This window comes from Carettochelys insculpta, chromosome 6 (assembly GCF_033958435.1).
Source record: "Carettochelys insculpta isolate YL-2023 chromosome 6, ASM3395843v1, whole genome shotgun sequence".
Taxonomy (NCBI): Eukaryota; Metazoa; Chordata; order Testudines; family Carettochelyidae; genus Carettochelys; species Carettochelys insculpta.
In genome coordinates, this window is record NC_134142.1 from 115112640 (window position 1) to 115256818 (window position 144179).

General features: G+C 42.7%; 1 protein-coding gene across 3 annotated transcripts; it reads right to left on the reverse strand.

Moving 5' to 3' along the window:
- Positions 1-23978: 23978 nt before the first annotated feature.
- Positions 23979-75149, reverse strand: KMT5B (lysine methyltransferase 5B). Of its 3 annotated transcripts, none has more exons than XM_074997916.1 (10): positions 73338-75149; positions 52066-52308; positions 50166-50313; positions 35668-35833; positions 33622-33731; positions 30779-30945; positions 30114-30133; positions 29863-29999; positions 27635-27831; positions 23979-26161 (listed from the first exon to the last, which is right to left on the reverse strand). In XM_074997916.1, exons 2-10 carry the CDS (start codon positions 52223-52225, stop codon positions 24699-24701), a joined length of 2568 nt encoding a protein of 855 aa, XP_074854017.1. In that variant the 5' UTR covers positions 52226-52308; positions 73338-75149; the 3' UTR covers positions 23979-24698. The 3 variants fall into 3 exon arrangements, with proteins under 3 accessions (XP_074854017.1, XP_074854019.1, XP_074854018.1); XM_074997918.1 differs by lacking the exon at positions 73338-75149 and adding an exon at positions 62674-62796; XM_074997917.1 differs by lacking the exon at positions 73338-75149 and adding an exon at positions 57866-58032.
- Between the last annotated feature and the right edge of the window lie 69030 nt (positions 75150-144179).

The window sequence follows — 144179 nt, forward strand, 5'->3', positions numbered from 1 at the left end:
CCCTAAAAACTAGAGGCTGTTTGAAAATGGTAGCCTTAGTGACCTGCCTACTTTGACACAGGAAGTCTGGCAGACTGGGCATAGGCAAAGGTCTCTAAGTAGTATTCACTGGCAGCTGGGTGTCTAACACCTTTGATAAACCCCGAACTGAAATAGTGACCCAAATCCACAAGGCCTTGCTCCTCGACCCTTTTTTCTAAGAGCCATTCATTGCTAATGGGAGAAACTAGACAAACCGAGTGTGACAGGTCCCCTGTTCACTCACACATAGATTGCGCATGGTTCCCTAACTAGCTCGGATGTGCTGGCGAGCAGAAAGTATTATGGGTAGATTGCTATACTCAGGCTCTGGGGCTCATGGCAGCAGTTGCCGTCAGGTTCCCTGTGAGCGGACAGGTCACTTTCTACAGCCATCTCAAGGCACTTCCAAAGCTGCAGCTGAGGCTGTTTCAGCAGAGGTTTCTGTGCCATACTGAGAACGCCTCCCAAACTTCAAGTCACACTTGTTTCAATGGATAGTAACAGAGAGGGACCCGTGCTAGTCTATATACTATCAAAACAAAAAAGCAGTCTAGTAGCACTTCAAAGACTAACGAAATAATTTATTAGGTGAGCTTTCGTAGTCTTAAGACGTGGGTCTGTCCCACGAAAGCTCACCTAATAAATTATTTGGTTAGTCTTTAAAGTGCTACTTGACTGCTTTTTTGTTTTGATTGTTTCAATGGACGCATAGTTCAGCAGCCCTTGGGGGATTTCTGCACGGTTCTGTGGCAGCTCAGAGTCTAAGGTCCACCTCTCATAAACAGAGAATTTACACATACTCAGCTAACTCCACATTGCCCTTTGGACAGACACATCAACAGCACACGTGGGCACAGCTCTCTCTCCCATTTCCCCTTTTTGTTTTTTCAGTCAGTGCAACTTTAAACAGAGAGGGAGAACTCAGAGCTACTACCCCGAACTTTGGCTGAAGTATGAAATGTTTGCTTTGCCCAATCAGGAAGTCTTATCTAATCTTCAAAATCAACAACTTGCCTGCTTAAACTGAATGACCCAGTGGCTGAGATAACGGTCACTAACAAAGCAGGAGCAACACAAAAGTCAGACTGCAGTGACCTACCTCATACAGGTGGTGTCTGACGGTCATCAAGAGTGGTACATTTCCTCACCCAAGGAAAATTCTTGAGCAGTTGAGTTACTGAAATCCCCCTTGGCTGCAGACGGAAAAAGAGGTTTGGCCCCAGTTCAGCAAAGCACTTAAACATGTTCCTAAATTCCATTTCCTTCCAACAGGACTTAAAATGCTTGGTTGATTTGGGGCAATATAATCAGTCCACTGGAAAACACAAGGAGTTCCAAAGCCCAATTGTGTTACTGAACCTAAAAGCAAACAATGGCTGAAATGTCTTTCTCTCAGGGTGCATCTTCACTACAGACTGCTTGCGTTAGCCATACCCAAGTTACTCCTCTCAATTTAGCCCAACGTACCTGAGCGCAGCCACCCTGAGAAAGAAAACTCGGGCTGTTGTCATGCAGGGCTTGTCTAGATTGAAAAGTTACAGTAGTATAACGCCATCACTCCACACCCTTCATCAACTTAGTTCAGCCAACCTAACCCTTGGTGTAAGCAGTGCTAGATCAATGGAATTCTTCTGCATCCTAGCTTCCACCTCTGAGGGGTGTGGATTACTTATAGTGAGGGGAACCCTTCTTGTTGTAGAAATGTTTACACTGAAGCAGCTGCATCACTGTAGCTGTGCCACAGGGCTGTGTTTAAGTGTAAACAGAGCCTTACACAGAAGAACTGTACTTCTTTATGGGGTTGCTAAGGTTTTTAGGCCAAGTCTACATCTAGAACTTAAGGATGTCTGTACTACTGGCCAGATCAACAGGCAATGATCAATTTTGTGTGTGTGTGGGGGCGGGGGGCTTCAAAAACCAGCATCAAAAACTGCTGGATCAGTTCTCCAAAGCTTGCAAGGACTTTGGGCTTACCATCAGCCTAAAGAAGACAAATATACTTGGTCAAGATGTTGCTGAATCCCCATCAATCAGCATTGACAACTATACGTTAGAGGTTGTCCACGAGTTCGTTTACCTCGGGTCCACCATCACTGACACCCTGTCGTTGGACATTGAGCTAAATAGGAGGATCGGAAAAGCGGCCACAACTCTGTCCAGACTCAGCAAGAGAGTGTGGAATAACAACAAGCTGTACACTCACACCAAAATGCAAGTCTACAGAGCCTGCATCCTCAGCACCCTCCTTTATGGCAGCGAGACTTGGACCCTGTACGCCCGCCAGGAAAAGAGGCTGAACGCCTTCCACTTGTGCTGCCTCAGGCGCATCCTTGGAATATCATGGAAGGACAGAATTACCAACAGAGCCGTCCTCGAGCAAGCTGGAATCCCAGCCATGCACACCCTCCTCAGGCAGCGTCGGCTCCGCTGGCTTGGCCACATCCACAGGATGAACGATGGAAGGATTCCAAAAGACATCATGTATGGTGAGCTAGCCTCTGGCAAAAGACCCCCCGGACGCCCCCAGTTGCGTTACAAAGATCTCTGCAAGAGAGACCTCAGAGAGGTAGACATCGAGCTGGACAACTGGGAAGAACTAGCAGACGACCGCGGCAGATGGAGGCAGGGGTTACACAAGGGCCTTCAGAAGGGCGAGTTGAAGATCAGACAGCTAGCAGAAGAGAAGCGAGCGCACAGAAATCACAATAAGGACTTGCCAGACACCCACTACATCTGCAAGAGATGCAGCAAGGACTGTCACTCTCGTGTGGGTCTTTATAGTCACACTTGATGCTGTAAATGAAGTCTTAAATTGAAACTTTAAAGGGTGCGATCCATAGTCTGTGCAGACTGAAGGATGCCTACTACTGGGGGGGGAGGGTGGTGATATAGGGAGTCTAGTATCAACTTGATAAATTGACCACTGATCACTCTCGCCTCAACTCTGGTTCTCCTGCAGACTGAGAAGCGCAAGGGCAGTTATTCCCTTTGTTGAAGGTGCGTAACTTAGATTGAGCTCCCCCTGTAGTGTAGGCCAGCACACCTTGTGCAACATCGCTAGGTGTACCTAATGCCCATTATAGACCCAGCTAGATTGACCATTTTTTTCCCATTGACCTCACTGCTGCCTCTCACAGGAGGTGATTTACTACCGCAGCAGGAAAAAAAAAAGAAAAATAAACCCTTCATCATGGTAGCAAGTGGTACCATGGTACCAGTGGTAGCACTGAGGTGCTTACAGCAGAGAAGGTGCAGCACTGTAGACATCCCCTCAGCACTGGAGTGAGCTGAGCTGCTCTGTGAATTCTTTTCCAGTGAATAGGAAGATAACTTATCTGTTCTTTCTGGGCATACAGCTGCAGGGGAGAGATGTGGAGGAAGACAAGGGAAGGCACAGTAGGACTAACAGCTCTCAGGCAGAGCATGCCTGTGTCCACACAGCGGAGTCCTTGTGTTCATACTTGACAAATTGTGCTAAGTGACGCATTAGCCAATTTCCTCATGTTTGGTCTGCCAACTCCACTGAAAAGTGCGACTACACTTGAGTTACAAGAGGACTCAAGTTAGGGGCAACAAAACATACAAGTTAAATGAAGTTAACTCTGCAGGGAGGACAAGTGCTGAGAAGATCAGACTGGCATGTAGTTTAGTTTCTTCCACCAAGCCTGCACGTGGTTAGTTTTACAAATGCTTGTCTTTTTGAAAGCAAAAGGCAAATGAACTGTTACTCCTGCATTAGAGATGTGGAACCAAGACACAGAAAAACTAAATTACTTGCCCGAGGTTGTGTAAGAAATGTAATCAAAGTCTCATGTCCCAGGTTTGTGTCATAACCACTCGACCATCCTTCCTTTTGGTAGGGAGAAGGGATTTTTGTATTCAGACTGTTTAAAACTATTTGGGTGTTATTTGGTTTTGCTCAGCCCTATTTAACTCAAATCTCTGACAAACAGTGCGGAGAAAAGCTCTCTCTAATGGTTTCACAAATACACTTGGCCTTTCAGCTGAATGTAGGGAAAGTTCCGAGTCCAGTTCTCAAGCCCAAACATGACTCTTCTGTCGGATCAGGGGAGGCAGGTTATTGATATTCTGAAGGTAAAAACATACAGAAAAAATAATTCCCATCACTGGGGCAGGGAGGGGGAACTTTGAGGGCACTGAAAAATAGCATAAAAGGCACATAAAAATCCTTAGCTGGTCACCTTAACAAAGAAATCCAATGTATACATGGAGTCCAGCATCTCCTGCCATACACACTGTCGGTGTTGGGGCCACACCCGGCATCTGACGAAGTGGGTCTCTGCCCATGAAAACTTATGCTCCGATAAATCTATTAGTCTATAAGGTGCCATAGGGCTTCTCATTGTTTTTGTGGCTACAGACTAACACAGCTACCCCACTGATACTTGAGCCTGATCTTGGGTTCCGAGGAAAGCTGGCTGTTATTCTTTGATCCTTCATTTAACAAAGCTTGGATACCTCCTGCATGCCCAGAGTGAGGCTGTGAATAGGCTCTGAGTGTTAGTACATCAAAGGGATTTTTCTCCTCTGTCTCTAGCACTCCATTTAAAGGTTTTGAAGGATAAAAGTGTGAGCCAACTCTCACCGAAAACAAGGGGAAGATTCCATTTCAAAGAGATTTGAAAGAATTCCTAAATGTACAATGAGAAGGGTAACCCACCCACCAAAATTAACTGAGATTAGCCTCGATGGCTGAAGGGTATCAAGAACATCTGAAGAACAGCTGGGTATGTCTACACAGCAAAGTTATTTTGAAATAGTAACAGAGAGGAAGCCGTGCTAGTCTATACACTATCAAAACAAAAAGCAGTCAAGTAGCACTTTAAAGATGAGCAAAATAGTTTATTAGGTGAGCTTTCGTGGGACAGACCCACTTCTTCAGACCATAGCCAGACCAGAACAGACTCAATATTTAAGACACAGAGAACCAAAAACCGTAAGCGAGGAGGACAAATCAGAAAAAGATAATCAAGGTGAGCAAATCAGAGAGTGGAGGGGTGGGGGGAGGTCTCTGATTTGCTCACCTTGATTATCTTTTTCTGATTTGTCCTCCTCGCTTACGGTTTTTGGTTCTCTGTGTCTTAAATATTGAGTCTGTTCTGGTCTGGCTATGGTCTGAAGAAGTGGGTCTGTCCCACGAAAGCTCACCTAATAAACTATTTTGCTCGTCTTTAAAGTGCTACTTGACTGCTTTTTGTTTTTATTTTGAAATAAGTATCCTTGCATCTACACAACACAACCGCTATTTCAAAATAATTTCAAAATAAGCAGTTGGCTTATCTCAAAAGTGATAAACCTCATTCTAAGAGGAATAGCGCCTATTTTGAAATAACTATTTCAAATATGAGCTGTTTAGACAGGGAATAGAGCCTATTTGGAAACGAGCCATAGTGTGTCCAATGGCTCTATTTTGAAATAGTCGCTATATGTGTAGCTGCTAAATTTTGAAATAGCTAAGTGCTATTTTGAAACGCATTTTTGTGTGTAGCAGTGTTATTTTGAAATAAACTATTCTGGAATAGCTCTTCCAGAATAGCTCATTTCAAATTAAGACTGCTGTGTAGACACACCCTAAGTCAAGTAACTGCCTGGGGTTTCTAAGTATCAGTGTTTGCATAATTGGAAATGCATTAACTCCTCACAAACTGGTAAGCTCCCAAGGGGTAACACCACTGGGGAGGCTTTGTGGGGTGCTATTATAGGAGACCAATGAAGGTTTTAACAGTGGCCTAATGGAGTCAGTCAAAACTCCTGCTTTGATTGAATCCCCTCTGCCAGAAACACTCATGAATCTTCAGCATGATATGATACCTATCTGCCTCTGCATTACAGCTGTCTGACCTGACCTGGTAGGAACCAGCAGAACAGGACAGTGAATCTGTCAGGCACACAGGGCAGAAGGGCTGGGAAGGACGTGGGATGGATGCAGAACAGCAGCAGGAGAGCAGCAGCTGCAGGAAACAGAAGTGAACTACTCTTGGGGAGGCTGGATGGGAGAGAAGCCAAGTTGTTCGGATTGGGGGACAGGGGAGAGACGATGCTCACTCAGCTATGATCTGAAGAAGTGGACCTGTGCCACAAAAGCTCATCACCTAATAAATTATTTTGTTAATCTTTAAAGTGCCACTGGACTGCTTTTTTGTTTTGATAGTATATAGACTAGCACGGCTCTATCTCTGCTACTTTTCAGCTCTCAAAGTTATCCGGGACCAGAATGGCTGGGGAGACACTGAGGGGTGACAAATGAGAAACTGATCAAGCGAATGCAGTTTGCTGGGTTTGCACCCAGCTCATTCACGCTCAAGTCACATATACCCGTTAAACGTCTAACTGCTCCCTCTGGTGGGGAAAAGTTGGTAAAACCACAACCACACTTGGGGGGAGGGGTGGTTTTGGGATTGTTTTTTTTTTTTTGGTTGTTTCCACCAGCAGCCTGTCATGCTTAGATCTGCTGCACTGACCCAGCCATAGAGAATGACACCCTCTCCCTCTTCGCTCAGGCAGCCGCAACGCAAGTGCTCCATGCACTGTCTCACTGGTGTGTCCCAGCCCAGTACCCCTGACTGTAGGTTCAGGAGCATAGCCAGGGCTTAGGCATTAGTGTCAGTGGCATTATGACACTTCTGGGCTGTGGACTGTGGTCCACCAGGAATGAGGGGGAGGTCCCTACCTCATCTGACATGTGCCACTGAACTCCCAGATTTTTGATTGCAGTCACCTGCCTGGAGTCAAGTCAGTCATCCAGAGGCATGAAATAGGATCATTACTGCACTCTCACGGCTGAGAAGACAAATATGTCACCTAGTATCTTCTCCTCATGGCTGCAAACTTTCTTAGAAAAACCATTTATGATGAATGTATTTCAAGAGACATCTATTCAATGAAATGTGTCAGCTCCCCAGAGCTTCTGCAACATGCAACAGTAAACAAGGGGAGACAATTCACTGCAGGTGTTTTAAGTGAGCGTTTGTATTACAACAAGACTCAGAAGCCACTTTTGATATCAGCCACATTTTGGTTGACCCTCTACAAACACAGAGAGGCTGTCTCTGGAAATAGACAAGCTAGACACAGGATCAGAGAAAGACATCATCTCTATTTTTAAAAAAGGGTAATTGAGATATACAAAAAATTGCTCAAGATTACACAGAAACCTGATGACAGAACCAGGAAGTGACCTTTGCTGTTAAGTGCCTAGTTAGTGCTTTGACCACTGGCCAGTCCTTCCTTCTGATAGCACAAGTGTCACAAAGACCTAACTCATCTTGCAGAACCTGTCAAACTGGCAGTGACATGCATAATGGGAAAGAACCAGCTTGACTCTCAGAGCTGAGGGTAGCAGTTAAAATACACAATTTGCAACTGCGCAAATGGAAATCACTGAGACTCAATGGCAATGGAAACCCCTGCTGCTGATTTTACAGTCATTTTTCACAGCTGCAGCTCCTTCCCTGACTTGCCCTCTTGCATCAAAGAAGGGCAGAGAATAAACTTGCCAATGGCTAGCAGAGCCTGGTGACAATAGTTAGGCACTGTGAAATGCACTCAATTTTCTTGCCCAGGTGACACAAACGCAATCTCCATCCATTACCTGAGCCCACTTGTGCACTTTTAACCCTTTCTCCCCTGCAAAGCTAGTTTATGTAGTGACTAACTGTGATGGGGTTCAGGTGTCCCCAAGCTCTGCGCCCTGTGCGCAGGCAGGAGTGACTCTCACTCAGCGGAACAGTGGGTTTATTAGCCTATAGGGACACAGCATCGTACAGAGATGACAGTACAGCAAGCAGAGACAGTCAGTCCAATTCATTTTGGGGAGAGGAGGCCCCGAGGAGCCCCTGGAGCCAGAGCCTTGCCCCCTCCTTTGTCTCTCTCTCTCCCAGCCCAGACTAACTGCTTTCCAACTCCCACCTCCAATTCAAACCCCTCAGCTCCACCCCCTCCTTTGTCTTCACTCCAGAGGTGTCACTTGGTCACCTAGGTCACTTGGTTGGCTCTCTCTCTGTTACTTGGTTACCTAGCAAAACAAAAAAGAAGTAAAGTAGCACTTTAAAGACTAACAAAATAGTTTATTAGGTGAGCTTTCGTGGGACAGACCCACTTCTTCAGACCATAGCCAGACCAGAACAGACTCAATATTTAAGGCACAGACAACCAAAAATAGTAATCAAGGTTGACAAATCAGAAAAAAAATGATCAAGGTGAGCAAATCAGAGATCAGAGGGGCGGTGGGACAGGGTGGGGGTGAGGGTCAAGAATTAAATTAAATCACATATGCAAAAGAGCCACTATAGCGTCCCAGAAAATTTGCATCCCAGTTCAAACCACATGTTAATGTGTCAAATTTGAATATGAAAGAGAGTTCAACAGTCTCTCTTTCCAAAGCAGTGTGAAAATTCTTCCTAAATAAGACACAAATTCTTAAGTCATTAACAGAATGGCCCACTCTATTAAAATGTAGACTAACTGGTTTGTGGATCAGGAGTGTTTTGATGTCTGTTTTGTGCTCATAAACTCTTTGTCTGAGAGAGTTTGAAGTCTGTCCAATACACAAAGCATCTGGGCATTGTTGGCACATGATGGCGTATATGATGTTAGCTGAGGAACATGAGAATGTGCCCGTGATTCTGTGACTAACCTGGTTAGGTCCAGTGATGGTTTCTCCAGAATAGATATGTGGACAAAGCTGGCAGCGGGCTTTGTTGCAAGCAAAAGTCCCAGGACTGGTGTTCCTGCAGTATAGACTGTGGCTGTCAGTGAGAATCCTCATAAGGTTGGGAGGTTTTGATAGTATATAGACTAGCATGGCTTTCTCTCTGTTACTTGGTCACCTAGGTTACCCTCAGCAGAAGCCCCACACCCTCTGTGAGCCACACACATACATGCACCTATCCCCCACTACATCACATTAACTACCAATGAGGGGAGTCAAGAATTAGATTAAGCCAAGTTTACAAAACAGCCCCTATAAACTTGGCTTAATTTAATTCTTGACTCCCCTTCCCAACCCCCCGCCTCCCTATTCTCTGATGTGCTCACCTTGATAATTTTTTTTTCTGATTTGTCAACCTTGATTACTATTTTTGGTTCTCTGTGCCTTAAATATTGAGTCTGTTCTGGTATGGCTATGATCTGAAGAAGTGGGTCTGTCCCACGAAAGCTCATCACCTAACTATTTTGTTAATCTTTAAAGTGCTACTTTACTGCTTTTTTGTTTTGATAGTATATAGACTAGCATGGCTTTCTCTCTGTAGCTTATTTTAAATATTCAAATAAAATGTGCTGGCCCCAGCCATGACCCAGCTTCATTATAAGAATATATAGCACATGGAAAGGGTACAGACAAGAGACAAACAGAGACACTGAAGTGTTGTCCCCATTTTACAGCAGCAATCCAGATTTTGTAGTACTTACCCACAAGCATATCCCATTTTGACAGAGTCAGATATTCAAAACAGCGCTGTTCTCTCAGGCTACTTATTCTGGTGTCTAAATGCAGCTGTACTCTTTTGAAAATCCAGCCCCAAGTGATATGTCCAAGGTCACACAGGGAGTTTCTGAGGAAGAATCATGGATGAAGCCCAGTCGCCTCTGTTTCCCACCCGGTGTCATAACCACTAGGCCATTCCTAGCTTAGGAGCTGATTGTGCAGAGAACAACTGAGGCGTTTTGTGGTATAATTTCAAGATGAAAAGTCTCAGCCGGAGAGGGTCCAATTTTAAGAGGCTGCTACACAGTCACCACATCCCTGCTGCATACTATCATGACAGCCCCTGTAAAAATGTTTGGCTTTGCAAGCATCTTAGTAAGCTTTTAAAAAGCACTCAGTTGAGATTTGTGGCTACTGAGTAAAAAGCCTGACTGGAGACATGTGCCATAGGAGTGGGGCTCTCTGACCCTCTTATAATGTCTCCCTAAGAAGTCTCAAGAGGAAAGTCACTTCAGTTATATCCATCCCCACAGCAACCCAGGCTTTGCAAGGACTTCATGGCAGCCAGGCTGTGCAGGGAACATGACAGTCTACTTAGACGGTAAGCACTCCAGGGACAGGTACCATCTTTTTGTTGTGTTTGTACAGTGCACAGCATGATGGGTGCTGGCCATATCTAGCGCTCCTAGGCATTCTGGCCCTATGATAAAACACTGCTAATTACCGTGATCAGTGAAGAAGACATAACTCGGACTTGACTGACCTGTATTCTACTTCTAACTCTGCCCCTTGCCTGTGGGTGATGATGACTGAGTCGTTTCACCCTACTGTGCTTCAGCTGTCCTGCCCCTCCAATAGCAATAATGATATTGGCTTCTTTTGTAAAGTGTTCTGAAAGCTCTGACTGAAAAGTGACATAAGAGAGAACTATTATGGAGTCACTTCACACTGGTAACTGTAGCTCCAAGGAGATAATGGCAGAAATGCCAGCCGGGCTGCTGCCATTCCTACTCCCAGAAGAGACCTGATGAATATGTTTCTGACCCAGAAGTGTGCGTGTCTAGACCCGATACAGCCCACATGCCTTTTAATGCGTTTTTGGGGAAGAACACAGCATTATCTTCTGCCACTAACTGCCAGTACAAGCGTTATTCTAAAGATAGTCTCTGGTCTGCCCTTGTTGACTCAATGAAGGCCTGCACATACCTGTGCTGGAGAGGCAATGTAAAGGTACAGACTTGCTTGAATCCTTTCAGTATACAGCTTGGATGTCATCAGTCTAAACGATGGTCTTAAACTGATTCGTAAGGCTTGAGTGTGAGGGAACATAAGCTAAGTAATTGAAGAGAAAGTTCACAATTTGGCAGTGGCACAGTGGCAGTTTGCAATATCTTCGTTGCACAGATTCCCCTACGGGCACGGTGCTACGGTTTTGCTCATAGGGGTGTGCACAACAGGTCAGTACAGCTAAGAATTCCCTCATGCTCAAACATACAGCATTGAATTGGCTCAAATGTGACAGTAGATCTGGTCTCCACTACTTGACCCAGCAGCAAGGTGTTCTCATCCAGACTTCCGTCTTCCCAGCAGAGATGTACCAGTGAGGGAGCTGCTGATCTTTGCTCAGGTGCAGCAGTGATTTACAACAACAAAATAAATAGAAGGAACAGAGGCCAACTCACAGCTTTAATTGACAGTTGCAAAACCGCAGTCAACAACTCCTGAGGAATGCTTACGCAGCATTCCTCACACAAGTGTCAGTCCTCGAGGGAGGCCAAGGAAAGATTCGTGCCCTGGGAGAGGCACAGCTGAGAGAGAAGGAGTTCCATTTGTAGACTTCCTGCCATTCAGAGACATTCACTACCTCTCAGCCTCTTCCTGGTTCCTCCATTCCCTGTCCTCCTCCTCTGTCTATTGGAGAGAGTTTGACACAGAAGCAGGGGCCATTCTGATCTTAACACAGGGCCACTCAATCTTCCCATCACGTGCCATCCTGAACAGATTCCTGCCCCCATGCCTCATATGTTACAGTTCTGTCCACACCCTCCCTTGAATTCTACTGTTTCGGCTACTCAAAATCATTCCCATCAATTGCAACCAGGGTTGGTTGGCTTTTGTTAAATAAATTTTTGACATAGACGGTTCTTTAGGCCACACTGGAACTCATGGGATACCATTCTACTCTTTAGAAACATTCCCTCTAGTTCCCTGTCAATCTGACTGCTCCTCAGGGAGAAAATGTTTACACACTCTACAGCCATTGGGGAGAAAAAAAGGCAATAAAGGGACAAATTGTAAAAATAGACACCATGTTATTAAGAGTCACTGAGGAAGCACTAGCAGGGCTGGGAATAGTCCTTCTCTTGGGAAAAAACAAGCAGTTCTGTAGCACCTTAAAGACTTAACAAATTTATTTATTAGGTGATGAGCTTTCATGGGTAAGACCCACTTCTTCAGATTTTCTCTCTTGGAAGATGAGTGCCACCTAATGTACCTGAAGGGTAAGGTCCAGCAAATTTAGAAAACTCATTTGTCTTGGTCCCAGCTGCCTGCTTCAGGTTTGGATCAAACAGCAGGCCTGGCCATATTTGGTTTTGGGTTCAGGTTTATCTCGTTTATTTAGCAAGGAAAGAGATTTTCTCTGTTCTCTGAGCTGGCACAGTTTAATATCAGGTATGGCCTGTCTCAGGACTGTGTCCTGGCAGATGGGCTTCACTTAACAGAGAGGGCTAAAAAGTAAGGAAATGAGTGAAAAGGACTAGAGATTTGGCATTTGTCCTGACTCCAGCCATGAGTGCAAACCATTTGTGTGTATAAGTAAAGGTACTGAAGAAACTAACCATTGGCTGGAATTCAGATTAGCTGCTCTAGCGGAAGTTCCAGTTTAATACAGTTTACTCTGACTACATTAAGGGGCTTCATGGGTGCATCTACTCCCTGGCCAGGAACTGAGGCCCATTCCCAGTATGGACAAGGCCCAGGCACTCCTGATTATAAGATGTCCTGTTGAGTCCTATTTTATAAAATAAAAGTTGCTATCCATTTTTCTGTTCCATCCTCGTCCATCACAGAGCCCCATTTGCTGCTCATCAATTACGTCTATTTACTTATAGTAGGGAAAAAGTGGTGGATACATACGATAAACCTGCAGGCACTAGAAAACCAACTGAAAATAAGGATGGGAGAATACCCCATGGCCTGGAGGAGAGCGAGACCTGCCACAGCCACTGTCCCAGAAATTAAAAGTAGACAGCAGTACCTTTAGTTTACTGGGTCAACTAGCATAGTATTTCCTGCCCATTCATTACTAATGTGTGCATCTGGAAACAAGAAAGGGGTCTGAACCCAGGCATGGATCCAAACAACATCAGCACAGGCATGAAATAGAAACCTTGAAATCCTTCCTGACCAGGATAAATAAGTACATCAAGAAACAGGCTGTCTGTACATACAGTGATGCTGAAATTTTAGGACTTAACTGGTTCAAGAAAATTATCTGGTGGTCTGACATACATATGCCCTCCCCCACTGTGGAGTCCCACAGGACAGATTGACAAGAGGCACCTTTACAGTGACTAGCTCAACTTAGTGTTTCACACTTCACCATTCTTTGGGGGTGGGCTGATGCCAACATACTGTGCCAGCTCCATGTATGCACATGCACAACCACTCACCCAGTCTTAGCTCAGTCCGGAGCCCTGTCCCATAATAGAGCATAGAATGGAGAATAACTCACAGTACAACGCCCCTGTAAAGTGGGACAGTGAACAGATTGCTCTGTGTTCCTAAAGCCCTGACGGTCTCTTGACTTCTTGTGCTTGTGAGGCCCAATGGATGAGCCAGGCCATCTAGCCTCTGCCCAAGGATAGTAGTAGTCTCTGAGGGCTCCTTCTCTCCTCTCCTTTGTCCAGGCCGGCTCTCCTCCCTACCTGCTGGTTCCAAGTTGTAGCTTGGTGGGCTTACGAAAATGCCAAAGTGCATTATACTACTCAGCCACTAGGTGGAACTAATGTGTAAATAGTAACAGAGAAGTAGCCCTGTTAGCCCATACTCCACGAAAACGAAACAGCAGTAATGTAGCACTTTAAAGACTAACAAAATGATTTACTCAGTGATGAGCTTTCGTGGGAAGACCCACTTGATCAGATCAATCTCATCTCCGATAGACTGACAAGTACAGAGGACCAAAAAAAAAAAAAAAAAAAAAAACATTTAACATTCCCCATCTCTCTGCCACCTACTTCAGTCCTATGTTCTTAATCTGTCAGTTTTTATTGAAAAATAATTCTGTTGGTCTTTGAAGTGCTACATTTCTGCTGTTTTGTTTTAATGTGTAAAATAACATTTAAGCTGCCCTCATCCATTGTCTGCAGCGCATGACAGAATCTTGGGATGTACAAATACAGGAACACAGAGGGGGTGGATGCTGGTTGTTGTCATACCTGATCCTCATCCAGCTGCAGGAAATACTTGCTGAAGCTAAGGCTTCAGGTCAGCTGGGCTTTTCTGGCTGAGCTGCACGGTCACATTTGCAGATTTGTTTTTAAACCCCTCCTCCCCACCCAACTCTCATTCTACCAGAAGGTGGCAATCGGCTTGAACACAGACCGGAGAACTCCAAAGGAGCTGTGGGCAGGCGTGTAGATGGCAGCTGGGGAGAAGTGACAGAGGTGGTGGTTTTTCTTTCAAAGCAGCATTTCTCTCTAGTTGCAGCTGCATGACCTCCCTCTGTTCCTCCGGAGTCCTCCAGCCAACACTTGTACTGCTTGCTACCACCTGTGCTCTTTCTTGCCTGCTTCCCTGGGGTGGCAGGTGAGCTTTTATTTGTACGTGCGGGTGTTCATAAGTCAGATGGTTGTAACTCAGGGAGTGCCTGTGTCTGCTGTCTTTGAACTTTTCCAAATTTTCCTCAGAAAAGTGATTTTTCTGCCATTTGGTTTATTTATTTATTTTAGTTGCTCTTAGCGGGTCCTGTTAGGCATTAAACCTTAATTACACAAGGGGCTGTATCCTCACATAATTCAAGAGGAAAAAAAAATAAGACAGGCTCTTTCAGACAGGAACTATAGTTGAATGGATGATGAACAGCAACAGGTAGCTCAGCAACCAAATGGGCAGGGGGAGAATAAAGTGAAATAATAAGGTTTATTGAAAAAAAGCAGAGAATGAAGAAAGTGATGTAGAACTGAAGTTTGGCTGGAAAGACCTTGCAATGAGAGGGAGGAGTCAAGGAAGGTCAACGATGAAGATTCAAAAGACATATCACAGAAGAGGGAAGTGAGGAAGGGACTTTGTGCAGAGGGAAAGTCATGGGCATTGATAGTCTGGAAGTCACAGGAGAACTGGGCCGTGGAAGAAGAAAGGTCTCAGGTGAACAACATTCAGGGAAATGGTGGCAGCTGGAGAAGGAATCCACCAATGTGTGTGTGCACAGCTGATCCAGGGGTGCAGGTTAAACAAGGGCAAGGAGCCAGGATGCCAGACAGGAACTCTCTCTCCGCAAAAGTTCTGAATAAGAACTTCCTTGCTTTACAAGAATCTTTGATCAGCACCAAAAATCATCATGGTTCCCTTGACTGGGAAGTTTGTGTCAACTGAGACCTGCTATGGGGAGAGCAGCAAGGCACAAACACAAAATAAAGCCATCATTATAATTTTCAGGAGAGTGAGTCTACAGCATACAACAAATACAGAGCGACACCAAATTCTGGACTGTACAGGATGGCTAATTCTGTCCTCCAGCCTCCTGATTGTAGTACTTCTCTCTGTCAACAAATCACTGCTCTGTCAACAGACTCATAATTGGGGTATGCAGTAGCTACACCCACTCCTATCATTATACCCCGGGTTTGGAGAGGCTTGCAGTGAGCAAATGGCAGGGACTATTCAAAGCTAGATTTCTCATCCAGCATATCTGTGATTAGCTAGAGTTGCCTGTATATATAGTATCTGGTCACAAATCCCTAAATGGTGAGGGGAGTTGTAGAAGCCCATATCTACGAACCAGGAGCATTAACGTTCTTATCAGCCTGTCCTAACTTCCACTAGCATCAGCCTCCAATGGCCAGGGTCCCTTAGCACAGATGCACATGCACAGGGGTTGGCAACCTGTGGCTCTGGAGCTGCATGAGCTTTCTAAGGAGCCACTTGCGGCTTCGAGTGCTTCTGTTGCGACTCCACGTGTGGCTCCAGAGGCTGCCGCTGCTTAGTTATTAATTTAAGCAGAGACAGTCTCTGGAGCCGCTTAGCGGTCAGCTGTGGTGGGAAGCTGGCAGGGCTGGGAGCCCCAGAAGAGGAAGCTTGGGCAAGGTCAGCCTGCAGGAGAGCTGGGGGGGCGGAAGGGTGGCTGAGCCTGTCCTGCTGGAACTGCACAGCTGTGTAGAGGAGGCAGCAGTGGGGAGCAGGGGCAATGAGCAGATCTCCTCAGTTGGGCCAGGTAAATCCTGCAGTTTGGACGGTGGTTTGGTGCTGAAGGGGTTAAACCAGGGGGCAGGGGGGTGGAGAGTTTGTGGGATGGGGGTTAAATCTAGTGGGGTGGGTGTAACAACTTTTTAATTGGTAAAAATCATTGTGTGCACTGCTCTTTAAATAAGGTGTTACAAAAAGTACAGTTTGACCTTAGTTTTTAATGTTTATTAAGGACTGTCTTGTATTCACATACATTGCCGCTCTTGAAGTATTTGATAGGGCTCTTGTCACTATTTCAGTTGCAGACCCCTGCACATGCAAATACAGAGCCTGGACCTCAAACTGGAGAAGTCAGAACCTGAAAGAAGGTGTGTTCTATACCCTGGACCAGTAGGTTCAAAGATTGATGCCTTCAGTTTCAGATCCATTAAGCTGCATGCCCTAATTGATGTGAACACAGAGACTTGTGTCTGGCAATAAGCTCAGTAGGCTGGAGAGCTGTGATTTTTCTCTCCTCAATACCTGAAGCTACATGACCTGTCAGGCACTCCTCAGGTTTCAGGCAAGGAGCTACTGAGCCCAGGAAGGCCAGTGCTTTGTTTCATGTTAGCCCAGTAAGCCAGGAGTGCTGGCCAGGCAATCAGCACAAAGTGATGCATGCCAGCAAGCTGTCTGCAATGCAATCCAGACATCACTGAGGATTGAACAGGTGCCCTTTGCCTGCCATGTGTCACAGATGGGGGTCTGGTTAGCTCCTCAGCTGCTTTTGGAACCTCAGATAGCATCAGCAGCTGGAACTGCTTTTGCTGGCAGCCTCTGGCCAATGAGTGGCTCTTTTTGATGTAGGCCTTGCTGCCATTGTTCATACTCTAGTCAAGAGAGGCTGGATTGCTGCAACATGCTGTACCTCAACTCATCTTGCCCACATAGCCATGTCCCTTAAGAGTGTGGAAAAGAAACCACAAAAGCTGTACTGACACACATCATTAAAATGTGCTTTTACTGGTAAGTTGATTCCATTAGGAGGACCAGCATGCCCCAGGCTGACAAAAGTAGTTTTTGCCAGTACAAGCTGCATCTCCACAAGGAGGATCTGCTGATACAGCTAGCTACATGAGCAAACTTTCTAGCACAGACCTGGCTTTCAGCTAGTGCAGAACACTGGTGCTTGCTTATTAGTCTGAAATATCCATATGGGAGATTCTTCATCTTGGCACTATTTGGATTCTAACAGGGGCACGGGGAGAGAACAACTGAACAAGAAAATGGAGATCTCCAGATTTATGTTGCATAGCCCTGAGACTTTTGGGAAACCGTCAGATGACTACAACTCTACTAACATTTGGAATAATAGATTGCAACTTGCCTGTGCCTATATTTTACCTTTTAACCTCTCATTTTTCCTCCCTATTAAAGATAGTATAGTTTGCTATAGAATTAAACTACCAGCATTATCTTCCGTGAGAGTTCTAGAGAACTGGGAGTAACCTAGAATATTTGTGATTTTTGGTGTAAGTGACTATTGTCCAGCTTGCCAGAGTGGCAAGATGCACAGGAATGCAAAGGGGACTGTCTATGACACTGTTACAAGACTACTGCAGTACTTCTAAGAGCTCACATTTGTTACTGGCTTGGTAAAATCTAATTATAAATCATACTACCAGCACGTGGTATCTACCCTGATTTGACAGTCTGCTATGTCGTAAGAGGCACTCATGATTGTGAGCCATTCCAGACAGTGCGACAGTATCAGAAATCTTTATTAGAAAATAGTAGCTTTCCAAAAGATGCCAGGAGATCTTTAATGATCACAAGTGGTCAGGACTTTGGTTAATTCTAATACAAAAATAGTGATTTGAACAGCACTGTGCCCCCAACACAAGGTCGAGGCATGGGTTCAGGATTGGTCATAGAAAACAAATGGACCTACAGTGATTACCATCACCGCTTTTTGCGCCACTCAGGTATTCCATGGAATTCTCCCATCCAAGTATGGAAACAAGGCTGACCTGACTATGGTCGTCAAATCTGGCAGGACCACTGCCAGTGTTCCCTTTTTTTTTCCTCCATCCCTGGGTGGAACAAATTTTGTTATATGCACCAAGATGTGTGGATGTACACCACCAGTAGAAACACAGTGTCATCTCTGCTCTGCACCTGAATCTCTCTCTCCTGGGTGGCCAGCCAAGTGCTCAGGTAACAAGGAACACTGAACACATTGCTCAGTGAGGAGAGAGAAACAGTAATAGGGAACTTGGAAATGGCACAGATGCTTAATGACTTCTTTGTTTCGGTCTTCACTGAGAAGTCTGATGAAGGAATGCCCAACATAGTGACTGCTAGTGGGAAAGGGGTAGGGGTAGAAGTTGAAATAAAAAAAGAACAAGTTAAAAATCACTTAGGAAAATTAGATGTCTGCAAGTCACCAGGGCCTGATGAAATGCACCCTAGAATACTCAAGGAGCTGACAGAGGAGGTATCTGAGCCTTTATCTATCATCTTTGGAAAATCCTGGGAGACAGGAGAGATTCCAGAAGACTGGAAAAGGGCAAATATAGTGCCCATCTATAAAAAGGGGAATGAGAAGAACCTGGGAAATTACAGGCCAATCAGCCTAATTTCAGTGCCAGGAAAGATAATGGAGCAGGTAATTAAAGAAATCATCTGCAAGCACTTGGAAGGTAGTAAGGTAATAGGAAACAGCCAGTATGGGTTTGTAAAGAGTAAATCTTGTCAAACTAATATGATAGCTTTCTTTGATAGGATAATGAGACTTGTGGATAGGGGACAAGCGGTAGATGTGGTATACCTAGACTTTAGTAAAGCATTTGATACGGTCTCATGATATTATCAAAAAAATAGACAAATACAATTTAGATGAGGCTACTATAAGGTGGGTGCATAACTGGCTCGATAACCGTACCCAGAGAGTAGTTCTTAATGGTTCTCAATCCTGCTGGAAAAGTATAACAAGTGGGGTTCCGCAGGGGTCTGTGTTAGGACCGGTTCTGTTCAATGTCTTCATCAATGATTTAGATATTGGCATAGAAAGTATGCTTATTAAGTTTGCAGATGATACCAAGCTGGGAGGGGTTGCAACTGCTTTGGAGTATAGGATCATAATTCAAAATGATCTGGATAAATTGGAGAAATGGTCTGAGGTAAACAGGATGAAGTTTAATAAGGACAAATGCAAAGTGCTCCACTTGGGAAGGAACAATCAGTTTCCCACATACACAATGGGGAGAGACTGTCTAGGAATGACTACAGCAGAAAGGGATCTAGGGGTTATACTGGACCACAAGCTAAATATGAGTCAACGGTGTGATGCTGTTGGAAAAAAAAGCAAAACATGATTCTGGGATGCATTAACAGGTGTGTTGTGAACAAGACACAAGAAGTCATTCTTCCGCTCTACTCTGCGCTGGTTAGGCCTCAGCTGGAGTATTGTGTCCAGTTCTGGGCACCGCAGTTCAAAAAAGACGTGGAAAAACTAGAGAGGGTCCAGAAAAGAGCGACAAGAATGATTAAAGGTCTAGAGAATGCGACCTATGAAAAAAGGTTGAAAGAATTGGGCTTGTTTAGTTTGGAAAAGAGAAGATTGAGGGGAGACATGATAGTGGTATTCAGGTATCTAAAAGGGAGTCATAAGCAGGAAGGAGAGAACTTGTTCTTCTTGGCCTCTGAGGATAGAACACGAGACAATGGGCTTAAACTGCAGCAAGGGAGGTTTTGGTTGGACATTAGGAAAAAGTTCCTAACTATCAGGGCAGTCAAACAGTGGAATAAATTACCAAGGGAGGTTGTGGAATCTCCATCGCTGGAGATATTTAAGAACAGGTTAGATAGATGTCTATCAGGGATGGTTTAGATAGTACTTGATCCTGCCCATTGGGGCAGGGGGCTGGACTTGATGGCCTCTCAAGGTCCCTTCCAGTCATAGTGTTCTATGATTCTACCATCACTGCTCAAGGTAGGTCATCTGACTGTAAAAAAGGATGAGGTGGTATTAGGCCAGAAAAGAATAACCTTGATATTAAAACCCTCTTTTTACTTAAAATAGATTGAATATTTCAGCAAAGAACAGCAGCAGATTTACTATGTATTCTCATAAGTATCAGAGGGGTATTAGTCTGTATCCATGAAAATGAACAGTCCTGGGGCATTTTAAAGGCTTAACAGATTTATTTGGGCATCAACTTCCATGAGCAAAACCCCACTTCATCAGGCGCATCTGATAAAGTGGGATTTTGCCCACAAAATCTGATGCCCAAATAAATCTGTTAGTCTTTAAAGGGTCATAGGACATTTCATTGGTTTTGTGTGTTCTAACTGAACAAGATTTTTGGTCTACACCTCTAGTGTTATGGATTTTCACAATACTTTTTTTAAAACCAAAATACATTTCAGCTCAAAGGAAGAACAAGCAATTAATAAAGCAATTATGCCTGCATGTCTCAAATATAGCAATCACTAACATTTCTGTAAATTTTAAGATTTAATATCCTACAAGTGTTAAATCATCACATACCTAATTTTCCAAAAGCTGTTCACATTTCCTATTATCACTGTTTAGACTATCTTTGAAGCTGTCATGTTCTTCAGGTACAATTTCTCTAGGTGCCTCCTACAAAGATAAGCAGTATTCAGTGAGAACTTGACGTATAACATTGTGTGCTGGGACGAGCTGATGAATTTGGAAAGGTCCACTGTTGAGTGATATTGTAATATTCTCATTCACGTTGGCAAAATTGCAGTTTGCATGTGGAATTTCACAAGTAAGGAGTGGCATTGCACATTCCACTCTTTATCCACAAAATCCTCTGTCCCAGGTCCCTCAATATTCGCTGTTCCCTAGGGTAGGGTATTTTGGTTCTTTCTAGCAACAGCTAAACTTACCCATTATAACTTTTGTAATATCGGACTACAGCAGGGTTTCAGTTAGACAAGGCAGTAAAACATAGTGCCCAGAGGGCAGCACAGTGGGTAGTTTGAGCCAGCATTCAAAACCACTGTTCATGGCCCACTGAGATGTGGAAAGTGAACTCTTCAGCAGATATACATGTTTTCATTGACCTAACACAAACGTTTCCCCTGTCCCATTAAAAAAAGCTTGCATTCTCCCTCCTCTTATTTCTCCCTCTCCTTTCTAAAGTAATCCCTCTTCAAAAGGTCTGAAAAAGTCTCATGCTCCCTACCTACCTTCTCTCTGGGTTCTAGACACAACATTGTGGGGAAGGTAGAATCCATTTTAAATACATCTTCTGCATTAGTAAATCCACCAAAGTTACCCTATGATAGTTGAGAGCTGAACTCATCCAACCCCTTAAAAAGCATAAGCAAACCAATACAGCATCTCTCCTTCCACTAAAATGTCCCTGCAAATGCAGGTGCACCTCAGTAACACAGCTCCCAAGATACATAATTGCTTATTTCACCATCCTTCCTCAGAAGAAAATATTACATTTATTTCTATGAAATGATGGACTATCTGATACATTACACGAATGAAAAAAACAGTCCAGTAGCACTTTAAAGTAGACCTGTTCTGGTGTGGCTATGGTCTGAAGAAGTGGGTCTGTGCCACGAAAGCCCATTACCTTATAAATTGTTTTGTTAGTCTTTAAAGTGCTACTGAACTGCTTTTTTGTTTTGCTAGTATATAGACTAGCACAGCTATCTCTCTGTTACTATTACACAGAAGAAGTCCCTCCCTTGGGATCATTTCATACTTCAATGATAATGGTGTTTTTGGTCATTTATTGTGTTTAATTGTCCTATTTCACTGAGTAATCACCATTATCTTTTCATTGTTTTAAGTTCATAATGAATGGGGGTTCTTTAATTTGTCATTTGTAATTAGTGAAGTTGTGATGTTGGCTAAGTGCACTTCTTAGGAAATTACTTTGGTCAGCCCATGCTGTGGGAAAACACAATGTATTAAAATTCTGCGGTTTTCAGTAAAAAGTAATAAAGTTCCAACTGACACAGGCACGCTCCACACCCTGCCATCTTACAGTATTTTACTGAAGGAGGTAACATATGCTCTGCCATCAGCTCAGAACTAGCTGATTCCAAGTTATGGATGGGAGTGAAACTTACCCCACCATGAAGGAATTTGAGAGCCAACATGACAACAATGGACATTTGTGAAGAGTCTATGTTTACTGCCCAGACAAGATGTAGGCTGACTAACTATAATAGCAAATGAATCCCAGAAAGTTCTCAAAAGACACCTGTACCACCATGCAAGGGCAACCAAGGGTCAACACCCTGCCAAAGTACCTATATGGTAACAAAACTTCCGCTAGTAAAACCTCCTAGGGCTTGTCTATACTTGCCCCCAACTTTGAAGGGGGCATGTTAATCAGGGTGATGGGAGATTACTAATGAAGTGCTGCAGGGAACGTGCAGCACTTCATTAGGCTAAGTCTCCCCTGCGGCAACTTCGAAGTGTCAAAACTTTTAAGTACCATCCAAGGCACTTCATTAGTAATCTCCCATCACCCTGACTAACACATGCCCCCTTCAAAGTTGGGGGCAAGTGTAGACCCAGCCCTAGTGCAGAAAAACCCTTAGTAAATCCTATTTTTACAATAACTTTACCATAGTAATAAAATAATCACTCTTATACAATGTTAAAATTTAACAGCAAAATAGTTTATCATAGCTGACCCAGTAAGTCAATACACTACTTACACAATCTCAGGAACCAGGAATCCAATGTCTTCGCCGCTGGAGGTTGGGCATTATATAAGGCATATTCACATCTGTGATTTTGTTACCTGTTTCATTCAGAACGCTGCCTGACCATTTATCCCCTGGAGAGTTTGAATCCTAAAACATGGCAAGGAGGAGAGTGCATGCAGCAAATACTCATGAAGGGCTAAACATTTAACTAAGATTCTACTGTTCTGTTTTCACTCCACTGAATATAACATATGATTTCAAATTTTAAAGAGGTATTTGGAAAGACTATTTTCCTGAAAACTGGAAACTAGCTACAGTATAACCAGCAACAGCATGATCATCTACTATGTAAAGTTTGCCCATCTTCCCCTGTTAAGATCCCTAAAATTGTGATTTCCAGACACCCTGTAACTCCAACTGGGTTTTCTGTGGAGATCTTAGAAGGTGTGTTTAAAGGGAACATTTCATGCAACTTCACTGTTTTGGTTATATGGATTAAGTTGATTTACTAAACTGTGCTTGTAATCTCTTCTGAGTTCTCCACATTTGTAGAAATAAAAGAACTCTAACAAAGCACATTTTTCAGAATCTTCATCCACTGTTTAGTTAAAAAAAAAAGTCACAAAAACTCACGACACTGCTGTACAAGGAATATACAGCTACCTACCAGTCAACTCAAACTGAAGACATTTTAAAAGATTTATGTTCTATAATACTAAATCTATTACAATTTAGATATAATGATCATTTCTCTCCTCTTTCCCCTTCATAGTCCTCCCACTCCCTGCAGACTGTTCCTTTTCCTAATGGCCTTATATCAAAAGCCAAACCCTAAAACCCTTCACTGATATTTCTTCACTCTTATTACATATCCCCCATATTGAAATCTTAAAATATAAACTAAATAAAAGCAAATAATTCCCACTGATGCAGCATTTAAAACTAGGTTTATCATTTCCTATTTTATTGGCATGAATGTATTTCTAAACTTAAAAACCCTTCTGGTAAGTTATCTCAATTTCTTATGACAAAATTTCTCACAACACACAAATATTTACAACATATACATATTTTTTCAGTCCTTTACACTGGATCTCAAAAAGACAAACATTTTTATAGGTTACCACAGAACAAAAGCTGTGACTTAGGTTTTTAATTTCATAAAACTATCATAAGTTAAAGTGAATAGATTTCTTTAAATTCCTTGTAGCATTTTACAAGTGCAACAGAAATATATGAAGAACCAGTTTAGCTGCAGTTCATTGGATAAATGTTGCCTGTTGTAATCACATTGTTTCACAGCAAATTCTTGAAAAAATAAGCACCAATCATTCTTGCAAAGAACAATTTTATCTAAAAGTATTGAAAAGTGTTAAATACAAGGTGTTTAATTTATATAACAAGCAATAAATACACCATATCCAAACTTTTATTCTGCATACTGCTACTTTTGTACATATAATGTACTAAAAAGTCAGCAAACTGTCAACACCTTTTTATTTATTTTTTTCTTTTTTTAAAGAAATCAATTTGACTTCCAACCAACGGTTTGCTACTATAACAAAGGCCACAAACAATACATCTGGGACAGCATACAGTGTTAAAACTGACAAACTTGAAGGGGGAAAAACATCTAGCAAATAAATTGAAAAGCCGTAGATCATTGCTGGTGATATTAACATATACTAGAAAACTTGAATATGCTGCTACTATGATTTTTTTTAAAAATTATTGTTTAGTCAGATATTTTAAGAGCAAACTAATGCTCTTATGGGATAAAAATAATCGTGTAGCCACATTATTGTGTTCATTGTCCTGCATGGAAAGTTTTGATGTCATTTTATAATTTTGCTTGAGCCTTTATTATACAACAGAGCATTACCTCTTACTCTAACTCAGAATTGCACATAAGGAGGCTATTAAAAAGTACAATAAAAATCTGCACAAATCAGACTTAAGAAGAATCAGTATGCTGTACACTTTCTACAATATTATATTGATAAGTGAATAAACAATAAAGAAGTGCTGTTACTAAAATTTTCAGACAGTTCTTCAGTTGAGGAATAATTGAATGGAATTTTTTTTGTTTTGTTTAAAAACGGGCATCCCGGTCAGTTAAAGACCTATAAGCTTATGCATTGAGCCTCAAAGACTGATCTTCTCTTCTTCTGGAAGAAATGTCAATGTCTATTGAATCCTTGCCAACTATAAGCCTTAATCGCTTAGCTGGAGGAAGAGGAATAAAATCATCTTCAAATTCATCATCATAGTCCTCCTCCTCCTCCTCTTCTGATGAAGATTCATCTGCAGTTTCTTCCTCGTACTGACCATAATCATCCACTTCCATTCTTGACTCCAAGAGAGAGAGAGTATCACTACAACACATACCATTTTCATGAAGGTCCTCCGAGTATGTCCCTCTGTTTTCTTCCTCTCGTTTTAGTTGTATCTTTAATTTTGTTGAACTATTGCCTGATCCTGAGTTAAATCCATTATTTAGCTTTGCTACATACAAGTTATTGTCTTTTTCATGGTCTTTACTTAATTTGATGCTTATTTTTGAAGAATTTATTCCATCATTTTCTTGATCATTTGCCTTGCTGCTGCTATCATGACGTCTACGCAGAGTCAGTTTGGGAATCCCAGAACTATTTTCAAGGATTAATTGTGCATCATACCTTGTAATCCGTCTTTTCTTTTTACTTTTAGCAGTTCTAAAGCTGTCCTTTGTTTTGAAATTGTCAGAAGTAACAACGGAGCAGCCACCAGACACAGGAATACCGTCCTTATAGCCAAAGGCCATATCCACTGCATTACTCCTCTCTCCATGTTCAGAATGGGAACTAATCAAATTTGGTACTTCATCTGTGCCAGCTGCATTACGTATAGGATCAACTTCTTCTACATTTGCAGATGATTTTGCAAGTTTTCCCTGTCGTGATTTTTTTCTGGATATGCCCACATCATTCTTCTGGTATCTAACTTCCCCTTTATGTGATGTTCCATGAATCAGTTCATTTTCACATATCACACCAGACTGCTGTAAGATATCAGATCGAGTTCCAGTCAAGTTGTTTCTATATGCGTCCAACATATTTGGTTCAAGCTTTATGTCAGAGGTCTCCTTCAAATTCATTCTTGCTCTCATTGACCTCCTGGTTATGTATGTGCAGGGTGACATTTCACCATGCTCAAGAGCACCTTTCACAGAATTCAGTTTGTATTCTCTTGCTGCATGTCTTGTTAAGCATCCACTAGAGACTGCAACGTTAGCTGGTCCCTCTATTTCTTTATCCTTTTTAATAGGTAAATTTTTATATAGAACTACTTTAGGCTCTTTGAGAACTAAATTTCCCATTTCAAGCTTTCTAGAGGCATTCTTTTGCTCCATCCTTTTGCACTGATTTCTCAACTTTATTTTTGAAAGTAAAGGCTTTGCAGGCTTTTTCAGTCTCTTTGGTACCCTGGAATTATTTATGTGAGTTAGTTTAGATGAGGTAGAATTTGATGAAGCTGGAATTCTAGACATAGACTGTCTTGTTAATGCTCTACTCTTGCTGCTCTTTTTTATACCAATTGAAGATTTTCTGTTAGCTGCAAAATAAAAATACAAAGTTGTAAAAAATACAACAAGTTATCTCATGTTTTGAAATACTGCTTAACTTTTTACTTAATATTAAGTGTTCTTAATGAATATAAAATTTATGAAAATTAGATTTAAGTCCCTGTAACGTAACAATTTAAGCTGAAAAGTGACTTCAGACCCTAAGGTGCTGCATTATATAGTTACCAAAATACATCTAAAATTCCAAATTTTAGTGAACTTGAACCAAAAGAGTTTATTTGTATTGAGATTCTTGATGACTTTACAGACATTAACTTTGCACGCCACTGTCAAGTTTTGTTGTACATTCTTCACATACAGAAGAATATTAAAATTCTTTATCTTCCTTCACATTGTTGCCAGGGAGCTCACATGACCACCTCTTCTTTCAATGGTAACAGAGAGATAGCCGTGCTAGTTTATATACTATCAAAACAAAAAAGCAGTCCAGTAGCACTTTAAAGACTAACAAAATAATTTGTTAGGTGATGAGCTTTCATGGGACAGACCCACTTCCTCAGATCATAGATATACCAGAACAGATGTTGAGTCTGTTCTGGTATGGCTATGATTTGAAGAAGTGGGTCTGTCCCACAAAACCTTATCACCTAATAAATTATGTTGTTAGTCTTTAAAGTGCTACTGGACTGCTTTCTTCTTTCAATGGTTTTGGCGCCTCTCTCTTTTTCAGGTGCCACACTATGTCCCACACTTGGCTGACCATGAAGGGATCTATCTGCCTAAAGACAATATTTCTGAAGCACTTTATGATAGCAGACACCAGTTTTTGGACTCAGTATTTCCTCCCTTTTCTTTGTGCTTTGACTCTCATATTAGGAACCAATTAAGAAGTCAACAGGAATGGTGCTATTACACGCCAGTATTGAGTGGGAGCACATGGAATTGAAACACTTTAAGCAATTTGATGTATGCTTGTTAGTCAAGTTAAAGCATTTAGCAATTTGTCAAATTTTTGAATATAGAAAGGTAGATGTAACTGCTTGTTACATAAAGAAGATCCAGTACTTCACTCAATAAAAATCCTTCTGAATTTCTCTGGAGATTAGCAGGTGTCTGCATTTACTTCAAACTAAAAGTTGTATTGACCAGTCATTTTACTGATAGCAGTAAGGAATATTGTCTACTTCTAGACTAGGATTGATGGGCTCAGGAGATATGAGAAACTGTTTATAAAGAAAAATCATGACCAGTCTGCATAACACAGATTTGAGTTATTTATTTGAACACCATTTTACCCATGCAACAAATCTGTGAGAGTGAAATCTTCAAGGAAAACAACTTAGTGTAAATTCTGACCAAGCTCTTGAACAAAACTTATATTCTGAGAAGCCTCTATTTTATTGTGTCTGATCAACACAAGGCAGGAAGTCCACTGCAATGAGAATTTCCTAATATTATGAAAATCAAAGCCTTTCATAAAAAAAACTTCTCTCTTTGCTTACTTGCATTAGCTTTTTCCTGAGTGGTATCTGCATCAGTGTTAGAGCTGACAGACTGGCTGTCAGAGTTTTTGCTGCTGTCACCCAACTTTTTAAGCCTGTTTAAACGTTTATCTGTTTCTCTCAGTCCATATTTGCTATTGATCACAGGAGTAGGTGCTGGAAGTCCCACTCTTGATTTAAAAGCACCAGTTCCACGTCTATAAAAGAGAATAATACACATTAACAACTGAGTATTGTAGAAAGGCTCTGTTTGATAGCATATAATACTTGAATCCTAGGGATATTTAGAGAAGGTAAGTTAATGCATCTATTTCCAGGTTTTTGTCATTCTGTGGGCCATTCTGCTATTGATATTGTAAAGAATTTGTAAGCATATTTCAGTTCCAATTAGGGATGAAAACAAACTGGCATTAATTGCTAAAGGAACAGATACTTGTCTTTGCATTTACTTTTTCTTTTTAAAAAAGACTGTGTACTAAAACGTATTTCAGTACCATGTGCATAATCCAATTAGTATAAAACGATAATTAAATAAAGAAGTGCAAACAGTATTTGCACTTCACCAGATGGAAATGAAGCCCATGACCTAATAATATTTTTCGTCTCCAAGGTGCCATAGGGACTGCTTGCTATTTGTGAAGCTACCAACTAACACAGCTACCCCTCAGAGAGTAAATTCCATCAGACCTAAGCATTTAATAATTTAAACTTGGATATTGAAGAGTTCCAAAAAAACCCTTAGAAAATTATAATCAATAGGTTGCATAATGAGAGTAAAGACAAAGATTCAGAAAGTACAACTACCCGCTATCCCCTGGAGTCCCTCTAATTATTATGAGCATTAAAGGGCAAAGAGTGCCTTTCCATTCATAGCACAATTTTTTTTAAAAACACACGATGCATGCATTTCTGTGTATACACAGATGCGCACAAATGTGCAGGGCTTACAGTTTTTCCAACAGTGTACCCAAAAAAGCTCTACATGGCAGCTGCAGTTTTAAAGGTGACTTGTGCAGATGAACTTGTGCTAGATGTACTCTAAGAATGTGGAAATATGAAATCACCACCAGCTAGGGGTCAGGTGAGCTCCTGCAGCCTAGGCCATGGCATCCTTACTTCTATTTTAGTGACCTAGAGAACAGCTAATGCAGTTAAGTCCACACACTTTGCCACTCAAATACAATACAGATAAAAACACATGCTTCCCATTCCCTCCAAAATAAATAAATAAAATCTAAATTAAGTTCTCAGGGTGATATTGGTGCTGTGTCTCTCATGTGTAGAATTCACTTTAAGTGGAAATTTTGTTAGGGTGGAAAACAAAGAGGGAAAATCTCCTGAAACTCTCTAGATGGATGCAGTAAATAAGGTGAGCAAAGAAAGTCTGGATTTAAAAAAAAAGCAGCCAAAATTGCTTCTGTTACAATGAAATGAGCTGGTGTAAACAGCATGACCACCAAGTCAGATCTCTGTGTTTAAAATACACAAGTTCTAACAACTACGCAGACTGTCAAAAGTACTGCTCTGATTCTCAAAACAAACAAGAAACAAAAAACCCACAAGACATTTGAGCAACAAAACTGAGTGAATGAAACTGTCTTTCAGAGTGTGTCCCCCATTATCAGGAAATTACAGTAAGGTCACTACATTCGCAAGTGTCACATTTGTAAATTCAATTATTCATGAGTGATCTCGCTTCCCCGGGGGCTCTGGGCAGGGAACGCCGGCAGCTGCCACTTCCCAGGTCTCTGGGCATGGAACGCAGGCAGCCGCCATTTCCCGTTGTGGCCACGGGACCCCCATATTCATGGGAAAAAAATCACCATTCGCAAGGGTTCTAAAAACCAAACCCTTGCATCTGATGTGACCCTACTGTAGTTGACAGCAGCGTTGTGAGAACTCTCACGATATTAGATGGTGCCAAGGTTTCCAATACCCTTTTTCTAGCCGACACACATATGTTTTAGTGTCCAATAAATTTCTCAAGTTTGTACTATTCAATTTTTTATTGGGGTGGGGTGAAACAGAGGCATGAAGATATTCTGGAAAACATGGTAATAAGATTTCACAATTACAAACATCACATTTTAAGACTAAAACATGGCTATACTATGCTATTCAAGAGTTGTAGGTACTTGTTCTTCAGCTTCACAATATATATGTTTTGTGGGCATGCAGTATACCCAAATGCCTCCTTAGGGCTTACTGTTTACATTGTCAGCATGTACCTTTCACAGGTGTAACATTCGCAGTATTCGTTATTTTCTCCAAAAAAACCATCTCCGTAATAACAAGAAATTTCTTCACCAGGTTCAATGTCTCTTAGAGCTTTCACACACGCTGTATCTCGACCAGTTGATACAAACTGCAAGAGGTAATCATTAAGATTAATTCGAGTGTGTGGGTACAAAAACAAGTATACATATATTTCAGGGTCATGCTTTGCCAGTGATTTTTTTTTTTAAAGTTTCATGCTTACCTTACAGTTAGGTCTGCAATCTGAAAAAGGTCCAAAAGATAAAGTCAATTAACTGTTGATAAGACCTGAAACATGAATAGTTATAGATATCTAAAGTAAGGTTTTGCTCTGACTTTAACATCTGCTAGAATCTCAACTAAATACTTGAGGGCATATTATTTAATAAGTATGATTTATATACAAGTGGACATATTAAACAGCTCTTATGCAGTTGGGTTTCTTCTAAGCTCTTTACCTCAGGAAGACTGAAAAACTCTCCTAAGAAATGCACATCTCTTACATGCCTGTGCCCAACTCTAAGGAGATTTTCTAAACAATGCTATGCAATAGGGATTTGGGAAGTGCTGAGATGTACTGTTATGCAGATTCATCAGTCATTCCCCCTGTATATATGCTTGGGAGAAGCAGAGGAGAAGGAAGCAAAGACAACTCCTCCCATAGCTTCCGATTCACTTCCCAGTTCACATCCTAGCAGCTGACTAGGAACTCTGACCAGGATTTAGGCCTTAAACTATTAAACTATTCCAGAGTGTTCATTATATTTCAGATACATAATTTAAAAATGAACCCAAGCAGCAATTCCACAATGAGGCTGCATAGCTTACACACAGGAACATTTAAACAGAGTAACTTGTTCTCCCATACTTCCTATACTTGTTGCTTACCATGATTGATAAATGCAGCAGGACCAAGCCATAGCTGAGCACAGTTTTTCCTTGTGGAATACATGACACTGAAGTCATTCTCTCCATGTCTGAGCAGCATGTTCTCTTCTATTTCTGATAGTTCAGCAATACAACCAACCAGTAATTCTATTTTGTCATTTCGTTTCCTACAGGTTAAAAATAGATACAAGTTCCAACAATTATAAAAAAAGTAACAAAAATATTTCAAAATCTGTCCCAAAAATCATTTTAAAAGACAAAGTTTTTAAGCTCTTTAAAGGTCTTAAACCAGAATACACAGATAATACTAAGAATAACCTTTTTGTCTGTTACAACTTTAGTTCAGAGGTCTCTGTCCCTCCTGAAAAAGTTAATTTCTTACACTACAAATGTGTAAAGCAGTGTAACAGAAAAAAAATCAAAGATGTGAATTCAAGTCCTAGCAGTTAAATCACAAAAAAGGCTTTTAAAATCTTGTTAATATACATTTGTAATTTAAAATTTATTCAGGAAATTTGTCATCAGATGTGTATCTTACACTATTGTCTATATTTGACTTAAAAGTATTTCTTTATCTCTAGAAGATTCAATCCTAAACACCACCTTAAAAATGTTCATTTTTGCTAAACTGGGGTAGATTACTCAGATGCTTAGAACACATAAGTGAAACTGATTGGCCGAATAACAGTACTTAAAATCCTTGAAATTATGTAAATGTAAACCAAAACATACAATTTTGGCATTAAAATGTTGTACATGCTTATGATTTAGCAACAGAAAACTGGAAATGTCAGAGAAATGGGCACAGCGACAGGGTAATGTAGAAAAGGTTCTGGGGTCAAGGTGTAAAGCAGAATTAAAGGGGAAATATCCTTATTCAGGTCAATGGAAGAGGCAGAACCAAAAAAAAAAAAAAAAAAAATCACACTGACTTTTATGTAAGCTCAACTGGGACTGTTTCAGCACTCTTCCCAATGTTAGAAAAGTCAACAGCAAAAAGGTGATGCTGAAGCACATACAGTGCTCAGCACAAAGAAAAGTGATGCTAAGGCTCACCTGTGTTTGTCTGCCCCTTCTGCACTGAAAATCTAACAGTTGATAAACTAAAAGAAAGGTGCCTTGCCCTGCCAAATTTGTTAACATCAAGTGGAAGTGAGGAACCTTAATGGCACTCTGTCTCTCTTGTTTCTTCCACTTTTCTCTCTGAAGAGGAAACATAGCTTGATAGATCATAAATTGGAGCTTTTTTGCCTGCTTAATAGGACTCACTACAGAGAAGCTCTCCACTGATTCATGTGAGATAGAGATTAAGATATCTTTGCCTTTTGTGCTGTGAGGGCCTTTTGAGTTAAGATCCTCTTTGAAATTACAAGTACTAGAACTCTGGAAACAGGTTTGTTTGATCAGGACCTTAAAGATAACAGTGTCAGACCCACAGGACTCATCTATAAAAATCAGTAAATACAGAAAATCTTAAGCCCCTTATGCACGATATACAGCCATTCTGCCAATTAGTCTTCAGTTATTAGAGATTTCTCAACGTAGACATACTGAGCACATATTCCACAACAATGAACTCTACCAACCTAGACAGAACCTGGGGAATCTGATACCCCGATTTTGAGCACAGAGACTCTTCTGTTGACCCTAATGAATCTGGGAAATATGCCAGGCACATAGTCACTCTGGATACAAAATCTCTGAATCTGAGAAGCTACTCAATGTAGATAACGCTGAACACCCTGTACCAATGCTGGGTCCAAAGATCTTCTCCACCTGCAACATGGGTGTGAGGTAGTCCTCCTGCTTTTGCAAGTCAGGAAGATACCTGCAATGGTGGAGGTCTAGATTTTTTTTTTTTTTTTTTAATATAAAGTAAACCAAAAACCTACAACAGAAAACCTGATTACCTAATTAAACAAATCAACCTGGAGCAGCTTCAGTGGAGGGCAACAAAATGATTAAGGGGCTGGAGCACATAACCTATGTGGAGAGGCTCAGGGATTTGGGCTTATTTAGTTTACAGAAGAGAAGACTGAGGGGTGATTTAATAGCAGCCTTCAACTTCCTGAAAAGGTGCTCTAAAAAGGATGGAGAGAAATTGTTCTCAGTGGTGACAGATAGCAGAACAAGGAACAATGGTCTGAAGCTCCAGAGGGAGAGGTGTAGGTTGGATATCAGGAAAACCTACTTCACTAAGAGGGTGGTGAAGCACTGGAATGTGTTGCCCAGAGAGGTGGTAGATTCTCCATCCCTAGAGATTTTTAAGTACCAGCTTGACAAGGTCCTGGCTGGGATGACTTAGTTGGGGTTGATCCTGCTTGAAGCAGGAGGCTGGAGTAGATGACCTCCTGAGGTCCCGTCAAGCCCTATGAATCTATGCCCCAAAAGGAGTGTTTGCGTACAGCGGGTGTACTTGTATCACTAACTGGAATATACAGAAGGCATCCATTAAAGGAGAAACCCATTTTTCCAATGCCAAAAATTTCTACCTCATTTTTTTTTCCTACATCAAATCTAGCTATACCTGTATCTTGACATGGACATATCATTGAAGACTAGCCTTTTTTTTCGTTTTACATTAACTTTGATAGAGTAGGATTGTTCCAAAAATTGTTTATAGAACATATGGCAACACAAACCATTAAGTCTGCAAAGTTCACACTTTGATGCATTACAAGTACAACAGTGATTAACTTATTACACGGTGACTGGTTTTAAAAAAACTGCATGTTTTGAAAGATTAATTGTGAACTTAAAATTTCCAGATTTACTGGTTGTAAATTTACACAAGCTATTACATTTATTTATTTTTTTTAAATATAGCTATAAACAATGCTCACCACTCTTTTGTTGCAACAATTTTGGCTCCATTTTGCTCTGAAGAATATCGATTGCAAGGCAGTATCTCAAATCCACTGTCAGTTGCAAACATTCGTAAATAAATAAATACCTGAATGGGAATGACAAAACAACCAAGTACTGCTGTATTAAGTGCGCACACACAAGAAAACTTCTGTATTTTATGAATCAAAGATTCTACTTCACAGCATTGGTTGTGGTTAGTTTTTGAACATTCTGAATTCTAATGGCACAGACTGAATCCACCTGAGTTTGAAAGATTAGTTGGTGCACATCGATACCCACCATACACCATTTAGTGTGTAATTAAATATATAGGAGTACCTCATGCTGCAACGAAAGGCAAACTGGGAGGATAAAGTTCAATTTTTATTAGGGACTTCTTATGGGAGTTGAAACTCCTTCGGTCTTAAGGAGAACGAACAGCTATGTTTAGCCTTTCAGAACGGCTTCATTATCTGAAAGAAACTGAGTCCCACTTTTGCTCAGCAAGCCAGATAGAGATAGTATCCAAAATAGGGAGAGGAGATTAGCTACTGATCTATTGATTGTTGGTTCAGTTCTCTAAGAGATGTTCCAATGGCCAGTTTTAAACAAAGTTTGTACAGCTTGTCAGACTCGCTGGGAAAGAATCTGTAATCTGATTCCTTCCATGCTTTATTATTTTTCCTAGATTATATGGGAAGGAAACAAACAAATAAATAATTTTTGGTTTTAACTGAAAAGAAAAAAAAAGTTTCCTTTTTTCCGGTCACAGCCTTCTCCTCAGCTTCCTTAGTCTCCCTAACATAGTTTAGTCAGTGCTCCAACATCAGCCACAGTGAGGTACCCAACGAAATCTGGAAGACTAGGTTTCTCCAGAGGCAGCAATGGTTTCTTTTCTTTTCTTTTTTCGCTCTATCCCCTTTAAATTCTATGATTTGGTTTGCAAGAGGACACCATGGCAACCCTTCAGAGAACGTGAAGGAGGGAGCAAAACCAGGAATTCTCAAAATGGTCTTGTCTAAAGAGATACATGACTAAGATAAAACTCCAGGCCTCCACAAAAGGACTCACAAGTCCCATGGCCATGAGACTCAGGTGTTTTAACTTCACGAAGAGGACCTGTCACTGATTCACCATTTGCCAAGGCAGGGAAGGAGAGTGAAGCACCGTGTGTGTGTGTGTGTGTGTGTGTGTGTGTGTGTGTGTGTGTGTGTGTGTGTGTGTGTGTGTGTGTGTGTGTGTGTGTGTGTGTGTGTGTGTGTGTGTGTGTGTGTGTGTGTGTGTGTGTGTGTGTGTGTGTGTGTGTGTGTGTGTGTGTGTGTGTGGAATCTGATCAGCTATCCCCAAACTGATTTGTAGCAGGGAGGTAAGGCAACGCTGTATTATTCCATCATCACTGGATTAAGTCAAAGTGCTGGGAAACTGATCTTCACCAGTAGAGGCTTCAGGAGGCTGGTAGGAGGAGGGGAAGTAAAATCTGAAAGAACAGGAGAGTTGACTTGTTTGAGTAGTACTTGAGGCAGGAGCCTCTGATTGAGGTAGCCAAACAGAGATTTTGCAACCATACTCCGTTGCAGAAGAGGAAACAATTTTTAAACAAAAGCCTTACCTCACAATGAAAAAAGATGAGCAAGCTTAAAACTTGCCAATGAAAAGAGTCACATACAACCACATTGGAGGGATTTTTCTCCCCTGACAGACCTCCATGAGAAGCAGGACTGTGTGACTTGAATGGAGAAAAACCATAAATGATGGCCTTTGACAGAGCCAATTTTAAAAGGAGACAATACAAAAGCTCGACATCTAGTGAGTGGCATATGTCCTTATAAGTAATGGCAGTAAAAGATCTCTCTCATGGGCACTTTTATTTCTGGATATGTTCATTAGATAGTTTTTGCACATTATATATAGGGAAAAAGATAAGGCTAGAGAGTGGCTTTATTCTCTTTATGTACCTATTCTCACTTGAGTCATATTCAAAATACTCCTTAAAAGGCTACCAAAAGCATGTAGAATATACAAGTACTTAAAAATACACTTACATGTTCCTTGAACAATTTTTCCTGCATTTTGTTCTTGTTAAGAAAATAATGCCTGGCCCAGTCACCTGATGTCAAGGACTTGAAGGCTTTTTCTAAGTGCTCATCTTTCTTAAAACGTTCAATTACCTCTTTCAACTCTTCTTGCCTTCCTTTTATAGGTCGAAACCTGAAATAAAAATAAAGCCACTCTAAATGTACTGTTATTCATCATTATTTAAGTCTTTCACGTATCTCGTTCCATTGCTTGCAAGAAGTTCTACACTATGATTATTCAACTCTTAGCATCAAGGGGCTATGTATAATCTACTCAAGATTAGGTCCCTCCTTCCCAGAGCTCTGAAGCAGCTTAAAAGGAACTTCAAAAATATTTAATTTGGAGAAAATAATTATTTCCTAACTATACAGTACAGCTGGTTGAGGAAATTTAGATACCGCAATGCAACAAAGATAGGCTATTGTTGGTCACTCAAGGAGAAGTGACTAAATAGAAAACACAGTTTTAATGCTTTCCTTCCCTTGATACCAAACAACATAAATGGGGGAAAACAAAACATAAACAAAACAAACAAACCAACCCAAAAAACAAAGAACAAAAAACCCCACATACAACCAAGAAAACCAACCAACCCTCATAACTTTTGCCCCACAAAAAGCTAACAACATCAGGAGAACTAGCTAGTGGTTTGGTCTATAACTGAACAATTTCATCCCTCTTTCTTCATCATCTCAGATGAAGAGGAAGCGAACTTTATACAAGAAATACAATCACAGTTATTTTAAAAGCATGAACAGAAGAACACAATTACATCAATAGTTTGGCTGAGGATGGAGATGGACTAGTGTTAACTGTTGCCTAAAGTAAACATGTAGTACATTGACAGTCCAAAATTTACTACAGTAAACTCATTCATATCCAGCAGCCCCAGACTGGAGGTTGCCAGATATTCAAACATTCTGCATAATAGAGAGGTATACCTAGCAATGCATAACATTGAATTAAAACAAGATTAGATAATAACATATTAAAAAAAAAAGTACACAGAGTACTTCATTTACCAACAACAGTAGCACTGTACACTGTTAACTTATACTGTATTTGCTATATATATTTGATTTTACTTTCACTATACCGTGGTTATGGGAATATGCAACTAAAATTTACTTATGGTTAAAATGCCCATTATTTAAGAGTTCTGGATGATAGAATGCTGGACATGAAAGAGTTTACTGTATGAAGCCTACATCTTATTTTGCTAAGTGATTTTATCCACCCTTCTTTTAGAAAACAATAATGCACACTTCTATGGCATTATGACCACGCTTGTGCCCATATGAAGAGCAAATCTCATGGGTTATATACATAAAGTATCCCACCAAATGATTTTCAAAATTTTACTTTGGCCTAAGCTACTGCATTGTCCACCTTTCACAAGCTAATCAGAGAAAAAAATCTTTTCAAAGAAAAGGAAGAGAAGCAACTGATTATCAAAACTCACTAAAACATTGAGTCAATCAATGTTAAAAAGGAAACTAGAGTAGCTGTCCCACTAAATACTGAGGATAGTAAGAAAGGCATGTACCAAAAAAGAAATTCCTGGTGATAGAAAAAATACCTTCCCTCTATTGGCTATGGGAGGGCAGGACTCTCTAAACTGTAAACAACCAAGCAGTGCAAATGTTATCCTTATATTTAAGTAGAAAATAAATTTAATGCAGTCTCCAGAAGTGCTTTCTGACAACTAATATGCTATCCAGTCCACATTTTTAGTACCTGATACATGTGAGGGGACTTTTCACACAAGTCACAAGGCGAAAAAAAACCTTTTGCAGGTGTGTTTGTCTCCAAATACCCAACCCCTCTGCAGATGTTTTTGTCTCCAAATGCCCATTTGCTTATATAAAAAAAACCCACATCATTGTTGCATAAGTGACTTACTAAACTGCTGACTGAACCATACCACTGTGGGGCAGAGGACCTTCCCTACATGCCAACTAGAGAATGCAGATATTTTATCTGAGGCGCTCAGCTGTTCCAGAATCTTCACTGAGGACCTACTAAACTTATTTTTGGGTTAGTTATGACTCAAATGGCATATTTCATGCTACACAAGGGAAAAAAAAACCCTCTGAATAAATTCTTGGAGGTAATTTGGTTAACATATCAACAATTCTATGTGAGACCCGCACATCCCATTAATTCTTTGTGGCGGGTCACTGAATTACTTGGACATTTTCATTTGTGTTTAAAAAAAAAAAAAAAAAAAAAAAAGTATGGACATATGTAAAGAAGCCAAACAATCCTATGCCCATGACTGAAAAATGTTCCTAGAGCAGGCAATGGACAGTTTCCCGTTTAGGACTGAAATCAATCAAAATATTATCTCTGAGACAAGACAGCTTCCCAGGCAGTCAGTCTTAACATGTTACTCTAGCTACATACTACTCAGGAAATAAGAGATTAAAAACAAACAAACAAAACAGAAAACAGATTGCATTTCCAAAGCCTTTTATCTACTCCAAGAAGAGCCCAGAAGGTCTTTTACAAGTTAAGGACTTGTCAAAGATCCAGTTCTTTGGGATGGGCATCCATGTACTGGGGAAAAGTTAAACAAACACAGCTGCCATATGGTAAATCTCACAAAAACAAAAACGCAACCCGTCAGGGCTAGGAGATGTTGAATGGGTTTATAACAGCACCCTTTACTATAAAATCTGCTATCAGGTAAATTCTTAGTGCAGGAAGCACACTGACAGTAGGAGCTGAAGTCACTCCCAAGTAGAAAAGAATCTTAGCTCACAAATACGGAGTTGATCAAAGATGCCTTCAACAGCTGTCTGAAACACAAAAGGGTGCCTTTTAATGCTCAACTTGACATGTCAAGATCAGATGGTTGTCACATGATAGACTGACACAGTGCTAAGTTAAACTAGGATGAGTATAGGAAATATCATAAGAAGAGAAACTATTTAAAAAGGAGTCTATGGGCATTAAAAATTGACACAGATGCTTGGCAACTTTTTGTGGCCTCTTTTGGAGATGTTAGGGACATCACACACTAAAAACTGTATCTTGAATGTAACTGACTATTAGTGAGTGTGCATAACACTTGGCTTTGATGCACTGTTTGCTTCTGGGGTGGGCTTGTCTACACTACCACCTTTCTCCGAAGGAAGGATGGTAACTAGGGTGTTCAGAGTTTACTAATGAAGTGCTGCCATGCATAGGCAGCACTTCATTAAGCAAATCCCCCCCACCACCCACGGCAACTTCATAGCACCAGCACGTGTCTAGCTGCGACTTACCCACTGGTACTTCTAAGTGCCAGGGCAGCTTCGAAGTTGCCGCGTGAGGGGTGGGGGTGGGAATTTGCTTAATGAAGTGCTGCCTATGCATGGCAGCACTTCATTAGTAAACTCCCAACACCCTAACTACCATCCTTCCTTTGAAGGAAGGTGGGTAGTGTAGACAAGCTCAGTGGGTTTGGATTCTGAATACCATAAAGCCACCCAATGAGACCAGCACTGTATGTGCTGACAGTCTTATAGAAAACTCCATCCTGATAGCTGCACACAAAGAACAACTCTGGCACTTTCTAGCCAAAGCAAGAAAGCTCATCCTAACTGGATCTCAGAGTAAATGGAAGGAAGGATAGCAAACAGACAGTGATACCAAATATTGGATTCAGATGCAGAAAAGGGAAAACCAAGACCTCAAGCTTCCAGGGCCCACAGGAGGAAGAGGGAAAACAAAGTATGTTTTACAGAGCAAGAGGACCCTGCAGATTTGGAATTTCCCACATCTCGACTCCATAACCAGTCTAGGGCCCTTATTAACCCCCTCATCGAAGGTGCTAACCAGTATTTGTTCTTAATTGCAGGTGCATACCACCTCTGTGATCATACATGCGCATTAGAGAGAGTTCTACTGATGCAAGAACCTGGCATTTGATTTGCCAAGGAAGTTTCCCCAAGGGACTAGCAGCAATAGGCCTGTAAGAGCATTCTTCAAATAAATAGGGATGCATTAGGGAATCCAAATATCTTGAAACTCAGAGCAACTCCGCCTCAGTAAACCTAACAAAACAAACAGAAATCCACACACCAATCAGTAACCCTGAAACACAGAAAGGGAATGGAGGAATGTCAGGTTGCGCGTATAGTTTCCAGAATCTGAAAACAGAAGGAGGGCACTTCAGGTGATGCGCACCTGTAAAATGATAATGCACAGAACCTGTACATTTGGGGTAAACTACAAAAGGTTTGCTGGTGCAAAAACAGTATCAAAGGGCTCTCAAATTACATGGAGCATCAATGAGACTTCTTTTCAGAAAGATGACGAGATTCAGATGCTAGAGAAAAGTTCACAATCATGATGGCACAAACTTCGCTTTCCCAACCCCCACATACATCGATGGATTTGGGTTCCAGCAATATGAATCCATGATATTATAAAGCAACTGAATGAGGAAATATATTTTTATTGGATCAACTTCTGTTGGTAAGATAGATGAACTTTCAAGCTTACACAGAGCTCTTCTTCAAACCTGGGAAGCACTCTCAGTGTCTCAGTCAAATTCAAAGCAGAACAAAATGTTTAGCACAGTTAACATATAATTCAAGGAGAAGTGACCTGTTAATCATTTCAGTTGGAGGAAAAAACACAATACCATTACAACAGCTCTGGATACAACGTATGATATGACAGACAGCATTGTCTTCAATGATGCCAGAATGAGGGAATGTCTAAACATACTATGTAAAAGTCTGTGCCCCAAGAAAGTTTCACAGACCAACTACATGGACTGTGTTGGAAGCTGGTCACATAAACAGCAACATCTAGGTGCTGAAAAAAACTGCCAAGAGTCCCAGATTCTAATGTGCTGATGAAAAGGCATCAACACACTCTGAAGTGTCCTTTCATACACATCCTAAGGTGCTGGTTTGTCTTAAAGTACTGCTGACTAAAATATGCCAAGAAATCCTAGCGATATAGTTCTCCTTAAAACAGCCTGAAAATGTCATAGTTGAGAGAAAACAAGAGCCTTCACCAACAGCATCTTGATTTAGCACTGGGTCACATCTGATGGGGTTTTCAACCAGCAATTTCTGCCAGTAGCTGAAACAGTATCCGGAAGACCCTGAACTCCACACCTGAGGTGCTCTCCCTCCCTTCCTCAATGGCACTTTCTGCTAGAACTCACACTGCATCCATCAGAAACTAACTGGCAGTTCCCCCATAAACTAAGATTGAGGCATTAAAAGAACCCAAATAACATATAAGTGAACATACATAAAAATATGGAGCTAATGAAGAAAACTGTACTTATCCTAAAAGTAACTGACTGGCACAAAGCTAGAAAACAGAAAAAAAAGATACCCAGATTCCAAACAAAGGCAGCAGTGTGATCAAGAGCTGCGTTGTTAGAACTTTAGGGCAACTCCTGTAATAAGTTCCTTTGCCAGCTTTAGTTGGGCAGTGGGGGAAAAGGAGGGGAGAGAAAAAAACAAAAAAACAAAACTAAATTGAATGTTCTGGGTCCTCTGACGCATCTGATGTTGAAACCTACCGATTAAGGCAGTTCCTTTGAGACAATCCACAACTGCCTCAAAAGGGTCAAAAACCTCACGAGCTAAGGCACTTCCTGCAGGACTCATGCTTGAGGCAAGAAAACTAGGACTGAAAATTTTACATTAATAGTACCATTAAAGAAAGTCATTTCCCTTCTTCTGATGAGGTGAAGAATAGTAATATTTCAAATTACCCTACACAATAAGTACTTTTTTCTCATCAATGAGCTCCCGCAATAGCTGAGGCTGTTGTAATGTGAGAGCTGGCTAGATGACGGTCTTGTCCCAGTTTGGCCCTTATAACTGAGAAGACCCTATTGAGCAAGGCTATCAGGCGAGCGGCTACAAAGAACCAAAGCTCTCTCGCACTGAAGTTTCTTACCTTGGGGTTACTTAAAGAATCTTGAAACTCCAAGGTATAAAGCCAAGGGTCAGTGAGATGCTTGCCTATAAAGGAAGTTAAAGGAGAGGTTCTGGTAAGTTTAGGAGTACAGTACCTTGATTAACTGAGTCACTGAGAGCAGTGATTTTGAACAAAAAGTGTAAAATGATCCTGCAAGAGAAACAGAACAGTACTCCGTATAGTGCACATATCTGACATGCTGCACTGGTGAATGAGGAAGGATAATAAAATGCTACAGCTGATTCTAAAACTTAGACTAGATTAGGGAAAATGAAGAGAAAGACATGTTGGAGGGTATCAAATACTACACTCCATAATCTTTACTTGAATGACAGGTGCATTATTCAGATGATAGCTTGCGTTGGTGGATGTGAAAACAGAGACTGGTATTATACGAATAGCACTCCACTATTAATATAAGAGCAAACAGTGTAAAGCTATGGACTACTGAAGACAATGCCATATAATGAATACAAAAAGACTAAGTTTCAATTATAATCAAATGTTTCAATTACAACCTAACTGGAATTTTTTAAATTTACTTTTAAAATACATATGAAATAGAATTTACTACAAGTAATATAACGCTTGGTCTTCACACAGTAGACAATATTCAAACTCCATAGTTTACAAAAGCTAGTGGTACAGCTTTTTTAATCAAGTCTATTTCTGCACTTAATCTTCAATGCTGTCATAAAGAAAAGCCACCACCTTATACTGTATGCCACAGCAAAACAAAACACCTATCTTCAGTGGACAGCAACAAGGAAACACCCAAGCAACTTAGTTTCAGTTCAAGAAATCAATAGCAAAACTAAAACTCAAACTGATGCATTCAAACTTTTAAATGTGTCTAAAACTGAAGGGGGAAAAAAAGACCCTCGGCTACTCCTTTTTGATAATCAGGGCAAAAACTAAATGCTTCTCTGTTTTGGTTACAATATTTATTTTCCTTCTAACCTCCACCTCTTAAAAGCAGTTTGGCATTTCACTTTATTTTTAGCATTCCAGGCAAGCGACTGTGTGGACTTCTTTTGAAACTGCTGTAATTCATTGAAATTCAACCGAATGTTCTGTACCCCTCATATAGGGCAGCCCAGGGAAGCATTTTACCAAATTACACCTGATTTTACTCAATGCACCTTATACCTTAGACAGCAACAACTTAATTAAATATGAAATAGCCATGATGTCTTGCAGAAGGAAAAAAAATCAGTAATAGAAGTTGTGGAACTTACTGACAGCAAAATTAAGTGACAGAATGAAAAAAAAAATTAAACAATGCAAAGATTTTAGATTACAGTGGTTTTTCAAAGCAAAACAAAGTTAATGTTCAGTATTTAATTATTTCTAGAAATATGGGTCTTGAGACTGCAAATAATCTTTGAAATAAATTGCTGTATAAAGGGACTACCTGCCAAGTGTAAATACCTTCTTCTCCTGTGCCCTACCTCCACAGAGCCACAATGTTAGGAAATGTTTGTTTAATTACATGACCACAGAAATATATTTAGAAAGGCTTGTCAGCTTGACCATATATGCAAATTCCATCACATTCTATGTTTCACTAGTCAAGGGTATAAATATGCCAGGACTCTAATGGTTCCTGGAGTTCCACTACTTGGGATTAAGCCCTAAAGTAGAGGGGAGATTCAGTGTGGCTCTGTGGAGGGAATGAATTTGGAAAACAAGATTTACTGTTGGTAGCCCAATTACTTTGGTTTTCTATGCTTCTATCACCACAGAACCCTGATGTATGGAATATTAGCAAGCACTGAATTCCTTGAGAAGGGGGAGGTTGAGGTGTTCAACAAAGTTAAACAACTGCTGAAGCACTGCTCTCCTGAAACCAGGATGCATTCTTTAAGCAGTGAAGAGGAATGTATGGGTGTGAGGTGAAGTCCACATAACAGCATCATAGATTTCAGACCTGGGCTTTCTGTGGATCCCCCACTTGGAAAGCCATCTACTAGCCCTGTAGGCCCAGGAGAGCTTGAAATGCAGTAAACATCAGTTAGTTCATAACAGGCAATCCTATGGCAACTTAGAGACTAACAAACCTATTTGTTAGTCTCTCAGTTCCCACAGAATTGCTTGTATTTTGCAAAGACACTGCCTAACCTGGCTAGTTCATAATGTTACAGAATGCAGTCTCAATCAATTAAGAAAACACCACCTCCAGCTTCTTCTCCAATGGGCAAAAATCTATGTCATTTTCTCTTTGATACCTTAGTTCTGCTTAAGCAGTAGATGACAGCTCTCAGCATCCAGGGTGTGTCTCACCTCTCTAGGAATACTACAGAACTTTGGGAAAGAGGTATGAGATTTTAAAAAACTGTCTTGTCTTTGTTGAATGCTGTAAAAGGTGAGCTGACTGGCCAAAGATGTATTTTCATGATACTCATGGCCATGGAAGAGGCCACCAGAAATGACAACTTCAGCAGAAGATGGTACAGTAAGCAAAAATCCAAAGAATGAACACAGCCCCTTCTACACGTTTGACTAACAGCAAAACGAAATCTCCCGTAACAGTTAGGTCATATGCTGGTGGGATACTAGTTTGTAAGACCCTTTAAAAAGTGTTTTACAAACATACCATAAGCAGACCATAGCCAAAAATAGTGAAGGATAGCTTTTAAAACAAAGGAAAAACATAATATAAATAGATTTGGTCAACAACCTTCTTAAACTGGCTCTATGGGGAATGCAGAACTTCCTACCATGTGGCTTTTTGGACTCCTTTAGGGCAGCCTTGATTTCTCAATCTAACAGAAAACATTTTGACCTAGAAACCCCTCAGTAATATTGCCAAGTGAAACCATTCATGGTCTGGGTGAGCTGTCCTACCATTCAGGAGAAGTGAGCAGATGACTTTTGGACAGCAGCTCAAGGAACTAAGCCTGACATGCCTGAGATTACAGATTCTGTTTACCCTTCCCCAGTATTTGCGGAAAGAAAAAAAGCAAAAGGAGCCTTCTTGCTACAAAAGGCAGAACATTTGATATGCATTGTGATCTCAAGGAGAATGTCAGAGACTTGTCTTGGTGTATAATAAGGAAGCCCACATCTAGATGGCCACTGCACATGTACTAGATGAGGAACTCAGAATCTGAGTGATCTCTTATGCAGATCTGTACTCTGTCATTTGAGGTATCGAGTGGGGCAGTGTTTGTGCCAGCCAGATGCAAAGATTCATTTCCCTGCTTTGTTTCAGATACACCATTCTCACAGACTAATTGCCTCCTGCCTCAGAGGTGACAGAGCACCACTCTTTCTAGTTACAAAGAGTATAGTCCAGAACAGCAGGCTAAGAGAAGATCACCCCCTTCAACATATTACCTAGAAGTATGCTCCCTCAACAAAGTCTGCTGAGGGAAAGAACATATGTTCTATACAGATTCCACCATCCTTTCAAGGATCATACCTGCAGCAACACAAAAGATGTGACAGGTGACAATCAGACTGAACCCTTGCAAATGGCTGTATTTAGCTAGATCTACTGCCTAGATCAGATCTCTGCTCTCATTTAGAGATAATCAAGTGAGAGCCCTTGCAGAATCTACTTGTACCTCCTATGAAGCTTAGACCAGGATTTATTTACTTTCAGATACAGAGAAGAGAGGAAAATACACACACACACACAGCGAGAGCGAGAGCGAGAGCGAGAGCGAGAGCGAGGTAGGTACTAGCTTCCTGTACAACTGCTCTCCTGTAAGCCAGACAATCTATGAATATATCTGCAAATCTCAAAAAAGCAGATCAGCTACAACCATCATCAAGTATTTAGGGAATACACAGGAACTTCTGATAGTCAATTAAAATAAACTGGGCCTAAAAGGCCACCCTAAACTATAAGGAATTACATAGGAGCATGACATCCTGGCAGCACTAAAAAAGAAATAACCTATCAGATTTACCCAACTTCTGGATGTTTTGCGATTAGGGTTAATTGCCATTTTCCTAGCTTACAATTTTATCATCTGATGGCAAAACCACAAGCATATGGAAGGATGTTGAGAGATTAGTTCTAAACCTCCATAGCTCTTGGTCCAAAGCACAAAATTTCCTAGAAATCGACAGCCAAATTGCAAACCTTTTCAAGCCAGTTCCAGCAGACTTTCCCTGACAGAAAAAGACTACTTTCTCTTGGAGACTGAGATGTCAAAATGATGTTATTTTTTGGATGAAGTCACTAAATGAATCTCCAGAGAGCTATCATCCAGTCCAGCAAGTTCTCAGTAAAAAAAAAAAAAAAAAAAAAAAAAATCACACTTGTCAAAAGAAAGAGGGTCAGAGAGTCTTATTAGAGGATATGGTAGAAAGATAAACCTCTCAAGACTGGAAGCATTCCAGTTCTTCATTTAGAAAAGTCTGAAAACAATTGAATAGAATTGCTGAACATGGGGGCTAAGGTGAAAGAAGACTGCCTTCTACAAAAAAAATTACCTATTTCATTCTCTCTTTCTGGAGAGATCTCTAACTCAGGAAGCAGATGATCAAAAGTGTAAAAGCCCTAAGATGCGTGATACCCATATGGGCTATGGCTACACTACAGCCATCTGTTGACAGAAGTTACTGTCTGAAGAGATCTTCTGACAAAGATTCTATCAAAAGATCATGTCCACACATGGAAGCGGATCAAAAAAGTAATCCACCCTGTCAAAAGGGAGCGGCCTGAGTGCCCAGCCACTGTCTTGACAGAAAGGCCAACCAGACGCTCAGCAAAACGGGACTGCCTGATGAACTGGAAGACCTGTCCGTTGACAGAGCGCCCTCTGGAGCATTCACTTGGCTTTTTTGTCAACAGAATCTGTCGACAAAGGCATTATGCCTCATGGGGGAGAGGCAGAAGGCTGTCAACTGAAGTGCCAAGTTCTGTCGACACACTGTTGACAAAACACATTTTGTGTGTGGACGCTCCACAAGTTTTGTCTACAAAACTCTCTAGTGTAGCCATAACCAGAGAAAAGCCTAGTTAAGATTTAAACTCTGAAGCTGCCTAAGATGACATCTAGTGCTCCAAAGATGCTCCACTACTTCAACACTATCTCAAAGGGAGCCTAGTTTGTCATGAAAGTGAAAGGACTTGGGTTTTCTCAGTTTAAAGATGTTCAAATCACCAACTTTAGATTCAGTATGAACTGTGATCCAATGGATTTGACAGACACATCAGCTTGCTCCAAAAATACAGTTTTCCAACTAAGACCTTGATGTTGTGGTAGAGAAAAAATTCACCTGAACCATTCTGATAGACCTTGATGGTGAAGTAACTGGGGCTTGGCATTATGGTAATTTGAGCGTGCAATACCCCACCTACCAAAGTATTCAAAAGACACTAACTTCTAGTGCTTTAGTCAGATGGCTCCCTCTTGACACGGACAACTAATCCACCTGCTTCGATTCTCCTTACAATCCTAGAATAGGCTGACCTCTCCAAATTCTAGGAGTCTGATGCAATGCTTATCAGAGCACTTTTATCTTACTATAGTCCCTCTTTTATCTTACTACTGCCCCTCTTCTACCAACTACTGCTCAAAAGGATTTGGTGAGACACACAGTGCACATGGGCATCTGATGGCAGTGCAGTCATGAGACTATTGCATTAATGTGATTAAAGTTTCAAACTAAATCCAGACAATTACTTCAGATTTCATATTCTTTCACTAATGTTTCAGAGACAATAATACAACCACCAGCAACCTGTAATACCCAATTCACCCCATTTATATTTTCTATTTAATTGCAGTAGCCCAGTCAACTGGCGGGGGCAAAGAGCTGGAGTGGACAGAAAATGTAAATGTTTTGCTAAGAATTTTAAAAAGATGTCTGCTCTTGCCCAATGACTTCTGAGCTACATCTGACTACAAATCCTTAAAGAAGGTTTAACTGCTAAATCAGACTCTCAGGCAAAAATCTATATACAACACAAGACATTTGTATATTTATTTAGTTGCAGCGGAAAATTGGAACTTGGATTCCAGAGATGTAAGCTAACCTTGACCTTGTGATGAGCTATTTTTTCTACATAATTACAAACCTTGTAACTATATGCAAATCAACAAATACAAATATGTACAAGAGCCCTGCAAAATATTTGTGAGGTAACTGTTTGCACAGAAGTCTGTTGTCATCTTGCCTTAAGGTGTAAAGGAAAAAAAGTGTATCTTCTTTAATGACTGTTTTACTATAGAGACACTTCAATATACATGGCGTAACGTTTGCAAAACCTCAACACTGAAGGTGAATATGTTCAAAAATTAAGAGTTGTGAAACCAATTTAATTTCTACTATCACATCATGTCCAAGTACTCATGTTTGATTTTCTGAACAATTTTCTAGTCTTTCTGCATCTGAATTTTTACCTCATAGGACAATGCAAAATAAGACAAATATCTTACCAGATAAAAGAAACAAAATCCAACCAATCTGACCATGAATATAAACAGGTGATAACCAAGAAGGGCTAAATAAGGACTATGCTGATGCCTTTATTTTAATTCACAGCAATAACATATTCTCAAAGCAGAATTAGGAAATTGTAATGGAAGCTTTAAGCTTCACCAAAACACATCAAATTTAATAACTATATTGCCCTTGCAGTCTAATTGTACACTTCCCATAACTTACAGGTCTCATGCTAATGGCTGTGAAATAAAAGTTTTTTAAATTAGTCTTAAGAGAAAAAAATTGAAGAAATATAGTTTGTTCATTGTTTTCCCATAACTAGATGAAGTCAGCATGTTTAATTATAAAACAAATAAAGGAGAGCATTTATCTGAAATCATTGCTTGACAGGAAGCTACAGAAGCATTTATACACCTGTCTCAGGGGTGGGCAAGATACGGCATGTGTTCTGGATTTGGCCTGACAAGCTCCCACATCTGTCCCAGGGACCATCACCCTGGGATGCACAGGGACAGAGCAGCCCCACTTTGCTTTAAGCAGCTTTCGGCTCCGTGTAAGCTCTTTGCTCTGGACCCTGGCAGGGAGAAGCAGCATTGCGGGCTGCTCTGGCCCCATAGCAAAATCTCTCAGCTCCTATTGTCCGGTTTCCAGCCAAGAAGAGCTGAGAGATTTTGTTGGTGGGAGGAGGGAGAGAACAAAAACCCTACTTCCAGCACCTGAAAAATCAGACACAAGTCCATACCAATTTTAAATTAAGTATAAATGAATACACCTGACTTGGGTATACAAGTCCCCAGTATGCACATAGATATATGGACAGACAATGTGATTTGCATCCCTCTAGTGGGATTTTTGCATACATTTGTTTGAGATTGTGGACCTTAGTGCCACCAACATTGAAATGTTCAAACCAAGCCTTTTAATAAATTAAATAATAATAGAAGTCAATCACCTGAATTAACAGAAATTTTACTTTTACCACTAAACATTTCAAAAGGCTAATAAATGTAACCCCTTCTGAACTGATTAAAATAACTGTTACCCAAATTAAGAACCAGAGGCGACCGTGCAGAGATTCTAGGGAGGGCACAAGCCACACTGCCCTGCCCTGCTCCTTCTCCACTCACACCCCTCTCCATCCCTGCCCATGCCCCTCCTCCACTCACCACTTCCAGTGCATGCAGGGCAATCCTCCTCCCCTGGCACAGTGCAACCTAGGAGTAGTGAGAGTTGGAAGCTTGTGCTGCTTTCAGGCTGTGCTGCTCTGGGAGGGATGGGGGTATGACAGGGCGAAGCACTAAGCTGACAGTGAGTGAAGGCAAGCGGGCAACACTAGTGAGGGGTAACACACTGCCCCCTTGGCATCCCAAGTTGCCTGTGCTAGGACACTTCCTATTAAGTTCCTGCTCAATAATGGAAATGGACAATATAGTTTAATGGAAATATCAACTATAGCAGTGTAGCTGTATGCTGCTACCATGTTCTGAGTCCCAATTACCAGAGCAGCACCACTGTGATGATTAAAATTACCCAAAAGAACAAGAATATAAAAAACAATTACCATTTTGTAAATTTCTACAAATAAGCAACAAACTCCACATTTAAACCTTTACCCTGTGTGTACACGTGCCCCTTCCTTTAGAAAGGGCATGTTAATGAGCAGGTTTGAAAGAGGCTAATGAGGTGCTACAATGAATATGCAGCACCTCATTAACATAATTGCGGCCGCAGCGATTTGAATGTGCAGCTTTTCGAATTGTGAGTCGCCCGTGGAGACGGGACCTTCTGAAAGGACACCCCCCACCCCAGTTTTCGAAAGCCCTTCTTCCGATCACCAGATAGGAAGAAGGGCTTTCGAAAACTGGGGGGAAAGGGCCTTTTGGAAGGTCCCGTCTCCACGGGCGGCACACAATTCCAAAAGCTGCACTTTTGAATTGCTGCAGCCGCCATTATGCTAATGAGTCACTGCATATTCATTGCAGCGCCTCATTAGCATATTTTGAACCCGCTCACATTAACGTGCCCCTTTCGAAAAGAAGGAGCACGTGTAGATCCAGCCTTACTGTCTATATAATTAAGATGATAACTTCTCTTCTAGGTAAACAAATGTAAACAAAGTTACCTAGTATTCATTTTGTGTGTCTGAAAACCTAAATAAGGATCAAGAACCAAGCTAGTTGCCAGGTCATCATTTTCACAGAGCTCCTTGGCGGACATTCCAGAGGAAGGCACATAGCGACTTTGGCCCTCAAATCCCGAAGCACCACTACCTGAAAAAAAAACAAACACATACCAGGGTTAAACAAAAATAGAAAACTATCCAATCTTGTAGTATCCTCACTGTAAGAGGGCAACTCCAACAAGGATAACAGCAGTAACGAGTAGTGTGTGGCACTGCACTAGTGCAGCTCTGACTTAGATGTCCTCAGCCAGCTGGGACACAAGCTAAGTAAGTCCCATTAAGACAGACCACTCTGCTACCACCAGAGATACCAGCAGCCCACTTTGCTGATTGGACAGGAAAAGAAGTGAGAGCCATGGGCAGGATCTCTGGCCTGTGAGCGCATGATGCAGAATCTCATTCTTTTGTTTTCTTTGATCTCCTTTAGTTTCTGTGGCTAGGGCCATGGAACCATAAGAATGCTTATCCTTCTTGGACAGGATGGAACACCTTACATGAAAGCAGCTTCCTCTGATCCTGGGCAGACTTACAGTTAGGTTCCCCACCTTGACTTAAACCAATGGGCCACAAGCCAGATCTGTGGATCTGGCCCCTGGCTTGCCTGGATCCCCTGCAGCTGTGAGGCCATGCTGACTCCATGCTGCAGGCCATACCCAGGCAAGCTAGAGCCAGACTGGGCCTGAAGACTCTGCCTGGAAGGAGAGGAAGCGGCTTTTCAGGCCATCTGCTGTTCCCTCCCTCCTTCACCCCCACCCAGAAGGGGGAATGGGAGCACAGGGGAGTGCTGGGCTGGAGACTTTTCCTCCATTACTCCCATGGTCCAGAATCACCACACATAGATGATGTAATACCATTTTTAAGACTGTGAAGGGTTTCTTAAAGGCATAGATATGTGCTCATTTTTTTGGACAAAAAAAGAAAATAATGACCAGTACAGAATTCAGCAATATTTGCCTTAGAAATTTCAAAATGACAAGCGACAATACAGATTGAACCTCCCTGGTCCTGCATCCTCAGGGAATTTGCTGGATTGGAGATGTCAGTAGTGGCCTGGGGCTCTGTCGTCTCCCTGGAGCATTGACTGCCGCTGGCATCTCAACTTTTGCCCAGTGGCTTCACTGCTCCCTCCACTGCCAGGGGTTCTAGTGCTCCCCATCCCTCTAGTCTGGCAACACTCCTGGCCCAAACCTGCTGGTTTGTCCCCAGGAGTGCTCTCAGAGGGTCACCAATGACACTACATTGCCATGTCGCCAGACTAGGGAAGTCTGGATTATAGAAGTTCAAATTGCACCCTAAAAGTAAAAGCTGGAGTTTCCAAATACATCTTACGTGAAATTTGTATCCAGTTCTCTACTCTAAATCATATTTGTTTTTAAAAAAACCTCAGTTTTACAATGGATTACTGACATAGGTGTGAATAAAACTAAGGTTTTTACCCACACAAGGATGCATATTTATGTAACTTTCACAACTGGTTCCACAGCTGTAGAATTGTTTATTTTTTCCAAGGCCAAGTTTTAGGATTTGCAACCATGCTAATTATTAGCCATCACATATTCAGGATGTTATCCTTCCTACTGAATTCAAATTAAATGTACACAATTTAATTTGAATTTATCTTTTCAATGAGACTTAATACATATTTATTTCTGAAATAATCATGACTGCATAATAAGCATAATAAGCAACTCCACTGCTAACTGGGGGAGGGACGATGGCCACCCCAGTGAATTAGCCACATCTCATGATTTCAGAATAAGCAACTAAAATTCTTACAAATTAGTAAGCAAGATGTTACTATGATTCACGTTGCCTCCCAACCCCACAAACATGTACATACATCTGCTTGATCTTCTCTCAACTCCATTTTTGCTAGTCTTTGGATTCTCCTTTCCGGGGTGCTGCAACTTGGACTGATTCTGCTGATGTTCATTAGACAACTTGCCTCCATTTCTCCTGCCATTCACCACCATGTTCTTGGATTCTCCCAGCCACTTCATTCCCACATCCAACCTGACCCAGTTGCATCTAGTCACTTTTCAAAAGACTCGGAGAAGTGGGTCAATAATTTCAGTTTTAATTCCTAATGGAAACATACAAAAAGATTAAAACTAACTGACAAACCATTTTCAAAGCAGCAGGTTTTAAGACAAAAGTCATAAGAGGTGCTAAAGAACTTTAGAAACGATTGTATGAACAGAACAAACTACAAGAATCAGTCTTTTTAAAAAAAAATATCAAGAAGCCAACTGAATATTTGCTAGGTTAAAACATCTGAAGGACTTATACTTTGATACAAACACATTTAGGGTTTCATTGATCAGGATCTACAACTGTGCAAGTTACGCATGTCAAAGTTTCAAGTTTTTTGAAGAGAAAATAGTGTATCAGCAGCTGTGCTGGTTAATACTGAAAAGCATTATTACTTTTATATCACCATACGGTCCTATAAATACATGAAGTTCTTTACAGACATAAGTAACCTAACAAAGTTTCTCAATTTAAAAGTTTACAATCTGAGTTAGTCTATGGAACCTGAAAATACTGTGAATCCTATGCTTAAAACATAATAAAAAAAGATGAATCTTACTTATGAACTCAACGAGCATTGGTGATAAGTGATTACCATGTCTATTTGTGTTATGCTTATAGGCTCTATAACCTTCTAGCAGCACACAGGGTCAGAAAGAAACAAAACTGATTTTTTATTACTCTAACCTAGGAGCCCTGGCAGGAGCCATTATAGATAACCTTATTTATTGTTTGATCATTTGAAACAGGCACAATCCACAGCAATGGAGGGTTTCAACAGGGTAAACTAACTTGACTTTCCATATTAGAAGATAATGTGGGAATGCTACTAATACGTGTTTTACGTTTGTGATGGAAGCAAGGCCTCAAACTTTTATTCTAAATCATGTTTTTACACTGCTTGACCACTTATAAAAATGGCGGAGCAGGCTCCAGGAGTAAAATGTCTGACAATCAAGTCTTCCTCAAAGGAAGCAGTAGCCCAGCTGCCTGTTATGGACACAGGTGATGCACTGCTGCTGTCTATCCTATATTCAATTGTAAGCACAAGGGCATATTTGCAAGGCACTAAAAGCATCCAAGGCTTAGATGGTTTCTCCCATTTGTAGAAGTCTTTCACACAGCCATAACTTAGGCTATATTTATATTAGCACTTTTGTTGGTAGAAGGTCTATTGCTCAAGGGACTATTTATAAAAAAAAAATCTTTAAGTAGCATATGTTCCACAGACAGAACCAAGCTGGCAGGAGATACTGTCCTGATAACACAGCTCCCATGATTCATTGAGGCTGCTTTAATTATATCATAGAATCATAGGGCTGGAAGGGACCTTAGGAGGTCATCTAGTCCAGCCCCCTGCTTCAAGCAGGATCAACCCAAACTAAGTCATCCCAGCCAGGACCTTGTCAAGCCGGGACTTAAAAACCTCGAGGGACAGAGAATCCACCACCTCTCTAGGCAACACATTCCAATGCTTCACCACCCTCCTGGTGAAACAGTTTTTCCTAATATCTAAACTACACCTCTCCCTCTTCAACTTCAGGCCATTACTCCTTGTTCTGCCATCTGACTCCACTGAGAACAGTTTCTCACCCTCCTCTTTAGAGCTCCCCTTCAGGAAATTGAAGGCTGCTATTAAATCACCCCTCAAGTCTTCTCTTCTGTAAACTAAACAAGCCCAAATCCCTCAGCCTATCCTCACAGGTCTTGTGTGCCAGCCCCTTAATCATTTTGTTGCCCTCTGCTGAACCTGCTCCAGCACATCTACATCCTTTTTATACTGTGGGGGGGGGAGCAAAACTGGACACAATATTCCAGATGCGGCCTCACCAGTGCCAAATAGAGAGGAATAACTACTTCTCTAGATCTGCTCAAAATGCTCCTCATAATGCACCCTAGTATGCCGTTGGCTACAAGGGCACACTGTTTACTCATATCCAGCCTTTCATCCACCATAACCCTTAGGTCCCTTTCTGGCATACTGCTGCTGAGCCAGTCGGTCCCCAGCCTATAACAATGCTTGGGATTCTTCCCTCCCAGGTGCAGGACTATATACTTCTCCTGGTTGAACCGCATCAGATTTCTTTTGGCCCAATCCTCCAATTTATCCAGGTCACTCTGGATTCTCTCTCTACCCTCCAACATATCTACCTTTCCCCCTAGTTTTGTGTCATCCACAAACTTGCTGAGGGTGCAATCCAGTCCCTCATCCAGGTCATTAATAAAGATGTTGAACAGCACCGGCCCCAGAACCGAGCCTTGCTGCACTCCGCTTGAAACTGACCGCCACCCAGATATTGAGCCATTGACCACTATCCGTTGGGCCCAACCTTCAAGCCAGCTTTCTATCCATCTTATAGTTCAAGGATCCAAACCATATTTCCTTAACTTATGGACTAGAATGTTGTGGGAGACTGTATCAAAAGCTTTGCTGAAGTTAGGTATATCGCATCCACTGACTTCCCCATGTCCACAGAGCTTGTTACCTCGTCATAGAAGCTAATCAGATGGGTCAGGCAGGACTTGCCCCTGGTGAATCCATGTTGGCTACTTTTGATCACTTTGCCCTCTTCCAAGTGCTCCAAAATCAATTCCTTGAGGATCCCCTCCATTATATAGGGACTGAGGTAAGGCTGACCTGTCTATAGTTCCCTGGATTGTCCTTCTTTCCTTTTTTAAAGATGGGCACCATGTTTCCCTTTTTCCAGTCATCCGGTATCTACCCCAATCTCCAAGTGTCTTCAAAGATAATGGTCAAAGATTCAGCAATGACCTCTGCCAATTCCCTCAGTACCCTCGGGTGCATTAAATCCAGACCCATGGATTTGTGTACATCTATTTTTTCTAGACAGCTCAGAATTTGTTCCTTTCCCATAGATGGCTACCCTCCACCTTCCCATACTGCACTGTTTAGGACCACTGTGTGGGAGCTGACTTTGTCCATGAAGGAGAGCATTCTCCCTTTGGTGTAGAGTGGCTACACAGGAGATTTTACAATGATACAGCAGCATATGTACACATATTCCACTGTAAGATCACCAGTGTAGAAACAGGCTTAGGTAACAATATTATCACAGGGATCACACTATTCGCTGTAATTTTGAATTTAAATAAAGGCTACGACACCTCTCCTCTACTATCCCTGCAAGCAGCAGCTCCTTATCCATCCAAGTACCACAAGCAGGCCAAGGTTGCAAGAGATGCAGAGGGCCAAAGTGACTGGTGTTGAAAACTATCTAACACAGTCACAATACCAACCAAACATGGCCCACTTCCTTAACATCTCCATAGTGCCAAACCTGAATAGTACTATAAGAACATAAGAATAGCCATACTGGGTCAGACCATCAAGCCCTGTATCCTGTCTTCTGACGGTGGCCAACATCAGGTGCCCCAGAGAGAACGAACAGAACAGGTAATCATCAAGTGATCAATTCCCTGTTGCCCATTTCCAGCCTCTTGCAAATAGACACTAGGGACACTGTCCATGCCCAGCCTGGCTAATAGCCATTGATGGACCTACCCCCATGAATTTATCTAGGTTCTTTTTTAAACTTTACTATAGTCTTGACCTTCACAACATTCTCCAGCAAGGAGTTCCACAGGGTAACTGCACATTGTGTGAAAAAGTATTTCCTATTGTTTGTTTTAAACCTGCTGCCTATTAATTTCATTTGGTGACCCCTAGTTCTTGCAATGTGAGAAGGAGTAAATAATAATTCCTTATCTATTTTCTCCACACCAGTCATGATTTTATATACCTCTATCATATCCCCCCCTTAATCATCTTTTTTTCTAAACTAAAAAGCCCCAGTCTTATCAATCTCTCCTCATATGGCAGATGCTCCCTACCACTAATCATTTTTAGTGCCCTTTCCTGAACGTTTTACAATTCCAATGTATCTTTTTTGAGATGGGGCGACCACATCTGTACACAGTATTCCAGATGTGGACGTACCATGGATTTATATAAAGACAAGACATTTTCTGTCTTATTATCTATTCCTTTCTTAATGATTCTTAACATTTTTGACCACATGGGCCAGCTCACAGTGCCTAGAACAAGGATTTAGGCCACTTCACAGTGAGTATTTAGTGGGCACCCAGTCTAATCACATTTCCCCCCACTGGCCCCTCATTTCCCGTGATATATCCTTGTTTTTCTCCACCTCTGCTGGAACATTTATTAAAAATTTTTCTAAGGAATAACACTGTAGCCTTTAGTATAACTATGTTTATCTAAACCAATTCTGAGGAATGATGCTTACATTTAGAGCCTATATTGCATTTGGACAAAATGACCAAACAAGTGACTGGTATGATATTGTGATCAATTTTTTTAGCGTATCAGCTCTGAATGATCAATACAAAACACTTCAGAAAATCCTCATAAAAAATTATCTGTCTCTGGATAAGTGGAATTTTGAATGAATATGTGAGGATTAAAATTACATTAGACCAAAATCTGAGATTTGCTATATTCACCCCTCAACAGGAAACAAAAGAAAATTTGCTCAATAGATTAAAGAGAGCAGTTACTGTAATTCAAACCACAACTAGAAAAAATATATTTTGTACAATTCTCAAATTATTTTTTAACACTTTATACATAACTAGTGCTAGACATGAATGACTGATAATACCAAAAACACAAGAATTCCAACTTTTACATAATATAGAACATTCAAGTCTACATTCCTCAGTTTGAGAGATATATGTTTTGGAATCTTTATTTGGAAAATGGCAAAGCCAGTAATGAGAACGATGTAACCTTTCAGATGACTCTCAGTCAGTTTGTCACAAAGTTTGAAAGACGGGTTTGTGTTTTCAAGCAATGGTCATGTAGTAGTAAAATACACACTTTGATCTCCACTAGAGAAACATTCCATTGCAAGCACCAATATCTGAGGAAGTAACACTGCATAGCAGCATAGCTAAGTAGAGCTTGTAGAAGCCAAAGACAGAATTTGTGTGTGCTAGATGTTCACTTAAAGGTTGAGTGTGCCTAGTTGCCAAGCAGAACACTCATCAACTGTCAGAATCAACATATACGTATGAGTAAGAAGATTATTTTCTAGTATACCTCCTGACAGACAATTGTATTTCTTTGTGAAAAGAACAGTATCTCTTTTTGTTGTAAAGCACAGTTCGGAGGTATTCTACAAAGAGTGATAAAAACAGAATGAACTAGTAAGCAACACAAAAAAGCAGAGATGACTGACTACACTAGAAAAGGAGGGGGAACACCAAAAGCAAAGGTTAAGCTTGTTAATTTCAAATTCAGAGTTTAAAACAGGTGATCTAATGACTTGAGGTTACTTCAACAACTACTTATCCATGTACAATATCATTTCTAGCTCAATCGGCTAATAGCAAGGGTTCCATGAGAAAATTCCATTACAACAACATTTTATTATTTAAAAAATAGTATTTAAGCATTTATGCATTTTATTAAAAACAATTTTTATTTGTGTTTACCACAATGTGTCCCTTTGTAATGCCAGCTGAGCCAGAGAGTAGGGACAATGACAGCACTACTCAGCACTGCAGGCAGAGTCAGTCAGTGGTGTGATCGCCTGCTATTTACCACTATAAATTCCCATACTTACTCTCAGGGAGCATGGATCATTCTGGGGCAACTTATGTCAAGAATATACAGCTTTATCAAGACGTGTAATTCATCAGTTGTTAGCCTTTGCCAGCACAGTCTCGTGCGAAACTGGGTTCTTGAATTATGCAGCAACAAAAACAAAATACAGAAATCGAGTGAATGCTACGCCAGATATGCGAATCCAACTTTCCAGTATTAAGCCAAATATAAGAAGAATTTGCCAAGAAAAGAAAAACCACTCTTTGCATTGAAAATTACCAATATAGTGGATATTAGTTTGAGTTTTATTTTTGTACACATTAAGTATGTGCAATTAAATGAATGTTGATCATATGACCTTGTTTAGCATTTGTTTATTATTAATCTTTATTTATTCATGGTCTGCTTTTTCAGATCCATAAGACTGTTACTAGGTGTTCCACAAAATACTTTCACATGTAAATGGGTTCTGTGGCCAAATAAAATTGGGAAATACTGATTTATGGTATAGAGAACGACAAGAAGTCTTGTCGTACCTTATAGACTAACAGATATTTTGGAGTATTAGCTTTCACGAGCAAACACCTGCTTCATCAGATGCATGAGTGGAAGGGGGGCGGGGTTGTACAGGACTGGCAAACAGCACTTCTCGTTCACAGTCTGAACACCCTTTGCAGAAATAATTTATTATATCAGCAAGCTGTTACTCCTTCTGTACACCAATTCACATGGTCACATGGCTTGTAGAAAAGGCAAGCCAGTTCTAAACAATCTGAAACTTGCATTTAGATACTGTATGACTTTGTCTACACTACAAAAATAACTTCGAAGTACAACGTCCAAGTAAGCAACTTTGAAGTTCAGCGTCTACACACACCCTACTTCGAAGTAGGGCACTACTCCATTCCCAGGATGTACAGAGTAAGGACTTTGAAGTTAAGGGAGCCCAACTTCCAAGTAAGGGAAAAATGTGTGTAGACTCTCTGCTGGCTACTTCGAAGTTAGTTCCTAGTGTAGACACACACTATGTTTCAGTTTTAAATTAAAAAGTAGGGTCCAGTTCATATTTTAAATGTACTGAACAAAATTAGCTTGTCATACTTAATTTACAGTGTTACCAGATGAAAAGCATTGTAATGTAGCAGGTGAGATTGCAAGATTTTTAGTGAACCTAACCAATTATTGCAGAAAAGATGTGAGTGCATTTCCCAAATGTTGGAAATTTATGTGTAAGAAATGTCACATTTATCGGTGCACATTTTCATCGGTTAAAAATAATTCTATTAGGCATCTTATACCTCAAAGTGCTCAGTGCTAGATAAAAAAGTAACAACAGTTTGTAATACCTCTAGCTGACTGTACTGTCAAAAAAACAAATAATTATTCAAACAAAGGGTAAAGGAAAAAAATATGACAAGTAGAGACAAGATTTAACAAAATGACAAGCTCCAACACCTACTGCAACAAGAGGTTCAAGAACCTTTTTTGATAACAGTCGTATCATAAAATGAAGTGAAGGTATTTGGAATATAATGGAAAGCATAGGGGTAAAAATTATTTGAAATTTTCCCTAGAAAAACTCTGCAGCAGGAGCTTTGGTTAAGTCACTGGGAGCTATGGAGGCAAGTTATATATATTCCATTCAAATCTGCGTTAGCAATTCTGCTGCAAACAGGTAATACATATTATGTGGACATGAATTCCATACAGCAACTTTTTACATCCAGGTTGACTTTGCCAACCTACAATAAAATTAAGTATAAACAATTAAAGTTTGTTGGAAAGGAACTTTTTATTGTAGCAGATGAGTTCTAATATAACCACATTAAGCACTTTTGTCCAAATAACAAACAAATTTTTTCCATCAACTGTGACATTCTAAAGAACCACACCAATTACACTTCAACCAGGAAAACACACTTCATGAAGGAGGAAATTCAACCTGAGGCAATTTCACTCTGGTTCAGCAGCACTGATTGTGAATTCAGCGTATGTATAACTTTTTTAGGAGAGCATGAGGGGAAATGGAGGAAGGCAATAATACAAAACAACAGCTGGGATAAGACAAGAAAGAAGGGAAAGGAGAAACATCCATGGGAGTGGGGGGAGAGAAAAAAAAAATCAATACAAGCAAGGCTAACTTGCTCAAATTTAAGGTAAAGATTGTCTCCGTAGCCAAAAGTTAAAATTCACTAAAGTACCAATTATCCAAATTAGTAAGACAAATACTTTGTAAGATCAATACAAAAGAGAGGTGGGGTACAGGTGCAGTTCTGGTGAAAGTTTAAAAAAAAATTGCACCTAGCAGCCAGGAGGGAACAGTGGACCTCCCTCTACCCAGGTCCCACGGGGACCCATATTTTATTTGTCTGACCACTTCCATCTCTTTTATACTGGTGATGTTAGCAGTTTTAGTCTGCAAGCCAGTTACAGGGGTCTGCAGAATTTTGCATATGATATAATGTATCTTATCCTGATGTAAAGAATAACTCTTGTCAAACTAATCTGATAGCTTTTTTTTAATAGGATAATGAGCCTTGTGGATAGGGGAGAAGCGGTAGATGTGGTATACCTAGACTTTAGTAAAGCATTTGATAAGGTATCTCATGATATTCTTATCAAAAAACTAGGCAAATACAATTTAGATTAAGCTACTATAAGGTGGGTGCATAACTGGCTGGATAACCGTACCCAAAGAGTAGTTCTTAATGGTTCTCAATCCTGCTGGAAAAGTATAACAAGTGGGGTTCCGCAGGGGTCTGTGTTAGGACCAGTTCTGTTCAATGTCTTCATCAATGATCTAGATATTGGCACAGAAAGTATGCTTATTAAGTTTGCAGATGATACCAAGCTGGGAGGGGTTGCAACTGCTTTGGAGGATAGGGTCATAATTCAAAATGATCTGGATAAATTGGAGAAATGGTCTGAGGTAAACAGGATGAAGTTTAATAAGGACAAATGCAAAGTGCTCCACTTGGGAAGGAACAATCAGTTTCCCACATACACAATGGGGAGAGACTGTCTAGGAACGACTAAAGCAGAAAGGGATCTAGGGATTATAGTGGACCACAAGCTAAATATCAGTCAACAGTGTGATGCTGTTGGAAAAAAAAGCAAAACATGATTCTGAGATGCATTAAAAAGTGTGTTGTGAACAAGACATGAGAAGTCATTCTTCCGCTCTACTCTGTGCTGGTTAGGCCTCAGCTGGAGTATTGTGTCCAGTTCTGGGCACTGCAGTTCAAAAAAGACGTGGAAAAACTAGAGAGGGTCCAGAAAAGAGCGACAAGAATGATTAAAGGTCTAGAGAATGTGACCTATGAAAAAAGGTTGAAAGAATTGGGCTTGTTTAGTTTGGAAAAGAGAAGATTGAGGGGAGACATGATAGTGGTTTTCAGGTATCTAAAAGGGAGTCATAAGGAGGTAGGAGAGAACTTGTTCTTCTTGGCCTCTGAGGATAGAGCAAGAGGCAACGGGCTTAAACTGCAGCAAGGGAGGTTTAGGTTGGACACTGGGAAAAAGCTCCTAACTGTCAGGGCGGTCAAACAGTGGAATAAATTACCAAGGGAGGTTGTGGAATCTCCATCGCTGGAGATATTCAAGAACAGGTTACATAGATGTTTATCAGGGATGGCTTAGATAGTACTTGGTCCTGCCATTGGGGCAGGAGGCTGGACTTGATGGCCTCTCGAGGTCCCTTCCAGTCCTAGTGTTCTATGATTCTATGATGCTGAATTTCACCCTAACACATACTACCTCCAAGATGTGGTGTCAAAGTAAAAAAAAACCCGAGAATTCCTTTGGTGACCAACACTTTCTCAGATGGAGGCATCAAAGCAAAGCAAAGCAAGAGACCAAAAACCAGACAAGTATCATGGCCCCGTGACAGATTTTCAGATTTAAATTCTGAAAAATTCTCTAACATTCAAATGAGGTACATTGTGCAACAGTATTTGATCGGGACAATTAACCAGAAATTACATTTTTCTGTAACAGTGCTAGATAAATTCTGCCGAAAGCCAAGCACTATTATGAAAGAGGAAAAGTACAAAAACTATACTTTCTAGTCTAGAATGGTTTGCAAAGCCAATAACACAACCGAAGCAGATTTTTAAAATTCAAAAACTACACGTAACCATTACAGTAAACACTTAAAATGCATGATCGCAAGTTAAGCACAATCCAAAATCCTGTTCCCACCAGCCCTGGTTCAACGCTCCCCCCTCACTTCCCCAGCCCCACTCACCACCCATGCATGGCTCTGGCTCTCCCCCAACCCTCACGTGCAGCTCTGGCTCAACTCCCCTGGCCCCAGTTCAACCCCCACCAGCTCACCACCTGAGCACGTCCTCCACATGCAGCTCCAGCTAACCCCCCGCCCTGGCTCACCACCCCCCATGCATGGCTCTGGCTCAATCCCCCCTGCCCCACTTCAACCGCTCCCCCCTGCCCCGACCCTGCATGCACAGCTCCAGCTCAAACTCCACCCCATGCCCCCTCGCAACCCTAACCTACCCCAGGCTTAACCCCCTTGTCCTCCTTCCCATGGCCCCAGCCCACTGCCGGGCTTAACCCTCTCCAACCGCCCCAAACCACACAGACATACACTCTTAAGTGGCCACTGTTTATCTTGTATCAGGGTGTTATATTACTTTCCATCACTTGAATAGCCATATATCTTTCACATCAGAATGGCAATAATGAAGTTCCCATTGTACTTGATGGAGTCCCATGCCTTGTCTATATTCACACCTCCCCTCCCTGAATCTGATCTAATCTATGCCATTTCGGTTACACACATAGCATGGCTGAAGAGGACAGACTTACCATGGTGTCTTTTGTGCAGTAAGGTCAACAGGAACTTGCTGCCATAGTGAAGACAAGCCCTCAGGCTCACCATCCTTTTCACGTGGTAGAAACCTCTGCTGGGGTAAATTCTCCCCTTCTATATTCACTTCAGTGTCCAACCTCCAGCCCGAAGCCCGTCCCCAAACCTGGGGTCCCCTCTTGCATGCCAAACTACTCATCCCTGCGTCTACCCCAGAGGTCTCACTTCCTCTTGTACCCCCAACGTGCTACCTCAACCCATAGCCCTCTCCTGTATTTCAAATACCTCAGCCCCACCCCTACCCTGGAGGCCCCTGCTGCATACCAGCCTCTCAAAACCAAAGTGCTTGTACCACAGACATCTTTTCCAGCCATCGTTCCCTGTGCCATCCCAGAGCCCTCACACCCTTGACCCCAGCCCTGTGCCCAGGCCTAAGCCTTATCCCATACTCAGAACCCCGCTTCCACCTTAGGCTCCATTCCTGCCATATGACTGTTACATGCGTCAATACGAAGGTGATGTGTTGCAGGTCACTTCCTCAACGGTGCATATAAACTTCATTCTGTTCACTGCTGGGTAAGATAAAAGGGAACACTGACTACAGTGTTTATTTAGATCACATATGACATACAATTTTCATACAGGTTGGGACTTTGTAGCACAGACAGCACTGACCTCTAGAAAGTGCCAGTAAACATTAAAAAAAAAAAGTTGCTGGTTATGCTTGACTCTTGATTGCAGGAAAAGCAGATTTGATAGCCTTTCCACTGAACACCCAAGCTACTAATTTCAAGTTCTGTCTTCTGTGCAGGATGCACAGCTGAGAGCTGGGTGCACAAAGTGGGTGACGGGCCCCCTTGGGGGGTATGAAATTTCATAAGGGGGCCGCAGCATGATTGGCTGCTGCATGTCAGGTTTTTATGTCTGTGTATTCTCATTTATTATACCCATTAATGAAGTTTTTACATTCACATGCTTATTTTCTTACATGTGCTGAAAGGATTTTCCCCCTCCCCCCCATATGAACATAACTGAAGTTTCTGTCCATTTGGATTACATTAAACAGGTTGGGGGGGCCCTACCAATTGCAGGATGAGAAGTGGGGGCCAACATAAAAAGTTTGCTCACCCCAGCCAAGAATATATGCTAGATTTTTATTAAACATAAAACTGGGATGCTGCCAACATAATCAAAACAACACACACACACACACACACACACACACCCCGCTTACTTAGTAAGAGAGAGGTAGCGTGCTAGTCTATATATACTATCATAACAAAAAAACAGTCCAGTAGCACTTTAAAGACTAACAAAATAAATTTATTAGGTGATGAGCTTTCGTGGGACAGCTTTCCATGAGCTTTCAAAAGTGGGTCTGTCCCACGAAAGCTCATCACCCAATAAATTTATTTTGTTAGTCTTTAAAGTGCTACTGGACTGCTTTTTTGTTCTGCTTATTTTGGTTATAGTTCTAATAATCTACTGTACCACTCATAATTTTTAAAAATCCAATTTACTTTTCAGTATTTATACTGTTTACATTTTTCAGCGAGAAAAATGAAAAACAAAGAATGAAATCACTTTTCTTTTCCAATGGGCAGTGTAACTGACTGCAATAAGGAATCTTGACATAAATTTGGACACTCTTGCAATATTTATTTTTAAACAGCTGGTTTTGCCTTTTTTGTTTTTGTTTTTTTTTTTTAAATTTGTGTAAAAATTTCTATTGGTCTGAAATTCATTGTAAAAACAAACTTTTGCAAAACTTAACTCAAGACTCCCTCTCCCCACCCCCAATAAAAAATGTCTGCATTTGGTCTTAAAAAAATGAAACCTAACATACACTTTAAAAAAAAAAAAATCGAAAAAGTTACATTTGAGATTTTATATACAACAGCAACAAATGCAAAACCACAGTTTCATGAAACACAAGACATACATCCTTCAAACCCTTAAAAATGAGAAGACTGTTCATAGTTTTAATGGGATTATTACCTATACTGCTGTACAATAAAGACGCATCTCTGTTGTAAGAGTGGCCTAAGGCATTATAATTAATGCTATATAGTGGCAAGACATTTGCATATGGTACCACAAAGGAATTTCTTTAATTTTAGAAAAAAAATTGTATTGCCATATAAATTTATCAGATATGCCAGGCCAGTTTAAGTTAAGATGTATGGTGGTAAAAGAATGAAGTCAAGTAAGATGGACACTCACTGCTGCACTATTTATCATATTTGAGGTATAGTACTTAATTCAGTATAAAAAGATAAAACTTTAAAATAAGTCTCAACACATCAACCACAAGTGATATAAAAATATAAAAGTGGCATTTACTATAATCTGCCTTACTGGACATCCCTCATTAGTAACTGTAGTATTTAAAGACAGACAAAATTTTCATTATACAGTAAACTCTTTCATATCCAGCATTCTATCATATGGAACTTCCAAATAACCAGCATTTTACCAGAAGTAAATTTTAGTTATGTTTTCCGTAAGTACAATATAGTGAAACCAAATAAACTTGTTTCTTTCTGCAGAGTGAAAACATCTAATGGCAGCCACTCTTTTTACTATATTAGTCTCCTATGTAGCACCCAAACTTAACAAGCAATCCACTTTGTTATAAGAGGAATTTCTGAAAAAGGAAAGGGGAAAGAGATTTGGGGAACAACTGAGGACAAAGTTACTTCACTCCAACACCCAGGCATCAGTAGTAATTCCATGTCACACCACAGCGAAGCTATCAAATAGTCTCCAAAAGGAAGGAGATGAGAGAATTAAATTAAAATTAGGACTAGGCTCTAAGACAAATTTAAAGTTGGACAAGGAGAATAGCACCTATGTGGGGAGTACTATGGGCAGAGATGGAGAAACAGATAAGGATATCAATACCAGGATAGAGAAAGCAACAGCTGCATTAAAGACTCTCCAACCCATATGGAATTCACAAATAACATCTGCAAAGATGAAACTTAGGATCTTCAACACAAACGTGAAGAGAGTGCTCCTGTACAGATGCGAGACCTGGTGTACTAAAAAGGCTTCAAATCACAAGCTACAGACATTCATAAACAGATCCCTGAGATACATCCTTCACATCAAATGGCAAGACTATCACAAATTAGGAGCTTTGGAACAGAGCAGGACAAAAACCACTTGACATTCAAATCAAGAGAAGAAAATGGGGGTGGATAAGCCACACTCTCAGGAAACCATAGAATCACAGAGCTAGAAAGGACCTCAGGAGGTCATCTAGTCCAGCCCCCTGCTTCAAGCAGGATCAACCCAAACTAAGTCATCCCAGCCAGGACCTTGCCAAGCCAGGACTTAAAAACCTTGAGGGATGGAGAATCCACCACCTCTCTAGGCAACGCATTCCAATGCTTCACCACCCCCCTGGTGAAGTAGTTTTTCCTAACATCCAACACACACCTCTCCCTCTAACTTTAGACCATTAATCCTTGTTCTGCCATCTGACACCAATGAGAACAGTTTCTCACCCTACTCTTTAGAGCTCTCCTTCAGGAAGTTGAAGGCTGCTATTAAATCACCCCTAAGTCTTCTCCTCTGTAAACTAAACAAGCCCAAATCCCTCAGCCTATCCTCATAGGTCTTGTGTGCCAGCCCCTTAATCATTTTTGTTGCCCTCCACTGAACCTGCTCCAGCACATCTACATCCTTTTTATACTGGGGGCCGAAAACTGGACACAGTATTCCAAGGCCTCACCAGTGCCAAACCATCATCCAGCATAGTCCATCATGCTCTCTAATAGAACCCACAAGGAAAATGCAAAAGAGGAAGACCTTGGACAATGTGGAGATCTACTGAGACTGAAGGACAACTGGGCTACTCCTGGGGTCAGCTAGAAGTTTTGCCCCAAGACAGAGTCAAGTGGATAAGACTTGCAGATGACCTATGCTCCACTTGGCATATGAGGGTTTAAGTAGTATGGAGAATAGCAAATGCTAAATAACCATACATCACTCTTTAAAATGCCTCCTCGTATCCTGCATTTTTGGTTTGACACAGTTGAGACTTCTGGAGAGAAGGATTATAGTGATACAGGGGAAGGTACTATTTTTGGATGTGGACAAAAACTATGTCTACCTATTCTGGATAGCTACAGTGATTGGACAAGAAACCTCAACTTCATCTTCCTCAGTATCTCATTGGTCTTGCTACTGAACAAGGCCTCCCCATTAAATGAAAAGTACCCCATTTTGGCACAAGATGGCATCACTACCAAGGCTAGGCAACACATGCAAGCAGAGCATGATTTCAGATTTGTTAATGACAAATTAAGGGCATACTTAGGAACCACACTCCAACCAATGATGTCTCACTTCCTCTTCTTCCTCCTTGAAGACACAATCAAGTAAAGGGAGTATCAAATATCAAAGTCTGATATGATATTGGGGCACAATTGCCTGATAATTGTCACAAATTTCCAACATAAAAGTGAAAAGTACACTTCTGCCCAACACCTGTTCTTGACTTCTTGTCAGAGGGAGCAGAACATCCAATCCTAGAGCCCTTAATCCTCTCACTGGCCTGAGATTAGAAGTTATACCTCCCTGTTCCCCTATTAGGAAATCTTCCAGTCCCTTTGCTGCCGCTGGCTGCAGAGCAGATGGCATTGACCAAGCAGGGGCTTGCAGGGGGATCGTGGGAGGGAAAAAGAATCAGGGGAAGTGGCAGGGTGGCTGCAGACTCCCATGGACAGGGGCCAGAAGTGCAGCCCCTGGGGCGTTTCTAGCCCAGCAGCTGTCAAGCTTCACTACTGGCCTCTGCTGCAATCTCCACAGCCACCGTTTCTTCATGCGAGTGTTTGTCCTCCCCACTCCCTCCCTCTTTTTGAACTACTGCAGCACTTTGGAAGGGTGGGGAATGAGTTGCTGAGCATGGTATCCCTGGCTTTCCCCCTTGAGTGCTTCAGCCCAGGAGCACCCACAGGTATGCCAAATCACAAAAGTTCTTGGATGCAGTATCAGAAAAAAAAAAGCAAGTAGCATCTCCTTTCTGACTGACATTAGGTGTTAGGATCAGGGATTTATTTGTATTAGGGCCGAGCAAGTGAAAGGGTATGCCTACACTTAAAGTTGGAGATATTATTCCCAGATGAAAAGGGTATGATTCAGACTACCTCTGAGTTAGCACACTAAAAATGGATTATAGCTATGGCACCATGGGCATCAAAAGAGATGAGCTGCCCCAAATATGTACCTACCATCTCCTACAGGAATGCAGTCAAGGCAGCTAGCCCTCCCAACACTCACGTTGCCCAAGCCATATTCTGATTATAGACTATTAGCCAGTGTTGTGAGATCACTTTGTAATTCCTATCTTGAGCAGACATAATTGCACTTGCTCTCAAGCTAAGTGCACTACAACATGGCAGATGAAATACAATATTGTGCATCATATTGTATTTATCACTGGAAAATAAAGTCACAACTATACATGTATAATGCGTCTCAATTAGAAGTTATCACTCAAGAAAGATTTTAGAGTCATTATGGATAGTATCCTGAAAAGATCTGCTCAATGTGCAGCAGTCAAAAAACTTGACGGTTATAAGAACCATCAGGAAAGAGATAACATAAGGAAACTACATAAATCCATAATATTTCCACACCTTGAATACTACATGAAGTTCTGGTTGCCCCATCTCAAAGAGGGCATATTTAAACTGGAAAAAAAAGTTACACACAAAGGTAAGGAAAAAAAAACATTAAATGTATGGAAAATCATCCATTTGAGGAGAAATTAATCAGACTAGGACGGTTGAGTTTACAAAAGAGTCATCTATGACAATGGTCCACAAAATCATGAATGGTGCTGAAAAAATTAATAGGGAAACATTTTTCCCTTCACCCAAATTGACAAGGGTCATGCAATGAAATTTAACAGGCAGCATATTTAAAACACACATAAGGCAGTACTATTTCACCCAATGAATAGCCAGACATACTGGGGCAAAAGCATAACTGGATTAAAAAAAGTATTAGATAAGTACATGGAGAATATATCCATGAATGAATACTAGACAAGATGGTCAAGGGCATAACGCCATGTTCTGCCTGTCTCTCAACCTATAACTGCCAGAAGTTATGGCTGGACAACAGTATATTGCCCGTTCTGTCCATTCTCTTTGAAGAATCGGGCACCAGCCACTGTCAGAAGACAGGATACAGGTTTAAAGAGACCACTGGTCTGACCTAGTATGGCCATTCTTAAACATGCCACCAGCTCCTCATGCAGACACACCCTTAACCAAAGGTCACTTTTCTTTGGGTCTCCAAAGCATTAGAGCTGCCTCTCTTCCCAGCTCTCCTGATCACTTCACCCTTATGCAGTGAGGACGGCTTCCTGCCCTACTGCACTGAAATAATGGAACTAAATTTAATCAGTTTAACAGCTGGATCCCTCCCACTGCCCTGCTGGCCATTAAACCAATTAAATTTAATTCCATTATTTCAGCAGCGGCTCCTTGAAAACCCGCATGCAGCTCCAGATGTGCAGGTTGCTGACCCCTACGCCAGCCTGAGGACACCCCATGCTCACTTTGGCCAGCTTGGGTAAAATGGCACCGCTGCCATGGGAAAAGGCTTCACGGGCCAGATAAAAAGGCTTCATGGGCTGGATTCTGGCAAGCAGGCCACATGTTTGCCACCCGTGAGCTATGAAGTTGGAGGGTCCCAGAGCACAGCATTCAGCCAGAGCCTAGAAGGCCACAAGACAAAGAAACAGCTCCGCAGCCTGAGCTTGAGTTGCCTGGCATGAGCCAGCTGTTTTTTTTTTTTTTGCGGTGCAGATATACCACAAGATGTCAGAGGTTTCAACACAAGATGGATTAAAAGTGGAGGCATAGAAAAAGAACCTGAAAAAGACTGCCCCACAGATCTTGAAGTCTGTGAGAAAGCACTCGTAACGGAAACCAAAGGGAAATGAGGATATGCTGAAACAAACTTCTCTGCAAAGGGAGTGGTACAGGAGAGCCTCCAAAGGAAGCGGTACAGGAGAGCCTCCAAGCTCAATCTCACCCGCCCCCCAGCCCCCAAAAGAATCTGAACTCAAAGACACTGGTACACTCCTGATGTGTCTATATATCTTTTGCTGATAATTCTGTCTGGAGAGGCTTTTCCAACATTTGCCCCATCCTCGTAGGGCAAAATGTTGGAAAACCTCTGACATCTTAAGCAGACAAAGTTACTCAGTTCCCATACAGGTATGGGGCAATGAAGCAGGATATATCCATAGATCTAGTTCATAAGGCCTCTATAACTAGGAAAGCAGGAGGCTTAGTGAGAGTCCTTCAAATCCAAGGGATGAAGGTTCAGCATTCTGAAAAAACACTCAAGCAAATGACCTTTTCTGCAAAGCAAATTACACACTGAGTTTGTGCATCCAACCCTAGGAGGACAGGAAAGTATGATATACACCACCTAAACCTGGGTTTTACCACCAGTGATTCCATGGGGTCCAAATAAGACAACGCAGGGTGAACCTCTCTAGTCCAGCATTCTCTGGTCTAAAATCATGCCAGACCATAGATGTTGCCAGTTAACTGGATATTCACTTATCATGAGCGTGGCCAAGCTCCCCATGGTCCCTCCCATTAAGCTGTTTACAGCCACCAATCCTACCGCTCAGTGTTCTATGTTATTTAGCTCTAATTTACCTCTAAACGTCTTCTAAGAGTCCAGTAAGCAGAGGAAGTGTTGGTAATGCTGCTAGACAATACTGACCTCTCGTGGTTTGGTAAATTCTCTTGTTTGGCACCTGTCAGGTCTCAAAGGTGATGGACTAGAGAGAGGTTCAACCTGTAGCTCATAACCCAGGAATTAGACCAAAACTCTACACATGTAAACACTGAACTGTAGAAAAACTATTTATATTACCAAAACTTATAAGTAATAAGACCAAGAGAAAAAAACAAAAAAAGACTTGGGACACAAAGCAAGAGTAAACGCTTGCAAGTGACCATGAAAAAGGAAGCTAATACATTAGCAGTACCATGTCTCTTCATCATTTTGGCTCCAACTTCCTGGTGCCAGGGGGAAAGAGAGGAAAACACTCTGGCGGCTCATCTACACTAGCCCCCTCCTTCAAAGGGGGCATGTACATGAGCCAGACCAGGGAACAGCACTGAGGAAGTAAGGGCACTTCAAAGTTGTGCAGGTATTTTGAAGAGCTTGTGGTTATACGGCCTGCTGGCACTTCGAAGTTGCTAACTCCGAAGTTCATACCACAGGAATTAGGCTAATGGGGTGCCGCACATGCAGTACAGCACCTCATTGATATTCCCTGATCTGGGTTGTTTACATGCCCCCTTCAAATGAGGGGGCTAATGTAGACAAGCCCTTACAGTCCCAGAAACACTGCCTTTCTAAAAGGCTTATGAAGCTCAGCGACACTGAAGGGCTCTATCCCACAAATGGAAATATGCAGACGCATCCTCAAAGCGGCAGGCTGACATTCATGGTAAATTTACGTGAGCTAACACAGAATTGTTACTGCAAAACGTTAGGACGCGTGCCTTGGGCTAAACCAATGCACTGTGTGAACTGAGAGGAACACTGGGAACTGTAGTCCCACAGCAGCACAATGTGATAGATTAGAACTTATACATACAAAGCCCTTTTCAGTACTTAAAAACAATACACTTGGATCTGTTATAGCATGACATGCATTTAGAAAGACCACCCTATATAAAAATTAATTTACTAAGTAAGATGATGTCACGTCATTAAACAAGTATTAGTTTTTCTATTCTTGAATCTTAAATTCTATTTTGATGAACAGAAAAAACAATACCCGATTAATGTGTCTTGTAACAAAAGAAATTTTTATTTCAGGGCAAATTACTTAGGGTTAAAATGCTTTTTTTCTGACCACCCTAGTTCTGGCACAATAGTATATATCAGCTATCTTTAACAATATTGGACCAATTCAGCACAGAGGTAAAGTTTTAACAAAAAAAGTGCATGCATGCATGCATATTCTTATACAACTGTATTATGAAAACAATCTAACAGTTCTGATCAATTTAAAATTTTTAAGATTGGATCATTTAAAGTTTTATAACTTATAGTGCAACTTAAAGAAATCCTACTTTTATAGCCTGCACATAAACTGATACTCATTTGGGTCAAAAACAATTTATAATGTATCAATTATAAAACCTTTTGTTGAAGTCAGAACCTATGTGATTTTAATTTTCACTAGCTTTTAAAGGAAATATCAAACAAATGTGATCAATGCACTGAAACCACTGGGCAATTATTCAAGAATACATATACACAAGGATTCTGTCACAGATTTATTAAGATATCTATGTAAAACTTCACACACTTTCCTCATGGTTTCTCTCAGAGATGCACTTCTTAAAAGCTCATTTACACTCAAAAACAAAAGTTTCCAGTATGTTTGATTGTGGATGAGGATACACACATTTTCTCTCCTGATAATCCCTATAACTTCAGAACTTTTGGTCTTTCACCAACAGAAAAACAGATAACATTTCGATACAACGACAGTGTCTTCAGAATCAAAAATCCCCATCCAAAACAGGCTGGCCAACTAGCAGAAATCTAACACAGATTAAAAGATTGTATTATTTATTCATACATACCTACTCGGGATGAAAACTCTGAACCTGAACTCTAATAATTAGATATCTTAACCTCACAATTGGAGGAAACTGTCAGAACAGTAACCATCTTCTGTCCTCAGTTTCTATCCATATCCAAGCAGAATGAAACTGCTCCCCAAAATTTGTCCGTAGGGAAGAACTGGATTAAGGGGAGACACCTTCAAACTGCCAGGACAGATCAGAATGAGCTGCAGCTTTATGCTACTCTCCTCCGTTTGTTTTCTAATCCTACACTGCCCCCTGGAGGTCGTCTCCTGCCTTATTTACACTATGTGAACACACACCCCAGTCTCTTCGAAGGATCCAAAGTCTCCATCCCTCCTAGCCCCTGCTCCCAAAGGTGTCACGGCGACCCAGCCTTCGCTTTTCCTCCACACCCAGCGAAAAGACGGCAACATCTAGAGCCACTTCCTCTCTGAATCCATCCCTTCCTGACCGGCCCGGGCCACCTCGGCCCGGCGGAGCCGCCTTGGGTCCCTTTAAATCCCCGAAAACCAGAGGCTGTCAGCTGTCAAGAGAGCATCCCACGGCCCTCAACATCGCCGTGTGGGACCAGCGTCTGCTCCCTGGGGCACTCAGCCGCACTGCGCTCCCCCGGGGAGACATACCCGGCCGCCGCCCAGGGAGGGGGGCACACGGCTAAAACCCCCGCCCCAGCCATTACCCCCAACACCATCCTCTCCGGTCCTGGCTATTACCACCCCCGATCCCCGACTCCTCCCCTCGTTCCCAGCCATCTCACAGCCGTACCCCCAGCCAACCCCCCGCCACTGCCGCCTCCACCCCTGCGCCCCCAGTAGAGCCGACCCCCGCCCACTCCCCCGCTAACTGCCCCGTCAGCCACCGGCCAGCTTACCATGGCCCCGGCAGCCGCAGACATCCTGGACCGGGTACCACTGCCCGTCCGGAAGGCGATCCCCCCCCCAGACCCCTGGGGCACGTCCCCCCCAAATTAGAGCCCCCCAGTCGCTTGGCAGACCCCCCAGAACACTTACCGTCTGGCCGCCCCTCCGCGCTAGGCTCCCCGCCGCCGCCCACAGCCCCGCCGCCGTTGCCCCGAGCTCCAGCCAGAGGAAAATTAATCATAAAAATTATTATTATTATTCCAGGGGGAAAAATGGCGGATTAAAATCCAAGATGGCGGCGGCGAAGACCGAAGTCTGTGGGGCAGAGCTGCCTAGAGATCCATCCGCCAGGCCCCGCGAGAAAAAGTCCCCTGGGCCCCCTCACAGAGACCCTGCGGAGTGGTGGCGATACCGTCACCGCCTCCTGCGGCTCCGTGGGGAGCCCTCAGCACTTCGCTCACACACCCAGAGCGGCCTTCGTTGCCCACCGAAGTCCTGTCTCTCCTTGCCAGCCCCGCTACCGCTTCGCACAGTCGAGACAAGCGCCTCCTGTCCGTGAGCTGCAAGACGGCGGAGGAACACGTCAAGTGCTTCAAGATCGGTTGTCACGGCGGAGGAATACGCCTCAAAAGAAATCCCTTCTGTTTCTTCACGCTACTTCACAGAGTGGAGAAGCGGCACTGAACAAGGCTCTCTGTCCGCGCTTCACTCGCGGCGGAGGAATAGAACGGTAAACGACTCCCATGACCTCTTACGCCGTTTACGAGCCGAGCGGAGGGATTTACAATCACATTAAAACAAGTTCCAGCTATCTCAGTTTTAGGGGGCGGCCGCGGCGGATCACGAAAAACAGTATCAGACGATGATAGAGTTTGAAGAGATCCCTCCGCCGCAGACTGCCCTTTAAATACCAGGCACTGGCAGCGACGGAAGGAAAGTGGTCCCTCCCATCCGCAGAAGTGGGAATGAACAAGAGTTGAGCATTCCCTGTGGGAGTGGCCTTAGGGGTTCATTGGCACACATCTCTCCCACAAACTGGCAGTTTGGTTCAGTAGTCTTGGGCTCCAGGACCTGGAACCCTCTCTCCAACTACCCACCTGTCCTGTGTTAGTGCATGGAGGACGTTGTGGGGCTCATTACATCGCCATAGGGGAGATTAGTCCAGGGTTTGGTTAGCTGCTCTTCCTTTTGGGCTACTTTGAGGAGTCATTATTCCCCTGCTGAAAGGGAGGCTCTCCTGCCATTGTGCCCTTTGATGCTGAGCACCATCCTGCTTTGGTTTCCAGCTAAGATCCACGAAATCAGGGATGGGTTATCACAACTGCCTCTCTGTACCAAATCGTTCTGAGAGGTGCACTGGGTTGACAAAATCTTCCAGGATGCTTGTTAGTGACAACATAAATGGACTGCAAAACTTTACCAGGCCTCGTTTTTGCAAAGTCTTGGTCAAGGTTATCTGAGGCTGTCCTTAACCCTTGAAAAGTCTCAAAGTCGTAGCTATGTTAGTCTGTAGCTTCATAAATAAAAAGTAGTCCTGTAGCACCTTAAAGACCAACAAATTTATTAGGACAAGCAGTGACTTAGGCTTTAAGGCTATGTCTAGACAGCAGGCTTCTGTCAACAGAAGTTCTGCCAACAGAGCGTGTGTCCAGACTGCAGATCTCTCCAAAGAGATCTGTGGGTCAGGAGCATTCTGTTGACATCCCTGTACACCTTGTTCCATGCAGCCTAAGTCTTAGGACCAGTCAACATTACAAAGATGGCTCAGGTCACGTCCCTTTTTCTCTGTCTTTCCCCATAGGTGCTGTAGCACCCTTGATTTGAAGTGGTAGGCTTTACAGTTTGGTGCAATGTCAGTCAGCACCCCACCCCAACAAAATTGTTCCAGAACTCCTGCCTTTCCTCACACAGTACACCCATTTTTCTGCTGCCTTTTCCCACTTTTATTTACACGGGGATCACTTATTTTTAAAAACTCTGTAGCGCTTAGATGAACTGCTTTTCCCTAGGCCATAGAGTAAAGAAGGTAACCATATATTAACAGTTTTCAAAGGTTGATTGCACATCATACAACAGGATCCCCTTAAAGACAGGCTACACTTGCAAATTAACATTCATTTATAAATTAATGCTAGAATGTGCACTAACACAAGTAGTTTATCACAGAAATGTAATTTTGAACTTTGTGTGCTAGAATCATTTAGTTTTACAATCACGTGCTTGTGTATCAAACTTAGCTTTTTTAGAGATCTTTCTTTATCAGAATAGTTATTTTTCTAAATCATTGAAAAAGAAGTAAGCCAAATAATGCCATGGAAACTTCTGAACATTGTTCCTCTCTCCTCTAAGCAGAAAACATCTTGCAGTTTAGTGTCCAGTATAACTGAATTTAAAACTTGTTTATGCAATAATTGACAAATTTTTACGAGGAAAGAAATTCAAAAATAAAAGTTCTCTCCACAACATTAGCAATATTCCATGTATAATATTTTAAGTTATTTGTGTTTCTTATCAGATGTATATACACAGATCACATGGTGACTAGTTTTTGGTATCACCAGTTTTATTACAGTATCTTTATAAGTTCTTAAGGGGGCTTCTGCAGCACTGAAGCACATTAAGAAATTAATATAGCAAATGCATTTCCCCCAAAAGAGAACATATACCACAAAATCACTGTCAGCAGCACGTAAGCACGTGTATTGAATGCCTGGTGTTCTGCAAGTACTACTAAAAGATGCAAAATCCAGGGATTTTTAATCAAATATCATTGCTTGTGGAATTTTGTTTTCAATCTCAGTTTGAATTACACAAACAAGTAAAAAAGCATCTAAAGTTTAAAAAAATCTTTATTAAATAGATTTTACTGAAATTTGCTAACAAGTAATTGATCCCAAATCTGAGAATATGCACCCAGCTGGTATTCCACAGGACAAACTTTTTCTTTTAAGTTGTAAAGCTCTGAAAAAAATTTGTTATTATAAATCAGAACTGATGGGATATATTTAACAGCATTACAAAGGTTGACACTATGATATCATTAATGGAAAACATTCATTCCAAGACCCAGAGTGCCCAGTCTGCTTTACAAATTACTCCAGCCCACACCCCAGCTCATTGCTTTAATGGGTCTTCCATATACAGGGATCACTTCACCTTTCACTGAATTCCAGCTATATCTGGGCTGGAAGGTGACGGCCTTGACCTTGTCTTCGTAAGTGATTTGCCTCAATTCCAGCAATGGATGTCCAGCAGTTACTTTTGGTGAACCAATTGAAAGAGCACACATTGACCACCTGTACCACAGACTCTTAGATGTAAGCTGGAGAGAGAACCAAACTTAAGCTGGAAAGGGTGTCAGCTTTTGCAAATACACTTGTCTAAAAATGTTTTCCTTGCAATTATGACAATACCCCAAAATTATTATACCTGAAAAATATTAAAGAAAAAGTATTTTCAGTTTTTTTCATTGTGCATTTGGCAGAATTTTGTGTTAATCAGCTGTTTTCCCATGTACAGCAGTCAGGTTTCCTCTTGTATGGGTCTTTAAAACAGCAACATGGGATAACAAATATTCTTTAAAAGAGGGAAACTTGATGGAAAAACAACAAGGATTGGCAGCATGGTTCACGAGCAAATTTAGTACCTTAAGCTACTTTTAAATCTCTAAAACTGACCATTTCAATGGGATTGTGTATCTTAAGAGCAGACTGGCTGAATTACATGCACTTATGAAAAACAGCATGCACACAAAGCCCAACTCCCTGGATGTGCAAGCTCAGAAATTTAGTGAAAGTTTTCTATTGTACACACCTCAAATAATTTTCAATATTAACTTTTGCTACTTTCCCAGCCAATTATTTTCTAACTTCATAGTAGGCATAGTACCTCAGTAAATAGGGAAAAAATGCAAATCTGATAAATTTGCTGGTTTTGGAATTAATAATCAGGGAAGAAAAAGGTGAAAATTGACAAAAAATGGACAAAAAATACTTTATTCACACATTCAAAATGGCTATGACAGTTTTGCCATCTTAACTAGAGCGTTTGCTCTGAAGCTATAGGATTGAAAGGTTTAGGACACTTACCCCACAGTTGAGGGTTGAAAGGAATTTCAATGGACAATGACAAGATAAAAATTATTTAAGTGACATTAATTCTTTAGCTTTGTAGTTAACAGATTAATTTTTTCAATTTAATTGACATTAATAGTTGCCGCTTATGCTATATGATGACTTTTTATGCATCTCTCACCTTGGGCAGTGGAATTTGTATGAGACTGAGAAAACAAATGAAAAACCAATAAAACACGTTTCCCACACTACAGCATTTTTTTAATATTTTTGCTATTGTTATCATTTTGATTAAACAATTTCCACTGAGAAGCCATACCTTACAAACTTGTACAACCAGATTCTTGCTTTATAAGGAGTTACACTGAAATCAGTAGGACTCTGTGCAGGTGAAAAGCTGTGTCCAATCAGTCCCTGTTTCAGGATCAGGGCAAAAATTCACAGCCTGCCTCTGAAGAAAAGCTTTCCATTAATAAATAACAAGCAGTCCTGTGACAGCTGAGAGGCAAACTAATTTATTAGGTCATGATCTTTTGTGGGTAAAATCCACTTTATCAGATGAAAAAAGTCTTATGAAGCCAAATTTAGCTTTAGTGAAAATGAATACGTTGCCAGCTAAGTTAGAGGTGTGTTTTCTTACACCAAGACTGTACTGAACCTAGCTTGTTTATTAAAAAAATTAATCTTAAATATTGTGGAAATGAAACTTTAGGTACATATGAAGATGTACGTATCTCATAGAGCTGGAAGGGACCTTCAGAGGTCATCAAGTCCAGTCCCCAGCACTCACAGCAGGACCTATCACCATCCCTGACAGTTTTTTTTTTTTAAATGTAATTGTCCTAGGTCTCTAAATGGTCCCCTCAGGGACTGAATTTGTAATCCTGGGTTTGGTAGGCACAGGCCCAAATCACTGAACTAGGCTTCCCTCCCACTCAAAGTCCTTTAAAAAGCCCCCATGAGGCATGAATGCACAACCCTGGCTGTACCAGAGCAATGCACAAACCAGTGAGTTATCCCTCCTCCCCAGCCTTCTGAAGGATTGGGCACACAACATTGGGTTTACAGGACCCAGCCTCAAACCACTGAGTTATTCTTTTCACCCGAATAAATTCAACAGCTATAAACACACAACAATAATTGACAATCCCCCTTGCCTCTAACAAGGCCTATGGCAACATATAGCAGGGAGTGGGGACACAAAGGCTATGTCTACACGTGAAGTCAACATCGAAATAGGCTATTTCGATGAATAACGTCTACATGTCCTCCAGGGCTGGCAACGTCGATGTTCAACTTCGACGTTGCGCGGCACCACATCGAAATAGGCGCTGCGAGGGTACGTCTACACGCCAAAGTAGCACACATCGAAATAAGGGTGCCAGGCACAGCTGCAGACAGGGTCACAGGGCGGACTCAACAGCAAGCCGCTCCCTTAAAGGGCCCCTCCCAGACACAGTTGCACTAAACAACACAAGATACACAGAGCTGACAACTGGTTGCAGACCCTGTGCCTGCAGCATGGATCCCCAGCTGCCGCAGAAGCAGCCAGAAGCCCTGGGCTAAGGGCTGCTGCCCACGGTGACCATAGAGCCCTGCAGGGGCTGGAGAGAGAGCATCTTTCAACCCCCCAGCTGATGGCCGCCATGGAGGACCTGGCAATTTCGACATTGCGGGACGCGGATCATCTACACGGTCCCTACTTCGACGTTGAACGTCGAAGTAGGGCGCTATTCCGATCCCCTCATGAGGTTAGCGACTTCGACGTCTCGCCGCCTAACGTCGAAGTTAGTGCCGCTACTTCGAAGTAGCGTGCACGTGTAGACACAGCTAAAAAGAGCCACATGCCCCCCCCAGCATGGAGCCAAGCAGCAAGTGGATGGTTCATTCAACCACTCCAGGTTGTGTGTTTTGGGGGGCCCTGTTGGGCCCAGAGCATCCCACAGGGATTAGTGGAGGGCCTGGCAGTAGCAGAAGGAGTTGAGCCCACTCCTGCACTCACCAGCAGCAGGAAGCAGAGAGACACACTCCCAGTTTACCCCACTCTTCTGAGTCCCAGCTGCATTGCTGGGGGAGGGGCTTATGGGAAGGGGTGGGATTGTCTCCTGCACTCACTACTGCTGGAAAATGGAGTGACATGGCTGGAAGAGCACAGCAGAGCAAGCTGGGGCTGGGTTACTCTACTTCTCACTGCTGGTGAGTGCTGGGGTACTGAATTAGGGGGATGGCCCCTGCTGTTGACACCAGACCTCCTGCTAGTCCTCTGGGCCACAGGAAGAGGTGGAGCGGGGGCGGGGGGAGGTAAGAGTGGAGCAGAGGCTTGGGGGAAGGGGCAGAGCTAGGGCAGGAAGGGGATGAAGTAGGGTTAGGGGCTTGTGCAAGGAAGAAGAATGGGGCCAGGGCAGAGATGAGAAGAGGCAGGGCACTAACCTGCAGAGGGGTGGTGCAGGGAGGAGTCCTGTGGGGATGTAGTGGCCGGTGCTCCTCTTGTGTCCTTTCCCAGCTGTTTCCACTGAACAAGGCTATGTCGGTGTGGCAGGTAGGTATGGCAATATCCTGGGGAAACTTTATTTGATTAGGTTAAACCTTATCAAATTAAATTTAATATCTTTGGAGTCTATTGTATTAAGTAACTGGTTTATGCATCTTTGTGGGTCAGAGATTGTATGTATTTCCATGAGGAGAGGTAAGTATGGTTCCACCAGTGACTGAGAACAGTGGCAGTTCAGGAAAATTCACTCAGGTTGTAACACCTCCAAAGTAGCTCCAGGAGCAGAGGCTGATAGGCTGGTTCAGGCAGGATTTTCTGCAGACAAAGAAAGGACTTTTGGATAAATAGCCTGGGTTTAAACTGACTTGGGACCTGCTTTGTGAGCCAGCAAACATACAGCACCTCTGATCTAAGGGGGGCCCCAATACTTAGGGAAGGACTTTGTCCTACTGAAGCCTATAAAACTGGGTGTGCTTGTCAGGAGCAGTGAAAGATCTCCAAAGGTGGAGTGCCTAAACCAGGGGTTGGCAACCTGTGGCTCCAGAGCCGCATGAACAAAAAAAAAATTCAATTGCCTGCCCTTAGACCAACTGAATTTAGTTTAATTTGTTTAAGTGGCAGCAGGCTCCGGAGACATTGAGCAGTCAGGTGCGGCAGAGAGCCTGGAAGTGCAAGTCACAGCAGGGTAGGGGCCTGGAAGAAAAGCTGCAGCAGGGCAGGGAAGGGAACTGCCCTACAAAGGGGAAGGTTAAACTGGCAAGAAAGCTGAGGGGGAGGGGTGGCTAAGCCTGCCTCTGCTGGAGCCACCTAGTCTGCTGAGAAGGTGGTAGGGAGCAACAGAGGATCTGAGTGCACTGAGGCAAGTTAATCCTGGGGATGGGGAGGGATCTTGGGGCTCACAGAAGTTAATCCTGGGGGTGAGTGGGGAAGGTTGTGTTTCAGAGTGGTTAAACCTGGGGGTTGGGGGAGTGGTTGGGGCTCAGAGGGGTTAAGCCTGGGGATGGGTGCCACTTAACTTTCTAATTCATACAAATAATTGTGTGTGCACTGCTCTTAAAAGAGAGCTGACAAAAATACGGTTTGACACTATTTATTATGGACTGTCTATTATTCACATACATTGTGGCTCTTGAAGAATTGATTTTGTAACTGAATTGTAAAAAATGCTCTTTGTGCTATTTCGGTTGCAGACCCCAGCTTAAACTATGCCACCCCTTCCCATAAGGCCCAGTGCCTGTGCCTCCTTTTTCTCCTCAGAGACTGCCTTTGCTCACTCTTCTCGAATCCCACCCTGCCCTCCTGGTCATCCTTGTGACCAATAACAAGTGATGGGGCTGTGGCTAGCTGCCTCCTCCCCCATTGCTTGTTGGGGAGATGTGGTGATTGTCTGACCACAGGATAAACCTGTGTGCAGTTTGAAGGATTAATTGCCAACCAGAGCCCTCATTGGAGTAAAGGAGTGTCTCTGGTAAGCTTATTACCATGAGTGTAGGTTCTTCTATTGTTTTAAATAGTATCAGAGAGGTAGCTGTGTTAGTCTGTAGCTTCGAGAACAACAAGAAGTCTTGTGGAACCTTATAGACTAACAGATATTTTGGAGCGTAAGCTTTCATGGGCAAAGACCTGCTTCATCAGATGCACCTGATGCAGTGGGTCTTTGCCCATGAAAGCTTATGCTCCAAAATATGTTAGTCTATAAGGTGCTACAAGACTTCTTGTTTTAAATAGGTTTTCGCTGTAATGCTTTTACCATAAGACCAAGTTTGCTTGCTTATAAAGAGCCATGGAGTGAATTAATTGTGGCAATTAACCTGCTTTATATTTCTCACCAGAGGTGGTAAACAGTGCAATGTAAGTAGCCTAGCTTTGTTGGGGAGCTCACAGTGGAGGCAGGGAGCTGTACAGTCTGGAGATATCCCTCTTGGAGGGAACAAACATAGGGACATGGGTCTCCACCCAAGAGAGGTGTCAGGAGCCTAAAGTGGGTGCCCTTACTGGGCCACAGAGAGTGAATACATGTACAATTATCCTGAATCATGCCAATAGGTATTTATTTTCAGGGGTGCTTTTGTTTTGCATTATTTTAATCTTAGTCCTAGGTAAAGAAGTTTTTGAAATAGAGACTTTGCATGTATTTATACTAGTAAATAACCTGCTTTTTATATAGCTTCTTTTGCACTTTAGTGAATTCTTTAAAAAACAGTGATACATAAACTTTTAAACATGCACTGAGTTTATAGGAATCGTACGTCCTGAATATTAATAATTCATCATGATACTGCCCCAAAATAATACTGCATTACTGATGCCTAGCACTAGCTCCATGCTTTCCATTACTCTAAAGTTTCCAGTTCTGCTACCCTGAACCACTGTATGTTATCTATTACCTTCAGTATCTCAGTGTTTAAGACATCAGTAACATGGGATACACAACTTTGTGTAATAACAACCACCCACCTATTCAATAGCCATTGTTTCTCTTGTTTGGGATTTTATATTGGATCACATCATAACCAAAATCCAGACATTTAGTTCAAAGAGTTTGAACAAGGTGGTGATGTCACCAATTTATAAGTGCAAGCAGGGGAATACAAAAAAAAAAAACGAAGTAATTAAAATACATTTAGAGGTGAAATGTACTTCATTATTAAATGGGTGAATTCTTTACCCTTATTTATCTACAACAACTAGAATGTTCTTTTTACTGTCTGCAGTGAATGATGTCATCAAAAAGCAGTAACTAGCTTTAGACTAACTGCAGTCTCAATGATAGCAAAGGCATGCTTAGTGCTTTCAAAACTTACGTGTACTTCTAATGGTTTGCTTCTTTGTACGCTAAGTAAATACCCTTTCACTTATGTCTTTAAAGGTATTAATAGCCTTCTGTTTACATCAGTAGGGTCCCAATCATGGAAACGTTTGAGTACACCACTGAAATTAATATAAACACCTTCTAACTGATGACACGTCATTTTTCACTGACATTTGCATACAGAAAAGTTAAATAAAATTGAAGTTGTTATTGAATTGTAATTAATTTATCAAAAGCTGCACATCTCGTAAGCAACAGATGGTTAGTAGTAGATGATAGATGGCCTTCTCTATGTAAATAAATGGCTGTAATTCACGCAAAGGGTTCTGCTGATGTCATAAACTGCCAGAGTACAGCTTGAGTAATTTATTAACAGCTGTAGAAATGCTACAGTGAATCACATCCTTGTATTCACTTAGGATCTATAGATGGTATGTATAAAATACAGAAGTTTGTTTTTCTTCATCATCACAAGGTTCTTTTATAAGGATTTATTCGTGGTGGAAGTGAGTTACAAAGGCTGAAGTCCTCAGTCCACAGAAAAGGCAGTGGCCATGCAAGCTTTCCTATTTGCTCATAGGAATAAGGGGACTTCGAAGTAGGTGGGTTCCTTTAGAAAAGGAGCCCTGTCTGGACAAGCTGCGCAGCGGTGAGCTGCATCAATTTCGAAGTGCTGCCGGCCACCCGCATGCTAATGAGGTGCTGAATATGTATTTCAGGGCTTCATTAGTAAACTTCGAAATGGTCATTTGCATGGCCATTTCAAAGTTTCTGGCTAGTGCAGACACGGCCTTAGGGTGTGTCTACACGGGCGCAAATCTTCAAAATAGCCATGCTAATGGCCATTTTGAAGATTACTAATGAGGCGCTGAATTGAATATGGGAAAAAGGATTCTTTCGAAGATGGGGCTTACTTTCCAAAGAGCAGCATCTATGCTGGTTTTCCTCTTTCGAAAGAAGCTATTTTGAAATAGGAGTATGCAAATGAGGTGTCAGCTATGCAAATTTGTGCCTCATTTGCATTTTTGATGTCCTCATTTGGATACTCTTTCGAAAAAGGAATGCAAGTGTAGACACACCCTTAATGAGGCAGAGTTGTAGGTATTTTTTATTCGAGGGCAGTATCTAAGTTCCTACTCAAAGGATCCATTTTCCAATAACTAATTCAAGTCAGACAGGGTGGACCATGGAAGTTACTGATCAAAAGTTGTATGTCTTTGAGGAACAGGCTGCATCCTTTGTTCATTTCAAAACATTCCAATGGATGCTGTGGTAGTTTTTGTTTTTAAAAAGGTGTAAAATTTAATTTCATTCAGTGTGGCATTTGGGTGTTTGCTGGTCTTTGGGACAAAACACACTTTCAATCTTCACCTCTTTTAAATGAGATTTGATTGTGAATAGATAATTCTGCTTATCTTAGTGATAGAATTGTAACTTTCTCTCCCTCCCATGGATCATTTACACAAAGAAGCCAAGTGCGTATAAATGCTGCTTTTAGATCCAACTTTATGTCATCAGTGGATCAAATAAATCTGCCATAAGTGACTCGACTCCAACCAAAGAATTAAAAAGAAGATGGGAGAAGAGGGGATATTTCTAAAGCAGCTGAAAGTTATGAGTAGTTCTGAGAAAGGGGAAAAAAAAATCAGACTCCAAAATTGTTTCAGTAGGCTTTGGAACAAGACCACAAATGAGCTGAATCTCTTGACTTCAGAGAGTCCATTAGGCCCACTTAGTTTCATGGGAATAGAAACAAACAGACCAGGGTCCCATTGTGTTAAGCACTGTACAAATGCAAGGCAAAGCATCTCCAAAGAATGGCAAAAGTTTTGTCCTTTATTTTTTCTGCGTTCTGGAATAAAACATTTTTATGCCCAGTTTCTAAAATTCTCTATGAACTTAGGCATTGGCTTTGCTTCCCTTCCTGTCCCCTAAGCTTATTTGGCACCATGTAGAGAACAAAGACCTATCTGACCACTATGGATACATCAGCTTTTTCTGCAGTTCCTGAGCCAGTTCTGAAATAGTCTTGGCATAGTTGTTTCAGATCTCAGCAGAAAACATCTTCCTCTCTTATCATCCTTAATTTCTCTCTAACTGTACATTAGTTAACTTTGCAATGCCTCTTAGGATACAGTTTGTATGAACAATGCTGTACAAAACACAAGCCTGAAAGCAAGAGGAGTTTCTCAGACTCAAGTCATATGTGGTATTGTGCTCAGGCCATTCTTTTCCACTTTTTCCATATCTACTGTTCATTAATCATTGCACTGTTCACAAGAGCAGCAGAGCCTTTTGTGTGTCCTTGTTACTACTGTAACAACCAATAGAGCCAGGTCATCAGTAGGAAGGACTGAACCTACAACATTAGGAGCTAAAGCTTTGGGCTCTATTCCATGAGCTGAAGGCTTGCTGCCTCTGAGCTAAGGCTGTGGAGCAGAGACTTTGCTCTCTCTAGTATGTTGTCTCAGTACCTCTGGGGTACCGTGGAAGCACCAGGCTTCCCCCCGCAACCCCTTCATTACTATGAAAGAGGGAAGCACTGCAGATAATTGTTTCACTTGCAGATCTCTGTATCTAAAAAGTACTTTCAGCTGTGCCGCTGAGTTTTCTCCAGCTAAAAGAATGAAAATATAGTGCACAAGTTCACACAACAGAACAAAATTGTGCTTCCTAACTCTGCAAGCTAAGTTACTAAAAAGGTGATAAGGGACATAAAATACTGGAAATCTACTGAGGGGCATTTTGCTAGATTTCACAGTTCTGTTTTTTTCTTAAGAGAACTGCAACAAGTAGATCGCTCAAGGTATTATTTGCTTGTATACAGCAACTATCAAGCCTCTCAGCTGTGGGAAGAATAGTGCCTTTTTTCTTAAAATTGCTTGATGTGCAAGGGTTAAGCTGCCTACTTCTTATTCCTATCCTTCCCTATGCAAATCTGCTTTGTGTTCAGTGCCTGCTTGCCCCATCACAGCCATGATTTCTTCTCAGTAAGCACCTTAGGTCTTATAATTAGCCAACAAGCAGTGTTGGAGCCATCTGTGAATCCTATAGTCCGTCTGATGCATACAACACTGGCATGTCTCAAAGAAACTAAATCCCATGAGAAGGGCCAAGAAGCATTAAGCTTTGGAATCCTCAGACACCCAGCTTTGTCCATTGTGCCTAGAGATTGTAATTAGAGGGTGGGTGAAATATTAAATGCATGTTGCTGGGGTGGCAGTTCAGGTTTGTCTTTTCCTTTATACACACACACAAAAAAAAGCCTGGTGCTTCCACAGTACGTGAACATGAGGTATAGTTGAGTTTCTGGAAGAAGCTGGTCAGTCATCCGCTGGTAGTGTCTTTCGAGGAATGCAAGCAGATAATGAGCTGGGAAATAAACTCATTTCCTCTTTTCTCCCCCATCAGGTTGGTTGCTGAGACAAGCTAGCTGAAGTTTTATTATAAAAGCACAGAGAACATATCTCCCTAGGCCAAATATGGGACACCCTGTGTGGGGGTGGGCAGTTCACTGGCTGTGGCTGACAAGCAAGTGCAGCTCCCTGGCTGTCCCATGCCACGGGGTCCTGGAACAGGGCTGCTGCCCCACAAGGGAGCTTCCCAGCTGCAGGGGTAGTTGCCCTGCGGAAGTGGGGTGTGTGTGGGGGGGGGGGAGGTTACTGGATGACCCATGCCACCAGATGCTGGGAATGGGGCTGCCATCCCATGGTTTGACGCTTCTGGCTTCTCCCCATGCCATAGGAAGCTGAGAGTGGGGCTGCAAACCTGCCAGTGAGGCTCCCAGCTTCCCAGAGCCCTGGGGAGCCAGGAACGGGGTGTCAGCCTTGTGGGTGAGTTTTCTTGCTTCCTGGAGCCACAGGGAGTTGGGAATGGGGCAGCAGCCCTACCTTGAGGGTAGGGTGTCTCCCTGGCTGGAGGGGTGGCTGCCAGGGGAACCAGGGTACATTAAAATCTTAAAAAAGTACACACACGCACGCACGCACGTGCGCGCGCACGCGCGCCCCAACATACCCACGATGTCACGGCCCCTGCTGGCTCTTTCTGCAGCCTGTACACATAGCCATTGAATACGTGCTTACTGGCCAGCAGCTGTGCCTGTGTTGATCTGGGGGAAAGGGCAGCTCAGCAGGGGACGTGAATGTGGGACAATTAGCCATTTTGTTAAAATAAGTCGGGATGCCTTCCTAGTGCCTGAAGTACAGGGCTGTCCTGGCCAAAACAGGACGGATGCTCACCCTATATAAAAGGCCTGCAGAACAGTGTAATAAACACTACAAATCTGGGGTTTCTTCAATGATCTTATGTCTGTAATGGTGCAAAGTGTCTCCTTTGTTGCAGTGTATTGAGTTTTTTTGGTGGAGAAGGTTGGAGCAGGGAGGGATGGCAGTGGTTTATAGTTCCATGTGTAAGACAAAGCCTCTAATATCAGGATGGTCCTGATAATATCGGGACATCTGGTCACTTTACTAGTGTCCAAGTAAATATTTCATTTATTTCATCTTTTAATCCTGCACAGTGGGCCAACTGAGGGCTATCTGAGGCAGAGAGTTACAGATGCCAGTTTCTCTGTGAGTGGAAAGAAACAGATTTGTGAATATTTGCTTTTATGCTTTACATAAACTTACATTTCCCATATCCCATTGGCATGGAAGTGTAGCTTTGGTACCACTCTGAATAAATACAGTACAAAGTCTCATTGGATTCAAGAAAGTCACATAATCTGTGCAGCTGCTATTACTTCAGGAATTGTAGTAATTGACCTGTTTTTTCATAATCATAAATTACATTGAAATACCATTCTGTCTTGCTTCTTGCAATATGAAGGATTTTTGCAGATACAGGGTAACATGAGATCAAGTCTGCTTGGAGAGTGGAACAAAAGCAAAATGCCATTTTCTTCATTTGAGGTGACTGGGTTTTTTTTTTTCAGAACTTGAATTTGGAAAACGTCTGTGTGCTCTCACTAAAGTATCTGGAGAGGCTTGGTTTTTCTCTGTCCTGACTTTGGAATAAACTTCTAGGCTGGATGGAATTTAACATCTTGAATCTGTTATACTGTGTTTTGGCCATATATATATTTCATACCTGTAAGTAAGAAGTTGCCAGTGCATCGGGATAGGTTTTGGCCTGTCAACAAGTTTTCTTTGGCTTCTGCTGGAGAGTTTGCGTTTGCTGTTTTTTATGGGTTCTGTACTTCTGACTGTGTCCTTTATACAATACTACAAATGGCCAACATACAAAGTGACTAGACATTTGGTATTGGGTTCTTCATGTGCATATCTGACGTTGATGATGATAGATATGAGACTAAATGGACTGTGAGGGCTGGGAAATAACTTGTTGCAACAGTCTACTGTTTCCTGGATTTGACAGACAGGAGGTATAGTTCCTTTGGAAAAAATGAAAAGATGATGCCGGTATTCTGTACTAACTGGTTTAACTGCTTGTTCACAGCTGTACAGAGGAGGCTTTTTGAGGTGACAAGATCATCCTGAAAGTCTGTGTTTCCAGAAGTTAGAGCAAAGGGACTGAAAAACCAGATTCCTGGATTCTGTTCTTCATGCTGCCACTGACTCATTCCACTGACCTGCTGTATATTGCTGGTTGAAGCTTTTTTTCCTCTCTCTTTCTCACCCTCAGTTGTTATAGCTGTAAAGTGGGAATAAACACCCATGGGAGTGCTGTGAAATTTAATCCAGTGGCATTTGGAAAGTGCACTGTAATCAGGTAAAAAGTGACATAGAAATGCAGCATGTTTGTCATTATTATTCTCTTCCTACATACAGAGAAAATGAGCTGCCAGCCATTTTCAAATGAGTTAAGGAACTATTTTTGATACCATTAGGAAACAACAACAAATCGATGTTCTTGTTTGCTGAGTTTCAAAATGCAAGCATTCGTAGCAGCTGATCCTAAAAATCACAAAACAATGCCTTCAGCAAACTTCTGGTGTCACACCAGTTCTTCCACTTGAGCATTGTGCTTCTCTCTTGTCCTCCTGATTCTGAAGACGGTGGTGTTGATCAGTGCATGTTACCCAGAGTTTGTCAGTCTTGTGGGCAGGCAACACTTCGATAGTGGAAAAGCCACCATCACACATAAGAGCAATCTGTGAATGTCATTATGGTTGAAAACAACATACACAGTTTCAGACAGTCTCAACTAGGGTTTTCTTACAGTGGTCCTCATCTATCTCAGGCTACGTCTAGACTGCAGGCTTTTATTGACAAAACTTCTGCTGACAGAAGTTTTGTTGACAGAGCATGTGTCCAGACTGCAGATCTGTCGATAGACATCTGCCAATCAGGAGCATTCTATCAACATCCCTGTATAGCTCTTTCCATGAAGAACAAGGTATGTCTCGACAGATGGGGGTTTTCCGATATTTGGCCGTGTGTAGATAGGTCAAATGTTGGAAAAGCCTCTCCCAACAGAACTGTTGGCAAAAGATATGCAAATATGGTGTGCAACTTGCGTATCTTTGCTGACAGTTCTCAGCAATCTAGACATGGCCTGAGAGGGATAGCTGTATTAGTCTGTAGCTTCACAAAACAAACGAAGCAGTCCTGCAGCATCTTAAATACTAACAATTTTATTTATTAGGTAATGAGCTTTCGTGGGTAAGACCCACTTCTTCAGATTTCAGGGGGGAGTATCTGATGTGGAGGTTATTCCACCAAATAACTGAGGGAGGAAATTAAGCTGATCTCTTTTAAAGAGCCGCTGAAAGAAAGTCTTCGTCACATGATGCAGGCAGCCAAAGATCATCCCGACAAATGCCAAGTACTGAGTGGTAATATTAATAGCCCACTGCCCTGACTTTCTTCTGAAAACTAAGAGAAATGATCTCCAAGATAGATGTATGGGAAGTGTAGGAGATTTAACAGACTGCTCTGGTGATGGATTGTGATAGGAAAGGAATGTTTGACATGATTGTCTACTTTCATATTCAGAGTCACTTGAGACAAGGATGCGGTAACAAGGATAGCCTTCCTATAAGTAGGTCCCAGTGAGGTGAATAAAGTATGTCACTAGACATACTTATCACCCTGAGGGGATATCACTTCAGTTGGCTTCAGCAGCAGGTAGGTATCGCTTAAAGGAAAGAGACAGTGCTCATTTGTTTCCTCTCTTCTCTGCCTCCCACACATAAAGGCCATTAAATACCTAGCAGCCGGGGAAACTTTCCTTGGAACTTTTGGGCCTTGATGAGAAGCATAATTTTTCTATTAAGAGTGCCAGAGGTTGAAAAAGTACCCCAAAAGTTACTTGAGTAAAAGTACAGCTACCTTTTGGGGGGTGGGGTGGAGGTTGTACTTAAGTACAAGATACCAGTGCTCTTCTGGAGAACTACTTGAGTAAACGTGTGTGCACAAGCGCACAAACACACGTTTCATCTTGATTGTACTCAAATATCCAGAAGTGAAAGCAGCTGCACTTTTACTTGAGTATCAGAAGGGTAGCCAAGTTAGTCTTTATCTTCAAAAACAACAAGAACTCTGTGGCACCTTATAGACTAACGGATATTTTGGAGCAAAAGCTTTTGCGGGCAAAGTCCCACTTTACTCAAGTAACTTTTGGGTACTTTTTCCACCTCTGAAGAGTACTATGTTTCCTCATGGGAGAGGACAGAGAAAGGAAGACAAAAGGGAATTAATTCTACTTATGGAAAATCTATTGTACCTTCCTACTGGGGGACTGTTGGATAGAAACAATGTATGCCCATCCTAACAGGTTATGAGAATCACAGTTTCCCATACGTAAGCACGCTTCTCTGACCCCAGTTATGGATTTTCCCCAGCTAGCTCAGGAATTACCAGGAGCTTTGTGATGTTCTTCACATTAAAGCAATAAAACGTGTGCCTAACCTGGAAAAAAATGGAGGAAAAATCATCCCCTCTTTCCAGTTCTAGACCACTCCTGGTATCAAGTGGTGTTCTTCCGATTAAAGGAAAGCGAGCTTGTATTTAACCACTGCTATTAAGATTATAGGAACCAGAGCAGAGGCAACTCGTGTGGGGATTTTACAAGGGCACAAACCACATGCCCCATCCCTCCCCTGTCCTGCCTGCTCCACCCATATCCCAACCTCTCCCTGCCGGCTGCTTCCAGTGCGTAGGCAGTCTCCACTGCCTCCCCTGGAGTGGTGCAGTTTAGGAGCAGTGTGAGCTAGGAATCGGAGTAGCACTGATAGTGAGTGCAGTGGGTGGGGGAGAGGGAGTAATGTTGGGTGACGCTGGGGGGAGCTTGTGGCCCCCTGTGCACCCCCACACATCATTTATGAACCAGAACTCGCTCTCCATAGCAACCTGCAGCTTATTGTCTGTATCTGCACGCCCAGCCCCTTCCTTCCAGTATGGAAGGTAAACCTTTTGACTTTTGTAAATTCACTCAACAACCTTGAACAACAGCTGCTTCATGCAAGCTGCCAGTGCAGATACACTCTTGCTCCCTACCTTTCCTTGCTTCAGAGAAGCAAAAGCTCTGTTGTCACATAAAGCACTTCTTCACAGTGCAGTTGATCTGCAGGTTTAAAAAAAAACGTAGCAAAAAATAGCACACAGATGATATCGCTAAAAACAAATATGTACAGATATAGTTTTATAAGGCAAGCCAAAAGTCACACCAAGAGGCATTCTGAGCTGCAGACATAAATTTAATGCTGAGCAACATGTGTTACGCTAGGACAGTTAGAGAACAGAGAGAAGACTTTCTAAATCATAGTTCTTCAATAAGTGGGATCACTAATTGGAGGGTATAGCTACACTTGCCAGGAGATCGACTGATCAGTCCATTTTCTGGGGTTTGATTTGCATGCCTAGTGGGGATGCGCAAAATGGAACTATCTGTGCTTGGCAGTCGACCTCTGTACTCCTCAATATGGCGAGGAGTAAGGGATGTCAATGGGAGAAACTTTCCCATTGACTTGCTTCAGTGAGGGTGGCCAGATAAGTCAATCCTAGATAAGTTGATTCCAGTTATGCAATTGTCATAGCTGCAATTGTGTGTTTAGGATCAACTGTCAGATCTAGTGTAGACCTGCCCTAAGTTGTCTCATTAAAGAATGAGATGTCAGATGTAGAGCGCTGAGCTGGTTATTTACTTTCATTTGAGTCTCGCACTTGTCAGAGTGTTCTCTTCATAATCCGTTCTTTATTTAGTTGGTAACTGCTGAACTCCCAGCTTTAAAATCAAAACCCGGTATGTTGCATTTGAGACAGTACCTTCTATATTTCCATAGAAACATGGAATGCCTTCCACTGAAACATTTTCTCCCCTGCAACTTTCTTCCGGGGATGACATTTTAGCTGATAGCTTATCAGGCACATTTTTATCATTCAACGTCTAAAGGAAATCTCTGCATAAATCAGATCAGCTCTTTAAGCCCAAATGGGTTTTCTTGATTGGGTTATAACTAGCCAAGAGACACTCCATTTATTGCCTAAATTAGACAAATAAACAAGGAAGCGTCACTTCATTGCATTATTCCCTTACAAGTTTGTTTCTTGCGGGCAGAAGTATTATTCTGGGTCAGTGGTTTTTAATCTTCTTACCTGCAGACCCTAAGAATTTTCTAATGTAAGTATGGACCCTTCTGGAAATCTTAGGCATAGGGTGTCCACAGACCAGAGGTTGAATATCCCTGATCTGGATGAAGGAGGGGGCTAGAAGAAGTGATCCTATTTGTAGTATGCTGGTCAGCAGCAAGACTCCAGATACCATCCTCTTCTAAGTAACTTGCTCCAATGTTGAGGACTTCTTAGCTCCTACTCTTTCTGCACTGCTTCAATGCCATTCCTGAAAGTACATACAAACTCTTGTTTGTTCTTGACATCACATCTCATTACAGACGGCAGCACGGCCCATTTGGTCCAGACCCACACACTCTAGTTCTAATCTCCAGTCTGACAGACTACCTTTCACAAACCTTGGGGAAGTCAACCTTTCTAAGTCTTAGTTGGGATGTTAATACTAAGTTAGCTCCTCAGGTGTGAGTCAAAGATTGATTAGTGCTTGTAAAGTTCTCTGAAGGTTTTGAATGGTAGATAAATGCTACAATAATGAGCAGCATTATTATTCTTGCACCAATGATAACATAAGGCCCTTTGGTCTTCTGTGAAGAAGTCTGGCTTGCTCACCAAGCCAACAGTCATCTTCTCTCCATTCTAGAAGGAGGAATGGATTCAGAATATTAAGGTTGAGATGCATTAATACAAACTGCAGAAAAATTAACGTGTCCTACAAAAGCCTATAAGATAGTGCAATTGTTGGAAAATTCTAATATACACCATCAAGATCATTCTGTTCCAGCACCTAGTTTGCTGAGCCTCTTATTTTAATGGAAAGAATGGTGAAATCTTGAAGGAGGTTAATATATAGTTAATCAGGATCCAAGACATTTCTCTACTCACACATACGTCCCCAATCTCCACTACCCAATACCTTTGAAATTTATTCAGCCACTTCCGTTTTACCAGAACTCAATCAAATCCAATAAGCTGCCTGTAACAAGGCAACTTTCCAGTGGGCGGGAGATCATCATCGTCATCAACGACCATGGGCTCAGTGCCCGTTGGTGTCTGATGCCTCTCTCACTATTTCCTTCCCTCTTTCCCTGTCCAGTGCAGAGTAGCTTAGTTTCTGTAGACTAGCTCCTCACCAATCTACTATATCATCTACTCATTCTCTGTGGGGTCTGCCTCTCCTGTGTGAACCATCCATTCTGCTGAATACCAGGGTCTTGATTTTTCACTTGTCGTTCATTCTGCAAATATGCCTGAATAGCTGTAACTTGCATTTTATAACCTTCTGCAGTAGGTTCTCTTTCATCTGTATCTTCCTACATAATTCCAAATTGCTGACCTTCTGCATCCATCCTATTCTCAGGATCTTTCTAGAACATCTTCTCTCAAAGGCCAATATTCTTTTCTTCGAATCTTTCATTTTCACCCATGCCTCACATCCATACAACATACTGCTAAATACACACGTTTTCAAGACAGTCAGCTTTGTTCCTAAGCTAATTGCTTTGCTTTTCCAGATCTTATCCATCGCCTTCAAACTTGCTCCTGCTTACACTATTCTAGTTGCTATTTCCTTCTTACAGTCTAGATCATATGTTATGTTGCTCCCCAGATACGTGAACTTTTCTATGTTCTCTAGTTCAATCCTATCTACACTGATCTACACCTAATTCCTTGTCTCCAAATACCATTGTTTTTGTTCATAATCAATCCGTACCGCTTCCCTTCCTTATTTAGCACCTGCACCATTTTCGCTAGCTTCTCCTCATCTTCTTCAATGAAAACTATATCATCTGTGAACCTCAAGTTGTTGATTCATACCTCATGCACAGATATCCCTTCTACCTCTTCCTTGATCTTGTCCATCGCTTTCTCTAGGTGCATGATTAAGATACTCGGTGATATCGGGTCTCCTTGTCTCGTAACTCTACTTGTTCTTAACCAACTTCCCAACTCTCTGCACATTCTTACCTCTGCCTCCGCATTGTCACTGATATCCTTCAACAACTGCATCAGTTTTCTGTCCACTCCATATGACTCCAACACCGCCCAAGTTACTTTCTGATCTATACTGTCAAACGCCTTCTGAAAATCAACTAAGCAAGTGTAGATGTTCTTGTTCTTTTGTCGAGCTTTCTCTGCTATCAGTCTTAGTGCCAATATCTGCTGTATGGTACTTCTATCTTTCCTGAACCCCACTAGCTTCTCCACTAGATGTTTTTCTTTCTGCAATCCTGTCTCTCCATCAGTATCATCACCAGCACCTTGCCTAGATGACTCGTTAGGGCAATTGTTCTGTAGCTCTTGCACTCCAATGCACTTTCTTTCTTGTATATTGTCACTATCCTGGATCTTGTCCATTCCTTAGGTGCCTTCCCTTCTTTCCATTCTATATTACATAGTTAGTGTGATTCAGGAAATACACTTTCTCCGCCATATTTAATCCCCTGTCCCATGATCTTACCATTTCCAGGGCTCTTGATGTTCTTTAGTCATTTCACTGCTCTTTCTACTTCCTCCTTCAAAATATTGGTCTCGCTCTCAAAGCTCGACAGAGAGATCTCTTTTAGTTCTTTCATCAGTCTCTCTGAGACACTCGGGTCCAATTGTGCTTAATATATATCAGTGGGCTGGAGAGTTTAGGGATAATCCAGCCCTGATTCCAGGAGGAGCCACACCTAAATTAAATCTGGTGAGCCCAAAGCAAAAGGCAGCAGGAGATTGTAGTGGTGGGGATTCCAAGCTTAGGAACTGTAAGTTGCATGTGATATCTTCATCACACAACAGTATTGTGTACTACAGATAGTTGTGGGAAAAATGCCTTTTTTTTTTTTTTTTTAAGAATTATGCTTTAGGCTTAACTCTTTAGGCTACTGGCATTGGAAAGAGTGAAGATGGAAATGCTAAGCTAATATAGGAGGAATGCTGAAAATTAAGTGGTGGACGTAAAGGGAAAAAACTTTAAGTGCCTCCTTGTAAGTAGGATTAAAGGATAGACAAAGGCCTATGAAAAGAAATGTTAACCTCTTAGTCTATAGCTGTGGGAAAATGCATCATAATTGGGAAACTTATACAATTCTGTATCTATGTCAGAAGAAAAGGAATATTGAACAAGCATGATCTAGCAAAGCATTAAATTCATGGTAAGTGGGGATGCTATTGTTCAACATATACCAACTGCTCATAAGTTGTAAGAACATGAAGAGTGAGAACAGCATTCTCCAATCCTTATCTCAGAACCAAGAAAGCTGCATGGCTATCAAATTGTGTGCTGTTTTGATGGCTGAACTGGCAGGTATAATGCTGACACCAAATTGGGTCACAGATGTGCACTCAGCAATCATAGCTCTCCTATCTGATTCTTTATCAGATCAAAAAAGCAGTTCAGATACCACAATGGATATACTTACTATTACTACTAGCAGAACTGATGCATTTGGGTTTTAATCATAAGTATTGGCCTGGATCCCAGCACGTGTGTGAGTAGTGAGCAATGTGGTGGCAAAAAGTGCTGTCAAATATGAGCAAGTTGGTTAGAGATCCCTTTAAGTAAATTGCAATTTAAAAATCTAATTAAAATTGAGTTTAGAGATGAATAGCAGGAAATATGGTCAAAAGAAACAAGGAGAAAAGAGTGTGTGAAATATGTCCAAGAGTTGAAAATACTGATCTACTCTAACGCCCTGACAAAAAGAGTGAAGAGGCTCTGGTTAGTAGTTTAACTGGACATTGTAATTTAAATTGCTTATTGGAAATAAATTACTTATGTGGGATGTGCAAGGTGGAGTAAACATCTGATCATTGCCTTTCAGAATACAAAGAATGTGTCATCACATAAGAGGACTTTATATGGAAAAACTCAGTTCTTAAAGTATAATTTTTTTGCTGCAGTACCTAGTAAGAGTATCAGGCATACTGGGGATTTATTTTTTAAAAAAGCTTTGAAATTTTTTAAGAATATTGGGAAAGATGAAATACTTAACTTCTTGAATAATCTGTAGCATCTGGTATTTAGCAGTCAGATTCAGTAAGTGAGCCATTAAGTGGATCTAAAACACCACAGGATGGGATGAATAATCTGCTGGGAGAAAGGGACTCCTGCAGTGGTCCCAAGGAAAGAAGAGTTCCTCACAGAGGAGGGACTGTGTTCATATGTCTTCTGTAGTGATGTATTTCCATCCCATCTTGACAGGCGCATTCAGAGGGTGCATGGACATCACCATTGTCTGCTTGTCTGTCTCCAACCCTGCTACCTTGGAAGCTAAAGACCCAAGTATGATAAGTAGGGTCTCAGGGGAACCAGTTGAGTCATTCAGTTAGGCTGCACTGTGAGAAACGGGATGGAACATCCCTAAAGCTGATAGTTACTTCAATATTTGTATTTATCAAACCAGCACAAAACAGCTTCTGTATTACTTTATTGGTCAATCAGAAGAACAAACAACGCTGTTCCTTAAAAGTACCCAGCCACCAGCTTCCATCCAGGCACCGCAGTCAAATAAAGGTCTACCAGTCACAAAGGATTGGATATATTACCTACCAGGTCAATAAATATTTCAGACCTTATCCCAAAGGCATGCTTATAGCCAATTCTTATTAACTAGACTAAAATGTATTTAAAAAGGAATGAGAGATTATTGATTAAAAATCAATATACGTAGAGACATAAATTCAGCTCTTGAGGTTCAGTAACAGAGTTCTTGAGCTTGATAGTTGTAGATGGATCTTTTCAGATCAGTCCAGAGTTCTTAAGTCAATGACCGTTATAAGGGACCCAGTATCTCATGGGATCTCATCCTTTATGATTTGTAGCTTTTCCCATGAGCATCCAAGCAGGTAGGAGATAAAAAAGGCTCCTGTCCAAAGGGACTTTATACCTCTGCAGCAGCCTTTTGGCCAAGGAGAACAGAGCAGACTTTTGCTGTAACCAATTGTTTCCCAAACATTGTGGCAATTAGTACAAGGTAATTCATCCATAAAAGTAGGATTACCATATTTGAACTTACACTCCCACTCAGAGGTATCCTCTTTTTTGTATCTGTATCAGTATCTACCAACTCATGTTGTATTAATGTTTTATTGGGAGGGGCTGTATCTGGTCTTCAGTGGAAGCTTCCAGGTCAGGTCCTTCCTCTCCAGCATCCAGCTCAGAATGATCTGGACTTCCTCCCTTTATACTGCTGTAGCATCTAGACCATTCCTAGGGCATGGGAATTCTGCTGTCCATAATGTGATTTTAATCCCATTTTGGCTAGCATGGGGTATACTCACCCCATCACACCTTGGTAGAAGACAGTTCTCAAAATAGACTGTTGGCAACTCAATAAAAACCCAGACCCTAAGAAGATGTGTGATTGGAAAGAGATTGGGGAATTTAAGGTCCCTAATTAGGGAGCGAAAACAGAAACAGGACACTGCAGAGATACCCCTGACCCCAAGAAGATGCATAGGAGTACCACACCCCTGTTACTTTCCCCATAAATAATGTACCTGTTCATAGATGAGTCAAAATATGAATATATTGAGAATACTTACCCAATAACCCCTTCTCTCTCTCTCTCTCTCTCTCTCTCACTCTCAACACTTAACAGACTAAGTACAACTTGTCAAATGCTTATGAACACTATACTTTAATGGTCAGTGGCAATACGAAGAGTTACCCTAGGGTTTCCCATCTAGATTTGAAAAAAATGACTATCCATCAACCACGTCTGCAGTAATCCTGATGAGGATCTGATGGCTCACAGTTACGTGCAAGTTGAACAGGGCATTCACATGATCGTGAAGACAACAGCCAACAAGGGGCACAATTTGTGGCTTGGTATGACACTAACAATTGCCCACGTCTATTGCTAAGATGGCAACCAAGTTCCAACTTCGCTAACTTAATCCTCCTGGGTCACTTAGGTACACTAATAACCTGAGAGAGGGGAAATGTGAGGGAAGACAGAATGCCCATGAAGGAAACCCAGTCTGTGTGGTTGGCTGCTTCCTACCTAAATGTAGCGTCAGTTGCCAAAAGCTGCTTCTGTTGCAAAGTCTTGTTTTTTTGCAGGCCCACCAACAGAGGGGAAAAAGGGGGTAACTGCATAGGGGCTTGGTGGACTTAAGAGGCCCTGGGGCTGCCACTGCTGTAGCCTTGCCTGGGTCCTAGACCCTTTTAAGTAGTGCTCCTGTAGCAGTATGGTAGGAATGTGGGGAGCCTGGAGCTGGGCTAGGTAGAGGCGTCCAGAGGCTGTAACCATGTGAGTGGCTGGGAAGGGGAAAGACTGGATGGATCAGGGCAGAGGTAGGCAATGATTGCTGGGGGAAAGGAGCCAAGTCGGGGTGGGGCGCAGGACCACGGGGGGCGGGGGTCAAAGGAGAAAGTTACAGAGAGAGTGACATCAGAGCAAATCTCACGATACCTGGAGCCTTCAGATTTCTATGAGCCTGACCAATCTGCTGTTTCAACTGGTGGTGATGTGGGGATTGCACTGATTTTGTAGCTCACTGTTATCCATGCTGCTCCTTTAAGATATAACAGCTCTTTTTGATGGCCTTGATCATGAAGCGTTGTTGACACGCCTGCACACATTGGCAGGGGAGAGACAGACTTTCTTGAGTGGCTCTATTCTTTTGTTACTTAGCGTACCCAGAGGGGCATTTTGAGTGCCTCGTCATTTTCCACTAGGAATGGAAATGCTCTAGAATTTTCCATTCTGTTACCCCTTAGCAGGGTGGTTACCCTACTGTGGGAGGAGAAAGGGTTAAACTCACCCGAGGGAGGACTCAAGCTGAAAAAGCCAGCAGGTAGGGCAATTAGCTGCCAGTTAGGGCTGCAGGTAATCAGGGCCCAGCTGGAGCATTCTAAACAGAGGGTTCCTTGGCTAGGTTTATACTGAGCTGTTGTGCCAGCAGCTTGATGCAAATGAACAGTCTCAAAAATGAAAAATGGATGGTCATTTGCATATATGCATGGCTAAATTGCATATTTGCAGAAGATTGCCAGCAGAAAACAAGCAGTGTAGATCTAGTTCTGCCGGTAAAAACCCCCTTTGTCGGCAGCTTGTTATGCCTGGAAAAAAATCAAGGATCAGGGCCTGCTGACAAAAGGGTTTTTTGCTGGCAGAACCACATCTACACTGCTTGTTTTCTGCCAGCAGCAGCCTCTGCCGGCAGGGCAATCTTGCACAAATACGCAAATCACTCATACAAATGAGTGTCCACTTGCATTTTCAAGACTGCTCATTTGCATCAAGCTGCCAGCAGTACAGCTCAGTGTAGTCCTCACCCTTGAGCAAAGGTGTGAGAAGATTCTTGCTCCAGCTAGGAGCAGGAGGGACCTAGCTGTCGGAGAAGCTACAGGGGCTTCCTAACTCAGAGCAAAGCTGAGGGGCGTTCTGGACAGGCAAGCTCCTGGGCAGCAGGACCTGAGACAAGGCCTGAGAGCACGAGTCCTGCACGGTGGCAGTAAGGGTAGGAAGAGGCAGCAGATCCACTTTCTTGGCAATGGTGAGTGGCCATTTCTGACTCCAGTTTGCCCCTGAGGTAAGGAGCTAGATGATGACTGGCAGTAGGCCACTGAGGCTTGGTGGGTATTGGAGCTCAGGGTTCCCTAGGAGGGGAGGACCCCAGAGTGTAGGGCACTGTGCCAGGGCAGTAGCCTGAGGGAGGGCACCTTAGTCTGGGAGGAATGTGGGTGCTGACATAAGTGAGTGGATAACAGACAAGGCTGGTAACAGTGCTTGAGACATTGGCCAGAAGGAGGAAAAGGTAATCCTTGGAGCAACCAGCAGGAGTGTGTGGCAGTGAGTCCCGGTCTGTTATGCACCCCCTCTATCTTAGTTTTGAGGCAGATGGTGAAGTGGCACCAGTAGAGCTGCCTCCACCATGTGGATGACACCCAGCTCTACTCTGTTTCATTGGACTGGTGTCATATGGTTGATCAGATTATCCAGTGCCTTGCTGGGTCAGGGCTTGGCACCAGCAAAGGTACTACGCATCTGTACAACAGTGGCCAGTCTATTGCAGGAGACTTCTCATTAGGTGCGCTCTCAGAGGTTTGCCCTGGCTTCCAACTGGTTTCCAGATGGTATCTGGGTTTAATCTATAAAGTTTTAATGGGTTGAATCCTGTCTACTTGAGAATATTTCTCCTCAGGCACATATCACTTCATCCACAACCAGAACTGCTGTCCAGACTAATGACCACTTTTTACTTACTCGCAAGCCTAGAGGTATGGGGTGTAGAGAGGAGTCTTGATTTCTCTGTAAAATTCCTTTTTGTATTGGCTGAACAAAGCCCAGATTTACTGGCATTTATGTATTCCTCTAACCAAACAATGGCATCGTCAGTGGTATAATCCAGTTCTTCTAGACCATTGCTGGACTTAGTCAGCAGACAGTCATCAACAACATGTGTAATCTGTGTTGTGCCACAGCAGCACAAAGGGCTATCATGAAGGCCCCAAGATAGCAGAATAAGTCAAAGCTGTGGCTCTGTAACGCCCAGCTTGGACAGTTGCCACGTTTTGTCTATTGCAAACAAATTATGTTGATGACCAAAAAAGCTGAATAAATCATGCTTTGGAATTGACAAACCAACATTTGTTGAGTAGCGGTAATGTGCAGAGCTTGTCCAATGACATAGAAGTCACTGGGCTGCACGTTAGGGTTGTCGGTGACAGCTGTGCTGGGATTTATTGAGCTGGTGCTCGCACAATTCAGCTCACTGGTTGGATCATTCCTGATGGATGGCATGACAAGAATGCTGATCTGCTTCCTCCATAAGAGTGCCGATCCATTGCCTCCATTGATCTTCAGATTCTGGTACAAAGCTCAAGTGGGTTTTTTTGTTGTTGTATTTTTCCTGCCCCCCAGGTCTTCTAAAGCATGGAGCAGTGGGGATAAAGATTCTTGATGTTTTGAGCTGTAGGGCTTTGTGATGGATGTGTTTTGAGGGTGCAGTTCCTTGTAGCATAAACAGTAATCTATTCCATAAAGCTGTGTCTACACTAGCATTGTGCTTTTGAAAGAGGCATGCAAATGAGGGAAATAGAAAATGCAAATGAGGTGCTGATTTACACATTGGGTGCCTCATTTGCATATTTTCCTTAAAAAAAACAGCATAGATGCTGCTCTTTCTAAAGTAAACCCCATTTTTGAAAGAACCTTATTCCTAATTTTTTTTAGGAATAAGGTTCTTTTGGAAACAGGATGTATTTTTGAAAGAGCTGCATCTACACTGCTTTTTTTCTTTCGAAAGAAGCTCTTTCAAAAGGAGAATATGCAAATGAGATGCTAGATATAGTAATCTGCACCTCATTTGCATGGCCCTTTTGAAAGCACAATGCTAGTGTAGACACAGCCTAATTGTTTAATCTGGATTGGGACCCTGCACTGTAATGCTGATGTCGAAGTTCTGCTCCCCAGACTACAAGATACTGAGTGAGGGAACCACAGACTCAATTTATTCAAAATTCTGAATAAAGAACCCTTTCTTTGTACACTTCCCCCCGCCCCCCAACCCCACCACAGCCCATCTGTTTTCTATTGTGAGGGACATGACTGTTTTGTTTGTTTACTGCATATATATAAAGCTTGTGCTCAGGAGGATTTTAATAAACTGCACAAAATAAGTACTGCTATAACACAGCAATATTTGGATTTCTGAGGCCTCTGTTGAAAGTTAAGCTTGCCAAGGAGCCTTTTAACAGCAAGTTGGAAGGGTGCTTGCTGACATTTTACTTTAAATGTTACATGGAAACAGATAGGGAAAGAATCTAGCCATCTGACTTCTGAACATTAAAAAACTTGCTCTCTTCAGCTTTCCAGATCATTTCTTGTACTGAATTTGTCTTTAATTCCTGTCAGAAGCACTGGGAGGCCATGTAGCCTTGAGGTAGTAAAGAGATTTCACTTTAAAAATAGGTGCCGCTGTGGGGCCTCCGAGTTGAGCCTTCTCTCCTGGGTAACACCACTACCACCACATTTTATCCCGGGGTATCTGGCCCGGATCCTCAAAGATATTTGGGTTCCTAACTACCATTTCAGGAGCCCAAATACCTTTTGAAGATCTAGGTCTCACTCACTATTGTGACTTTCTGAGTCACTATAGGGGCTCGTCTGCATACTTAACTCAATCGAATTCTTGATCTTCCCCCCCACCCCTCCACTCTCTGATTTGCTCACCTTGATTATCTTTTTCTGATTTGTCCTCCTTGCTTACTGTTTTTGGTTCTCTGTGTCTTAAATATTGAGTCTGTTCTGGTCTGGCTGTGGTCTGAAGAAGTGGGTCTGTCCCACGAAAGCTCACCTAATAAACTATTTTGCTAGTCTTTAAAGTGCTACTTGACTGCTTTTTGTTTTGATAGGTCTCACTCAGTTCTTGTCCTTTGTTTTACTAAACCTTTGCTACATATTTTATAAAACTGAGTAACCCTGCAAGGGTTCAGCAGCTTATTTTACAAAAGACATTGTGGTATCCTGAATCAGGAAGTCCAAATATATGCAGTTGGGAGAAGTGGAAAAAACTAAAATTGTAAAATAAGGACTAAGGCACAAGCTGCACTGCCTATCAAGGACAAAGAGAGAAAAAATAGTTCAGAGTGGACATGAAAAAGCTCTCAAACATTTTAAAGCCTACTCCTGTGTCGAGAGTGGCTAATTAGAATTATTTTCATTAATGCAATTTGTTTTGTGTTTGCAAGATAATTACTTCATAAGTAAGATTAAGGTGAATGATGACCGACAGCTCCATTAACAATAAGAGATCTCTCCAGGCATCAGCAAATCTTTCTGTTTTCTCCAACAGGTCAGTTGCAAATAAGTATCACTTATAAGATGAGACGGAAGAATATTATGGGAAATGAACACACCCAGGTTATGTTGAGACTGCATCTTTGTTTCAAAATTTACACAATTTGTGCAAGGCAAATTTGTGTAAATTATTTTGAAATAATTTATTCTGAACTTGGTGCCATCCAAACAGCACTGAAGTTCGGAATGAGGGGTTATTTCAAAAGTTCCATTATCCCTCTTATGCCAAGTGGTAGCAGAACTGGAATAGCATGAAAAGCCACGGTGTTGCTATTTTGGGATACCTTTGTATCCAGAAATAGCACCCACAGTCTAAACATAGCCCAAGCATTTCACTTTGCTACTGAATTTGCATATTTAGCTAGTGTTAGCTTTGTTAGAGAAAATGAGGAAAATCTCTCCCTGTTTTACCCTCCTTTTTACATATCAGTGTAAAAAAGTGCATTGCTAGGTCTGGGTCAAAATGGGAATTTTTCTCTGAGTTTCCTGGGGATAGTGCTGTACCTTGTCCACATCTTACTTTAGGCCACCTCTTTACAGCCATCAACCCCTCAGTCCCAAGAAGCCCTGGCCACAGAATATTCATATATGGGAGCTTCTGTGGCTCAGAGGGAGGGAGGCAGTGATATTACTTGGCAATCATGTCAGAGGGAGGGGAGAAATGTTAGGGACAGGATCTTTGCTCCCTTCATCCATTGCATGCCACACAATAAGGAGCTGTTTTGTCTCAGGATTCTTATCATAGCAGTGACCCATTATATAGTTATAAGTTCCAGATCAACATCCATCACTTTAAAATTCTTACAATACAGAAGGATACTAGAGAATTTCCAATGGGAATATTGGGAAATTGGAGATTAGTTAATAAGCAAACATCTGAGGTCTGGCCCCAGAAGCAAAGGAGAACTTAATCATTAATAAAGACAACTTCATCATTCAGCTTTTATGTATGTTAAAATCACAATGAAATTAGGGCAATTTTCTGTATGATTCAAGAAGGGGATATCTGAATGGTCTTTCCCTCCAGCCCCACGCCTTAGTTGCACCTTCAAATCTGTTCCCGTAAGGAAAAATGTATCGGAGTAGAAAAGCCAGACAAGACCAAATGGGCTCTTCTATTCCAGTTCTCTGGGTTTTACAGGACTGCTCACTGAATTGTTCACAGAATGCTTTATCTAACCTGCTCTTGAAACAATCACAGCTCTCATCTTATTTGTTCGGACATTTGTGGTGAAGGCAAGATTTTGCCACACTTCCCTTCAAGATACATGTTTTAGCAACTGTTTTCTCAACCAAAGGCCTTCTTCCAAACAGTTTGAGTCCAGCTCTCATTTAACAAATATTGCTCTTTTCCTTTAACAGCCCCTAACAAACCATGAGTGAATGATGGACTGACCTACTTTCCGGGATTGTTTAAATAATCCTCAACATGGCCGTGTAATTTGATGTTTTACAATACAAGGCATCTGAATTGCAATTCAAAGGCACAACTGCATAGTTAAGAAATATTTGAGTGTTATCGAAGACATAATTGAGTAACAAATAGCTTGTGGCTTATTATCTTTCATTTCTAAACTCTCATTTGCTTAACCTGGAGTATTTTTCCTTCATATGGAAGATGGATTAGTTTTTGGTTTTTTGATGAATAAACCAAGCAAAATCCTAGAGATTTGGATCTAAAATGATTGATTCAGAAAGAGTTTAGTTGTGTTTTCCCTCCTAATAGAACGCTGTGTGGGAGGGCTGCTTGTTTAGTGGCATCACACACTGTTCTCCTTTCGTACCTGGGTTGAGCCCAAGGGATCACTTGCTTTTAAAACAAGAGGAAAAACATTGCAGGGAAGGGGAGAAAGATAAGAGACATGATGAAAAAAGGCAAATGGAGTGGGGAAACGGATCAGGCAGACAGCTAATTGGAGAAATATTCTTGTTGAGGAGGATGAATATACTTTACCCACAAAAGACATAAGAGGCTTATTAAATTTTATAAGGTACTCCTCACCTGGACACTACATCTAAACTCCTCCTGATTTTGAGAGTAACACAAGTCTGTATTTGAACTTCCTGGTTTGGATACCTTTCTTTACAATAACATGAAAGTAATACTTTCCCCCATTAAAATTCTACACTGGTCTGTGCTGCTTCCAGCAATGTTTTTATAACAGCTGATCGATGGAGCCCCCTCATGGTTAAAGACCATAATCTCCATAGTGAAGATGCCACAAAGAAACTATTGTAACTTATTGTGAATGTCATTTAACTGTGTTTAAATATTCTGCTATTAGGGCTTTAGTGACAGACAAGTTGTCTTACTTGTCCAAGCCCCAGGTATGAAATACTTAGACCCACAGGTTCAGATCCTGGGAAGGACGACTTTTCAGCCTTCCAAAACAGACACATTAGGGGTGTTTCTTCTGACATTTAAAAACTGAGTTCTTCCCTGCTTTGCATGGCATTTTCCATAAAAGAGCTGCTGCCTTCTCATGAAACAGCTGCATGTCAGTGATGCTGAATGCATGCTGTGTTGTCCTGTTTCAGTCTATCAGTATACTAGGTATCTATGTTCTGCATAGAGTTCCAAAGATAGTGAAATCCCTGGTAAACAAGCCACAAAACTAGAATTTAAGCTGTGTAAAACTATGTGAGATAATAGGCTGTAATGGTTTAGTATCTGGGTCTTTTTAGGACATGATGGCTATGTCTACACTACAGAGACCTTTTGAAAGAAGCTCTTCTGGAAGATCTCTTCCAGAAGAACTTCTTTCAGAAGAATGCATCCACACACAAAAAAGCGGATCAAAAGAGAGATCTGCTCTTTTGAAAGAGAGCGTCCATGCAGCCTCCACTCTTTGGAAAGAACGGGCCAGGGATCGAAAATGAAGACTGTTCTTTCGAAAGAAGGGCCCTGCGGAGCGTCTACACATCTTTCCTTTTGAAAGAAGCTTTCAAAAGGGGGCACTGAGGAAAATGGAAAAGGACGAGTGATTTCGAAAGGAGCACCACGTTATTTCGATTTACTTTAGAAAGAACGCTTTTTGTATGTAGACAGTCCATGGGCTCTTTCAAAAGAGCCCCCTTCTTTCGAAAAATCTTTCAAAAGAACTTGCCAGTATAGATGCAGCCAATGGTATGTATCATAGGATGTGACATTTACAAAGCATTTTAGGATGAAGATTGCTATATAAATGTAACAACATTTTTTTACACCAAGTTTCTATATTTAAGTTTGGCAGATGTCACACATGGAAGCAAGATTAGTTACTATGAAGTGTAATATTCTTCAGTTACATGGTTCTGGCAGAGCTGTAATTTAATATGGATGAGTGCCCAGCCATTCCATCCAAAAATGCTGGATCAGCTAGTTTGCAAACTCCTTGTATCAGAGGAGAGGCTTCTTGCATTCAAACAATAGAATGAGTAGGACTTAGGATAAGTAACAAAGGAAGAAGAATGGGGGTTGTGGGGATGGCAGTGATTGGGAGTACAAAGAAAAATAATCTCACTAGAAATGTACACAAGGTAACCTTCATCCAAAGAACAGGCCCAGAAAAATTAGTGAAAGCTGTGAAAAGAACCTAGTTTAACCTAACTCTCAGGCACCACTTCTATCCACTAGACATGTCCTCTAAACAAGAAGATACAGAGAAGGAAAACCAAAAACAGTGTGAACCTGAGATAGTATTATATGAGGAAAGCTTTGCTATATTATAACTGGTATGAGAACTATAAAAGTACCATAGTTGCAGAGTGCAAAGCATAAAGGTTGCATAATTGTTCAGGCTCATATAGGGAAGAATTAGTAGGAGCAATAGGATACAGTTTCTTTTGCTCACTTTTAGGAAAGGTGAAAGCTGGACAGATAGAAGGGCATTTTGTCATGTCAGCCTATAAAGTGGGGAAAACTTGCTTGAAGATCATTCTTAATGGTCTTATAAAGTGTGTGCATGAAAGGAGATATCCCAGTGAGCTTCAGACACCATTCTTTGTTATTATTATTATTATTATTATTTTATTTTCCTTTTGGGCTACATACCCCCAGCCCACAAAAGTCTTATATAGGGCCCATCTGGATTGCAGTAGAGGATTAACTTTCTATTTGAACAGTCTCAGGCATACAAATAGAATATTGCAAAAGAGCTGGTGAATGAAGGCCCACCAGAGACTAGGGGGAGGAAGGGAGAGCAAAGAACCCTCGAAAGCAGGTAGGGTTGCCAATTTTGGTTGTCTGTATTCCTGGAGGTTTCATCACATGACACAATCTTTAATTCCTGGAGACTGAGGGACAATTCTGAAGGGCCGCCAATTCTAAAAAGAGCCTATTGGGATTCAGAGGAGATGGTGAGGGGGCATGAGCACAACATTCAAGTGTTGTTCTGGCAAAGGGACCAACTCACTTGGTGAAAAGCGTTTTTTTTTGTTTGAGAGGGTGGTTGGTTCCATGAGCTTCCAGTAGAGTGCTCTGCCGGAGACTCGTGGTGTATCTTCTTAGAAGAAAAAATTAAAATATATAATGGAAAATTATCTCCCCTACAAGCAGGGCTGCTAACTCTCTAATCACACAGAATTACACCCTTGCTATCCCGTGGCCCCTTCTCTGAGAGCCCCACTCCCACTCATCCAATCCCCCATATCCCTCAATGCCACTGGGCTATGACAGGGGAATGGGGAGTGGAAGGGAGTGAGGACTCCAAGCTGAGGCCAGAAATGAGAGGTCCAGGAGGTAGGAAGGGACTCTGGGCAGGGAGTTAGGATGCAGGAGGGGGTGAGAGATCTGGCTATTGGAAGTGGGTTCTGGTCTGGAAACGAGGGGTTAGGGATACAGGAGGAGGCTCAGAGCTTGCACAGGGAATTGGGATGCAGGGTGTGGGCTCCCAGAGGGGGCTCAAGTCTGGGGCATGGAGTTGAAGTGCAGGCTCTGGGAGGGAGTCAGTGTGTAGGAGAGAGTTCTGACATGGAGATAGGGTTGGGCTGTGGGAGGGGGATTGGGGTCCAGCTGGGTGGCTTTACCTTAGGTAGCTTCCAGTCAGCCACACAGTGGGGCTAAGCTAGGCTCCCTGCCTGCTCTGGCTCTGTGTGGTTCTCGAAAGCAGCCAGCATGTCTGGCTCCTAGGCTCAGGGGCAGCCAGGCAACTCCCTGCACTGCCCTTGTCTGCAGGCACTGCCCCTGCAGCTCCCATTGGTTGCAGTTCCTGGCCAATGGGAGCTGTGGGGGCAGTGCTCAAGGCAGGAGCATTGGATGGTGCTTCCCTGATGGCCTTTTCTCCGGTGACCTCAGGGATATGCCAGCTGCTTCTCAGAGTTGCATGGAGCCATGGTAGTCAGAGAGCCTGCCTTAGCTCCACTGCACTGCCAACCAGATTTTTCATTTCTGGTCAAAAAACAGACACCGGCAACCTACAAGACAGGTGTAATCAGCTGTAGTTCATAAGGAATATATGTTCTAGAAGCAGCCTTACCTATTGACCTGGATGCATTCACACATGAATCAAATGCCCATGCTGTACAGGAGGTCTGAGTAACACTGTCAGGACTAGGGCAATCGGGCCTAGCAGATGGAGCCAGCATTGCCTGTAGTGGACTGGGCCAGAATCAAGGGTCAGTTAGAAGCCAGGAACCAAAGCGAGGTGAAGGAGCAGAATCTGTCATATCAGCCAGCTGCTGATTCACCTAGCTGCATTGGCCACTTGTAAGTATCCTCTCCAGGCTTAAAGGAGTGCCTCTAGACCAAGTAGGAGCCCCAGGAGTGCTGCCAACCAGGCCACCAGTGGGCAACACATCATGTGGCACTTAGTTCCACAAGACCCACAGCTTATTGATCACTGGTCTCCCAGAGGTGGTGGTGTGGATGTGGTAGTCACACCAGGACCACCAGACCCAGGCACTAGTTCTCCTGATCTTCAAACATTTTCAGAAAGGCCAGAAATCCATTCCATGAGCCCTTAAACTCTATTCAAAAGGGAGTACAGTGGGTTGGAGTTTGACCTGAGGAGAGCAAGCCTCTTGATGGACATTTCTCTTGTCTCCTGACACTGAATTGGGAAGCAGAAGACAAATAAATGACTGTGGTTCATGTTGACCAATATTGCACTTTCATCAGTGATCAACACCAGATGTTTCAGAGAAAGAGGCAAGAAACCCTATGTCATGCAGCTGGGGAGTAACCTGTCCACCCTGGCTCATGGAAGTCTCTTCTGAAATCTTATTACTCAGGGATTGACTTATAAAGCCTTATGCTTGAGGGTTTTACTTTTTAAATAAATATCACTAACAATACCCAGAGTTTTGTTTAAATGTCCAACTCCTCTTTGTAGCTTGCTAAATTCTTGTCCTCATTGACATCCTGTGGCACTGCCACCGTCCAGTCGCACATTACGTGACAAAGCTATTTCCCTTTTTTCTTTTAAATTTGCCATATTTCACCATCGTCTCCTTATTCTTAGGCTCAGTGTCATTTCTGTATTAGTAAATACTCCCTAGAGTCTTCACCATTTCATGTACTTTCCACATCTCTTCTTACTTGTCACTTTTCTAAGGTAAATCACTCTTGTCCTTGTACTTGAAAAATCCACTTCTGGTCTTGAGTTCAGCAGTAGTAGATGCTTTGGGGTAATGGATAATTTAATAAAAAAGTCTTTTAAATGATTGCCACTTTGCAAATAATGAGCCTGATAAACATGTTCTGACAGGAAACTTTTATTTGCTCTCATGTAATTGCTTGATTTTGGTGGCCAAGAGACTTAGTTTAACATTCAGAAGAAAATGAGAAGCACTTAGTATTTGGAGTCAAGGTGCTGTTGACCAACACGCTCATGAGGGCAGACCTGGGGTACAGAGATACTGGACATGGGTAGTTTTATGTTGTTGGTTTGTTTGTTTGTTTTATCATGAATATGAAGTCTTGTCAATTCAAAAAGAGTCCAAAGTATCTTCAGATACTATCCACATCTTGGTCTCCCCAGACAACTGTTGCAGGTTTACAGTGCATTTTCCTATTTTTTAAAAATATTTGTTTTCCTGTTACTGTAGGAGAGAGATGCCCAGGGGAAACAAACAAGACAATGGAAGTAGTGAAACTAAAGGTGTATACAGAGGGCTGTCAAATACAGAATAAACAAACAGAGAATAGGGAATTCTTGAACTTCTGTCAGCCTTAGAATGATTTACATGTGGAACAAGAGCACCAACTAAATTTAGGGACCTATTCTGCTGGGTGCTGTACAAACACGTAGTAGAAGATAGCCCCTTTCCTGGAGAGCTTACTTTCCAAACAGAAAAGAGGTGGGAGAGAAAATGGGAAATGACTTTGTCCAAGATGGCAGAGATAGTGGCTACGTCTACACTAGCCAAAAACTTCGAAATGGCGATGCAAATGGCCATTTGGAAGTTTTATTAATGAAGCGCTGAAATACATATTCAGCACCTCATTAGCATGTGGGTGGCCGCAGCACTTCAAAATTGATGCGACTCGTCCAGACGAGGCTCCTTTTCGAAAGGACCCCGGCTACTTTGAAGTCCTCTTATTCCTGGAATTTTGAAGTGCCGTGGCTACCCGCATGCTAATGAGGCACTGAATATGTATTTCAGCGCTTTATTAGTAAACTTCAAAAATGGCCATTTGCATCGCCATTTCAAAGTTTTTGGTTAGCGTAGACATGGCCAGTGAGTGGCATAGCTAGGAATGTTTAACTCCCAGCCTGGTGCACTGTCCAGGGCCTCCAGGCCACCCTGCCTCCCCAGTCTATACCAAGACCTGGCCATCACCAGCATGCACAGAGATGATATGCTCACTAAATGCAGTAAGTCAGTAAGCAGGCAAATTGCAATATAAAAACACGCAGTGTAATTCAAAGTCATGGCATTTGCTGTAACACCTCAGAAAGTATCAGGTTCAGAATGGACTTCCTTCTGACCAGACTGATGTCAGCTGAGTTGAGAATGCTCGAGCTAGATTTACAGAGTCTGTTAAAAAAGTAGCTTGCTTTCTCAGGATACTTGATCACTAATTATTTTTCAGTCTCTATGATTTTTTAGATGCTTCAGTATGACAATTTCCACACATCTAGGGTGGCCATCCCTCCCTGTTTCTAGACTGCCTCACAGGCTTTAAGAAAAAGGGAAATTTGTCCCATATTTTGCACGTCTTCTGTTCCCCAGCACCCAGTGTCACATGGCAGTCATACCTCCACAGGGCGGCCGCCTCATTTCTTGGCATCCCACACCTCAGAGAGGCAGCTCCTGTTGTGAGGAAGCTTCTGCTTGGGCTGCTTCCCCACTCCCCGGTGCAGCAGTCCCTACTGCCAGGGATGCCTTCTGTGGGGTGGCTGCCACATTCTGTGGCCACCCATACCACCTGGCTGGGAGACTGTGGAGACCCTACTATCAGCACCCATCTTCTCTGTTCAGAAGATTGTGGAGCCCCCACCTTCCACTTCCCCTCATCAGGAGGCTGTGCAGCCCCCATCCCTGGTATCTCACTGTGGGGCAGCAGCCCCCATTGCCAAGGAGCCCTAACATGGGACAGAAGCCCACCATCCCCAGAGGCTGGTGTCCCATATTTTCCATAGGGCAATGTGGTCTCCCTGAACATATAAAAAAGTGAAGCTGTGTGTGCTTTGGTTCTATATAACATTTCATGCCAGCAGCAGAGAATAAGACAGGGGAAGCAACGAAAATAACTATACATCAGGTAAGACCAAATTCATAGCATAAACAAATGGAGGAGGAGGGGAAAATTTCTTAGACTGTCTTCACTTTTCTTACCTTCCGTTTATTTTAAGTTAGAACCCAAGCACAGATTTTTATGGAATTCATGATTCAGATCATGTTGTAATTGTGCTTTGCATAATCAGATCAGACACAAATGATATGGTGTCTGAAATAGAAGAGACAAGAATATTCATGGGAGAGCGTGAAATAGTAAGAATCATGGAAAAGAAGTGACAGAGACTCATAGTTTAGGGGCCTAATGCAAACCACTAACTCAACTGGAAATGATCTCTGTCCTGCAGAAAATAGGAAAGGGTCCATTGAAATAAAGCAATTTGACTGGCAAAATGTCAAATGTTTCTACAGCGTGGCTTAAACAGAAGGAGAGCTAAGCTTACAATGTTTCAAACCTCCCTGATAACATAGCTCCCACTGAGGCACTAGTTACTGAACACAGGCATACTGGGTACCTGTGAATATTTGCGTTTTAGATCTCTTACGTGCATTTTGATGGGTTTCATTATTCACCCCTTCCCTCCATTTCAGTGTTTGGAAAACTACACTTTAATAGGCCCTTGATGGGTGCATTATCATGCCTTTGACCTCGTACTCTTAACAGGGTTACAGTAGTGACTAGAGGTCATGCAACATTGCATCCCCTGACTTGCCTAATGCAGGCTATTGACAGAACAAAAATGATTAGGGGTGTGGAACAGCTTCTTTGTGAGGACTGGGACTTTACAGCTTGGAAAAGAGACTACTAATAAGGGGAAATATAATTGAGGTCTATAAAAACAGAATGATAGCACTTAGGAGCAGTGGCAAAAGACCACAAGCCACTGCCAAGTCAGACCCCAGCTATGTCCTGTGTGAAAACAAAGACAAAAGGGCGGAGGAGGACTGACCAATTTTTAGCCAACGGATTGTTTGTGAATTGTTTACTTTGGAGATGTGCTGTTTGTGATGTCATTCAATCACCTGCCACATCATACTGTTGCTGCTTCCTGATGGGCTAACTGTCACTTTTTTAAACAGGAGGATAGTGGTAAACAGTGAAGAGACATAGGGTTGAACCTCTCTCTAGTCTGGCACCCTCAGGATCTGACTGTTGCTGAACAGAGAATTTGCCAGACCACAGGAGGTCAATATTGTCTAGCAGCATTACCAACACTTCCACTGCTTATGGGACTCTTAGAAGACATTCGGGGTAAACAAAAGCACAGGATACTGAGATCAGTGGCTGTAAACAACTTTATAGGACCCTAGGAAACTTGGCCACATCAATGATCAGTGAACATTTAGCTAACTAAAATCATGCTGGACCACAGAATTTACCAAAGCAAAAGGTTCCAGAATAGAAAGGGTCAACCTGTACTTTTGTTCGTACTCCTGTCTGCGTGATAGTCTGACTATTAACATGAAAAGCAGCCATTTTTCAAACATCCTGGATAAACAAAAGCCTTTAGCCCCAGAGTTTGCAAATGGCAAATAAGAGATACTGATGTGGTTCAGCCGAACAGCCACAGGGAATTTGTGTGCATGCTCCCAGATACTTTTTTGGTTTGTACCATTTGACCAATGAGTTAAACAAGCTTAAGAAAGAGTGAAACACTAACATTTTGCCATCTTCTGTTTGTACTGCAGGCTTGTCTTCTATAATACGAGAGGTGTTCCTGTCTCCCAAGAGAACACTTATAAAAGAAGCGGGGGAGATGACTAGTGGTCAGGGCAACTGGCATTCAGGAAAATCAAATGGGAGAGTGTGAGGCAGTGAGCACCAGTGAGAGAGAGCAAGCGAGAGAGATCTTGAATGAAAATGAAAACAAATCTAAAGATTTTAAAAGGAATCAAGAAGCACTCCGTAAGAATTGAAAGGGAAACCAGGACAGAGGGCTCTCCAGTGCTCATTGTAACAGGCCTAGCTAGAGCGGGTGAGGGGTCAGGGGACAAAAGAGGTGAAGGCAAATTAAGCTGAGAACGTTTGTCCCAGCTCAGACACACATGTGTACGTCTCCAGTCAACCTTCCATCCCAGGAAGGGGCAACTATTTCTGGGCCTTGGATTTTTGCCTGTTGCAAAGTTGTTGGGCAACAAGATACAGCTGGGTAGGAATCTTTGAAATAAAGATGGAGAAAGTTAATCTGTAAAATTAAATCCTCCCTCCTCCCCACTTTGTTTTTCTCTCTGCCTCACTTGCTGTCTGTTTACATCTGTGTTCAGACACATAGCCACCAATCACAGAGAAACTTCCTCAGCCACAAACACTTCTTTCAAAAAAGCATTCCTGTAGCACTTTAAAGACTATTAACGTAATTTATTAGGTGATGAGCTAGAGGTAGAAAAAAATTGTTCTTATTTCGTGTTTTCCTATCTTTCTGTTAAATTCTCCAAGCTTCAGTTATCCTTTATCAGGATTTTCCAGATCTAAAGAAGTGGGTCTGTCCCATGAAAGCTCATCATCTAATAAATTATATTTGTTAGTCTTTAAAGTGCTACAGAATTGCTTTTTTGTGTTGTGAAGATACCGACTAACCTGGCTGCCTCTCTGAGACTATTCACGATGCAAGGCACCTCTTTCAAAGTAATCTGATTTTTTTTAAAAGAGCTTATTTAATGTTGTGTTAATATATTACTTTAGCTGGTTAAAGATTGTGGCCTGAATGAGCTCACTGAAGAGCCAGAATTATGCCACACCAGTGCTTTTTTTAGGGAAACTTGTATCATTGAGGGCTTTTTTGCAGCCCTGACCAAGAAAAGTTTTGCTGACAAAATTGCTATCCAAATCGTAGGTATGGTTGGCAGTTATCATGTTGGTAGCTACATCCAGACACAAAAAATTTTCATAGCATTTGCCACAATTTAATCTTGAAGCACTCCACACCTCCACACCCCATTCCTACCAGCAACATGAAGTCATGGCTAAACCCTTAGCACTACACGACGATTTATAGCTGGAGAACAGCATCTCTTAATCCAAAACAATCAGGGGCAATTAAGGTAGCAGAAAACAAAATAAAACCAAACAGTTGTCTGAAATGGTTGGCCAAGGCACCAAGTCTCACTCTTTCTGTTTTAAAAGATCATGTAGGGTTGCCAGGCATCCAGTTTTCAAACATCTGATCAAAAAGCACCCGGTAAAAATGAATGAGTGAGGGTAGGGGAGAGTGATTGATGGAGGAGCGGGGATGGAGTGAATGAGGCAGGGTCTTGGAGAACAGTTGGGACAGGGATGTTCAGATTTGTTTGATCAGTTGGCAGCCCTTCTTACCACTGATGGTCAAAGATTATTATAGGTGGAAGGGACATCAAGTCCAGTCCCCTGTGCTCACAGCAGGATCACACACCATCTATATCATACCTGTTAGATATTGATCTATCCTGTTCTTAAATGTCTCTGATGACAGAAATTCTACAACTACCCTCGGCAAATTTATTCCAGTGCTTAACCACCCTAACAGTTAGGAAGCTTTTCCTAATATTCAACCTAAGCCTTCCTTGCTGCAATTTCAGCCCATTGCTGCTTCTCCTATCATCAGAGGCTAAGGAGAATAATTTTTCTCCCTCCTCCTTTTAACACCCTTTTAGGTACTTGAAAGCTGCAATCATACCTCTCTCTGTCTTTCCTTTTCCAAACTGAACAACCCAATTCTTTTAATCTTCTCTCATAGGTCATATTTGTTTCAGACCTTTAATTATTATAGTTGCTCTTCTCTGGACCCTTTCCAATTTTTCCACATCTTTTCCGAAATGTGGTGCCCAGAACTGGCCTCAGTACTTCAACTGAGACCTACTCCGTACATAGTAGAGCAGAAGAATTACTTCTCATATCTTGCTCACAACACTCCTGTTAATGCACCCCAGAATCATGTTTGTGCTTTTGTGCAACAGTGTCACACTTTTGACTCACACTCAGCTTGTGGTAGCCTATGACCTCTAGATCCTGGTCTGCAGTACTCCTTCCTACAAAGTCACTTCCCATTTTGTATGTGAAACTGATTGTTCCTCCCTAAGTGAAGTACTTTGGATTTGTCATGAAACCTGGGCCAAAAGCCTGCACCTCCCTATCAGTGCCTTTATTTCAAAAGACCCCAACATGTTGGATGTTGAATTCTAACATTTTAGCACTACCCTTTACACTGGGCCCACTTTCAACAAACAACTCAGAAAGAAGACCACACCTACTGAATCATTATTTCAGCTTCTTGCAGCATGTAAATTTTTCTTGGGAGTCTCCTGTTCAAGTGTTACCTAATCAGTTTATCCAAATTTTTTGTCACAAAATCTGAAGTTAGATGGAATACAAACTGGCGCTCAGGTAGAAATTGATTGTCGCTGAATTTCATTTGGACATTTTTGGTGTGTGAACCTAAAATGGACGGTGAATTACATGGCAACAGAATCTCTGCAAATAAGCTGCCACCAAAGCCCTCTGCCCTGAATCGCTAAGTTTCATATGCTAGTACCAGGGCTGACCCTTCAGAGCTTCTGAGATACTGTATGACAAGACTGCAGCCAGCAGTTGTATGGCAGCAAGCCAGGAATGAATAAGAGAAGGCTAGTTTTTCAGGTTTGCATCTTGTTGACACTCCCTTGTTTTTCTGTGACTGGTGTCTTGATGCAAGACAGCTGAAGAGGGGGCAGTGATGGATTGACAGATATGTGCTTGTGCGACCAGGAAATGCCTGGAGCAGTTAAAAGTGTTCATCTGTGTGGAGAGCCTCCTTTTATAGGAGAAATTCAGGCCACAAAGGCAATAGTTAATCTAGAAATGCTTGAGCTTGTCTGAGTGGGAGAGTTGCTTGTAAAACCCTCTCTCCCATATTCTGTATTCTCCTATACAAAATAGGCAAAGAAGGCCCAGTTTCAGCGCTGAAAGATGCCCACTGATGTGACTTACTCCCCTCGCTCAGGCAGTTCTTGAAGTGTGCAAGTTGTATTGACCAAATTCAGATTTGTTGGAATGAGACAAGCTGGCTGACTACAGTGTGGTCTGCGTTGCAGAGGACGGCACAGATTTCATCCAGGTGGAGACTAAGAAGCACTTCAGACTGAAGAAACTATTTTCTTTGCCGAGCTCATATTAGCTTATGACTTAGAGGTATTTAGATCATTCAGAAATGTATGGGATTGCATTAGAGACACAGCAATACAAATATGCAAGGGCAGGGACAGAATTTAAGGCAGCATTAACTTCTGAATATCCTTAAGCCACTGAGCATTCTTAAGGCCACTTTAGTGTAGATTACAGTATTTGCTATAATTCTGTGGAGGAAGAATTAAAAAAAAAAGTCTTAGTAATACTGCAAAACTTGGTGGATTTGGTTTCCACAAAGCTTTGAATTTTGCTTTGACTTTTTGTTTCAACTCTGGGCAAACTATGCAAAACCACCCAGGTTCAGGGTTTCCATCTGGGACTAACACTACCAAGTTTCATGCAAAAGTTTGCAAATCATTTGAAGTTTCGGTGAATCTAAGCAAGTTTTAGTACTAAAATGAAACCTGAAACCAAGCAAAATGCAGCTGATTTACATAATTGTTTTGCATAGATCCAGTAATAGTAATTGGCCAAGTTTATTTCCCTGCCAAGAGAGGAGGCCAGTTCAGTAAGGTTATATAATATGTCTTTTGAAATATGCTGGCCTTCTTAAGGGGCATTCTTTGGGATTTTTATTTGCCCCTTGTCTCTCTTCAACAGAGTGGTTTCATTATCTGAATAATATCTGGTATATATTATCATTACCCATTTTTCCTCCCCAGTTAGTAAATGAAATGAACATGGTCATAGAACTGCAGACCAACCTCCCCTTTCAAATTACAATAAACTATTAATAAAAGTACTGATGGTTTATTGATATTGGATGGACAGTGTATTAAAGATGTGACACACAAAAATCTTTTTTAAGGCAGTAATATATTTCCTGTCACAAAACATAGATCAGGAATACAATAAATTATGAACTCCAGTGGCTACTGCTACATCTTTCATTTACTCGAAAAGTCTAGTATAAATAAAACAGAAAAGCACCTGCTCAAAGGAACAGTGATTGACACCCAGACATATCACAGAAACAACTAGGATGCTAAGCTAATAAAAAAAACCCAGTTTCCATTCCATGTGAAATATCAATGTTTCAACATTTGTTTTCAGCCTTAATTGTGATTATGCCCCTAACATACCTTCCTTCTCCTTATACCAGTAGTGCAGTGGGGAGCTGGAAAGAAGGAGATGTCCTGATTTCCACCAGCATAGCACTCCCCAGCAATGGGGTACTTCTTCACTTGTTATTTCTGAATGTTTTAAGACCACTATGTGCCAGCTAGAGGATGCAAAATGGCCTTTGCAAACCCAAGAATATAGGCCTCCTGCTTCAGAGCATAAGGCAGTCTCCATCTACTGGGAGCAAGGGAACCTTTCCTGCAAGCAGGTTATCCCATCACTGCGTACTGCAGGGCTTCTGGTCCCCTTGTCTGAAGCTGCTTGTGCTAGCCACTGTGGGACACAGCATAATGGATTGGGAGGACCAGTCGTCCGTACACACACACCACAGAAACCACAGCACAATTATCTATCCAATGTGTCAACTAAAGCCAGGCAAGCTTGACAACAGATGATTCTAGACAGTAAATAAATTTGTAGTATGTGACTTCATGGGTCAGCACTCGGGTGGGAGAGGGGAATAGGCTCCATTCTAACCTCCATTGCAGCCAGACTCTGTCTTAAATTAGGCAAATTGGTATTTCATTCTGTATGAATCATTTTACTGCAATGAGACAAGAAAAATCAGGGAAGCATCTGTATTGCTTTCCAGCCAAAAAGACTCCCCTCCCCCCAGTTCTCTAGCACCCAAATGATTTGTGACTTATTTGGGGGTTCTACAAGGTGCGGAAGAAACTATCTGTAGGGATCTAAGCAGAACGGGAGAAGAGGACGTTACAACTCTCAGACAATTCTGGTAACACTGGGAATAAGGGATCCAAAATATAATCCACGGATAAGTATCTAATCTGCTCTAATCCATCACTGTCTGCATCTGTGTGATCTACAGTACCCTTTTCTCTTTTGAAATGCTTCTTTCCACTTTTTCTGCAAGTCTTGCACAAGGACTGGTCTGAATGTGCGAACAGAGTAAATGTGCTTCTACCAATCCATTTGTACATACCATTACATGTTCCTCTGTGTGCAAATGCAATGTACTATATACCCAGAGATATGTGTCGGCACATGCCGTCGGTGCAGTAGCAGTCAGGACATGACAGATCTGATTGCACTGCACTTCTCAAGCTAAGCAGTTTTGAGCTATACAAGATCCCTCCAAGAAACACGTAAGTGGTGTTGATGATATAGTAGGCAGCACTTTTCATTTGGATGAGGTACAAAACTAATACCCTAGCTTGGAGTTTGCAGGAGGCACTGTGTTGCTGGAGCCGCCATCTGTTCAATGAGATATAAAATGTGGGTAATGAAAGATTCGATGACGCCTGGAGAAGAGTTAGCAGATGCAATGGGCTTATGTCAAAGGATATGGGTCACTTTAAAGCATTCTATCTATTTGTCCTGTGTTTGTACAGCCCCTAGCACAATGGAGACCTGGTCTATGCTTACAGCTCCTAAGCACCACAGTAATTCAAACAGTTAATAATGCTGAATAAAAATACAGGTTGACCCTCTCTAATCCAGAACTCTCTGGACTAGCAACATCCATAATCTGGAATGCTTTTAGTCCACTGGACTACCATTTATCATGAATGTGGCCAAGTTTCCCGTGGTCCCATAAAGTTTGTTTCCAGCTACCTGTCCTGGCTCTCAGTATTCTGTGCTTTTATTTAGCTCTAATTTACCTCTAAACATCTTCTAACAGCCCAGTAAGCAGTAGAAGTGTTGGTAATGTGCTAGACAGTATTGGCCTCCTGTAGGTCAGCAAATTCTCTTGTTCAGCACCAGTCAGGTCCCAAGGGTGCTGGAATAGAGAGGTTCAACCTATACTATATATATAAAAAAACAATAAGGTGACACTTCAACACATCCAATTTTGGAATAAGAACAAACTGTGAATGAGAGGGGTTTACTTTCACTGTGTAAACCACAAGTGTTGGTGTAATAAATTTTAAGGTCAGAAAGGACTCATATCACCTCGTCTGACCTCCAAATGTGTAGGAGTATCCACATCACCTTAGACCTTACAAAGGGCTACATTATAGCTACCTGGCAGTCTGTTCACTTGAAATAAAACAGTAATGTACATATAGCTTGTGCTAATCCTTTATCAAAAAATCATCATTTTTTATGACATTTACTCAAAATCCCCCCACTCATATATGTTACCCACCAACTACAGCTGGTTGAATTGCAGAGTGTTCTTTTAAAGAAATTTTTCTAAATATCCACAACTTTCTTTCCTCCCCACATGCATTTTCAACCAGATCTAAAAATATTACTGATAACAATGGCACCCTTGTGGAAGGCTAGCTTTAAATAACGGCAGAGTTATAAGAGGTTATCAAGACCATAATTAACTAAACAAAAAAGCAGTCCTGTAGAACTTTAAAGACTAACAAAATAATTTATTAGGTGATGAGCTTTTGTGGGGCAGACCCACTTCTTCAGATATGGGGATATTGTACTGTACAGCACTATCTCCAAATCTGAAGTGGGTCTGCCCCATGAAAGCTTATCACCTAATAAAGTAAAGTGCTATAGGAGTGCTGTTTTGTTTTGTTAAGATACAGACTAACACAGTACCTCTCTGTTACTATAAGACCATAGTTGGTAAGATTTAATAGTTCACAGATGCCTATTTTCCATGGCTGTTGGAGATTATAAAATCTCTGTTGGGAAACTGACATTCTTTCCAATAAAACCAGTTCCCTTTGTAGGCTTATTTCCTCTTGCTCTAGCTCTGTTCTTTATTGTCTAGGTGACAAGTTCCCCAGCAGAAACAGCACTGCTTTCTGTTACACTACGAAGTTCCAGGTGCTGTTTCCCAGAACGGGCACTGCATTCTCTCTTACTCTGATGGTGCCAGGGCCACTGCCTAAAATAAACCAGGCATTGGCCTTTCCTGGGTCTCAAGGTCTTTCTAAAGCCCTCCAGCTCAGTCCTATCTTTGGTAACATCAGAATTTCCATAGCAACCACCTCTGATGTCAAACAAAGGATTGTGCGTTTTCTAGGAAAACAACAGGAACCAATGAACTCTTCAGAAACAAAGGTTCATTTTTCACAGAAGTGTCTCTCATGGTATTGGCAGCAATTACTGCTTATTACTGCAGTCAGACCCATCTCATTGCTACCTTGCTTCCCTATTGGTCATATCCAACTTCCCATTCCCCATCTGTGACTGTGTGCACTTTAGAGCAGGGACTAGCTTTTGGTATATCTGGATACAGTGCCTTGCACACTTAGCCTCTGCAGTACAAAGATAGTAATGGGAAACGAAGAGGAATATTAGTAACACAATGTACAGAGTGTTTTCTGAACCTTCGTTGGTTTAATTGGCTTGCATGTGACATCTACAGTTCACAAGCATATGGTGTTATCAGGGATGGATTAAAAACAGGAGAGGCCCTGGGACAACTCAGTCATGAGGCCCCCCAATATATTAAAATATTACTGTAACATCATTATTTGTGCTTAAAAATCTATCCATGCTGACTACTTATGATGCATAATAAAATTACACTTAAATTAATTTTAAAAGGAGAATGACTGGACACATTTCTTTTGTCTCATTAGAGCAAATTGTTTAAACAAAATGGAGTTATGGAGCATTGGGGCCCCTCGTGCCTGGTGGCCCTGGACAACTGCCCCTTTTGTTAAACCTCCACTAAGTATTATTTATAACAGAAACCGTTTCCATTTCTGAATGTAGGTGAAACAAGGCATTATAATTTAATGCTGTCAAAAGTGGGATTTTTGTGGGTGTGGCGGGGGAGGGATTTCTAAATGTTTTTTGGTAGCAATGAACATCTCTGTCTCTTGTTGGCTATTTGCTTGAGTGGGAGTAGCTGGACTAAGGAGGAGAATGTGCTGCAGGCCAAGGTAGAGGTAGAACTGAGAGGTGCAGGAATACAATATTGGGGCAAGGAATAAGGAAGCTGCAATCAGGATGGAAATGCATTGACCATGAGTGGAATGAAAATGAGAAGAACAGGGTTTTCTGCAGGTCAGGACTGAGATTCATGGGCAAACTGTAGACCAAGGAACACCAGAATAACAGAGCATACCATAGGACAAAATTTAACTGGGAGAAATGTCTACAACAGGGAACTTCCATGGAAAGCTTATGGACCTTGGCAGGGTGACTCCTCTATGAACAGGTAGAAGAATACACCCTGTGGCTTCTCCAGCTTCTAATTCTCTTTTCTGTTATTTATCTAGAACCTCTTCATCTTCATTTAATCCTGGGAGTAAAACGTCCAGGATTTTTATTGTTTTATAAAATGACCTGCACCCCATTTCTTTATTCATATTTTAAAGAGTATTTAGAGAAAAAAAAAACAGCTTGGTGAACGGGGTTGTGAATCCATGCAGCAGTGACTCAACACTGACAGATGGGAAGGCTACGGGCTGCTACACCAGAACTAACACACCCAAACACAGGAAATCACCTCCATTACTTCATGCAATCAGACTTCAGGAAAGGCACTCCTGGAGCCAGTGTTCTTTTTATTGCAACACTGAGACTAAGAATGACTTGCATGCTGTCTTGGTAGTTGGGTGTTGTCATCCAGCACAGTTCAGCATGAAATAATAGCATGATGACAACAGGCTGGACACAGAAAGAAATGCAAACACACTGGAAAGACCATTGACAAGGTACTTCATACTTTTGGAGTCTGAAGGACAATTTTGTACTGGTCCCAGAAGCAGATATCAGAAGTTTTTAATGTCAGAGACAGGAGATGTGCTGAGGGTATATACACAGTACTCCAGTAGCTAGACTGAGCTAGACAGTGTTCCATGGACCCAATATGAGCACTTCTCTGAGGACATTGTCAGACTACACATTGACATTACAAACCTGAACTCATCTCAATGTAGTTGCTAACTGTGATGCTTAATGATGATATTTTGTAATATTGTTAACTATCTCACTGTTGATATTTCCAAAAGAAACCTTTAAGCTGACGACCACCACTTTCCCACCCAGTATGATCCATTTGCCTACTAGTCTGCAAAATGCCAGTGTTCTAATCACTTATTAGATACTATTGGACACTTGAAATTGAAATTTGTTTTCTGCTTACCGTAGTTCTTCCCCACTGCTCCATCAGCAGATTGTCTTCCTATAGCAATTTTTTTTTTCCTGAGAGGAGCCAGATTTTTTGATAACGGTTGTTATAATACCAAAACCACTACTCAATGCATTTTGTTTTGCTAAAAACCCTACCAACAGAGTATAAAGAATAACATGAACCCTGCAGATAGATTTAAAACTGTATGGTATGGTAGGTTGAGTGTTAGTCCAAGAAACTTTGTAAATGCTCCACTTCCTAGCTATACAACATACAATCGTTTGTTACCCACATAGCATGTTTTTATTTAAAGTCTGATGGGATGCATCATTAAGCCCTATGACCTAAGGCTATGTTTACACTGCGGAACTATTTTGGGATACCAAGGTGTCCCGAAATAGTAACTCCGTGTCGAGGAAAGACACCCAGTTTTCGAAATATTTTTTGAAATACTGGGTGTGCAATTTTGGCATCCCTCTACCCTCGTGGGAGGGGTAAGGGATGTCTCAAAAGACTCGAAATAGGATATGTAATTTGCATAGCACCTAAAGATCACTGCTCGTTAATCACCAAAAGTGGAGCACCTGCAGGGACATCTGTTGAAGAAAGGAAGGTTATTTTCATGGTGCAGTAACTGGAGTTCTTTGAGATGAGTATCCTGGCCAGAGCTCCACTACCTGCCTTCCTCCCCTCTGCTTTGGAGATACTGGGTTTTCCAAGTAGAGAGGGAACTGAAGGGCTCAGGCCCTATAAGAAGTCCAGTTACTGCACCAGGGAAGTAACCTTGTCTTACCTTTCTCACAAGGATGTTGTGAACCTCAGTGTTATGAAATTGCTCTGGAAGACATCAGAGGTGTGCAAAGCTCTTTGTAGCTGCAGAGGCTGAGATGTAACAAATACCCTTCTGGTTAGTGAGCCAAACCATCAACATGAACAATCTCTGTCTAGGAGCTGAACCAAATACACATCACTGAAAGAAGCTCTTGGCCTGCTCTGCTAACAAAGGTTTTCTGAATGAAAGAGGCCCTAGGTCCAAGGAAACTGATTCACATATCACTGTTCACCCTACACGCAAAGGGAAATTGCCCCTTCCCCACACATTTGTAGAGGGACTAGAGTTTTATTCATTTACAAGTTAACTAAATTCAATTAATCTTACATGTCACTTATTCATACTAAATATGTGTTAGATAAAAGCTCAGAACTATTTCTTACTCCTGATTCCATCCTCTCTCTGAATTTTGGAGAAGAGGACAAAGGACCTTAGTTTTGAAGAATTCTGCTCCTTAGTTTAAGGGGACTGTTAGCCCCTGACTAAAACCCAGTGGGTTTTTTGTTTTGTTTTGGCTGGCTAGCTGCAGTGCCAAAAGAAGGGAGAGTGCATGAGCAATCAGGACTCTGAGATTGACAGCACCCAGGGACAATGGGAAGATGCCAATCCCGCAGGTCAGCCTGTTTGACAGGGTGGGTAGGCTAATGAGGGAGTCAGCAGGTTCGGGGACTCCCATCCTCCTCCATGTGAGTTTGCTCTGCCTGGGTCAGACTGAGTGGGGCTGAGCTAAGGAGAAAACATGTGCCTGAGCTGAGCTGGGAGCAGAGCCATCCCCGCCAAAGACAGCCAGCGGCACAGTACAGCAACAAAGACCTGCTGGGGGGAGAGCTATAGCCAGACACCCTGACATGCAGCCAGAGGGCAGATCCTCCTGAGACAGATCCTGAGACACAGCACAAAGGGCAGACCAATGACGGGAGTGGGGCTGCATCCACAGAGCCAGAGGGGCCAGAGAAGCAGCCTAGGAACTGGCAACAGCTGAGCTGAGAGTGGAGCTGGGGTTGGAGCATGGTGGAGCTGGGTGCACTGAGCAGCAGGGGTGCCCCTGGGTAGAGACCCAATACAAGGGGACTCCACCAGCCAAGAGGCCTAGCAGGCTGGACTGGGGAGGGGCTGATGCTGGAGAGAAGGGTCCTGCTGCCCACAGCAAGTATCTAACGTGCAGCACTCCTGCTGCACAGCCAGAACCGGAGAAGGAGGCCTGGGACCTACAAGGATCAGACTGTGACCTGCCCTGATAGTCCAGAGACAGTTTGTGAGGTTTCTCTGCCATAGAGCAGAGTGTGTTTTTCTTTTTAACTTTTTCCATTTTTCCCTATCCTCTTTTATTACAAAATTTATTGTTGTTTAAAAAACTGTTTTTGCATTGAATTGTGTATAATCATCAGTGGGTGAGGGAAGTGTTCAATGTGAAGAGGGCACCCCAGAGAGGGGACACCATACCCCCTATCCTAGGTGATCACAACCACAACAGTGTTGAGAATTGAGCCCCCAGGAATCCTGGGCCCAGCCTTATCATAGAATCATAGAAGAGTAGGACTGGAAAGGACCTCGAGAGGCCATCGAGTCCAGCCCCCTGCCCTCATGGCAGGACCAAGCACTTTCTAGACCATCCCTGAAAGCCACCTATCTAAGCTCTTCTTAAATATCTCCAGTGATGGAGATTCTACCACCTCCCTTGTTGGGGTTACGTGGACTCTTCAACACAGGGGAGTGGAAGGGGAGCCCTCGGGGTTAGGAAGGCCTCTGAGTAAAGGAAGTGGGAGCAGGGACACAGATCTTTTTGCTAGCCTATTTCACAAGGTTAGTGTAGAAGTCAGAAAGGTTCCCCTCAATATTGGGACCATTCCCTCACTTATATTAGCAAGGCAAAATATAAAAAAGAAGAAAAAGAAAAAAACAGAAATTGCTCTGGTGTAAAAGAAAGATGAAGCAACATCATAATTATTTTAGGGTTGCAAGATTTTATTTGTGCCAGATTTAAAGTAAAGCATGCAAGAGGGAATAATCTATAGAAGGACAGAGCTGATAATAATCAGAAAATTATCAGACTCATGTTTTGATGTGCTTGTGTTAATATGCTGCCATTTTAGTTTCAGAGCTAAAGCTAGATTGACCATGGTTTGTGTATCTATTTCAGATGTAGTTCAACATGGTAGAATTTTTTCAAGACTATGTGGTATGATTTTAATGCTATCAAACACTTTTCTAAGTTGGTCTCTAAATCGTAGCACACTATTACAGAAAAATTGTTTACTTTCTCATTTTTACTATATTATAAAATAAATCAATTGGAATAGAAATACTGGACTTACATTTCAGTGTTAAATATCAATAGCAGTATATATAAGCCATTGCATGAAATTTCAGTTTGTGGTGACGTCACTGGTGCTTTTTACGTAGCCTGTTGTAAAACTAGGCAAATATCCAGATAGGTTGATATGCCCCCTGGGAGACCTTAGTGTACCTACAGTGGTAAACAAATCCCTGGTTGAGAACCACTGCACTATACCAAGGCAAAAGGCTCTTTTCCACCTGGTTCTAGTTCTTATACCAGACCTAATACCGTGTACTCTTTAAGGGTCTCGCTGTGCTATGGAAAGGCTGACAGAGCTCTCTGGAGAGTGGCTGTGCCCTGCATGATGGGGCTTTCCTTGATGCAGTTCTAGGTCAGAACTACAGATCTAGATCAACCTTTCCTAGGCAGAGTGCCAAAACTTGACCTTTTGACCTCTACGTGCAGTCCAAGTGCCACTGAGACTTTTTTAAAATCACTAATAGTCCTACATACAACAGCTTTGTTAATAAATAACTTAAGATGGAGAGCTTTACTGTTTGGGTGGTGGTTGGTAGCATTATCCCGACGGCAATTTGCATGAAGCACTGGAGGGAACCCTATGGTATTAAACAGTAGCACATTTCAGAGTATTAAGCAATCTCGGAATTTGCTCCAAGTGACAGAAGTCCCTGCCCTGAGGACCTAACTAAACAGGCAGAATCCAATGGAGGCAAGCAGGGGGGTGGTGGGGAGGAAAATTGCAATTCTTCTCTTGTAACAGTCTTCCTCTACAAAACCTGATTTCTGTAGCTCTTGCTTATTGGCCTTTATACCCTCCCATCTGCACAAACCCACCTTCTCCAATGGACTGACACTCCAGAGAAGAAAGCCCTCCAATGCTGGAGAACACAAGCAGGCTCTTGGGGCTCAATGCCACTTACTACTCAGTCTGCTCCCCTTGAGGGCCACTGGGGCCTTCTAAAGGCAGCCCAGGCAGAGTTGCTGACTGGGGGTATAAGGTGGCTTCAAAGATCTTTAGTGTGGAGGGTGGGGACTGAGGATGCTGTGCGTCATCTCTTCCTCCTAATCCTTGGTTGACTGTCCTGCTGGTCAGTCTTTCTTACAGGCAGGAGACTGGGACTTTTGTAAGCTGTCCCTGGGAAGTGTTTCTGGATTTATGTGAGGAGATGACCTTAAGAATTGTGTGTGTGTTCAAGGTGGAAGGTAGTTGATGTTCTGGTCTAAAAGGGCAAGAAGGTAATGGCTCATTCCTATTTACAATAAATAAGCAAAGTGTAATTTATTTGGAGCTGGCTTTCTGTGTCTGTTTTCCTAGTCAACCTCCCCCTAGTAAAAGAGAATGAGAAAAGCACAGCTTGTCTTTCATTGAGACTGGCTTTCTGATGTTAAAATGTTCCAAGGAAATGGAACACATGAACATGATCAAATAAGGGAACTTCCAGCACTACAGTGGTGGGGGAGGGTTCTCTTAGTCTGCTGTGGAGTCCTCTTCTAATTATGAGGGCTTATAACTTTCAGAATATGTTTGACTCCCATGCAGACTCTGTACATTTTCTGAACAGATCTCACCTGTCCTCTGCCTGCTTTATTGCCTGATACACCATTTAATTAAAAGATGAAGCGGAGAAGACTTGTAGAGGACCTATGCTCCACCTGGCGTACAAGGGTTTAAGTCACAGCACAGGACTGGCAGTCATGATGGGGTGAACTGAGCACAGGAAACAAAGCCCCAAAAAGCACTATTGCCACAGAATGAGCCCATCCAAAGATTCCATAACAGGTCTAAAATCAGCACGAAGCATCCATAATCATTCTGAAACATCATCGACATACTGGAACAGCGACCCAGGTTGCTGCAGGCAAATGTGTATACATGTGGCTCAGTTGGGCCTTCACAAAGTGAAAGGGGAATATATTGTATAAAGGGAGGGGTGGATATCAGAAGAGAGAACCCCATAAAGACTACTGAAGGAGTTAGGTTTTAGCTCATATTGACACTCCTTCCAGAGAGCTGCAGAAGCTAATAATGCGTTGCTGAAACAGCAGCAACCAATTCCAAAATTTGTCCAAACCAGTCTCACAGAATGTCAATAGTTAGTAGCCAGAATGGGGGATGGAGACTCAGAACTCTGATTCTATTCCCAGTTCTGATGCTGACTTACTGTGATGTCTGAGCCAAGTCATCCCCAAACTCCATGGACTTATCTTAGCGCCCTTTAAAGTGGGTGTGATATAGTACATTGCCACATGCCATTCCTTCTTCCGATTCCTATTGGGATTGATGTGATACACATGTGTTTATCCCAGTATGTTTATTAGAATTATTAGTACAAAACAGCTTTTGCAAGAGGAAAATGATATCACAATCTTTGTGCATGTACCTGATAAGGACAAGCGCAATATTACAATGACCACTAGTGTATCTTGCACAGATGGCTGAAACTTTTCTTCACTTTTGACCATAAATTGCTACTGTGCAGAATTTTTCAGAGGATATGTCGTATGTTCCCTGCTTTAAAAAATGCCACACACCAGGATGAGAAATATGGTCTTGGTGCAATCACATTTAAAATAAAATACTATTAAACAGGACTCCCATGCTGGAGAAAACTCTGAAATGTGCCGAGTTCCGACAGACCCTGTTCAAAATTGATGGGACTGGCAGCTGTCTGCACCTCTGAGGATTCTTCCTGCTCTTTGAGAGCTAGTTTGACCGAGCCTGAGAAATCTGTCTTTGTACTCCATTGCAGCTGACCTGAGTAAAGCCCTGATCCTAGAGTGATCTCCATGCAGCTGGACATATATAGGATTAATTACCAGATCAGGGCCTAGAGCTGGAGGAATAAGAGGACATGTTTAGAGACACACCCATTGACACTTACAAATCTCTTGGTTACTTTTAGTCACAGGTTTACACTCAGCACATTGATGTGGCACCTACACACCTAGACAGAAGCTAAAAATAACTGCATGACATGAACAATCCATCTTAACAGTTTAAAAAAGCAAACAAGACAACCTAGGTAATTATTGTCCTGTTGGCCCCACACTGATCTCAGGTAAAATAATGGAGAAGCAGATGTGGGACTTCTTTACTAAAAACTTAAAGAAGAGTACTGTAATTAATGCCATTTAAGTTGGTTTTATGGAAAATAGATGGGTCAACCAACTTACTTGGATATTACAAGGTTGATTGATAATGGTAAAATTGTTGAGGTAATATACAGGTTGAACCTCTCTAATCCGGCACTCTTTTGTCTGGCAACATGTGTAATCCAGCATAATTTTTAGTTAGCCAGATGACCACTTATTGTGGGTGTGGTCCCATAAAGTTTCTTTACAACCACCAGTCCTGGCTCTCAATGTTCTGTGCTGTAATTTACCCCTAAATGTCTTCAAAGAGTCCGGTAAGTAGTGGAAGTGTTGATATGCTTCTAGGCAATATTGACCTCTCAGGGCCCGGCAAATTCTCTCATTCAGCACTAGTCAGGTCCTGAGGATACCAGACTAGAGAGGTTCAACCTGTACTTAGATTTCTGTAAGTCCCATTGACACACACTGGGGAGAGTAATAACTTGGATAGCGACCTCACAGTGTGGCTGCTCATGTGGCTGCTACATGATGGGGTCAAATTTAGCTACGACAGATCAGGAAAGGGATCTTAGAGTTATAGTGGATGGTTCTCTGAAGACATCCACGCAGTGTGCAGCGGCAGTTAGTAAGGCAAATAGGATGTTAGGAATTATTAAAAAAGGGATCGATAATAAGACAAAAGATATCATAGTTCCCCTATATAAAACATGGTACGCCCACATCTTGAGTACTGCATGCAGATGTGGTCTCCTCACCTCAAAAAAGATATATTGGCATTAGAAAAGGTTCAGAAAAGGGTGACTAAGATGATTAGGGGCTTGGAACGGGTCCCATATGGGGAGAGGCTAGAGAGACTGGGACTTTTCAGTTTGGAAAAGAGGCGATTGAGGGGCGATATGATAGAGGTATATAAAATCATGAATGGTGTGGAGAAAGTGAATATAGAAAAATTATTTACCTTTTCCCATAATACAAGAACTAGGGGACACCAAATGAAATTGATGGGTAGTAGGTTCAAAACTAATAAAAGGAAATTTTTCTTCACACAGCGCACAGTCAACCTGTGGAACTCCTTGCCCGAGGAGGCTGTGAAGGCCAGGACTCTATTAGGGTTTAAAAAAGAGCTCGATAAATTTTTGCAGGTTAGGTCCATAAATGGCTATTAGCCAGGGATAAAGTATGGTGCCCTAGCCTTCAGAACAAGGGCAGGAGATGGATGGCAGGAGATAAATCACTTGATCATTGTCTTCTGTTCTCCTTCTCTGGGGCACCTGGCATTGGCCACCGTCGGCAGATGGGATGCTGGGCTGGATGGACCTTTGGTCTGACCCAGTATGGCCGTTCTTATGTTCTTATGTCTGGAGGCCAGTCACCCAAGCTGTGAAGATATATACCCTTTGCTTCTGAAGCCCAGGCAGGGAGCTAGGCACCAGTTTTTACCAGGCATGGGCAGTGTTCCCTGTAAGCTGAGCACTTGGACAGCCACTCAGTAGAGATTCAGGTGCCACCCAGCTGATTAGCAAAGTGCCTATAGCACCCACAGCTGGAAGCATGTGTTTCTATTGGTGGTGCACATCCCCATATGCCATGGTGAACATAACAGAATTTATTCTGCCTATGGATGGAAAAAATTAAAGGGAACCCTGGGTATGAGGTGTTTCACCTTTGCTGAAAAATACAGGTGTTAGGAGTAATCTGTGTCTGACTTCAGTGTGGCTGCTATAGAAATGAATTATGGTAGGCTAGCTACAAAGGTGAGAGTGTAATTTCAGCAAAAGATTCAGGCTGGAGCATGTGGCTAGGGCTTCTGGAGAGAGCTCTTGAGTGTATAGTGTATAGAAGTGTAAGTAACACTGGGTTTGAAAAAAAAAAGCTTGAACTTTCAACTCCATTCTTCTGATGAGGTGTTACTCTTCATAACCCTCAGCAAGACATCCTACACCTACCTCTGCTTGAGGTGAAGTCTGTAGAGCAGCAGGACTCTGAGCCCTACTTTTCATTCCTCATCCATCCAAAGGCAGCCATTGAGGTCAGATGAGCCTCCCTCTCCCCACCAGGCTACCGTCCCAAAGGTGTTCTCTGTGTGGGTGAGCAAGGAGGAAGTCCTGCATGAGCCTATGTCCAATCACACTTCAGGACCAAATGGAAAGGGCAGGAGGAGACTGCATGTTTTCCAAGCCTGCTGAATCTTCTAAGATTCAAATCTCCTTAGTTGAGATGGATGGCTTTCCCAAAAGTCATTGGCTACTACAGACTCTTGAAACGTCCAGAACTCTTGAAATGTCCAGAATATTTGGTCCAGAAGAGCTCTCCTGGCCAACTCATCAAATACAGGAGGATTTCTAAACTACATTAGGTAATTCCATTTAAATAGCAAAGAAAGGGCTGCATAATGAACACGTAAATAGCAGACAGATCAGGTCCAAGCAGCTGTGAACGCGAAGCTGCTGTCTGTGTGCGTCAGTATAAGTAAAGCAGGATGGAACAGTGTTGTAGGTTATATATAAAGAGAATCGAGCATATGGGATTAACCTAGTTTCAGTAGTTAGGGCCGGAAGTGATCACTGCTCTTTCTTTCACACTTTCTTAGCTAGATCAAAGGTCTTCCCTGTTATAACATGTTTGTTCACCAGTCAGTATCTGAATCTATCAGAAAACTAATCACGTGCCTGAAAGCAGCATGAGCTGAGTCAGTTGCAATAATATCCATTATAAACTTGAGAGGTGTTGTAAAGGAGTGTAGGGAACTCCTGCATTTAAAATGTGGCCCGGATATAGACTTCCTGTGTGATTACTTTGCCCCTGTTTCAGTTGCCCGTCCGGTAAATGGGGATGACACATTCCTGCCTCACAGGTATTGGAAGAGGTCTGATTGGTGACAGGTTACGTCCTTCCAGACTAACTACTTTTTCCAGGAAGGGAGAGAAGAGCAGATTTTGATGATCGTAATGATGAAAGAAACAATGTCTCAAACCCCTGCTTTCTTTCTCTTGTACTGGAGGTGAACTCATTAGCACATGGGAGATGGCTCAGAGGGGTGGACTGCAGTTTGGATAGGTGAGGCTGAAGGCACACCAGCTGCACATGGAAGCACAATTTGCTGCCTCACAAACTAGCCCGTGGCCCTGTCCAGCCTCCATTGTGGAAGGCAGGGTTCTGGAGCGCAGGGAGCTACAGGTGCCTGTTAACAGTGGAATCTGTTTGCTGTTATGTTCACCTTTTATTTAAGACCTAACTAAAGATCAAATAAAAACTCTGTGGTCTTAGAACAGCGCAGCACCTGCAAGAACAGGCGAGACTTCCCTCAAAATTAAATGACCCTTTCAGCTTCATGGCAGTCTGTTCTCCACTTACAATCACCATTTTCCTACTCTGCTGCCATTCGTTCCCCCTTTCCTTTGCATGCCATCACTGGTAGGCACTTCTGCACTCCAACCATTAGGGACTGTTAGCACCAGTGGTCCCTGGCCAGCTGGTTAGCAGCGTGCCCGCAGCCACCACTGGGGGGCATCATGTGTTTGTACTGGAGGTGCACATGTGCACATGTCTTGGTGCACATAACAAAATTTATTCCACCCATGGGTAACAAAAATTAGAGGGACCTTTGATCACCCTTATGTGAAAATGCCCAGCTGGCAATCCAGTCACTGCTGGCAGCCGTTTCAGGCCATAAAGAAGGCGTTCGTGGGACACAGGCCAAAGCATCAAAGGAACGAGAACACTATGGCCCTCTCATTGCCATCTGGTGCATTTCTAACCTCTGCTTTCCTCAGTGGCACAGAAAGAAGCTTCCTGATGCCGTGGTTGTGAACGGCGCTGCAGCAAGCTGTTTCAGCAAGGGCCAGAGCCTTAGGCTCCACAGAATAACACATCACTTTACAGATGAACCTCTAAGCTACAAGCCCTGGATGGATGGATGGACGTGTAACCCCTCCTGTCCACTAGCCCAGTGTGAGGATTTCTAATGTAGGGGAAGCCTTGTGATTTCCTACACATCAGGGGGAAGACTAGGCCTGAGGCTCCTTGCTGTGCTCTGTGTTGTGTATTAATGTGTGTGTACCTCAGACCAGGCCCCCTCAGACAAACCACCAAAAGACGGCTTTATTCTGTGTAAAAAAAAAATTCCCACAAAACAGGATCACAGTTCAGCAGCCCCTCTCCTCCGCCTGCAACACGCATGCTGCTTCCATCTCAGTCTCTGCTGAGACCCTGCTGGGGGTAGAGGGCAGTTCTCCCAGCATGCCACAGTTTGCAGTCCACAACTTGTAGTTCCCAGGGCTGCTGTTGAAGTGCACTGGTCCTTGGGTTACAGATGGATGGATGTGCCAAAAAAATGGATGGATGGATGCCAAAGTGGACTGTGCAAAAGATTGTCCGTGTCTGCTCCCCTGGCTAGCAGAGAGATGTGCTATTGGGCATTGCCTGGGGTTCAATAGCTGGGCTAACTTTCTCAAAGCAGAACAGTAACTCCAGTCTATTGCACCTTTCTCCCCAAGGATGGATCGTGTGCCTGCCACTAAACACCTGCACTCCCAGGAAGCTGTTGCGCAGCACCTCTGAAAATTCAGCCAAATACCCTGTGCTTCGCCCATGGAAAATAGTCAACAGCCTTGGGGTAGAAGGCTGTGTGGCAACTAACTTACATTGATCCAACAGCCTCCAGGAACACTAGCTAAAGGCTTAGGAGAAGTGAAGAACAAGATGGGGGCAGCTGGGGTGGCAAAACTGCACTATGGGCATTAGAAATTGTGCATGACACTAGAGCTAATGGTCTTTTCTGGCCAAAACTGCCACATCCCATATCAGCAGCTCAGAGTGAAGCCCTGATAACTCCTAAACTGACAGGAGGGTTGCAATTGCTCAGAACCTCTTAGGACCAAGCTACATCTGCAAAGTAGGAAATAAAAATGATTTGTCATATTCTGGGTGCCCCAGATTCAGTGCTCACTGAGCAATTTTGTGTTTAACCACCTGCTCAAGGTCACATACAGTTGAGTCGACTCCAATGGTGGAGTCAAGTCGGGAACTCAAAGGTGCGTCTACACAGCAACAATAGCCCATGGCTGGCTGGGCTTGGGCTGTGGAGATGTTTATTGCTACGTAGCCTTCTGTGCTCAGGCTCTGTGAAAAAGTTACCATGGTCTATGAAATCTGGTCAGTCCCATGAAATCTACGTTTTTGTGTGCTTTTACCCTACCAGGCAGGTTTCCTGGAGGGCACTAGCAGTTCTCCAGTGAGGGGTACCAACCCAAAGAAGGGCCCGGTGGAAAGGTCACAAGATTACTGGGGACAGGGGGTAGGGAGTATGCTGAAGTGCAACCTTTGTTCCTGTGCTGTCTTCAGAGCCAGGTGGTTGGAGAGCAGTGGCCCTTGTCCAGATCTCAGCTCTGAAGGCAGCACCCTGCCAGCACCAGTGCAGAAGTAAGGATGGCAGTACCACACCATACCATGCCACCCTTCTTTATTGCTGCCTTCAGTGCTGGGTGACTGGAGAGATGTGGCTGGTGGCTGAGGTCTTAACTGTAAAGGCAGAAGCAGAGAAGGAAAGGTGGCACAGTAGGGCTGTTGCCACTCTTATTTCTGTGCTGCCCATGGCCAAAAGCCTCCACTGTCTGACCACCCGGTTCTGAAGGCAGCACCAAGGGTGGCCATACCACGCCATACGCACCTTCATGCACCCCTGGTTATAACTCAGTGAAATGTCTGGTTTAAATATGTGAAATCATGTCATTTACTATTTTTAAAATCCCATCACTCTGCAATGACCAAAATGGACTGTGAATTTGGTAGGGCCATAGCAGTGAAGCAGCCCTGTAACCCACATCCCGCAACCACAGGTGTCTAGTCACTGTGCAGACCACCCAGGAGTCCTGACTTTGTGTTTACTGTTCTAACCGCTAGAAAGTACAGGACTGTGGCAATTCTGTTTTCTTTTCCTTTTTTTTTTCTTTAATTTATTTAAAGCACTGAAAAATCAGAGGCAGATCCACAGAGCTGAGCCCCAGTCTGCAAAAGGTTACACAGTCCAGCATCTGACATACGCTGCACAGCAAAGGACATCACACTAACACTGGTGCTGCGGGACTAACCCTTTTCCTGCAGCGCCCATGACCAGCGAGGTCTGTTTTTAACTGTTTGTCAGTGTCAAGAGCAGCGAGGGATTCTAAGCAGTTCTGATCACCCTTCTCTAGCCCAGCCACCATCCACACATACATCCCCCACCCCTTCTCCTTTGTTAACAGCAGATCATGAGAAGTCAATGGAGCTGGGCCCTCGGCAATAATTTTTCCCAAGGTTCCCCAGAGCACTGGGAGCATCATCCGTGTGCAGTGCAGCTGCTGTATTGTCACTGTGCAGCCACCACAGAAAGAACGAATGCTGCACTGGGAGGACACCCCTCAGGCTTTCTAAGTAAATGGAGAAGAGTGAGAGCCTGATTCTCCAGTGCCTGGAACAGAGTCCTTTAGCCTGGTGCAAAGGGAGTGTGAAATCCTACCCTGCTGATTGTGCAGTGGCTCAAACCCACCCTGAAAAATTATAAATGACCACACATGGGGCAAGGCCAGGGAGAGTCAGGCCAATAGTCCCCACATGGGCCAAGGAGGTACAAGCCCCTGGCTAGGAAAACGCCCTGGCTAGTTCTCAGTCCCACCCCAACACTGTTCTCCTGATGGGAAGGAATTGTAGCAAAAATACCCTAGCGTAGTTGCTGCCTCTGTTTCACTGCTGCCACTCCTCCTTGTCTTGTATGGAACAGCCTTTCCCTCTCCACCTCAGGCTGAAAGGCTCCTCATCCCTTCTTAAACCCCAAAAAACAAGCAGTCCTGGAGCACCTTAAAGACTGACAGTTTGCTTTATTAGGTGATTTATTTATTATTATTTATTAGGATCCACTTATTACCTAATAAATCAAATTGTTAGACTTTAAGGAGCTACAGATGAAGTGGGTCTTAGCCACAAAAGCCCATGATCTAATAGATAAAATTATTAGTCTTTAAGGTGCTCCAGGACAGCTTTTTCTTTTTTTTTCTTTTTTGTGATGTTACAGACTAACACAGCCACCCCGCCCCCCTCGAGACTTCTTAGCCCACATTGTTTGCAAAGCCCTGTCAGTGCTGAGTGGCCCAGAGCTGCATTTGCATTTGAAATGAATGCTCCAGGATCTGAACAGCTGGCCTGTGCATTTTGTTGGTTTGAGTTACTGCAAGGGCCAGACTTTCAAAAGAGTGCCTGTCCCAGTGAGGCACTTATATTAAATGGCCGGCTTATCAGATGTGCTCCATGGTGGTCACTAGCAGTGTGTCTGCATAGCAAAGGTATTTTGAAATAACGCTGCTGTGTAGACATAGCCTCTGGGTCCTGAAAAGGAGAAGAGTGCTTTGAAAATCAGGCCTGAAATCCTGAGTAATGCAGGGATGTGATCTCTGTGTGTGCTTAGTACAATGTATGTTTATGGTGCCGTATCAATCTTATTGGTGTTTGGGCTGTTCTCTGTCCAGAGCTAACACAATGGGTGCGTCTACACTAGCCGGCTACTTCGAAGTAGCTGGCACAACATCGAAATAGTACGCGTCACGTCTACACACACCATGCGCTATTTCGACATTGAAATCGACGTTAGGTGGCGAGACATTGAAATCGCTATTCCCATCTGAAGATGGGAATAGCACCCTACTTCGACGTTCAACATCAAAGTAGGGCGTGTGTAGACAATCCGCGTCCCACTGCGTCGAAATAACGGGGTCCTCCATGGCAGCCATCAGCTGAGGGGTTGAGAGACGCTCTGTCTAGCCTCTGCGGGGCTCTATGGTCGCTGCGTGCAGCAACCCTTAACCCAGGGCTTCTGGCTCCTGCTGCTGTTCCTGCTGCAGCTGGGGGTGCATGCTGCGTGCACGGGGTCTGCAACTAGTTGTCGGCTCTGTGGATCTCGTGCTGTGCAGGCCGAGTGTGTCTGGGAGGGGCCCTTTATGGGAGTGGCTTGGGGCTTTGCTGGCCCCTTATTTCAACAGGGAGCGCTTGTGTGTGTGTGGATGCTCCACATTTCCTTCCGGGGTGGCTCCTTTCGATGTTCTCCGTCGCTGCTTCGACGTTGAACATTGATGGCACCAGCCCTGGAGGACGTGTAGATGATACACGTTGACGTAGCCTATTTCAATGTTCTTACGTCGAAATAGGCTACTTCGACATAGTGTGCTAGTGTAGACGTAGCTAATGTGACTAAAACATTGGACAAACAAGTCAGTGCTAGCCAAAATCTGTGATGGATTTAACAACACAAGAAGCTGAGTCAATCTCAGAGCCCCTGTATCTATCTCGAAAACCCTGTGTAACCCTTCTGTGGGAAGGAGTTGGCAGCAACCAGGGCCAGGTTCAACATGTAGGGCTTCCTTTTCATCCATCTCACAGAACCAGCTCAAGCCCCCACCCGGTAGCCTAGGAAATTCATGCACCCCTGGGCACCTCGGAGAGGCAATGCTTCCCCACTTGCAAGCACACAGTCTGCGTGTAGAAAAGAATTTTTAATAAAAGAGGCAGAAAGGTCAATTAGCATAAGCTTGGGAAAATACCACACCCAGGCTACGTCTACACGTGCAGCCAAAATCGAAATAGCTTATTTCGATGTTGCGACATCGAAATAGTCTATTTCGATGAATAACGTCTACACGTCCTCCAGGGCCAGCAACGTCGATGTTCAACTTCGACATTGCTCAGCCCAACATCGAAATAGGCGCAGCGAGGGAATGTCTACACGTCAAAGTAGCACACATAGAAATAGGGATGCCAGGCACAGCTGCAGACAGGGTCACAGGGCGGACTCAACAGCCAGCCGCTCCCTTAAAGGGCCCCTCCCAGACACAGTTGCACTAAACAACACAAGATACACAGAGCTGACAACTGGTTGTAGACCCTGTGCCTGCAGCATAGATCCCCAGCTGCCGCAGAAGCAGCCAGAAGCCCTGGGCTAAGGGCTGCTGCCCACGGTGACCATAGAGCCCCACAGGGGCTGGAGAGAGAGCATCTCTCAACCCCCCAGCTGATGGCCGCCATGGAGGACCCAGCAATTTCGACGTTGCGGGACGCGGATCGTCTACACGGTCCCTACTTCGACGTTGAACGTCGAAGTAGGGCGCTATTCCTATCTCCTCATAAGGTTAGCGACTTCGACGTCTCGCCGCCTAACGTCGAAGTTAACTTCGAAATAGCACCCGACGCGTGTAGACGCGACGGGCGCTATTTCGAAGTTGGTGCCGCTACTTCGAAGTAGCGTGCACGTGTAGATGCAGCTCCAGAGTTCATAACCAATCCTCAAGTAACTGTCCCAGCTCAAATGCATTGAGCAATGTCCTTAGCCTCTCAGGCTCACCAGTCCCATACCATAAACAGCCAATCCAGATATCCAACTTTCTCCACACCCCCAGTTCAAATGCCCTACTTACAACTCGGTCCAGTCCGTGTGGGCACTGACACCTCACGCTGATGCATTCCCTCATGGAACCTGAGACAATGCCACCTTTGTGCTGCTTCAGTGTTCTGCTTGCTCCTTGCCAGCTGCCACACTGGCCGTCCACTGGTTGCACTGTCCACCTGCCACTCCTTCTACCGGCTGTCCACTGGTCACGCCCTCTGTCCGCCGCTGCTCCTACTGGCCATCCACTGGTTGCGCTGTCCATCCGCCGCTCCTCCTACTGTCCGTCCTCCAGTCACGCCATCCATCCACCAATTGCACTGTATCCCAGAATAAAATTGTGCCATAAGTTAAGTCCAATGCTACCACCTGCTAAGATATTCCTGGCCTTCTGGCAAAGTTGCTGTGCCACATACAGTCAAGCAGAACTGCCTTCTGTCCAGTGCAAGTGGGATTGGTGGGGGTTGGGGAGAAAGCTTTGTTAGGCAGAGGCAATCAGGCAAACAAACTATGAGCAGGTAGAGAGTCTACAGGGCCTGCACATGGATCAAGCTGCATGGAAGTGTTCAGTGATGTTCTCCTTACGGGAGAGTTTTTTCTGTTCACTCTCTGGACCTCTGCCCAAATCAGAGTGTTCCAGGAAGTATCACTGTGGCAGCTACCATTCATGCTATAGTGTGGGAAAACTTGACTGTCCCACTTACACATCACAGCTCCCAACACATCTTACTGAGCCGTCATTTTGGTTTGTGTGCACCCAGCAACTGGCGCTGGCAATATGGAGGAGTCACCTTATGAAGAACTTCTTTTGCCTGAAGCGGCCAGAGCTTCAAGGAGATGCTGATAGTGTTTTTTAATCCACCAAAAATATCTGATGCAGTTGATGATGGAGTAGAAGGAGGAAGAGGAAACTGCAGACTTGGAAGACTGGAACTGGCTGAGGCTACTCATGACTCTTGGTATATCAGCTGATACCCCCTACATAGACCAGCACTTCTGGAACTGGGCCACCTTGCAGACCTGGGATGACCAGTAGTGATTCCATAACTTTTGCATGAAGAAAGCTACATTTTGGTTGTAAGAATCTGGCCCTCGCCCTCCAGCATCATGACACGTGCATCAGGGAGGCCATAGTGGTCCAGAATCAAATTGCTACAGCCATCTGGAAGCTGGCTACGCCAGACTGCTACAGGTCTGTTGCTAACCAATCTGGTATTGGAAAATCAGCTGTGGGTAAAATGGTGTCAGTAACTTCTGAGGCAATCAGATTTCTTCAAAAGTGATGGGTATAGACAATATCCCTGAAGTTGTGTCTGGTTTTGAGAGAATGGGCTTTCTATTGTGAGCAAGATCTGAAGGAAGGAGCCCCTTACAGCTGTTTGCAAGTGGGAGGGACCTTAGGTGTGTCTATGTAAATACAGTTTGCTTCCGCTTTGCTTAGATTTGTTAACTCTTTAGCAGACTGAGAGGTATTTTGCCTATTGTAATCAACTTATTTTGTGACCCAACACCAGTTATGTTTATCTTAAATGCAGTATGGTTAATAATGTTTATAATTTTGTAGGAATACAGAAAAGTAGGTCTGTGCTAAATTGTTCCAAATGAAAGGGCTCCTAGTTAGCTGAAGACGTCCTGTTAATGCAGGGCTTAACTTTTGGTTGCCTATAAAAGAAACAGTGTCATTCTGGTCAGGGGGTTATATAGTTTTTCCTGCTTGGAGTGGTTTGACCTGTTTTGCTTCCCCACTGTTCAGAGCTAAGTAGAAATCATTAGGAACCTTTTTTCATATGTTAATTATGTTGGAATTCTCTTTCTTCCCCTCTGCTCCTCTTGCTAAGAGTCAAAATCACTGGGAGCTGAAATAATTGAGAGTGATGGGCAGATGTCACAGCTAAGAAGTGGATGGTGACGGAGAGCAGAGAAGCAGCTAGCAGAGAGGTGGAAGCATGTCGAGCAGCCAGCAGGGCGATAGTGGAGAGGTGTAATGAGCAGCCAACAGGGCAGCAGCAAAGTGCAGTGAGCAGACGGATAGTGAGTGACCACCACAGTGAGTAAGATGCTTCTTTACCATCCCACCCCCACCACTCAGGATGGGAGGTGAACTGTGTGGGTGCACCTCTGAACTCTGGCTCTGCCCTGACTAAGGGCAACAACTGTGAGTGGGGTGCAGAGAAGGGTTGGGTATGTGAAGGGGACATTTAAATTGCTGGACTGAAGAACCTGAGAGGAAAAGGCCTCTTGAGGTGGGACTTTTACTCACTCTTTTTGTTTGTGAATTCTGTCTGTGGTGTTTTCTCAAATTACTGCCAAGTTACTAAGTTACTTCCCTTCCTTTTATTAAGTGTTTTTTAAAACAAAAACAAAAAACAAAACCCACTCAGACACTGTGTTTGCAAGTGGGGAGCATTGCCTCTCAGAGAAGCCCAAGGGTGGTGTGTGAATTTCCCAGGTTACTGGGTGGGAGCTTGAAACAGTTCTGTGTTGGATGGCTGGAGAGGAATCCCTTGATATTAAATTTGGCACTGGCTGCTGCTGGCTACACTTGGCAGAAGGGTTTCACTATTAATAACACTGGGGTTATTAGTAGGATTCATGTACCTGGATTGCTGTCCTCAAGGAGTATGTGAGGGAAGTGCTCCACTGTTACACTGGCCATTGTACACCACACAGACAAATTTACGGATACAAGGTTGGACTGTACTGGAAAAGCTCACGATGCCAGGGTTTCTGCCAGTCAGTAATCTAACTTCATGGACAGGCTGGGAGAATATTTTCACCATATGACTTTGTCTTATAAGGAGCAGCTATCACCACCATCATTCTCAGGGACCCTGTGTGTCTCCCTCTTGCCTTGGCTTATGAAGCTATAACCTGATCGCACATGATCTGACACAAGAAGGTTTAAATACACTCTGAAGCTGCATAATGGTGGTTCTTCATCGAGTGTCTCCGTGGGTGCTCCACAATAGGTGTTGGGCTCGCCCGGCGCCGCAGATCGGAATTCTTCCAGCAGTTTCTCCTGGATCGCTCATGCGCCGGAGCGCGCTGCTCCCCTGCGCACCCCCGGCCACGTGCGCGATCCGGTCCCCACCAGTTCCTTCTCAGCCGCCATCGGCTGCAGATGGAATCCGCTCAGGCTACGGCCAGAGTCAGATTAGATAGTGTTTCTACGCGTAAATTGTTGTTTTTTTCTGGTTAAAAAAAAAAAAAAGAGGACAAAGAGAATATCAAAAAAATATATATATATAAAGAGAGGAGCGGAGAAGAAGAGTGGACGTAAGGCCCGTAGGCCGCCCGCTGCCCTGCAGGCCAGTGTCCGCGGTTCGGGTAAACAGGCACGGATTGAGTGCTAAGTACCCTATTAACCGTAAAAGACTCACCGCGATGGTCTCTTCAAGCTTTAAAAAGTGTGAGTCTTGCCGTGAAGCTATGCCGGCCTCCGATGGGCACAGTGAATGTATCCGATGCCTGGGGGAATCACACGTTACCCAGAAGTGTTCTCACTGTGCTAAGCTCACAGCCAGGGCCAGGAAAGACAGAGAAATGCATCTTAAAATGCTCTTGTTTGACAAGGTCCTCCAGCTGGACCTGCCGGAGAGGCCTCAACCAGAAGGGCCCTCTGGGTTCCACAGGAGGAAGGCAGCTTCTTTGACCCCCTCAGTGCAGAAACGGAGGAAACTTTCCCCAGCTCGATCCCTGCCGGCGGTTTCAGAGAGCGGGATGGGCGGAGCACACAGCCCCCAGCCGCATACTCAGGCGCGCGGCAGCGCACGTGGAAGAGGCTGAGCCTCCGGTTACAAAACAGCCGGCACGCGCGGCGCCTAGAGCATTGGCCAGGCAAGCGCCGGAACCGGCGGCACCAACCCCCGCGGCACCAACAGTGCAGGGCCAACGGGCACGGAGCCTGCAGGCACAGGAGGACATCACCCGCGCGGCACCGCAGCTGAGCGAGCCGAGCGCGGCGCCGACAGCAGGGCCGAGATCCCCGGCGCGGGAGGGGGTGGTGCCAGCCCCACAGAGGAGGGGAAAGGCTAGAACAAACACCCGGCACTGCAGCCCTTCTCCGCACAGGGCTGCGCTGCTGCTGACAACAAGCCCTCCCCCTGTGCTACACACACACCGCCCAGAAGGCCTGGGTCTCCACCGGTCTATCCAGAACCTCCTCTGTTCCTCCAACCAATGTCACCATGGCTTGGGCCACCTTCACCCTTTCTGGGATTGGATCCCCTGGAGTACTACCACAAACCAGTGTCACCGCTATCTGTGTCATCGCGGAGGTCTCGCTCTCCCAGACATCGGGGGTACACACCCCGAGAGTGGTCCAGGTCTCCATCCCCGGACCTGTGCCCGTGCTGCCACGGTCGTTCTTATCATGCTGGACACAGACACCACAGGCCTACGCCCAGGGGCAGGTCCCCCCCGGCTGTCCAATACCCCTGTGGACACTCTCGATCGGGGATAGAAACACAGTTATCTCAAGGGGAGTTAATTTTCGAACGCCGAGACTTTCCTTCGCAATCCTCCAGCGAGCAGGTGTATCATCAGCCGCAGGAACCTGAGAGTTTGAAGGAGGTTTATCCTAGTGGTTCCTCCTCATCCTCCCCAGGTGCGGCCATGGCCCCCGGGGATGTCGCTCCCCCGGATGACCTCAAACAGTTCCAGGAGCTGTTTAAAAGGGTGGCTTTCACGCAAGACATTCAAACCGCAGAAGTGCAGGAGAAACATCACAAACTCCTGAAAAATTTGAGACCCCCGGCTTCATCCAAAATTGCTATCCGGCTGGATGAAGCCATTATGGAGTCAGCCACCACCATATGGCAGACTCCGGCCTCCGCTCCGCCTATGAACAAGAGAGCGGATAAGAAGTACTTTGTCCTGGCAAAGGGCATGGAGTTCCTCTTCAGTCACCCACAACCAAATTCTTTGGTGGTCGAGTCGTCCCAGCAGAGGACAAACACTTCTCAGTACAAATCAGGGGGATCAGACAAAGATGCCAAGAAGCTAGAGCTGTTTGGCAGGAAGGTATATTCCTCTTCTACCCTGCTACTGAGAATGGCAAATTATGCGGCACACCTAGCAAACCATAATTTTGATAATTACTCCAGGCTTACTTCTCTCATGGATTCACTTCCAGAAGATAAGAAGCTGGTGTTAAAGGCAATTGTGCAAGAGGGCTACACAGCTTCGAGAACGGGAGTCCAGATCGCCCTGGATGTGGCATATATGGCGGCACACTCAACAGCTACAGCAGTGGTCACGCGTAGAGAATCTTGGCTCCAGACATTGGGTATCCCAAGGGACCTACAGGCGAAGATCATGGATCTTCCCTTTGACATGCAAAAGTTGTTTGCAGACTCAACCGACTCAGTCCTCCACTCTAGTAAGGACTCGAAAGCTACACTTAGAACCCTGGGTATTTACACTCCTCCATATAGGAAGAAAAAATATTACCCTCAGCAAAGACGTTACCCATACCAACCACAGTGTGCGCAGTACCAACGGGGCTACGACCAAGGGCGACATCAACAACAGCAACGGTACAGAACTCCCAGACGACGTTCTCAACAAAGCCGTACACCCTCGGGACAGGCCCAAAGGCAACAAGTTTGATGGGCATGTCAAGGGATGCACTATCACTACCATCGTGCAATGCCACTCTCATCTCATGTTCCATCATCGCCTCAGACCGTTTCACTCCCAATGGCAAAAGATCACCGCAG

Excerpts from the sequence above, each read along its gene's own strand:
- KMT5B (XM_074997916.1), bottom strand. The coding sequence starts at position 52,225 with ATGAAGTGGCTGGGAGAATCCAAGAACATGGTGGTGAATGGCAGGAGA. Across the intron at positions 50,314-52,065 it reads TGAGAGAAGATCAAGCAGAT|GTAGTGGTGCTTCGGGATTT; the intron begins GTATGTACATGT and ends TTTTTTTTTCAG. Across the intron at positions 26,162-27,634 it reads TCAGGAAAAAGCTAATGCAA|CTAACAGAAAATCTTCAATT; the intron begins GTAAGCAAAGAG and ends TTTATTTTGCAG.